Below are 123,950 nucleotides of genomic sequence, written 5' to 3'. Positions count from 1 at the left end.
AGAAGGTAACAGGCAGATACATTTTCCCTGGTGTGTGGTGGGATCTGGAAGGTGCAAACTGGATAACCAAGACTGGAGTTACCGGTTTCGGGGTAGTCAGTCTGACTCTGAATTGCAGGAAAGGATCAGGCTACAAAGAAGGCCCTGGCAATAGGAGGTCTGAGCTCCGGTCTTAGTTCCAATCTAGAAAATATTTCCACCTTTCTGAACCTCAAGTTTCCCCCAACTTAAAAGTGACAGAAAGGGAAGGGAGTTGCTCCAGGTGAGCTCCCCGGGCCCCTCCAACAATCCGGTTACGTAGTTGGTAATGGAGAAGTGTGGGAAGAAGACCGTACAATATAAGGTCTGTGTGTGCAGAAAGACGTCTCTATGGGTGGAGGCAGGAAGGCGGTGTGTTTATGCAGCGGGGGTTGGGGGTGGGGGTGTGATTATACAGGGTCTGTGGACCCCAGGCAAGAAACTTAAGGAAAGAGGCTTTGCCGGGTAGGGACTTGGGGGAAGAGTTGAGGGCGAGCCCCTAAGCCGCGCTGTGCGCGGAGGGTGCAGGAGGAGGAGCCGTAACAGTGGCAAAATCAACGGGAGGCCTAGCGCAGCGCTCGCCGGGCGAGGAGCCAGAGCAGGGCCCCGGCCGGGCCAGAGGAGGGGCGGGGCGGGCGGGCGGGCCGGCCGAGGCCTACGCGAGCTCCGGGGCGAGAGCTAGGCGAGGCCCGCGCCCACCCTCCCCCGGGCCACCTCCGCCGGCATCTCTGCCGGCGCAGGCTCCGCCCACAACACGTGTCACGTGTGCGCCACGCACCCTCCCTCGGCGCGGGCCGGGGGCGCTCGGGCGGGCCGCGGGGTCCCGAGGGAGGAAGCTCCGGGGGCGGATCAGGGACTGGGCACGGGGCCGAACACTGGGCACAGGGCCGGGACACGGCCAGAGCCGGCGGACGCCGCCAAGGGGAAGGCGGGCGGCTTGGAAGGCGCGGGGCGGGGCCTGTCGTGAGGGGCGGGGCCTGTTGCTGGGGCTGGCGCAGGAAACGAGGAGAAGGGGCCAGTCCTACTGGCTGCCTGTTTGGGCTGCTTGTTTACTCCTGGCGGGGGAGCTTTAACCCGAAGGGCGGGAGAGAGAGAGGGAAAACGCGGAGCCGGATTTTCGAGCGTCTGGAGCAGGAGTGGGCGGAAGGAGGGGACTGCCGCGAAGGTGCCAAGGCCGCTGCGTTCCTGGAAGGGTCCAGCAGCAGACGTTCTGTAGTTTTTGTTTTTGTTTTTTGGCGTGTTTTTAAAATTTCCTAGTCTGTCTTGTGCTCCCTTCTTCTCCCGCCTCTACTCTTCTCTCTCTCTCTCTCTCTCTCTCCCACACACACACACACACACACGTTAGGGATCGGTGCTTGGCCCTGAAATTCCGTAACCCTAGAGTGGACTCCCCAGAGGAGAGGGCTGTGCCTACGTGCTCATAGGGATCCCTGCCTTATGATGTGCGTGCCTGCGTGCGTGTTGTCCCTGAGTGAGTCTCTGACACTTTTCTTAATCCAGGAAATGATTCAATTGCAGTATCGTCATATATTTTGCGTGTCTGCGTGTGGGTACAGTTACACAAATAAGTTAATTTTAGTCTGTATTCGAAGCATTCCTGCTCCTTCAGCTTCGTTTTCCAATTTGTGTGGTAGATGAAAGAGCTTTTCGTAAAATGTGAAGTGCTCCATAAATGTACTCGCATAAAAATAGAGGAGTGGGGGCCGGCGCTGTTGCATTGCCTTCTTCAACTCAGGTTTTCATTATCTGAAAATTCAGTTGGTACCAGCACAGAGATACTGTAACATATAATTTAATATTGTACTGGCAACTTCCATATAACCATTTCATACGTGAAGAGTTGAGGCTCAAAAAGGCGAAGTGGCTTGTCAACAATCACACATCCCAATCACAAAGAGCACAGGGACACAAATCCTTTCACTCCCAAACGGTGTCCTAACCCTCCGTCCATTCGTGTAGTGGACATATGTCATTTTCTCTGTCCAGCATTCATTCCTTTGGGACATCAGTCCTCTCCCTTTCCTGTGGTTTTATGTAGGCTCAAAACTACAGTACCCCATTCCTCTGGCAACAGTGGTCCAAAGGGTGGGCATTTCAACTAAGCAGAATCAATTAGAGTCTTTCCCTGGAATTAGTATATGAATACCAAGAGAGAGATTTTGTGTTCTGCTGGTATTGCTAAATTGGGGTGTCATAGTTGGTAACTGCCAGCAACAGTCTTCCCAAGTGTATGACAGAAGCTCTTTTTTTGGGGGGTGGGGGAACTCTTTTGAAGTAGGAAAGACTGGGACTAATAAGGGGCAAAAAGAAATGAGAGGTTTAGAGGACAAACCCTGACAACTTTGTTTTAACCTGGGGCCTAGCTGTGTCTGTGGCCAGTACAAACTCCTGGATTTCCCAGTTAAGTGAGCCAACAAATTCATTTTTTTGCTTAAGCTAGCATGAATTGAGTTCCTGTCACTTGTCTCCAAAGAGAGGCCTGTCTAATAAGTTTGGCACAGTATTATTTATTTATCCCTCAGAAAATAATGGAAGTTGGGTGCTTGCCACAACTATCACTTCTTAAGTATTCTAGTTCCCATGAGTCATACCAAGTGTGAGTTCCATGGATGTGGGTAGGCAGAAGAAAATAGAATTCTTCCTCAATATTATTGTATGATAAACAGGACACAATTCAACAAACCCAAATTAGAAGTTGGACAGATAACATTTAACTTTGGTGTATTGTGACAGCCTGAAGCATGAAGAGGGTAAAACTGAGATTTTTGAGATGAGATTATTAGAAGGTTTTCAGTGCGATGGTAAATAAAGAGGGACTGATAACAACTGCAGTTGGAACAACGTGAGGGTTAAGAGTGCCCACCCCTATCCCCCACCCAATGCCTCTGGAAGTCAAAAATCCATGCATAACTTTTGACTTTCTGAAAACTAATGCCTAGCAAGCCTTACTGGTAATACAAACAGTTGATTAACACATGTTTTGTATGTTATATGTGTTATGTAGTGGATTCTTACAATAAAGTAAGCTAGAGAAAGGAAAATGTTATTAAGAATATCATAAGGGGTGGGGGGCTCTCTTAACCCTCACGTTGTTCTGAGTCAACAGCAGTCCTACTCTTGATTTCTGCTCAGGTCATGATCTCCTGGTTTTTTGAGTTCAAGTCCCTTGTTGGACTCTGTGCTGACGGTGTAGAGCCTGCTTAGGATTCTCTCTCTCTCTCTCTCTCTCTCTGCCTCTCTATTTCTCTCAAAAATAAATAAATTTTTAAAAAGAAACTTTTAAAAAAGAAAACTTTAAAAAACTTAAAAAAAGAAAATCACAAGGAAGAGAAAATACGTTTATGATACTGTATGTGTCTTTATTTAAAAAAAAATCTGCTCATCAGTGGACCCATGCAGTTTCAAACTGTGTTGTTCAAGGGTCATCTGTATGCTATCGGCTAAAGGATAGAAAGGTGAGCAGTCAGTTTTAAAGAAGTAATGAGGACAGGGCATTGAACTGCAAGGAGCAGGGGCATTTAGAATCACAGACACAGAAGGAGTCCCTGACAGATCATTCTTCTTCCTCCTGAATGATTCTGGTGATGGACAGCTAGCTAGGTCACCAAGCAAAAGGTGGTCAATGGTCCAAGGAGAGCAGCGAAGAATGGTCCTTCACATCCTTTGTCTGCTGTTCTAAGGGTATGGGGATAAAACTGTAGAGGCCCTGTGTGTGTTCCTTGGGAACTCAGCAGGGAGACTGGATCTGGTCTGATACTGCTGTCATGAGAAGGAAAAAAAATTAAAATTTAAATGTATACAATACCAGTCCCTTGCCATTCCTTGACTTCCAGAGGAAGGATTCTTGGCTGGCTCACTCACCTGCTAGGTCTTTGACAAAATTAAGAGACAGAAGTCAGGAGCAGGCTTATTTCTCCACTTGAGGAGGGAGGAAAGAGGGAGAAGGGGCAGTAAGGAAGCAAAGAGAACAAGGTTGAAGACAGTGGAAGAGAGGAGGAGGGGAGAGAAACAGCTGTTGGTGGGAGGTAGGGGGCAGAAATTCGAAAAGAGGATTCCCAGGAGCTTTGTTGGGTGTGGTGAGATAAAATTCTTCCTTGGATTCCTCCTAAAGAGAATCTCAACAAAAACTCACATTATTTTCAAGGCATTTTTGAATTGAATTTGCTTTTCTCCTGGCTCTGTCACCCAGACCTCGCAGGTCTGCCATCAGCATTTTGAAACTCCTCCAGCTAACTGAAGGTGCTATCACATCTCACCTCCTGCACCTTTTCCCAACACATGGAAGAAACCAGACTGACAATAATAACTTTCATTTATCAAGTGGTGGGTTAGCATACTGGCAATGGTGCCAGTGGAAGCTGAAGTACATGATAGTAATGATTTTCCAGCCATTTTGACTCTTAGTATTCATGTCAAAGAATCCTGGCAGATTATTGGCTAGTGCATTTCAAAGATTCTCTTGATTAGTTTAGATCAGGAGGTAAACCATGAGGGAAGAGTAGAAATGTCCAAGAAATAACAACCTAGAATGGTCTGGGAGTGGATAGAAATCTGGTTTTCGTATATGGCAGCTCTTCACTCCCATGGCTGGGTGCTAAATGGCTGAAAACCCAGTTGCTAGCCATTTCTCTTGCCCTCAGGAATCATTGCAAGCTTGTTGGGGGAACCTGAGAGGCCATCAATTATACTGTCAGAAGGAGCTGGTTGAGATTTGGTGATTCAACAGTTTATGAGAAGATTATGAGATTGGTCATGTCTGAAACCGGGATGAGAAAATCAGAGTGCTCCCAGGTGGATAATATAAAAAGGTAATTGAACAGGATTTTACTAATTCACATGATTTGTACTCCAATGTATTATAGGGATTATTGACCCAGGATGTGGCCTAAAGCTAGCTGAATTGTAGGTTAAGAAAATCTGTGTGGAACTGGATATGTTATCAAGGTAAGATTATGGGTAAGTGTTTGATTGACTTTCTCCAGAAGACTAAAGATCAGGAAGTCCCATTCTTTCCATCTAAATTAATTTAGGCTGGTCTGTGCAAAGAGAAGCTTTTGTGACTAAATGATTTGAACTTGGAAAAATTAAATTTGAAGGAGAATCTAAGTTTCAGACCTTGCTATCTGTACTGAAACACAAAAGGGAATTAGATGATGTGTGGCAATCCCTTTTTGCTTCTAGCATCTTACAAATTGGTCTTGTGCAGTGGAATATCCCCCTGGATGGTGATGGAGGCTAGCCTATGATAGATGTAAGAAATTGTGCTAACTGCAAATACAATGAAATGTTTGGTACAAATAGGGAACAGTCCCTGATGTTCGATTCATAAGAGCCAGAAATTGTCATAAAATAATTGGCAGCGTTTAAAATGCCTTTAGAAACACGCTTTTGTCTGATTGGCTTATGGGTTTACGGAGTTTTAGAAAAATCTTTTTATTTTGTTTGTCAAAAAGTCATCCAGTTAATCAGCCCCAAATCCTGGGCAGTGGTTAGCTGGCCCAACACTGGTGTGGCCCTGTGGATATTTTAAGTATTTCCTGGTGTTGATGGTGCTGCCATCCGACGGTTTAGAGAGTGGGTGCAAATCATCCTGTGCCCATTGTGTTTAGCTTGTCAAGAAGTATGGTACTCTTGCACACTTGGAGTTAAACAGGGTTTGAAACATTCTTTTTTTTTTTTTTAATGTTTATTTTTTGAGAGAGAAAGAGAGAAAGAGGGTGAACAGGAGAGGGGCAGGGAGAGGGGGACAGAGGATCTGAAGCAGGCTCTGTGCTGACAGCGGACAGCCTGATGGGGGGCTGGTAGGACTCGTGGGGCTTGAACTCGGGAGCCATGAGATAATGACCTGAGCAGAAGTCTGACGCTGAACCGAGTCACCCAGGTGCCGCTGGGCCATTCTTGACATCTGGGTGGTCTGGGTTGTGGCAGGCATACCTGCCTTGGCAGAGTTTGGTCCTATAGAAGAATAAGGAAGAATGGCAGAATGCTTATGTGAGGCTAGTGAACAAAATGGAATATATTTGAGGGGATGAAGTTTAACAGCTTGACAAAAATGAAACTCTGGTAACTTCACTAGGCCAGCAGCCCCTTCTGCCATTACAGGGAAAGTAGGAAAGCTTTAAGGGCAGAGTTACATGACCAAAACAGGGGGCAGAAAAGTTAATTATTACTGTTGATTGGAACCCAAGAAAATACAATAAAGGATGGCTGGGAGGGCATTCACAGTGTATACTTTTCTGGCAATTCTGTGCTTCTGACTGGTTGTCCTGCCTTTGCTTGATCTCTCCTCTCTCTCTCTTTTGATAGCCCCCAATCTATTTTTTGAGTAACATTTGTAATCTAGGGGCCCAGGTGACTTCAGGCTCCCTGCAACCCCAAGCGTAACCCAGTCCTCTTTAATTTCACAGTCTAATGTTTCTTGTCCTTTCCCACCTTATTTAATGTTGCTTATCTCTTAAATAGCTCGGTGTTATCTCTCCAATGGGTGGGAAAAGCTGGCTACATCAGCCCATTTTAAGGACTTTCTATGAGAAGATTATTATCACAGAGGTTATAATGTGGAAACCTTGTAGAGAAGGGCTCTGTTAGTATTTAGTATTTAATAGTGTTTGTTGAGTTGAGCTGAATTGGTATTTTCACCACGTGGTATTTTCCTGTACCTGGTATGTTTCAGAGTGAAATCCATGTCTAGATAGTCTTAAGCCTGTGCAAAAATTATTTCCTCGGACTTGCACTCCTCTGGTCTCAGTTACTAGCACCTCCCCCGGGGCACAGTGTAGGATGAAGCTGGAGTTGGTCCACCCTCAAAATGGTTCTGTTCTGGATTTTATCTTTCTGCTCTGACCAGCGAGATAAACATACTTTTAATCCCCATTTTTAATGCACTCACTAGAAAGCAGACAGGGTTGTTCCAGAATGGATTTCCTGTGTCATAGAAATCACAGAAGCATAAAAGGAAAAACCAGATGTGCGCAGAGAGCCTGCCTGGGCTTACACATTCTTTCATACCCAGAGTCATAGGGCTTTATGGTCCATGTTCCCAAAGCCAGCTCATTTTTTCCCCTTTCGATTATGTACTGTTGTCCATATTCACAGAGTTTTAGAGCTGGGAGGAAGCAGGCACGGATCTGGGTGTTTATGCAGTGGGGTGTATCTGTGGGTATCTTAACACATGTGAGGACTTGTTTGCTTGAAAGCATGGCTGTGCTGAGCCAAGCAATCTATTCCAAGGATACCCTTAAGCTTTGAACAACCTACTTGCAATCTATCAATCCTTTCTCTTTAATGAAATGCAAAGCCCACCTTCTCCAGGAAAGCCTTACAGATTGAGCAGATCAGAGAGAAGACACCATTTGCCCCAGGCATACTTGAATACTCCTTTCTCTTGAGAGTTTCGGAGTCTTGTGCCTTTTAGAATGCAAAAGCTTAAAATAGGTGCTGGGCCTGTTTTGTCCAGTAGGATATATTGTGCTTTTTCTCAACCAAAAGAAAAGCAAAAAGTATGTTGCAAATGCAGACTTAGTGGTATTATCCTTTTCACTTGAAACCGTAGCCCGGTTTGAGGCTGTGTTTAGAACTGTGTGGCATCTCTGATAACACAAGTCCTGAGTGTAAGTGGATGAGAGATGGGTGGCAAGCAATTGGGCAGCTGGGACCTTGATGCCCTAGTGTAGGAGAGCTAAATTCTGGAGGGATTATTTGGGACTAAAGCAGTGGATAGGGACCCAGTACGGGGGTAATGTTATGGCGGTCTAACCAGACCCTTGATTCGTGATTATTTCTTGAATGCCTATTCTATGCCGGACACTGTTCTAGAAGCTGGGGATACAGCAGGAAATAAAAAATAGTTTCTGTTATCCTTGAACCTATAGTTGAGTGGATGAAGACAGGCTGGCAGGTGATGATAAGTGCTAGGAAGAAACCTAAAGCAGAGCCAAGGGATGGTTGTGTGGTGCTATTTTAGATAGATTAGCAAGAGAATGTCTTTCTCAAAAGGATGCCTTTGAGCAGAGACCTGAATCAAGAGATGGAGAAGTCATGTGGGAATCTGGAGGAAGAGCATTCCAACTTAAAGGAACAGCCTTGGAAAGGCTGAGTTGGGTTGGCCAACCCAGCCTTTGGAACTGGGTCTGAGAATAGCAAGGGAGCCAAAGTGGCTGGCACTGGGTGAACCAGGGAAGTGTGGCGGGCAGTGGGGTCAGAGAGTTGACTGGAGCAAGACTAGGTAGGACCTTCTGCTGAGGGAGGTGGGAAGCCACTGAAGGTTTTGAGCAGAATAGTGATATGAACTGACTTAGGTTTTAAAAGGATCATTCTGACTGCCATGTTGTTGAATATGGAGGCAACGGAAAAAGCAGGGAGACCAGTTAGGAACCTCTTATGGAAGTCCAGGTCAGGGAGGCAGTGGTCTGGGCAGGAAAGTCATGGAAAAGTAGTGGAAATCACCCCCACCACCCCCATTTCCACTACTTTCCCACTACTTCATAGATAGAACCAACAGGATTTTCTGGTGGATTGGACATGGATTATGAGAAAAAGTAAGGAGTTAAGGATGACTCCAAGTTTTTGTTTGTCTGTTTCCTGAGCAACTACAAAAATGGAATTGGCATTTACTGAGAGGCAGAGAAGCAGAATTCTGGAGGGAAATCAGAAGTCTGGTTTTGGACATGGTACATTTGAGATGTGATTGGACACCCAAGTGGAGATGTCAAAGAGGTAGTTGATTGGTGACAAGAATCTGGAGCTCAGGGGGCCAGGGTAGGTATAAAATCAGGCTCTGGTGGAAGTGGAACCTGAGGACTCAGTTCATTCCATAGGCCTCATCCTGTTCTAAATAAATGGTTAGAAAGTCTTCACCAACCCTGGAATCTAACTGAGCATCTGAGACATATTTTGAACCAGGGATTGCCCAGATCATGGATGGAATAGCTCTATCAGTCCCCCAGTCCAACTAGCAATTCATTGTTAATCAATGTTTATCAAGTGCCTACTACGTGCTGGCACTGTACCAAATGTTGGGTATTCAGTGGAGAATAAGAGACGTTCCTCGTCCTCATAAAATGTTTAGTCTTATAGGGGATTAGGACAAGAGAAAGAAGCTCTCAGGACAGTGCAGTGGGGTAAGTATAGGGTACTATTGGACACAAGGGAGAGGCACGTAATCCAGTCTTGGAGGCTTGAGAAAGTGCTAGAGAAAGTGTTATGGAAGCCAGCCGATTCCTGAAGAATGAGTAGGGATAGTCAGGTAAAGAGGTGAGAGAGAGGGCTGGAGAGTGTTCTAGGCAGAGAAAAGAGCATGTATCAAGTAAAGAAAAAGTCTGTTCAGGCAAAGGACAAAAATTCCGTTTAGCATGTCTGGAGTGCAGTGTGAAGGGGGTTGAAACAGAAGGGCAGGTAGTAGCTGGAGAATTAATTAGGAGTCACACCACGAAGGATCTAAATGAGCTTTGCCAGGACTTTATTATAAAGCTATGGGAAGAAAGCCTTTGAGGAGTTGCAAGGCAGAGGGAAGAGGCCATAGTAAAGAGTGAATTGGAGGGAGGCAAGGCTGGAAGCAGTTACATCAGGGGTTTGGGGATAGTGGCAATCTCAGACTCACATTGCCCTAAAAATCACCTATAAATATACCCATATGATATGAGGCAGAGCCTGGGGCTGCTTTGCTTAACCTTAGCTAATGGGAGATGCTTTCCAAGAAGATAATTACTGTGATGGAAAAGAGATACAAGATGCTTGCATTGTAATGGGGGGCTAGGGTATGGGAGGAAGCAAGGTGGAGGGACAGCCTCCAGGAAGGGCAAGCTCTAGTCGCTGGCTGGCGGTGGGGGGAGCCAAGATCGCAAAGCAACAAGTTAAAGTCTTTCTACAGTTTGCTTTGTGTAATGTGTGTGCTGTTCGGTGCGTCTTTAGGACAGGGCCTGGATTCTGTGTGAAGAGGCTGAGTGCTGGGTGTGTGTTTGGTACTGGATGTTTGTGATGGGAAGTTCTCTTTGAGTCTCTGTTAATGTGCAAAACTCTGGAATGCAAACTGTACAAGTACATACCTGCAGTGGAAAGGGGTATGCGTGCAGTACATGCTGTGAGAGAGCACAGGCCTTTTTCTGGCCTGTGTTCACAAGACAGTCTCAAACAGCATAAACTACGGGTTCTGTTCAAACTTAGAGACCCTTTTGGTTCACTTTGCACCCAGCGGGAACTCACATATTTGTCAAATGAATGATTGTTCCTGTTTTATTAAAGTTCAATCGTTTGGGGGGGGGAATTTATAGGTTTGGTTACAAGCAGGAACTAGATGTTTTAAGAAAAATAAACTCACAGCCTAGCACCAACATCCATTTACAAAATCTGGCAATTTACGTACTGTAATGGAGTTTATATACTAGTTGGAGTCCTACCTTGTGTAAAAAGCTTTCACTATTTCATTTTGTTCGACAAACATTTACTGAACACCTCAGCCACGTAGGCAGCACCGGGCTGTTGCTGCCGGAACTCATTTCCCTCTCCTCTGAGCCACCTTAGTCTGGGTGCTGCAATTAAAGCTTAATTATATGCTATCTTGTATTGTTCCTTAATTGTTGCATGTGCATGAATCCACTTCAACTAGGCTGTCTGTTCCTTGGGGGCAGGGACTATATTGCAAACTTCAGAAATAGGCGAGGAACTTAGCAAAGGTGAATATACAGTCAATAAACACCCGCTGTTTGAGAAAAAAGGGAAAAAACATGAAACTATTTGTAAACCGTAGTACTACATAACATATACGATACCTTAATAAGGGAACATACATTATTGTTAATTAACGAAAATATTCTTGTAATAATAAAATATAAAATTCGAATCTGCATTTTCCTGTTAAAGAAAGGTTTTGTGCATTAATAGAATTGCTATGATCCTCACAGTGGCTTCATTCTGGCTCTTTTTAATGCAAAACCAGAATGTTTCCTTGAGGATGAGAGTCGAAAGGTGCAATCGGTCTTTGGTGAACTACTGGATAGCAGTATTATCCTAAGCAGGATTTCTCAACAGTGGCACTATTGACATTTGACACCAGGTAATTCTTTGTTGTGTGGGGCTGTCCTGTGTGTTGCAGGATGTTTAGCAGCATCATTGGCCTATACAAATTAGATGCTGGTAGCACTCCCCTCCTCCTACGTGTCCCCCACCCCCACCTCCGTTGTGTGCAGACATTGCTACCGTCTCTCGAGGGCAAAATCACCCCCAGTTGAGAACACATGTCCTATAGGAATTTTGTTCTATTTAGATATTTTTCTTTTTCTTTTTTTTTTTTTTTTAACGTTTATTTATTTTTGAGACAGAGAGAGACAGAGCATGAACGGGGGAGGGTCAGAGAGAGGGAGACACAGAATCTGAAACAGGCTCCGGGCTCCGAGCTGTCAGCACAGAGCCCGACGCGGGGCTCGAACTCACGGACCACCGCGAGATCATGACCTGAGCCGAAGTTGGCCGCTTAACCGACTGAGCCACCCAGGCGCCCCTATTTAGATATTTTTCTAATGTGACAAATGGTGGGAGAAAGGGGATGGGAAACGATATTTATTGCCTACTTGATGGGAGCTAGGCACTATACCTATGTTTTCTATTTCATCTTACAGGTAGAGAAGCTGAGGTTCAGAGACATAAAAATCTGCTGAAGATCATAAAGATAAAGCAGGAAAGTCAGGATTGCAAACCAGTCTTGTCTGACTGCAAAGTTTAGTCCTTTCCAGCACACACCCCACTGCCTCTCTGCAAGAAAAACAGCATACCTCAAGTTGAAGAAGTGCAACAAGTATGTTAAAAAATATTTAAAACTTTTTGGGGGAGGGGAATTATTGCTTCTATTCCTTAAACTTACTTGAATATAACTGTATATTGCCCATACCTATCGACACAGGGGCCCCTCACTACCGTTGTAACTCTGGTCTTATCTCTGAAAAACATAGAGCAACACAATGGAATAGCTTCAATTCTCCTTGTTACAAATTATACAAAAGCCAGAGCCTAACGGTGCCAAAAGCAACTGGTGTCGTTTACATAAGGGCTCGAGAGCTAATAGTTAACTTTCTCTCATTTAATTCCAGAAAGAGTAAATACCGCCTTACTTTACAACTACAAACGGGTAAAATCGAGTAAAATGTCATAAAATGGAGAAGAAAACATTAACCCAAAAGGAAAATGGAAAGGTTGGCTCCGAAGCTCCCTCCCTCTCACGCTTTCGTTTGCGCTCCGGGCGGGTGCCGGCTGCGCGGCCTCGGACTCTATCGCCCCCGCCAAGCTCCCGTCCTTGGCGCCTCGAGCTTTCTGGCTTCCTTTCCCGCCCTGGGGCGAGCTCGGCCTCTCGCGGAGAAGCCCGTCCCGGAACCAGGCCTGGAAAAACAACAGCAAGAAACTTTGGCTCGGTTTGCGGTTCAGTGAAACAAGGCAAACACTCAAGTTTGGTTCGGGGCTGCAGCCGCCGGTTCCGATTTGGGGGTGGGGGTGGGGGGAGGTGTCACAACTCGGTCAGGTTCAAGTGCGCATGTGCGCGTGGAGTCGCTCGGGCACTTATTGAGCGCCCACTGTCTACGAGCCGCCGGGGGTGTATATCCCCGGCGCGCGGTGGGTGTGCGGGGAGGGCGCGTGCGCGCGTGGCCGGCGGGGGCGCGCGGGCCGCGCGCGCGCGCGGCGCCTGTGGCTGGGGAGGGGGGCGGGCGGGGGGGGTGTGTCCCCGAGGCTCGCTCTTTCGCTCGCTGGCTGGCGCGCTCCTCCGCTCCCTTCCCGGGCGGGGAATCCGGGCCGGGTTGTGGCCGCGGCCGCGTACGTGAGCGCAGTGTCCCGGAGAGGGAGGGCAGGCCGGCCAGGTGGGCGCGAACGGAGCCTCGGCGGGCGGGCGGCCGGAGCGGAGCGGGGCGGTGGGCCGCGCCGGGTGGGCGGGCTGGGGCCGCGGCAGCTGCAGCCCCGAGCCAAGCCAAGCTGTCCGAGCGGGAGCTGCCCGGCCCGCGCTGCTGCTCGTGGCGGGGCGAGGTGAGCTGCGCGGGGACCTCGCGGCGCTGCAGCCCGGGGACTGGGGCGGCCCGGGAACTTCCCACGCTCCGCGCGCCCGCGGGGGCCGGGCCGGCGGCCTGGGGGCCCGGGAGGCGGGCGCCGCCGGGGCAGCGGCCGGTCGGGGCGCGGGGGCGCTGCGGCAGTGCCAGTGCCCGCGCTGGCCGGGTGGGGGGTGGCCGCTCGCTCTCCCGTGCGCCGCCTTGTTTATCTCGCCCGCCGCGGGCGCTCGCAGAGGAACCCCCTCCCCAACTTTGAGCGGTTGTCCGGAGTCGCCTCTCCGACGGAGACTGAACTGCCCCCTCCCTGACCCTTTCCGGCTGGGCCGCCAGCCCAACCCTCCCGGCGCCTCGCGCGTTCCTGCCCACTCCACCGAGCGAGCGAGCGGGCGAGTGCCGGGCTGCGGGACGCGCGGCGCGACACACCCTCCACCTCGGGGGTTGCCCCCTTCCCTTTCTGGCCCCTTTTGTCCACCCCCACTTCCTTACATGCGGTTTAATCCTGCCTCTCCTCACCGGTGTCCCCTGGCCCTCCTTGGAACTGGCACTGTGGGCAAGTGGGGTGCTCGGGTGGGGGCCTGGGCTGGGAGTTTGTCATGTGCAAACAATTTCAAAGGCAGATTTTTCTTCCCTGTCTTGGAGTTCAGGGCTCAGCGCCTTCACTTTAGGAATGACTCAGAAATCTAAAGAAGCCCACCTGCCAGGCGGTGGGGGTGCCACCGCCTCCTTGATATCAGGCAGTCCTAGGCAGTTTTCGGGAGCTTTGGAACATTTCCACCAGGCAGGCGTTTTCATGATGTCAGGCCGCCAGGCGCAGGGTTACGTACAGGCCACCACTATCTTCTTTACACTCCTCTTTCTAGAAAAGTGTCTCTGGTGCAGTTTGCCTGAAAGTGAGTGATCAACAGGTATCGCAGGCTTTTGTGACGCCCTCCTAAGGTGTTGTGTAAACAGAGGTTCCAGGTCTCAAGGAACTTGAAACACAGGGGAACACGGGAATTAAGTTAAACTCCACAGGCACTTTTGAGGGGCTGCTGTGTTCTCAGCATTATGCCAGGCTCTCAGGGAACGATGATAAGAGGCACACAAGAAATCTAAGGCCTCAGAAATCCCATTGGTGGAAGTGATTTGAGAGCTCCAGTTCAAATTAATGTGCTATGGCTGCCTGAGGCACTGTAAATGCTGGAGGTGGGAGGAGGAATATGGAAGGAAAGGTTACAGTTGGGGGATGGATTTATGGTACTAAGTCATGAAGTAAGTCAGCACTTGGAGAATAACTTGCTGGCCAAGGCCCAAAGGCAAGAGAGGGAGAAACTACAGGTGCCAGAGGTAGCAGAGGTACTGCCAGAGGAGAATAGGTCTGAACAGTTATCTCAGTGAGGGAGGATACAAAAGATACAGGAGATGATTCCGTCCAGGACTTAGTCTCAGGGAGGAGACAGAAACACTTAAGCACGTGAAATAAGACCTCAAGATAAGGCACAATTAACTGTCGAAATGCAAGGTATAGGAGAGGTGCTGCTGGAGCTCAGAGAAGAGTGCTGTGGGCAGGAATCGCCAGGACTTTATTCCTGGAGGATGAGACCCTTGAGATGGGTCATGAGGTGTGATTGAACATGGCTTTCCTGAGAGACAGGAGGTGGGCTTGGCCAGACCAGGGAACGTTTCCTGAGCAGGAGATAAAGATGGAGAGGAACAATGGTTAGGATTGTGAAAGTCCTAGAAAGCCAGGCTGGGGAATTGCACTTTACCCTGTGTGTGCTGGGGAGACATTAAAGGTTTTTGAGCCAGAGAGTGACGTAACAGGAAGGTATTTGGAAAGGTTTTTTAAAAGTAATGTTAGGAGACAAATCAGTAGACTGTTACAGTTGTGGAGTGCTCAGAATTTGGACTGGGATAACTGAAAATGGAAAAGCGGGTGGATTTTAGAAGCATTACTGTTGAAATAATCTGTTGACAGGGGCAGGGTGAAGGAAGGAGATGAATGGAAATTAATTCTTTGTGGAAATTGATTACACGCCAGGGCCTTGGAACTGCTGTTGTTGGTAACTCGAGAAATCGGAAATGTGTATTTTGGAGAGAAGCAATTGACACTCAGGCTGCGGAGATTTCCTGTATTTGCCAAGACATCCAAACATAGGTGTCCTGCAAGCCACTGAAGCTCTGGGACTGGTGGGAAACCAGGCTGCCCGAGCTGGGGGAAAGAAGACCCTCAGAGTGGGGCATCGGCTTGGTCATAGCAATAGAGGATGCTAGTGAGTGGGACTGAGAGTCTGAACTGGAAGACTGAGCTGTATTGCCATTCCTGTGACATTGTCAGGTACTGAACCTGAAGTTGGCAAAGCAAGTTGGGATTGGAGATTTGAGGGAAGAATGGAATTTGCTAAACACATAAATTGCTGGGCTTTGAAACAAGTTAAATTTTGCTCTCCACCGAGACCCTTAGGCTAGTAGTCCTGGTGTCCCTTCATAGCTGTGTGTGTGTGTGTGGGGGGGGGGGGTTGGGGTGGGGAAGCAACAAGATGGGGGAGCAGCAAGGTGACAAGGAGCAAGGAGGAAATTTGGGGCCCAGGGATACTGCCTTTCCCAGGGCCAGGTCTGTCCTAACCTGTGCCATTACCAGTTCCCAAGGAACGTGCAGTGGGAAGCTAGCTGGTGCCGGTTTTTTCCTGAGCTCTGAATTCTGCTTTCTTGTTGCAAGGATGACTTAGGGTGATTTGCTGAACAAATTCCCCAAGCCTCAACTTGCAACATCTGAGGGCTGGCGAGTTTGAAGGATGATTGCAAAAAGTTGCAGAATGGAGTGGAGAATAGAATAGCAGTTCCTTAGCCTCTGTATTTCTCTGAAATGTAAGATCAGTGAACTAGCAGGGGAAGCTGACTTGGGTGGGCAGAGGTGTCCATTGGATATTTTTTCTTTATAGGCAATATATAGGTATAGGTCAAAAAAATTTCACAGAGCAGTGGTTGAGCTAATTTACTCTTTAAGAATAGGGTGTTTTGACTGTGACCTACGTTAAGAAATAAAAATCACGTCATGACCTAGGTACACTAAATCTTAATTTAAGTTCACAAAGCACTACCTTCTTTTGCGTGGTGCAATCTCCTTTGGTACTTTTATTCTTTTATTTTTCATTTAAAAATGCTTTTTGTCTCTCACTAAGGTGACTTAACTGCCCTGTAGTGGATGTAACCCATGGTTTGAAAACCGGCTAAGGAGAGTTTTCTCATCTAGTAAGTATTTATTAAGCTGCTCAGGTGCAGGGCTCCCCTTACTGGTGCCGTAAGTGGAAGCAAGCATGAGGAAGAGATTGAACATTTACAGGCTAGTTGGACAGATAAGATATACCTGTGATTAAGAAGCAAGGCAAGATGATTAAATGCCAAAGTGAAAAGTAAGTACCTGTAGGGTTCATAGGAGGGGGCGAGCATCTTGTGCTGGAGTGGCTTGGGAAAACTTTTGGGAATAGTGAAGGGAGTCTGGGATGAACTCTTTGGGGCGTCTTATGGTGCCGCACAGGTAGGAGGGTGTGTAACACGGACAGAGGCTTGGAGTTAGGATGTGCACAGTATATGTAAGAGTGAATCAAAGGGTTCTTGTTAGAGAATGGGGGGAAACTAGTCTAGAAAGGTGGGTTACGATCAAAGTTAGGGGTTGTAAACCAGCCTACAGAAGTGTTATAATTTTCAGTACACAAAGGTTTTAAAAAATTGGGAACAACCCAGAAAACCTCCGGGTTTGGGACTCTATAAAGAAGCAGATCAGGCAGTGAGCAGTGGCTGCCTCCTGTGCACGGGAGATGAGCCCTGTGGTCCCCAGTTGTCACTGTCCCCGGACTCCCTGTCACATCAGTGTGGCCGCTCGACACTCCCTGTTTAGTCTTGCAGGACTTTGGGTTTGCGACCTGATCTTTCAAGAGGCTTAAATGCCAACCTGGGGGAATTTGGGATGGCTGTGCAGGCTCTGGGTGGCCACTGGCGGATTTGGGTGGGAGTCTGACATGATGGAATCTGAGAGATTTGTGTGCAAGTGATTTGTTTTAGGCAAGTCAACAGTACTTTCTGAGTTGCTGCTGGCTAAGACTTTGGAATCTTTTTCTGATGATTGGAATGGTGCTAATTAGGGAAGGCTTTGGGCTGTATTCTCTTATTGTGAGGCCAGTTTCTAGTGACCCCAAGATCTCTCAGACACTCCCATTGTCTACTTCTGGCTGGCATGATTAGATGGTGGCTCCTGGTATGTATGTTCTGAGAATGCTGTTGGGGTAATAATTTGGTGTGATGTGAGTCATGATTGTCAAATGCCATACGACATTAGATTAGATCTTTGGTCATGTGATTCAGTAGTAATAAAGGAACAGAAAAGAGAGGGGCTGTTTCACTTCTTACTTCCTTACTCCTAGGATTACCCCAGGGGGTAGGCCTCTAGGATCCAGAGATTCATAAGCCAGTATTCAAAATGACCACAGAATTATTGGCTCAAACTCAGGTGTTTGTGCAAACGACTCCTGAAAACTAGGCTTATTTTGGGATGAGCTGAAGTGAGTAAATTCAGGTCTCTGTGGTCTAGAGACAGTTTGGTTTACCCTGGAAGTCCATAGCCACCAGTGATTCAGAACATTTCCCCAGGTAAGCTACAGGTGAGAGGGACCAAACAGTAGTCACCCTGCTGTATACAGGTTGCACAATCTGATGACTTAAAATTTTGCTGTTGTAACATTAACAGAAGCCAAAACTGAAGTGCGCTTTGCTGAAAAATGTGTATTAAGGACATGGCTTTAGGACATGAGGATAACCAGAAGTCAGCCTAATGGTATCAAACTGAACCCATTTCCTGTCTTACGTGGTGGTTCGGTTACTAGAACAGAGGAATGAGGCAGTAGCTATGGTGCACTGTGACTTTGGTAAGGTATTTAACAGTTTCTTGAGATATGATGGTCTGTATTAAATAAGTCGTAGAATGTGCTGGTTGGTGTTATTAATTTGACAGTTGTATGCAAAATCTGTTAATTAGTGGCACTGAGTCAGCCTGGAAGGGGGTCTGAAAATGAGTGTCACAGGGTTCTATTCTTGGCCTTGAGCTGTTCAACATTTTTTCCAGTGTTGCAGATGGCAATACAGAAGGTGCGTTTGTCAACTTTGTTGATGGCACAGAGGTGGGACAGATTGCTTATTTAGTAGATGAATCAAGGTTCACTATCATTCAGAATGAAGGCCCAAATTAAAAAAGAAATGCAGTAAGGGGTAAATGTAAAGTCTGATGTCGTTTTTAAAATTTGAATTGTAATGTATCGAGATGTTCATACGTTCTGGTAAGTTAGTTCTACTTCTAGAGGTACAGCTAAGACCATATCCAAAATGTAGATGATGTTTTATGCACAGAGATTATTCAGAGGTTTTTTTCTTTTTTAAACTGGAGTGAAAAATTAGAAACAGCCTAAATATTCAGTGGTATGAGTGGGCTGGAAGTCATCTATAAGTGATTCTGATGGATATGTCTTTATAATGGAATATTATGAAGCCATTAAAAATAATGTTTAGGGATAGCTTTAAAATAACATGGACAAATGTTTCTGCTAAAAGCTAAGGTGCATCTACAATATGATTTCAAATCTTAAAGAAACAAAGTGTATAGAAAATGGCTGGAAATGGGGCACCTGGGTGGCTCAGTCCATTAAGTGTCTGACTTTGGCTCAGGTCATGATGTCATGGTTTGTGAGTTCGAGCCCCGTGTTAGGCTCTGTGCTGACAGCTTGGAGCCTGGCTCCTGCTTCAGATTACGTGTCTCCCTCTCTCGCTGCCCCTCCCTCACTCACTCTCTCTCTGTCTCTCAAAAATAAATAAACATAAAAAAAAAAAAAGAAAATGGCTGGAAGTAAATATATTAGTAATTCTGATACCAAAATACTAACACTGGATAGATGGATGGAGTTAACTGACTTATTTTTACATTGTACATTTATTATTTATATACTCTATAACATGTATTTATAACATAGTGGGGAGAAAACACTGCTATAGATTTTTAAATGTATTTTCTAGAGTAGTTTTGGGCTTACAGCAAAACTGAGAAGGTACAGAGATTTCCCATTTGCCTGGGACGCATGCATAGCCTCCCCCACTATCAGTTTCCCACCAGAGTTGTACAACTGTTGCAATTGATGAACCTACATTGACCCATCTAATCACCCAAAGACCATAGTTTACATTAGTGTTTATTCTTGTACGTTCTAGGAGTTTGGACAAATGTATAATGACATGTATCCACCATTATTACAGTATCATACGGAGAAAGTACTTTTACTGCCCTAAAATCCTCTGTGCTTTGCCTATTTACCCGTCCCTCCCCCCAACCCTTGGCAACCACTTTTACTTTTTCCTGTGGGCAGTTTAGCTTTTTCCAGAATGCCATATAGTTGGAATCATACAGCATGTAGTCTTTTCAGATTGGCTTCTTCGACTCAGTAATATGCAATTAAACTTCCTCTCTATCTTTTGATAGTTTGATAGCTCATTCCTTTTTAGCACTGAAGAATATTCCATTGTCTGGATGTACCACCGTTTGTTTATCCATTCCCCTACTGAAGGGCATCTTGGTTGCTTCCAAGTTTTAACACTTTTTAGGAATAAAGCTGCTGTAAACATCTGCAGCTGTGTAGGTTTTTGTGTGGACATAGTTTTCAACTCCTGTGGACAAATGCCAAGAGGTGTGACTGCTAGATCGTATGATAAGAGTATGCTTAATTTTGTGAGGGCTGCCAAACTGTTTTCCAAAGTGGCTGTACCATTTTACTCCCCCCCCCCCCCCCCAGCAGTGAATGAGAGTTCCTGCTACTCCACATCCTCACCAGCATTCAGTGTGGTCATTGCTCTGGATTTTGGCCATTTTGGTAGGTGTGTAGTGGTGTCTTGTTCTAATTTGCATTTTCCTAGTGACACGCAGATGACATCTCTTCATGTGAGTTTTGCCATCTGTATATCTCCTTGGGTGAGGTGTCTGTTAAGACCTTTGGTCCCTTTTTTAAAATCGAGTTGTTGTTTTCTTGCTGTTGAGTTTAAAGAGCTCTTTGTATATTATGGATAATTGTCCTTTATCAGATGTGTCTTTTGCAAATATGTTTTCCCAGTCTATGGTTTGTCTTTTCATTCCCTTGAACACTGGTGTTTAAAAACACAAAACATTTTATTGTTCAAGGACAGGATAGGGTAAGGGTAGATGGTTTATTCAGTGACTGATCTTGAGTACCTACCTGCTATGTGTCAAGCAGTGGATTAGGCACTGGAGTCCCAAAATAAGACTCAGTCCCTGACCTGACGTTGATGATCTGATTGCAAGGGGGAGATTGTCCTGTGAATAGACAAGCACACTGTAGCCTGGGTAGTACCGTAGGCACACTGAAGAGGGCAAATCATGTGGGGAAAAAAGTTTTGAGATTGTTCTGTTGTTCATGGTTTAATGTGAGCCCTGAGTGGGATGAGGCTTTTAAAAAATTGAATCTAGTTAGTAACTAGAATCAGAAATAACTGGATCAGAAATTCATTGTTCCAAGCAAAAGATCTAGTTTTAGCGACCTCTACCGGTCATTTGACATTTGGGCCATGAGGGGGTTGGGAGACATGATTTAAGGAAACATGAACAAGAATGACTTTATCCCCAGGAGGGACACTAGGATGATGCAGGATCAGGAATGATTGGAGTGAGGACGCTCGTGGGGTGGGTACACAATCGTGCTTTTGAGTATTTTCATGTATTAGCGGGTATAGGAAAGAGTAGATTTACTCATTGTTGCTTTTGGTGTTGGAATATGACCAGTGGATAGTACAGTTGGTTTATCCTTTCTAGCTTCAGATTTCTTATCTGTAGAATGATTATACATTATAGGATTCCTTATCTGTAGAATGATTACACCAGGTTGATGAGCTCTCAGTTTCCTTTTAATCCTAAATACTGGGAGAACAGACGTCAGTTCAATACGAAAAAGGGTTTTTTGGCTGGCAGAACTGTCCAACAATGGAAATGTCTGCCCATGGAATAGTAAGTTTCCCGTTGTCAGAGGTATTCAATTCGGGCTGAATGCTGTTGATAAGAAATGCCGTAGAAGAGAAGGACAGGAATTAGGCTGACCTCCAAAGTCCTTTCTAGCTGTTAGGGTCGGGTTATTATGTGACTTGTCAAAGCTGAAAGATAATGTAGAGGAGGGGATATACCTTTAGTTGCATAGTATTTGAGTCAACATCATCATGTAAGCTCTTGTAAAAATGTTTCTTAAAAAAATGTTTTTAAGTGGGTCTCCACACTTGAGAGACACCTTTGGGGTCATTTTAGAAAGGTTGAGGAGACCTGTTTCCAGGTTGGTTAGGGTTGTGGCCCCAGGGCTGCTGAAAATTGAATTTGGTCTTTACGAAAAGCAAGAAGGTGGTGGTTGGGTGGAAGTGGCAAGTACTAATAAAAGAGATTAACATGTAGAAGACCAATGTGTTTATTGGCCAGTTTTATTCAGTAATAATGAATGAATCAAGATGGGGCCCCTTAATTGAACACTGGGTTCTCTGCTTGGCTTTGGAAGGACCAGGGAGTGCCGTTGACCATCTCCTTCCTAGTTCATTTCCCACATTGCACATGTATCACCAGGTATTGCACGTTAAACACCGTCCTGACATCAGGATAACACTGAGTCTCGTGATGGCTTTGTAGGCTTAGGGACAAAGAGAATGAGGGAGGATAGATTTAAAGAAACTTTGGAGTGGGATTTTCCAGGAATGTACATACTTAGTTTATATCAGACAATAAGTTTGTGGTTTGAATTAAAAATGTTTACTTTTTCATTTTTATTTATAGCTTACACGTAGAAAATTTGATTTGATTTTGTCTAAATTTTACTTAAATATATGGTTTGTTTAGAATCCACTCTGATTATTTAAAGTTTTTAGATTTTCTTCCTGCTACTTTTGGATTACTTTTTTGTTGTTGTTGGGGGCACTGGTAGGGCTGAATCCCATAGCAGAAGTTTCTTGGCTCTGCAGAGAGAATGGAGGTTTATCTCATCTTTGGAGAATATCATGAGATGGTTTCTGTCTCCATTGTCCATCTTCACATTTTGGCACTTGAAAAATCAGTATTTGGCAAGAAAGTGCTCTTTTTGCACAGAGTAAAAGAATTTGGGGGTACACAAAATAGGGAACGACAACTTTAGCTGCGTGTAAGAAACATAGGCAGAACTTGGTCATTTAGAACTGTGGTTGGAAATGCTTGTGTACTTAAAGTGCTCGGGTGTCCTTTATCTCAGTATCATTTGGGGCTCACAGTGTGCGGCACATCATCTGTGCTTGTTGAATTGCTGTGAACTGGTTCCTTGGGCCACATACAGGAGGCATGGAAACCACTCAGAGTATCATACGCTTTTTTTTTTTTTTTTTTTTAAGCAAAGTATGATAAGAGATAACCGCTCACAGCCTTTTTTGTCCTCTGAGTATTGGGAAGCCATAAAACTCTTTTAGTAAAAACAACCACATTCAGTGGCTGTTTTTTTTTTCTTTTCCCAAAGTGCTGGTGGAATGAAAAACTCCCTCTCCTCTTTCTATTTTTCTTCTGCTGCAGATGAATTGCTCTTGGTGTGCCGTTCTTAAATTCATGTGTCCTCTATCCATTTTAATCTTGTTATCTATTTTTATGGTGACTGTCGCCATGGTACTCGAGCTCTTTACATAGCACAACAGAGATTTCAGATGTCTGATAGGACAGCTCAAAGTTCTGCTGCAGCTAGCAGAGAAACAGTGTTTGAGTAGCTTTTTTTTTTTTTAATTGAGGTATAATTTGCATACAGTGGAATGCTTAGATCTTAAGTGTGCTGTTCAATCAGTTTTGACAAATGCATTTTGAGATAAGACATTTCCATCACCCCAGACATGTTCCTTATGACCATTACCAGATTATCCTCCCCTGTAACCAGAAGTATTTCAGCTCTGATTTCTGTCACCCTGGGTTAGTTTTGCCTTAGTAGGTTCTTAATTTTAAAATGTGTTTCTGAGTAGTGCTTTGAAGAGGTGGAGGAGTATTCCATATGGCTAGCTGGCCCTGGTAAGTAAATAATTTTTGGCACTTGTGTGCTGGGGCATTCAGATTCCTTCTCATTAGTCCACGGCATCCAGATTAATGTCAGAAATTCTGATTCCCAGGTAGAAGAGTCTGAGGCACAGCCAGCCCAGTGTGGGATATGTGTGGTTGGGCAAGGGTGTTTAGTTGGTTGTGTTGGGAGAGCTAGGACGCTCAGCCAGAAGAACTGGAATTGCTTCTAGGACATCCCCTTGGATTACCCAGAAAGCCCCCTGACATACTTTCTATCTTCTGCCTCTTCCTTGAGCTAGCATATAAATTTAAGGATTCACAGAGTTACAGCGTTGGGCTTGTAATATTGTAACAAGATTGGTGTTACAAAACCCACTCTCTGCACTGCTGAGCGCTCAGCCTCCTGGAAAGCATGTGTCAGATTCAGATAGAAATTGCCCCCAACACATTATTGAAATGTATTGAACCGGGTCAGTTTCTTTCTTTTTAAAAAACTTAAATGGCTAAATGAAACTGTCATTACAAAAGTAGTACATGAATACATTCTCTGTAGGAAAAAAAACAATGCAAACCTTCCAGAGGAAACAGAATCTTCCTTGACAACCACTCCTAATCCCAGTCCTTCTCCAGAGGTTAACCACTGTTAGGAGTTCGTTGGTGTCCAGATGCTTTACATACTTGGGTTTATACTTATAGAACTTAAAACAAGTTAAGTGTATTTAACTGGCACTAGGAGCATTGTGCTGTGCTCCCTGTCTTCCACAACAGAACATCTTGGTGATTGCTTCCGTCCGTATGTATATCTAGGACTTCTTGATTTTGTCTAACTCCTGCATGGCCTTCCTAAGAACCTTCCTAAGCAATGGACATTTTTTTTTTCACGTTTATTTATTTTTGAGACAGAGACAGAGCATGAACAGGGGAGGGGCAGAGAGAGAGGGAGACACAGAATCGGAAGCAGGCTCCAGGCTCTGAGCCATCAGCCCAGAATCCGACGCGGGGCTTGAACTCACGGACCGTGAGATCATGACCTGAGCCGAAGTCGGACGCTCAACCGACCAAGCCACCCAGGCGCCCCAGCAATGGACATTTAAATTATTTCTAAATCTACTGTTACAAAACCTGTTACAATAAACTCAGCTGCACATGCCTCTTTGCAACACAGGTATTTCTCTAGGGTAGAGAAAGAGCAATTGCTGAGTAATGGGGCGCTCCAATTTGAAATCTTAAGGAAGATACATTATAAGGCTAGTTCTTAGCTTAGACTTAATGTAGGCCTGGACATACTTGACGCATGCTCACATGCGAAGTAAAGTCTCCCCTCACTTCCTCCCTCCCTCGCTTGCTTCCTTCCTTCCTTCCTTCCTTCCTTCCTTCCTTCCTTCCTTCCCCCCTTCCCCTCTCTCCCTCTCTTTCTTGTTGACACACAATGTTATATTAGTTCCAGGTATACAACACAGTGATTCAACAATTCTATACCGCACGTGTAGCTACCATCTGTCACCATGCAACTCTATTACGATACCACTGACTGTATTCCCTATGCTGTGCCTTTCATCCCCATGACTTAACTCATTCCATGACTGGAAGCCTGTACCTCTCACTCCCCTTCACCCATTTTGGCTGTCCTCCCACCCCTGTCCCCTCTGGCAGCCATCAGTTCTCTGTACTTATGAGCCTGATTCTGCTTTTTTATTTGCTTTGTTTTTTAGATTTCACATATGAGTGAAATCATATGGCCATTTGTCTTTCTCTGACTTATTTCACATAGCATAATACCCCCTAGGTCCATCCATGTTGTTGCAAATGGCAAGACCTCTTGTTTTTATGGCTGAGTAATACTCCATTGTGTATATACCCTGCATCTTATTTATCCATCCATGGACACTGGGTTGCTTCCATATCTTGACTATTGTAAATAATCCTTCAGTAAACATAAGGGTGCATATATCTTTTCAAAATTAGTATTTTTATTTTCTTTGGGTAAATACCCAGTAGTGGAATCATATGATATTTCTATTTTTAATTTTTTGGGGAAACTCCATGCTGTTTTCACACTGGCTGCACCAATTTGCATTCCCACCAGCAGTATATGAGAGTTCCTTTTTCATTACATCCTCACCAATACTTGTGATTTCTTTTTTTTTAATATTAAAATTCTTAAAATTTCTTTTTGATTTTAGGCATTCTGACAGGTGTAAGGTGATATCGCACTGTGCTTTTGATTTGCATCTCCCTGATAATTAGTGATGTTCAGCATCTTTTCATGTGTCTCTCTCTTGGCCATCTGTATGTGTTCTTAGAAAAGTGTCTATTCAGTTTCTCTGCCCATTTTTAATTGGATTTTTTTTTTTTTTTTTTTTTGGTGTTGAGTTGTATAGTTTCTTCCTATATTTTTGATGCTAACCCCTTATTGGATATACTATTTGCAGATATCTTCTCCCATTCACTAGAGTTGCCCTTTTATTTTGTTGCTGGTTTCCTTTATTGTGCAAAAATTTATTTTTATGTAGCCCCAATAGTTTATTTTTGTTTTGTTTCTCTTGCCTCGGGAGGCAAGCCTTGAAAAATGTTGCTAAGGTTTCCAATGTCAGAGAAATTACTGCCTATGTTCTCTTGTAGGATTTTCATGGTTTCAGGTCTCACATTTAGCTCTTTGGTCCATTTTCGGTTTCTTTTTGGGTATCGTGTAAACAAGTGGTCATTCTTTTGCGTGTAGCTGTTCCATTTTCCCAGCACCATTTATTGAAGACACTGTCTTTTCTCCATTGTATATTCTTGCCTCCCTTGTCGTAGATCAATTGGGTTTATTTCTGGATGTATTCTGTTCTTTTGATCCATTTGTCTGTTTTGGGGCCAGTACCATACTTTTTTGTTTACTGCAGCTTTGTAGCATATCTTGAAATCTGGCATTATGATATGTCCAACTTTGTTCTTCTTTCTCAAGGTTGGTTTGGCTAGTCAGGGTCTTTTGTGGTACCTTAAAAATTTAAGTATTATTTGTTTTAGTTCTGTGAAAATTTCTGTTGATATTTTTGGTTTGCATCAAATCTGTAGATTGCTTTGGGTAGTATGGGCATTTTAATAATATTAATTCTTCCAATCCATGAGCACGTGTCATCTTCAATTTCTTTCATTGATGTTTTATAGTTTTCAGTGGCATACATAGATATTTTATTCTTTTTGGTGTGGTTGTAAATGGAATTGTTTCCCTAATTTTTCTCTCTGCTATTTCTTTTTTTTTTTTTTTTTCAACGTTTATTTATTTTTGGGACAGAGAGAGAGACAGAGCATGAACGGGGGAGGGGCAGAGAGAGAGGGAGACACAGAATCGGAAACAGGCTCCAGGCTCCGAGCCATCAGCCCAGAGCCCGACGCGGGGCTCGAACCCACGGACCGCGAGATCGTGACCTGGCTGAAGTCGGACGCTTAACCGACTGCGCCACCCAGGCGCCCCTCTCTCTGCTATTTCATTATTAGTGTGTAGAAATACAACTGATTTGTACGTATTAGTTTTGTGTCCTGCAACTATATTGAATTTATTTATAACTTCTAATAGTTTTTTGGTGGGGCTTTAACTGTTTTCTATGTATAGTATTATATCATCTGCAGATAGTGACCGTTTAATTTCTTCTTTACCAATTTGGATGCCTTTTTTCCCCCTCTCGTGTCTGATTGCTCTGGCAATTGTTTTCTAAGACTAGGGCAGGATTTAGGTTGTGCTAGATGTATGCCCCTCACGAGTCAGGGCTGCTTGGCTAGAAGGGTTGGTGTTGGAAGAACCCCTTTGAACCTCATGGTTCGTTCTGTTTGGTCTCCCCAAGGACTTTGGTCTGCATGTTGGTTGTGGTTGTGTGGAGAAGAATCACAGGATGGATAAGCAGCACACTGAGGATTCTGGATGATAAATTTTAAATCCAGTTAATTTCCTAACAGGAGCCCTTCAATGCATCTGTAATTCTTTTCCATGACATCTTTAGAATACAAAGTGTAGCTTAAATGCTCAAGCCAAGGGCGAGGCACATTTGGAAGCATTTTAGTGTTCTTAAAAAAAATCTAGAACACTGTCATGTTACTTTTATTAACAGTTTCATTTTATTTGGAGAAGGATGATGTGTGTCTCTCTGTATTCACACTTCTTGCCATCGTCTCTGGATTTCTGAGAACTCTAGAAATGATGAAAATTCATCATGTCAAGCCAAGTCCTTGCCTTTAGGAGCCAGTGTGGCAAGGGAGGACTTGGCTGTGTCCCTCTTGAAGGCACATGCTGGTGCTGCTGGTCACCTATTTGCTGGTGAGATGTGGAACCCTTTTGCAGCCTGAATTATTTCACATGTATTTGCCTTCAGATCCCTTGTGCAGATACTAATGAAAACAGTTCTGGTTCTGACCCCAGGGGAACCCCACTGTTGCATTAAAACTATTGTCCAAACCCAGTAATGCATTTATATTGCATTTATATTGCCTTCTTTTGGGGGGGGGTATTGAGGCATCTCCTCCTCCCGTCTCCCTGGAGTGTTAACAGACATTCCCTCCTCGGTCATTTAGGATTTGGGGACAAAGTTGGCACCCACCTTATCTCTCCCGTTTGATAGATTCTCTCGAGGCCCTCCTGGCCTTAATCTTTCTGGCCGTCTTAGCATGCCCTCCCCATCACACCACACAGCCTGTTTTACAATATCTCTTTCTTGTTGGGCAGCAACCAGTGTCCCCAGTGTGGATGAATCTCTAAATTTATGGGGTGGGGGGTAGGTGGGCGGTGTGTTTCTTTTTGTTTTTAGTACTCTTGTAGTGGTGCTGGTGCTGGACAAACAGTTGGTTTGTTCTCGTCTTTTGACCTTTGTGATCACAGTAGTATGACAGTCTGATCTGTAGTGACATACAGGTCTTTTTATGGCATTCTGACTGTTGCCCCAGAGCTTTACATGGTTATAATGTTGTTTTCCTTAAATGTACTACATTGCCTTTATCATTGTTAAAATTTACTGGCTGCTTTCCACCCTATTTGTTCAAAATTTCCCGTGTGATCTTCCCATAAGTTTGGCTCATCACTACCCGGAGTTTGGTGCCTTATTTCTATTATTATTATTATTATTATTAATTTTGGCTATCACTTATTTGCAAGGAAGGGACAACATTTAGTACTTGAGGTGCATTTTTTTCATTTTTTTTTTCCTAGGCTTCTCTGTCAGACCGAGGGAATCAGAATCTCTAGGAAGAGGAGTGTGGAGACTCTTAAAAACCAAGACACTTTGAAAAAAAGCTGCATTGCTTCCTCAAAGCTCCAAATTATCCTTTGAGTAGGAGCCAATGTTTTCCTCATTTTACAAGTGAGGAAACTGAGGCACAGAGAGGTGAGATAATCTGCCTGAGGTCACATAACTGGGAAGTTAGAGTTCATTTGCAACCCAGTCTCACTGTGCATTCTCTCTGGGGTATTTATAAAAGTGTTAAATAAGAATAATTGTAGTCCTAACCCTGGGTGAGCCCCACACTTGATACTTGGCTATCATAATGCCCATTTCCTCTTCCAGGCCCAGACCACCAATACCACATTAACCTCTCAGCGACTCAAAGTTTTTACTAACAAGGAGCCTTTAACAGGCTATTTAGTCTAGCCTCTTACTCTTCCTGATGCATAGTTTTCTTGCATAAGATAGTAGACAGAGCATAGCTTTTGGAGTCAGACATATCTGATCTGATCACATGTCTGTTCTGTCACTGTCTAGCTGTGTGGCCTTGGGCATATTACTTAACCTCTCTGAGTTTCAGCATCTCATCTGTAAAAAGGAAAAGATGATGGTACTTGTCTCATGAGATTATCGTGAGGGATGAAATGTGATACCGTATATGAAATGCTCAGCAAGTGACTGGCATATAAGTCTTTGGCAGATAATAGCTCTTGGAACATTCCTGAAAGAACATCAGTCTTCGAAAGGCTGTTTATTACATAGAAGATCCCTATTTTTCTTTTGCCAGTTTATTCTCTAACAGTTCTAGCAAAGTGGTTAGATGTGATTTTGTGTGTGTGCGCGCGCGCGCACATGGCAGTGCCTTTTCCCTCAAAAGGTCCTAGTCCTCTGAACTAAGTATAGTCTACCTGCTAGCCTGATACAGGGCTGAGATTCCATGTGGTGGTGGCCTCCTTGACTGTCCTTGGGGCAGGCAGGAGCTCACCAGTGCCGCATAACCATGGCCTGTGTATCTTGGCCTACTGAGCACTGATTTCATCCTTCACTTGTCTCAAAACTCAGGAGCGTGAGCCATCTGGTCTCTGTGATTGATCCACATTTGTTTTGGCATTTTGGCTTAGAACATCCTCTCCAGTGAGTGCTCTCTGACCAATGCCATTAGCCTATCCATTTCAGGAGAAACATTCAAGAGTGGACACCCTGATATCCTGAGCCAAGACGGGGGTGACTGACCACTCATTCATCCAGTGTCTCCATCTCTGTTTTGTCTTTGAACTCATCGTCAGCCCCACAGTTATGGGGGCATGAAGACGCCTTAAACAGCCTTCTTCAGAGAAAGGTACTTCCTTAGTGGTCATGCTTTGGGTAAGCACCCTGTCCACTGTGATCATTTTTCACTGTGTATTTAAACAGTCTTCCTTTATGATGTCTGTAGTCTTTTCACTTAGGCCGACTTTCTATTTTCTGGGGAAACGTGTCTGTCTCCCTCACTCTCCAGGCACCCAGCAGATTTTTTTTTTTAATAGATTTATAACATACTTTATTTCGGCTTAATTAACTTATGTCAAACACTTAAAATTTTAACATGTACATTCATCTAACTTTAGGAGCTTAATGCTAAGAACCATCTTTTTCTCAGGTTTCAGTGTCAGAGTGCTGGGTGTTCTTTGCCTTTTCCTGAAAGAAGCCCATTCTGATTCATTCATCTAATTATACAGCGCAAATATATGAATGTAGCTCCGGAGCATATTAAATGCTTTTATAAACAAGTGCTGGATGTGGGATCCAGGTGGGAGCTCATAGTTCTTTAAAGGCAGGGTCTGAAGCTGAGGCTTCTTAATTATTCTGTTCAGTTCATTGGTAAGAGCCTGGCACACGTGTTGAATATCAGCAGGTTTTTAAAAACGCTGTTCTGGGGTGCTTCTTTCCCTGGGTTTCTGGTGAGTTGGTGCTGAATTGTTTCCCATATGGGTCTGCACCGGTGTGGGCCTGATCCGGATCTGGGACAGCTGGAATCTCAGACTGAAGTGTCTGCAGGAGGCAGGCCCTGGAGGTTGTTCAGAGAGGCCGGTCAAGTTACGCCTCAGGGAGCTTTGGCAGCAGGCCTTGAACCACCCTGGGCAGGGCACCAAGAGTGAGATTTTGGCTTGGGGGAGGAGAGCAGGATTGGGACCTGTGTGCAGAGAGTGAAGTGAGCAGGGGCCAGGTCATGTGGGAGACGGGCAGTGGCCTGGGGCTCTGGCTTTCAACTGCAGGGGCAAAGCTGTCTGGCTTGGTGTTGAACTCTAAGCCCTGATCCCTGGGGTTGATTCATTGTGGCCAGCAGGCCTCCAAATGGAATATGCTGGACTCCCCTATCTTGCCGAAATCAGTTTTGTTGTGATTTCAGTTAATCAGTGGCTCACCCGCAGTCTACTTCTTGGTTTCCCTTAGAGCCAGTCATTGTATTACTGGTTCTGGTTGAATATCCTTTGCTAATCGTGGTTCCCAGATGCCAGCTTGACAGTGGCTACTGAGCATTCAGAGTGGCCTGTTGTGGTATGTAGCTATCTAGCACTGGTCTGGAGTAAGGGGACGGGGAAGGAAACATGTCTGTCAAGTTCCTTCCTGGTGCTGGGAACTTTTCTCAGTTTTCACAGGTGAGGCCGGAAATTGAGGTTCCAAGATGGTGACTGAGTGTCACAAGTCACACAGGTGGAGGTAGACCTGTTCGAATCCCTATCTACCAGCTGTTCTTTCCCTAGAGAAGTGCCCCCTGCAGGGAGTGTGCCTTGGCTCAGCTTCTCCTGCACAGGCTGGGTGTTCATTTTGATGAGCCAGGTTCAGCCCCTCAGCAGTGTCTAGCCTTTTTTCCTCTCTGAGCCATGGCATTCCTGGGGGATTGGAAGCATTCCCGTTGGTATTGGAGGAATGCTTCCTTCTCAGAGCATAGCAGAGTCTCCCAGGGGAAGGTGATAGAGTGATAGGGTGAGGAGCTGCCCCCCATCTGGAAACAGAAAACACACATAGTTAATTGGGGAGTGGGAATAAAGGGAAAAGTTAGATTAAAAGTTGATTTGTAGTAGCTTGCCACCTCCCTTCTCGCCAGACAGGTCTGTAGCCATTGGCTAGTCAGCCATTTGGGTCTTAGAACAAATTCTGGTGTCCAGCTCCTATTTCAGGATTTAAATGCTTTCACCCACTAGAATATTCTGCCAGGCCAACATCACGTTTCTTGTGATTTATAGTTTCCGACATTATAGCTTCCCATTAGCTTGCCTTTTAGACTGGTGCCTCCCAGATGAATCTTGGATTCCTGAGAGATATTGGGGGCACCTTGATCCCTTTCCTTACCTGTTTATCTTTCCTGGTTAGGTGTCTCTGAGTTGACCTGTCTTGTCTGCATGTGCATGGTTTCTTATGTTTAATTTTGGGGCTCACTCTGCTGGCCCACCCCCAGACAAGGTGGCACCTTTCTTGGGCACCCGAAGCCCCTTTGCGCTCTGATCATCCGCCACAGGACAGGGCTGCTGCCTTTTTATTACCTGTTGATTCCAGCCAGGCAAGGCAGCGGGTGGCTCACACCCTCCTTACAAGCCCCACTATCTGTTTACTTAGCATTGTGGACAAATGCGATTATTATTTTCTCCAGTTTTATTGAGAAATAATTGACCTGTATCACTGCACGAGTTGAAAGCAGACAGCATGATGGTTTGATTTACATATTTTGTGAAATGATGATCGCAACAGATACCTGTCTTCTCATATAGATACAATAAAAAGGAAAGAAAGAAGAAAGGGAGGAAAGTGTTCCTCAGGATTTACTGTCTTAACATCTTGCCTATAGATCACACAGCAGTGTTGGCTCTAGTCATCATGTTGGGACATCACTTACTTATCACTGGAAGTTTGTGTCTTCTGGCCACCTTCCTCTGATTCCCCCCTTCGCCATCTGCCTGCCTTTGGTAACTACAAGTCTGATTTCTTTTTCTATGAGTTTTTGTTTGCTTGTTTGTGACGTTGTTGTAAATGGTAGGATTTACTCGTTTTTCATGGCTGAGTAACATTCCATAGTGTATATATACATCTTCTTTATTCATCCATTGATGGACACTTAGGTTGTTTCCATTTCTTAGCTATTGTAAATAATGCTGCTGTGAATGTAGGGGTGCAGAGATATCTGATTTAAGGTTTTCTGTACCTTTGGGTAAATTCCTAGAAGTGGAATTACTAATATGGTAGTGCTGGTTTTAATTTTTGAGAACCCTCCACACTGTTTTCCACAGCAGCTGCACCAGTTTGCATTCCCTCCGACAGTGCACAAGTGCTCCCTTTTCTCCACATCCTCACCAGCACTTGTTGTCTTTTGTCTTTTTGATGATGGCTGTTCTGACAGGTGTGAGGTGTTATCTCATTGTGGTTTTACTTTGCATTTCCCTGATGATGAGTGATGTTGAGCATCCTTTCATGCACCCATTGGCCTTCTATATATCTTCTTTGGAGAAATGTCTGTTCAGGTCTTTTGCTCACTTTTAATTGGGTTATTTGTAGGTTTTGTTGTTGTTTGTTTCTTCCTGTTGAGTTGGATGAGTTCTTTATATGCTTTGGATATTAATCCCTTATCAGATATATGGTTTGCAAGTATTTTTTCCCCCATTCTGTAGGTTGTCTTTAGGGAATGTGATGATTCATTCAAATGACTGTTGAATCCAAAATAGTTTTTTCTACTTTAACCACTTACATGAAAAAAAAAATAGAGAATGAATTTCTCTGCCTTTTTTTTTTTTTTTTTTTTTTTTTTGGTCTCAGGATTGGCACCTTGAGCGTCATTACTGCACAGGTTTCCCTTTTGGCATGTGCACTACTCGGGGCCTTATGCTAATGGGCTCTGGATTGGTAGGCTTTTTAAATTCTCACCTCCATGTTTTATTCTTTTCTTCTAAATTCTTTTTAATGTTTATTTGTATTTGAGAGAGAGAGAGGGAGAGAGAGACAGTACATGAGTGGGGGAGGGGCAGAGAGAGAGGGAGACCCAGAATCCGAAGCAGGCTCCAGGCTCTGAGCTGTCAGCACAGAACCCCATGTGGTGCTTGAACTCACCAGCTGTGAGATCATGATCTGAGCCAAAGTCAGACGCTTAATCGACTGAGCCAACCAGGTGCCCCTCACCTCCATGTTTTATATTTTTGGGGGTGGTTCTTTTGTTGCCAGCTTGAGCTTTCCATTACTATGAAAAGTAATAGGTCCCTTCTATTAGATCCCTTCTTCTGATAGATCCCTCTTCCCAGTGAAACTCACACTTTCTTTCTCATAGTCCTATGAAGATCAGATAAGGCCATGGGAAGGCATCAGGGCTGGGAACTCCAGAGCCCTCCAACCTGAGCCCCTGTCCTGCTGCTGGGTCTCCACTTGTACAGAAGACAGAACTAGATCAGAGAGGATCCAATAAAGCTGCAAACACCACAGCTTGCTAGCTTGGGCAAATAAATGACCTTGAGGAGCCTCAGTTTTCTGAGCTGTAAAATGGAGATTATATTGTCCTTCCATATTTTTTTTGAGTTGGTGGGAGATCAGGAAGAAAAGGAAGACCCCAAATGTGTGCATTAAAGTGAGTGTAAACCCAAGTGTCGTTCGAACAGTCCTTGGTGGTTTGAGTTAATGAGCAGATCTCTTATATGCCTACTCTAAAAACTGCTAGAGAGAACTGTTAGTTCTCTGTGGCTTGTTCTCCAGGAGATAGTCAGCTCCTGGTTCCCTCCCTCCCACTGGGCTCTGGGTAAAATGCCGAGTCAGCAATCACTCATCTCCCCGCCTCCTTCTGGAACGCTCATAGTTTTAGCCCAGTTGAGATCAGGTTTAACCACAGTGCATGCACGCACACACACGTACATATGTCCTTATGTGCTCTCCCTTCCTCCCATGCATGTACAAAAACAGTGCTGCATAAACTGTCTCCCTCACACAGCACATTTGCAAGCATGTTTTTACTTAATGCCTGCTACTTTATATAAATTCTCTGCCTGTTTTCAATAGAACACTAAAACTCTACCTTTGCTTTTGATAACCTGCCTTCATTTTAGGGCAAGCCGCAGGTATTCTTTCTTATGATGTTACTTTTGAACCTGGGACTCTCCTCACCCACAGGAGTATCATCCATTTAAAAATCCTAAATCTGATGGGCTAAACGAGATTTGGTCTGTGTCCTCAAAGGGCTTACAGTCTAAGGGAGTTGCAGCCCTACTGGCAGCGGTAGAAATAGATCCCTGAGCCTGACCATGTGCCAAGCACTGGCCTGAGAAGTGTCCCGTGTAACACAGAGTAGTGTATGCAGGCCAGAGCAGCGAAACAAAGGGCATCACAGCAGCGGTTTTGAAAGCGACCCGGGAGCTAGGTGTGAAGGAAGGGGAAGTGCTTGTTCCTGGGCAGAACTGTGAAAACAGCTTTCCTTCCCTGCTGGCAGTGCAAACAGAATGGTCCCTTTTACTTGATTGAATGATCGCTGTGCAGTCAGACTAACAAAAGTGTTTGTTGATGAGGGTCCTTTATTATTTGCTGGAGAAAATTCAGTGTAACTAGATCAGATGACCTATTTCTATGGCCCATCTGCTGGAATATGAAAATAGCAGTGCTATTTGGGACCCTTATTTTTTCCTTCCATTATTCTATTACATGTATTACAATAATGGGAAGGCTCGGTACTCACAGGGGGATGCTGTGGAGAGGATGGGGGATAGGCAGCCTTTAAGGTGCCTGTCAATCCTGATAGTCTATAATTTTAATTTTACTGGTAGTCTAAACCATCATATACCGATGTGGTGTAATCTAGCTTTCTGAAACCATCAGAAAAAGAAGATGATTAGAATGCCCTGAAAGTCCAAATGGTCATTTTTCGAACAGCTGATTTAGAAATGTTGGTACGGAATCAATCACTAATGTGCCCAGTGCTGTATATCTTAAAGCTTGTATTGTGAAAATCTAAAATGCACACCACATGTTTTCAAATGCTATAATAGGGCCTGATAAATAACTTGAGAGGTCTGAAAGTTTTAGCTTAGGCCCTTGGCCACTCTTGGAGGGGTTTCTTTCAAAAGCCAGGCTGGGCAGAGTCCTCTGGGAAGAAAGGTTGAGGTATGACCAATGAAGGCAGTATTTTGTTTGTTAGTTTGTTTTTACTTTTTCTGGAGAAGGCACTCCAGGAAAAAACACAAAGCTTTAGAACCACCAGTGGTAATAACAGAGTATGACAGCTGGTTTCTGCCAGGGTTCAAATAGTGATCTGAAAACTATGAAGACCACAGACATGTTTGCATGTTGTCATAAATATGCTGTAAATGCACGTGGCATCTCTTGACAGAGATCATCCCTGGCTAAGAATTGCTGGAAAATGAATTGTGTGGGAATCCTGTTCTCCAGTGAGTTCTGTTGTAAAATAATAGATATGCTTTGCTACAATATTTTGACCTTTGGATGAGCTTAGAAAATCACTGTGGGGAGTGCCTGGGTGGCTCAGTCTGTTAAGCGACCGCCTGGATTTCAGCTCAGGTCACATCTCGCGGTTCATGAGTTCGAGCCCCACATCGGGCTCTGTGCTGACAGTGCAGAGTCCGCTTGAGAGTCTCTCTCTGCTCCTCCCCAGTTTGCGCACTCTCTCTCTCTCTCTAAATAAAGAAACTTAAACTTTTTAGAAGAAAAAAATCACAGTGAAAACAATTTTAAGTTAAAACTTTATAGATTTAAGAGAAAAAATTAGCTTTCTGATAAAAGATTTAAGACTGATATGCAAAATACTAGCCAAAGAACTGAAAACTCCAGCTGTCATTCTGGGTAGTGGTTACCCAGTGGAGATCATAAAATAGGCAGAAAGCTGAGGTTTAGTAGAGGACCTGAAACTTTTGGCAGAGGGTTGATGTCCCTCACCATGCTCCATAAACTATTCATTAGAGAGGAAGCAAGCACCCAGGATTTAGCAAATGGGAGCCTTATTCCAAACTTCACTCTCCTTAAAACAACAACAACAACAACAACAACAACAACAAAACTCCCAAGAAATCCCATTAGTTGTGTACTGAATCACGTTGCCTTACGACTTGCATCCTGTAAGTGCCATTAGGTGATGTCCTGGCTTGCTGCAGTGTCCTTGGGTGGTAGGAGAGAGCAGCCATCGTGCATGAGTACATGCACACACACGTACGTGTGCTGAGACAGGTGGTTGTCCAGCACCAGTCACATGTCAAATAGCAATTTGCAACTCAGAACCACAGAAAGGGTTTGTTTTCCTATTCTGTCTGTTCCAGTTATTTAACTGATGGCAGATGTCCTCATTAAGGGCTATTAGCACATCAGAATATGTTTGCTGAGCCTGGAAAAGAGTTAACCCCTTTTGGACACTGACCAATATATGAGGGCAGCTAACCCCACCCATTAGTGACAACAGCAGGGTGAGAAGCACAAGGTGACTCAGGATCCTCTTAAAACTGTCCATAACTGGGAAGGCTGTTTTTTAGAGTGAGTTTATGCTTCAAAGAATTCTACAGATAACTTCATAAAGTGGGATTTGGCTACTTGTTGAAACACTTTGAGCGTTAACCTGAAATAGATGTTTCTTGATCTCTTTTTGTTGCACTAGACCCATATAGTAAATTAAGGCATGGCTCTTTATGTGGACCACCGATAGCTCCCAAGAGAAAATCCGTATGGGGAATGACTAGAAGTAGAGATGAGGGAAGAGGGGTTTGAAGGAGGCTATAGTTAGACTGAGAGAAGCATGCTAAGGAGGGACGGTAGGATCCTCACTCAAGGTGCAGAGTAGTAGGTGATCCTAGAAAGTCACTCTAGGTCCAGAGTTAACCTGGCTCCTTTACCCATTTGCATCATAAACCCCTGTAGGTACTGCAGTTCATTTCTGAATCCCTGAAGGACTCTGTTGATGATGTTGTCCATAAAGCCATGTCCATAAAATAATGAGTTTACTAATGAGCACAAGAGAGGCATTGATCGCCCCTGGTGATGCTGCCTGCTCTACATTTAGTCTGATTTGTATTCTTCACTTCCATGCTATCAATCCCCAGTATAAACTTTGCGAAAATTTTCCTTAACTTTTGGGATTGTCCCATTATCTCTTTGTGCCCTCTCAGAGGGCAATCAATAAGTGTGTAAAGGTCTTCCTGAACCACTGAATGATTAACAGTGACTTGGACTGTTTGACAAGGTCATGCTAAAGCACTGACCTTTATTTTGTAGGTAGGAGGCCAAGTGGAGAAGAGATTTTCAAGGAGAGAAAATGCACAAAGAAATGGAGAGACTTGTAGGGAGCTATTTTTTTCTATCAAGGTTCATTGACATAGGAAAAAAATACCATGTAGATGAAAAGTGGCTTAATTGACTGTTTTATTTTGAGAGACCCCACACCTACTAGAAATCTCCCTTCCCCTGCCCAGGAGCACTGACTCCTATTTGTGTAGCCTCAGCAAGCTGACCTCTCTGTGGCTCAGTTTCCTCATCAGAAATAGAAGACTGTTGATCTCAAGTTGTTTCTGAGGATTTAATTAGGTACAATCTGTGAAAGCTAGTGCCTATTAGGTACTTAATCAAGGCAGTTTCCCTTCCTTGTTTCTCTTCTGCTTTTAAAAATTAAGATGTGGGCATACTATAAATAAATCAAATAATAAAATGTATTTCAGTGATTTGGGCCAGTTAAAGGAGAAAGGCCAGAGAGAATGAAAGCAAATGCTGGGATGAGCATTGGGTGTTGTATGTAAGTGATGAATCACTAAATTCTACTCTTGAAATCATTATTACACTAACTTCGATTTAAATAAAACTGAAAAATTAAAAAAAAAATTAAAAGTAACAACAAAAGCAACGAAACAACCACCACAACAAAATGAAAGCAAATGCATGTGGGGACAGGCTGGAAGCGGACAGGTTCACCAACTTGACACAAATCCAGCAGGCTTTGGAGGGCTTGGGAGTCACAAACCAAGTAAAAAGTATCCTTTACATTAAAAAAGAAAAAGGCTTACAAAAACATCGTCAGAGTCTGTTAGCCAAATATTTCAGGCCCCATCTGAAGACTGGAAGCCCAGGAATTTTGGAAATATTATCCTTTCTTCATTTTCAGTGCTAGAAACCTCAAACTTCCTGCTGTGGAAAAGTGGGGGTGGCCACTGTGTTTTTTGGTCAAGAAAAGGTTGGGTTTTTTTTCCCTTTTTTTTTTTCTTTTCTTTTTTTTTTTTTTCCCCCTGGATGGGTGCTGCCATCTGATGTCTCCAAGTGGTACTGCGGCTTTGCCTCTAGCTCTTAGGAACCCATTGAAATTAAAAAGTCAGAGGTCTTGTTTCTGGCTGGAGGCTTCAAGGATGAGGGTAGACGACTGAGTTCCTAGAACTGACTTAGCTTGGATGTACTTTTTTTTTTTTTTTTGTAGTGGTAAATAATTTACTTCTTACATTTTTCTTCCTTTTTAGTGTTCTAGTAAAGCTTCCCAATAGTGTTATTCAGTAACACTGTGAAGTCACCAGACAGCTAAACAGGAACTCTATAGGATGCTGTGACTCTGACCTTTTCTTATCTGTTCTTTGCTTTCTAGGGAAATCATGGTAGAGATTCCATGCTATCTGGTTCCATCTGATTCCGATACCATGCTATCTGAAGCTTGGAGTAAAATACTTGTAAAAATGAGCCAGTTACTTTTTCTCGGTGTCTGCAACTTTATCGTTATCTTTTAAACTTATTTTTCCCATTTGTGTTACTGTAGAGATGTTTGCTTAGCATAATTTGCTGGAATATGGTTGGAAAGAGGCCAGGATTAGGAGATGTGGAGATAGCATGGGACCCAAACAAAGCCCCGAGACACTTTGGGACAAAGTAGGGAAAGTTTATGGAACTGTTCAAAATAAGTTTGAATTCATAGCTGTGATGATGGTTTTCTTCTGGTGTGAGTGTGGCCAGGGGAGGGGGAGTGGAAGGGAGGAGAAATGTGGCTGGAATAGTCTCTTGAAATGCCAAACTTAAGAGACTGCAGTAGAGTTAGCCTGGTGGGGAATGAAATATCATTGGCATAGAGGTCTATGAACATCCTTGTATTTTATACCTCCTACAGCACTGGGGAATGTGCTTTGCACATAGCAATTCCTCAACTAATTATTAACTGAATAAATGACTAGGAGGGTACAGAGGACCTGGAATGGCAGAGATTAGGAATGTGCTAGTGAACCCAAAGGAAATGAACCACAGGACAGCCAAAGAACTATGAGTGCTGTGCAGAAGGAGGGCAGCCTGAGTTTGAAAAGGGGTGGGTCTAACTCTTCTGCCAGGAGACCTAGGCCTGAGAGGTAGGCCCCCTGGTAGGCACCTGCCCCTCAAACCCTGTGTAGGAGCAAAGGGTTCAGGTTTGTGGTGGTGAAGGGACTGCAAAGGCCTGTCCTGTTGTTAGGTGACCAGTGGAAGTCAGTTATCAGGAGTTGGTGAGAAGGGCACCTAAGGAGGCTGGGGGAACCAAGAAGGAGGCTTCTGACAGTGCTACTTTGTATTTCTGTCATACTTCACAGGTTGTGAAGAGCTTCTACAGAATGTTCTCATTTGCTCCCCCAACATATTGGTGAAGGGAGTATTAGTGTTGTGATTTACAGATGAGGAAATAGGCTGTGAGTAGGCACTGACCATGTGGTCTGAGGGCAGATCTGTGTTTTCCCTGCATCTCACTTAGTGGGAAGGAAGGCTGCAGGGCAGGGGAGGGGTTTCCCAAGGGTAAGCTTGTTGACTGATTCAGATCACTGAGGGATCTGGAAGATGAAGTTCTTGTTTTCTGGAATGGTGTAGGTGCATGAAAGTCAGGGAGAGGCCCAGAGAACTCCTGAGGGTCCCACCCAGCCCTGGAGTTCACCGAGGGCCACAGTGATTAGAACCCCTCCTCTCTCACAGGAGGATTTTGACTAGTGAAACATCAGACCAAGGTTTCTAACTTCAGTGTCCTCCCTAGCTTTTCCCTCTCTAGAATGTGGAAGACAGTGCTACCCAGTTCCCTGCTTTCTGCAGTATGATAAATGGGGGTACATGGATGCCTCAGAGTATGCTGAAAGGACACTTCCCATTTTTCACAGTGGCTCCTGTTTATCATGGGATGAACACGCCGACCACTTTTACTGCTGTGAAATCAAGCTCTCAGCGTTAGTTTCTCAAGTGTAAAGTAAGGAAAGGAGAGTTAGCTTCTCATTTCTGTGGCTCTTTGCAACTTTGAAGCCAACTAAGCTTGAGAATCTACGAGTCTCTGACAAATGTCCTCATGCTCTGACTTAGCGATGTCCTACATAAGGACCTGACCTAAGGAAGCGTCCTTGGTATGTGTGTGCTGAGGTTGAGCTTGGAGGACGCTCCTTGCAGGCAGAGCAGATTAAACAGCACAACGCAGGATACAGCCCTCAGGTACGATAATAAAGGATGTGTTAAGTTAGCAATGATGCATCTGCCTAAGAAAATACTTTGTGGCTTCTAAAAGCATTTTTTATAGAATAGCATTTAATGATACAGTAAAACCTACACAAACTATTAAGTGAGAATTCATGATCCCATATTTGTAGAAACAAGTATGTAAATATGTATGTAGAAGAAAGCATGGAATGTTACATAGGAAAATTGGGTATCATCTCTGGGAGGCAGCGTTTTGCGTGGTTTGTTTTTCTTTGGGCTTATCAATATTTTCTAAATGTCCTACTAGACTGGCTATTACTTTTGTAAAAAGAAAAATTGTAGAAGTTACTTTAAAATGTTTCATCTACTTTAATGGATACTTCTGGACTCCTGCTGCATGTAGGGCGTTGTACTAAAAAGCTTCCTGATTACTCCAGATAGTGGATAAAGGACTCCCTGTCCCCTTTGCCTCCCCAGGAAAGGCAGCAGCATGGCCAGCGTGCTGTCCCGGCGCCTTGGTAAGCGGTCCCTCCTGGGAGCCCGGGTGTTGGGGCCCCCTGGGGCAGCCCCATCCTCGGAGCCTCAGACTGAGCTGCTGGAAGGGGCGGCTACCCAGCCCTTCCTCGCCTCTAAGGACACTTCCTGCCGGGAACAGCCCAAGGAGATCCTCAAGGCTCCTGGCCCCTCGGGCCTCCAGCAGGTGGCCTTTCAACCTGGGCAGAAGGTAGGTTGATTCACGTGTGGCCAGGTGTCTGATCTCCCCAGGCTTGGGGCTGGCAGGCCAGCAGTGCCCTGAGCGACAGGCCACAAACTCTCTGGGCACCAGTTTGTACACAGACCTTTTACTTGTATCCCTGTGAGCCCTTGGGCAGCAGGCTTCTCTAGAGAACGAGCCATCGTTAGCAGACCCAGGGCTCCTCCATGACAGTGCTGTCTGGTGTCTGTTATTCTGGACTTAGTCCTACTCAAAACCTCAGCTCAAAGCATGGTAAGAGCTCAGTTTCTCGTCTGCCTCTGCCTCAGTTTCCAGCTTGATAAAACAAGAATCTCAGGCTCATGAGAGACAGATAATATTTCATCTTTGAATCACCTTTAGACATTTTCAAGAGGCAAAGGTGTTTGTTAAGTCAGGATGACATTTGGATTTCCTTTTCTAGTGTTCCCTCCCCTTGTGGCAGGGCTCAGTCATCACCTGTACCTGATATTATCACCAGGTCCAAATGCATTGCCTTCTCAAAGGCCCATAAATAGAGACTCTACCTTCTACCTCCTTGCTGAGGCTTCTGTTGTCCAGGCCTCTCTTCCCATGATATAAGTTGACTTGCCAACTGCTAGGCACCCCTTGAGAGAAGTCAGCCTACCTCTCCACCCGTACTATCTAGTCCTCAGGTACACTTAGAATTCTCTGAAGGGAAAAATTCAGAGTGTGATCAATGCAAGGTAATAGTTGGAAATATATATAGGCAGCAGATATAAAGGACTTCAAAGGCAAGACTGAGTAAGACATCAGGAGGTTGGATACAGATTCCAAATTCATTTGGTTAGAGAATTTAATCCATTTACATTTAAAGTAATTATTGATAGGTAAGGACTTCTATTTTGTTAATTGTTTTCTGACTGTTTTGTAGTTCCTTTCTTCCTCTTGCTGTCTTTTTTTTATGAATTGTTGATTTTTTTGTAGTCATATAGTTAGATTCCCTTCTCTTTTATCTTTTGCGTATCTACTAGAGGTTTTTTTCTTTCTGGTTACCATGAAGCTAACAGAAAACATGGTTATCACAGTCTATTTCAAGATGATAACAAGCTAACTGTAATTGTACATGGATTCCATGATCAGAAAATAATTCCAGAAAATGGCATGTTTGCTCTCTCCATCTAGAGAGTTTATACGGATCTGTTTTGGGAAGAACTGATCTACTGTGGCTAATTTGGGTGCCCAGGTGGGAGCAGGTACTTGAGCTGGGAACATGTACTTGAATTAAAAATGAGTCAGAGATAGGGGCACTTGGGTGGCTCAGTTGGTTAAGCATCCAACTTCAGCTCAGGTCATGATATCATGGTTCATGGGTTTGAGTCCCATGTCCGTCTCTGTGCTGACAGCTCAGAGTCTAGAACCTGCTTCAGATTCTGTATCTCCCTCTCTTTCTGCCCCTCCACTACTTGTGCTCTATCTCTCTCTGTCTCAAAAATGAATTTAAAAAGTTAAAAAAATTAAAAAAATGAGTCATGGAACTAGTTTGTGGCAGGTGGATCCTGGCTCTCACAACTGAGGGCATATGGCATAAGAACTACCAAGTACTGACCACTGGTTGCTCTTTTTTTCCCCCCTCAGGTTTATGTGTGGTACGGGGGTCAAGAGTGCACAGGACTAGTGGAGCAACATAGTTGGGCAGAGGACAAGGTGACTGTCTGGCTTTTGGATCAGAAGTTACAAATCTGCTGTAAAGCGGAGGAGGTGTGGCTGGCTGAGCTGCAGGGCCCCATTCCCCAGGCACCAGCCTATAGGCCTGTCTCCAGGAACATTGATGTCCCAAAGAGGTTTGTGTGGGAGCGCTTGGGCTCTGGGCTCTGGAAGTCATGTGGGTGGTGAGGTACGGGGTTGTGGGACGTCTTGTGATGGGAAAGGAATGTGAAAGTCCTAGCTGTCTAGTTGTCAAGATACTGGACAAATGGGATACAGAGAGGGGGCATCCTTTCAAACAAACAAACAAACAAACAAACAAACCCAGAATGGCGTCTTTTCTTCCCTGTAACTCTATTATGAGTGGTATATCTTTGGCATGGCTAAGGGCTATTTTTGCCCCTTCATTCTTAAATTAAAATTAGTAGTTTTTCATGATGAAAGACGGGAAAAATGGCTTAGATCAGGAGTCAGCCAACTTGTTCTGAGTGGGCCAGATAGTGAATCATGTAGTGTGTGGCCCAACCAGTCTTGTCCCAACTACTTAGCTCTGCTGTGGCAGTGTGAAAACAGCCACAGACAGTACACAAAGGGCATGGCCGTGCTCCAATAAAATGTTACCTATGGACACTCAGATTATAATTTTATCTAATTTTCTTGTGTCACATATCAAGAGAGAATTCTTTTATTTTTAGGACCATATAACAATTGTGCCACTCTTAGCTTATGAGCTGTATAAAAATAAGCAGCAGAGCACGTTTGTCCCACAGCCCATAGATTGCTGACCCCTGGCTTAGATCTTCAAAACCGCTGATGAGTGAAGAATGCCTATTTTGCTTTAGAATTTTATGATACAATTTTCCCCCAAGAATGAATGAATATATATATATATATATATATATATATATTCTCATCTCCTAATTTCTATATTATATATTCCATTGGTCTTGTAAGACTAAGAAGGAAAATTGGCCAGTGGGGATTGCCGTATGTTCAGGGTGTACAAGTAGTCAAGCCCCATTCCATTATTTCTGTGTCTGTCTGTGGGTAGTACCCTTGTTGACAGCATATCCAGTGTCTTCAGACCAGACAGAGCAATAGTATTTGCTTGTGAATTCAGTAGAACGCTGGCAAAGAAATTGTTTTGTTATTCTATGGAAATAAAAATTCAAAGATCACACACAAAAAGGGGATGCTAATATGTTTACTATATTACTAGTCTTGGTTTAGCTGCCTCAAACATGGTCCCAGATTTCAGTGGATCTGAACTGTAAAGAAAGAATTAATATAGTCCTTTGAAATAGATGAGCCACCTAGAAATTTACTTCAGAATAACTTTTCATACATTGGCCGTAACTTATAGACAGCTCTAAGTTTACTTCCACATAATGTTTGTATGGATTTTTAAAAGTCCATATGGATTTTTTAACATATGGATTTAAAAAAATTACATGTAAAATTTTATAGACCTCTGGTTTCTAAGCATTGAGATTTACACCAGGAGATTTAGTGTTTCTGGTTTACTTGCTCATTGGCTTGTGTACTGCGTTCAGGAGCTATCAGAACACCTCATCGTTTTTCTTAAGGGGAAGGGAAAAGAACTGGTTAGTGTAATTGCACCTTTCTTAAATTTCAATAGAAGATGAGGAAAGGAGGGTAATTTTAGTGCCTTCGAATTCCAGCATGCGTCTTTTATCCCTGTGGTTGATTTTATTGCTTTTGCTCTTCTTCCTTTCCCCCAAGTAAAATTCTCAATTTTAAGCCACAGTTAGAGTTACAAAGTGAATTTCGGGGACAGTGGCGCTGCCTCCAGGTGTCAGCAATGGCATGGGGACCGACCTGCTTGCATTGGAGTTGACTGATACTAGAAATGCAATTCAGAATGGGTATTTTTCATGAAGAATGAGGAGAGAGACCTTCATGCTTTAGTTAGCACACACACTGGCTGAGTGGAGTGGGGGTATAGAAGGGACAGTCCAGAAGTGCAAGCCGATCATGCTACCCGCTGTGTCAGGAAGTAACCTTTGGCATTTATCCACTTCAATTCAGGAAGTCGGATGCAGTGGAAATGGATGAGATGATGGCGGCCATGGTGCTGACGTCCCTGTCCTGCAGTCCAGTCGTGCAGAGCCCTCCTGGGGCTGAGGCCAACTTCTCTGGTGAGGAAGGGGTCCCTGGTGGGTACTGGGTGTGGCACAGGCCCGCCACTAACTGCCTCTGCTTAGACCAGCCAATTGCCTGGCAGTAGGATTTCCGGAGTCTCTTCTCACTTGGCATCTCAGACTGGCTGAGTGGCATTGAGTTAGATGCTTCCATTCTTTTTCTTCAGTTTCCTCAGCTGGGGAGGAGTTTCCTGGTGCATTGTGAAGATGATTGAGCATGAGGCTGAGCCACACTGGCCACTCGAGTAAGTTCTTCTATGGGAGTAAGTGAGTGAGGCACTTTGGTGGGGGCCTGAACAAGGCCAGTAGAGGAATATTTAGTTCACAGAGAAACTTACTAAATGGTCCCCTAGTGGCCTCAGAAGATTCATGCCCCCATTCCAAGTGCCTAATTCAGCCTTGTAAATTAGTGCGGGCCTACAGGCCAAGGACCTGGAATAAATGAGCTGAAGTCTAACAAATCCAATTGCTTAACACAGAGCAATAGTATGACTTCACAGCAAATTCCTGAATTAAAAGAAAATCCTTCTGGTGCGACCCCTAAAATATATATGATCAGTAATATGGGAGGAAGAAGGGTTGCCTTATGTTAGTAGTTTGACCAGACTGATAGTGAACCTGAAGTTGTTTTTGAACTTCATTATAGGGCTGGCCTAACTTACTCCCAGGGAATAACTTTTCTTCATTGGTGACATCTAACTGAATTGTAGGCTACTTAAAAGCTTACAGGAAAATATGAGTTAGCTGTGAACACTTGTCAGGAGGAAAGTGGCCTTTGCAAGTATCCCTCATAAGGAATTTCCCTAGATAGAAGGTAAATTGAAAGGTGTGGTAAAGCAGGCTCACTTCCTTCATCCAGAGCCTGCCAGACGGCACCTATGTGTGAAGCTGAGCATTGCACACCTGCTCTGTTAGTGCCTGGGAGCTGCACAGGCAAAATGGGGAGGAAAGGAGCCAACTTTAAGTTTTTTAGGAAATTCCACAAGTTTCGGAGATCCAGGAGGAAGATCAGGAAAGTGTCATAAAGGCAAAGAAAATCATTGACTCCAATTCCCATCAGGTCGTGTGCGTCTTGTGTGTGTATCATACATAAGTACACGTTCACACACACACCCCAGCACCAACATTAGACACATCTAACTGATAATATGCTGTGATCCTGATATCTTAAGTCCCAGTTTGACAGACATTTTTAATGGTCTATTAAAGATTTTTTTTCCATTACAGTATATTTCTGATCTTATGGTTGAAGTCAGTGGAAAAATAAGGTTCCTTGGCAGCTAATTATATTGAAGTATTTTGCCAGGTGAGGTCTATGCCTTGCTGTAATAATCATGGGTACTATTTGCACAGAAACCACGTATTCTCTTTGTTCTCTGTACTGTTGGGATGGCTGTGTGTGTGTGTGTGTGTGTGTGTGTGTGTGTGTGTGTGTGTATGTGTGTGGAACAGAGGGAATTCTACACATTTCTGAGAAATTCACTGTAAACTCTCATAGCTGTGCATTCGCAGAGGAGCGCTTTGTTTTCATGGTATAGAAAATCTGTTACCCTTGCCCTAGAAGATCTTATGATCTAAGGTAGAGTCATTTATGTTTTTCTTCTAACATAGAGATTAATGTATGATACCACATTTTTCCTTTGTTTTTTGTTTTTCTCCCATTGTATGTCAATTTGCCAGTTCCAGTGTTTGAGCCATTTGGGCAGTTCCTGTGTGGAAGCCTGCTGTACTATAGGGTGAACCTGCCATTTGACCTGCCCTTTTTCTCCAGAGGCCTGGTCACACTAGATGCAGCATTCTATTCCCTGGCCTGTCTCTCCCTGATATACATGTGTGGGCCTTGGACCTGTTGGCCCATTGGTGGCTTCTGAGTTCTTCCCTGAAGGGTTATCCTGTTTTAAGCCCTACATGTGCATGTTTTCAAGACATGGGTCGCTTCAAACTGGGTTTTCAAGAAGTCATAGCTTTGAGACTTGACAGTGATACTTAGGGAGGGAAGAGTTCCTCCATCCCATTCTCTTCATTTGGAGGAGAGCCTGCCTTGGAAACACGGAATGCTGGGAATTTCAAATGTCTAGATTAGCCTAGAAGCAGGCTAATCGAGCTTGGGAATCGAGCAAGATGAGAGAAAAGCATTAGGGTTTTTATCCTGACCATAAGGGATGTAGTAGTTGACCTTAGAATCCAGGGTAGGGCAGCTGTTTGGAATGGCTACCCATGCCAGCAGGTGGGGCTTTAGGGGACATGGCCATCATATGACACATGTCACAGTTCCCCGCTACCCCCTTCTCTTGCTGTTTCTGTGTCTCAAAATTTCACATTCTCTTGTACTGTAAATTAATCTGGATTTATGGCCTAGTCATGGAGAGTCTAGGTTGGATCTAAAGCAGCAACAGGCAGTTGTTTGTTTGTTTTAAATGTTTATTTATTTTTGGGGCAGAGAGAGAGGGGGACAGAGGATCCCAAGTGGGCTCTGCTCTGACAGCAGCGACCCCCATGCAGGGCTTGAACTCATGAGATCATGACCTGAGCCGAAATCTTGTGCTTAACCAACTGAACCGCTCAGGCGCCCAAGACAGGCAGTTTATAAACTGAAAATTGCACCTGTCTCCCTGTGGTCTTCTTCCTGTCTAGACGCACCACTGGGAGCAGGGCAGTGGGTTCGGGGCTGTGTTGGATGGAAGGGCCTCCCCGTCAACTCGTGATTAGTTTGAACTGGCTTTGCCACTCCATGGTGGGGCAGGGGGAACCCTAAAACCTCTCATTTCTGAGCTCTGGTAAAAGGATCCCTGCTCTGCACTACTGGCCATTTCTTACCACAGCCACGTGGGTAATCATTAACTGACAGACACACACTGCAACTTTGTTTTATGTATTATTAATAGAAAGATAACGAACTCTCAGAAGTTCGTCTTTCCTTCTCCAGATGTGTTGCTTGTGGATAAAAGCAGGAGTCACCCAGGCTGTAGCTAGTCTAGTAAATGTCACACCTCTTGTAGCCATAAGAGCTGGTGCAACTGTTTTTTCACGTGCAGGTTTTGAGGGCCTTCCTGTGTTTAAATTCTTGAAAGGCATTTTTCAAGAAAGCCTGGCCCAGAAGCCCTTAAGTTGGCCTTGCCATCTGACTCTGCTGCTGGAGGAAGGATCCCACATGAGATCCAGCAGGCTTGTGGTGCAAGTTCTCATCAACCCTTTCAGGCCTAGATGCAGGAGGAGGGGCTCTCCCTCCCCACACCCCACTCTCCTCCCTGCTTTTCTTTTTAACATATAAAGTGAGAAATACATTTTAATTAGGTTATCTTTCTATTAACAACACATAAAACAAAGTTACAGTGTGTGTATGGCGGTTAATGATTACCCACGTGGCTGTGGTAGGAAATGGCCAGTAGTGCAGAGCAGGGATCCTTTACTGGAGCTTAGAAATGAAAGGTTTTAGGGTCCCCCCGCCCATGGAGCGGCAAAGCCAGTCAGAGCCAGAGCCAGGAATTGGATTCAGGAACCCAGACTACAAACTAGAATTTCATGGTCTCTGACTGGGGCTGTTGGTCTGGATCTGGTGTAGACAGAGGTGTGCCAGAGGTGTCCCCTGCCTGGGGATAGTGTGTGAGCGCCCTCTGTCTTCTCTCTGGTCAGTTTCCCGCGCGGCCTGTGATCCTTGGAAGGAAAGCGGTGATGTGTCGGACAGTGGCAGCAGCACCACCAGTGGGCACTGGAGTGCGAGCAGTGGCATTTCTACGCCCTCACCTCCCCACCCCCAGGCCAGCCCCAAGTATTTGGGGGATGCCTTTGGTTCTCCCCAAACTGATAACGGATTTGAGACCGATCCAGATGCTTTCCTGTTGGATGAACCAGCTCCACGCAAAAGAAAGGTATGTGATGTGGTGTGGGGCTGACGTCAGCTTGGGGCTGGCTTTGGAGGGTATGGGGGGCCCCCCAGGTCCTGGGTGTTCTCAGGCTCCATCCCATTTCAGTTTTCCTTTGTTCCTCTGTTCCGTCATGATATCCCCAGGAGCCCACTCCTCCTCTTTTATGCTTGTTCCTTTTCACCTCTGCCCTGATCCCTGCCCTCATTGCTGCTCTCACATAGGGCCTGTGTGTAAGGGCCTCTGGCAGGGTCTTACCCACAGCACGAAGCACTGGTGTTGGCAGTGGGACCGAATCCTGGGACCAGGCTCTCTGCCCCTGCCTGTCAGTTTCTCTGGTCCCAGGGAATCCCTTCCCTAGAGCCTTTTGTTGGCTTGTGTTTGAAGGCAGCTCAAGTCTCCACTGGATGAGGGTGAGGAGCGGGGAGGGGAGGGGCACATCCCGATGCTCCCATCTTCCTTTCTCCTAGAACTCTGTGAAGGTGATGTACAAGTGCCTGTGGCCAAACTGTGGCAAAGTTCTGCGCTCAATTGTGGGCATCAAACGACACGTCAAAGCCCTCCACCTGGGGTAGGTATCAAGCCCGGGGCATCTTTGCCTAGAGACCCACTCAGGTGTTCCTCCAGCCTGCCACCCACAGCCAAGAATGGTTCTGAGAAAACGATTTGCTGAGAATACCACCTGGTGCCTATCCCCGACCCCTGTGTCTGGCAAAATAGCCTGTTGGAAAGAGATCTGTGCTTGGAAGGGAAGACCCTCTTCTCATGGTGAATGATGACGCCATTCATGGGGAAGGAGTGCCACCCATCCTGTGGACGTGTCTTCCTGCCTCACTGTAGGGGGCAAGATGTTTGAATTCTGGGTAGAAATTGGGTACTTTGACGACACCTCATTGCGGGTTCTGCACCTGCTTCCCCTCAGGGAGCTGGTCTCCATTAGCTCTGACTCCCCGGAGCCAGAGCTGCTCAGGGAGGTGGAAGATGACCCCCCAGCCCTCTCCCTTGTGGAGAGAGCATGACCACAGGTAGGTGGGGACCGGAGGGGACCCGGGGCAGAGCCAGATGACTGTTGCAGGAAGAGAGACACGTTCTGTGAGAGGAGGAGCCTGAGGTGCCAGGAAAAACCGTGTTCAAGCATGTAATCCTCTATGACGCCTTCTGGCGTCCCAGGACAGGGCCTTCTGGATGTTCTCGCGGGCTCCTTCCCTGACTTATTGGGTGGGCCTGGGCAAGTGCTCTTCCCTCTTCTGCCATGCGTTTCCCGAGGCAACTTGTTCCTGACCCTCACTGCATCTCCTTCCCTCACAGAGACACTGTGGACTCCGACCAGTTCAAGCGGGAGGAGGATTTCTACTACACAGAGGTGCAGATGAAGGAGGAAGCTGCCGCTGGTGCCCCCACAGCTGACCCAGCCCCAACCCCCAGCATGACCAGCCCGCCCCTTGCTCTCCTCCCACCACCTCCTCCCAAAACCCAGTCCTCAGGCCCAGAACACCCTGGCCTGGAGTCTTATCTGCCCTCTGGTGCTCTCAGCAAGTCAGCTCCTGGCTCCTTCTGGCACATTCAGGCCGACCATGCATACCAGGTATGAGGCTGGGGCACATTGGGAGCTCAGCCGTGTGGCCGTAAAGGATGTTTGGTGTCTGACATGTCACTGGCCAGCCTGATCACAGGCCACTGACCACCCTGACCGAAGGCTGAGCCCTTTGGCTAAATTGCTGATCTCTAGCTTCTATAAAGAGGGAAAGAAAAATGACTTCACACTCAACAAATGTGGGAATTCCAGAGTTCTGCATCAGTGGCTGTCATGAGTAGTCACTAGAATCTGGCTGAATCCCTGAGTAACCAGGTGGATGGATTTGGACTGGGGAATCGTTACATCATTGGTTATAAAAGTGGATGGAATAGTGCAGTTGGGTTGCCCAGAGTAAATCTGTAACTTCTCTAAAATTGTGTTACATTAACAAACAATCCAGCACCCTTTGTTTTGACTACCTACCGTGTGTCAAATATTGGGCTAAACTTTTTAAATAGAATAAGACCTAGTCCCCAACCAACCTTGTGAAATGCATGGTTTAGCTGGAGAGAGAAATAAATATGTAAGTTTGATTGAGTATAATGAGTGGTCAAAGTACCTTACGAGAGGCATGAGAAATTGCTGTGGGCACAGGAAGAATCACGCTGTTATGCCCACGTAGCTGGGAAAGTTGTCATGGAGGGGGTTACATGTAGGATGGTCCACATAGGTGCTCTGAACACACAGTTTGCTTTCTGGCATTTTTTTTCTTAAAATCCTTTTATGCCTTCAGCTTGGTTTTATCAGACTCTAGGGTGATTTACACGTTAGTAATTAAAAAGCAGTGCTCTCAGTCAGACAGCCTTCACAAAATGAGCCAGCTCTCCTTCTCATTAGAATGAGTGGCTGCCTGGTTAGTTTATGTTTGGCCAACTTCAGGAGGCCCTTCGGGCAGCTGGCTGACCCTGCAAGTTGGGACCTATAGAGGGCGGCTGCATCCGGGCTTCCAGGAGAGTGTTGCTGCTTCCCAGTGGTTGCCTGGGGACATCATATACTTGGTGCAGTAACACCACCTGTGCTCAGAAGGGTTTTGGACTGCTTCGGGGAACTGCCTGTCGCATGTTCTTGGTAGGTGAGCCAGCTGAGAAGCTAATCCACTGTGATGATTCAGTCATGGGGCTGGCCTGAAGACCAGCTCTCAGAAGGGATCCAGCAAACAACTGGAACCAGGGACTAAGGAGGGTATCAGAGTTGGGCTCGCTCTGCCGGGAGCAGAGTATTCGCGTGCACCCCCGTCTTTTCCTCTTGGAGGCCCATGCTCTGTGGCGGACCGTGAAGTCGCAGGGAACATGGGCGGACTTGCTAGCTGCCTGACTGGGCTCCAGGCTGACCTGCTCTCGTCTCTGGCAGGCTCTGCCATCTTTCCAGATTCCTGTGTCGCCACACATCTACACCAGTATTAGCTGGGCTGCTGCCCCCTCCACGGCCTCCTCCCTCTCTCCGGTGAGTGTGCCTATCTCTGAGCCCGTGGGCCCCCCTGGGGGTAAGCGTCCGCATGTTACCAGTGCTGGATGCCATCTCCCTGCACTTGCCTCCAGTGCCCAAACTTCCTGACGGCCCCCATACACTCTCCCCCTTGCTTGCCCTCCCTAGTGGGTCACAGCCCTCCTAGGAGGTGCAAGGAGTGTGTCTGCAGAGGAGAAGCCAGATAAAGCAAGTTTACTGCCTAGGAAGTCACCAGGCGGGTCTGCAGTCAGTGCGCTATTGAGCTCTGAGTGTGGGTGGGTGCTCGTTAAGGTTTCAGTGTGGAGAGAGAGGAGGGCAGAGAATATGGAGGAGGTGGGGAGGATGAGGGGAGGAGCATGAAAGAAGATGGGTGCTAGTGGGAGCACTGGGAGGACCGTGGCCTTAGGTGGCTTGCCTCTGAGCTAAAATAAATCAGATGTCCTTTTGAACCACCCATAGTGGTCGTGGTCTTAAATATCGCCTACAGGAAGGCATCACACATTGTCAAACCTGGGTGCCTGAAGGTGGCTTTCAGGCAGCACAGTCCCTCCCTCGTCCCACATGTGGTAACTCCATCTAAACTTGCAGGGAGCAGCCCACCAGGAGGCCAGGTCAAGAGCCTCCCCTGTTCAGGGCACTCACTCTTTCCAAAATGTGGTTTAAAGGCCTGTCCCTCACTCTGCAGCCTTTCCTCCCTACCTGGCCCCTGCTCACCTGTGCCTGGAATATTACCAGGGAAGGCCTCCTGCCCTCCTGCCACAAAGAGGGGCTTGGTGGGTGTGGCTGACTTTCTGGTGGGATGGTTGTCTCTCCTTTTGCTTCTGCCCTCATGCCCTTGGCCTGTGCTTACGGCCTCTCTCTCTCCCCATGGCCAGGTCCGGAGCAGGTCACTAAGCTTCAGCGAGCCCCAGCAGCCTCCACCTGCAATGAAATCCCACCTGATTGTTACTTCTCCACCCCGGGCCCAGAGCAGCGCCAGGTGAGACAGTTTGCTCCGTGGCCTCCCTTCTGGCTTCTGTCCTCACTGTCCCCACTATAAGTGTGGGTTCTGAGTCCACCAACCCTAGTATCCTGGGTTAGTTCCCCCAGGGTGGCTGGGGGTGAGGGGGTGGGGGTGGATGCAGGGGAGGGTAGATGCAGGGGCGGAGGCCTTTGTTCCTCTGGCCCCTTGGCTCTTGCCCTTCCAGCCTCTGCTGGTTTGCTCAGCCTCTCGCCTGGCCACTGTCCAGGTCTGCAGCCACCACTGCGTGTCTGTATCCTCCTTACTCTTTTTTGCCAGGAAAGCCCGTGGGGAGGCTAAGAAGTGCCGCAAAGTGTATGGCATCGAGCACCGGGACCAGTGGTGCACGGCCTGCCGCTGGAAGAAGGCCTGCCAGCGCTTCCTGGACTGAACCCGCCCTGCCACCGGCTCATCCTCCCTGCTCCCTGCCCCCACCGGCAGCCAGACCGCGAAAGACAGACGCGTCCCACGCCCTCTGCAGAAACCTAAACGATAAAGAGTGGACATTGGGAGTTTGGGTTCTATTGGCTAAGGTTTAATACGTAAAACATTTCCCCCCTCCCTTTTGGGAACATTTGAGTTTTTAAAAGAAGAAAGGAAAATACTCCCCCCGCACCCCTAAAATAGGAGAGAGCCGAAACTGACCAAGGGTATTCTGCAGTGAACCAGAGACCAAAGAATTAATTACCCTCTCTTTCCCACGTCTCTGTCTAGGGGATTAGTTTGCATGTATCAAAAGAAGGAACAGCTCATTCTGTTTTCCTGCTGAGTTGGTGAATTCTTTGCTTTCTCAACTCTTCCAGAAGGGACTGTGAGCAAGATGAATTTACTTTTCTTAAAAAAAAAAGAAAAAAAGAAAAAAAAGTTTCTGGCTGATGACTCCGAGAGCAGGACCTGCTGTGGTTGGTGGGGGGATAGTGGGGGTATCTGTGCACTTTTTAAGGTGCAGCCAGCCCCTCTTCTCCACCCGAATCCAGGAGAAGGGAGAGCCTGTCCTCACCGAGCAGCTTCTATGGAAGTAAAAGGAAAACCCTTTCTTGATGACAACTGTTTGAATCTGGGTTCTCTCTGAAGTTGGGTTGCATCCCAACAAGTATTGTATGGCTTCTTCTTAAAGCCCAGACTAATAGGTTTTTAAAGACTGTCCCCAAATAGGTGAGCCAAAAGGCTATACGAATTTACTTTTTGAAATGTGGCAGTTAAACACTACCTTGATCATTCTTTCCTCTGTTCCTTGAGGAAACATTGGAGGGTTTTAGTGTTCGTGAAAGCCCTCTGCTGTTACCTGAGTGAATAAACTCCCTCTTGATGTTCCTCCCTCCAGTTATGGAGGTGACACCTTAAAAACACTTTGTTTTCTTTTCCCAGTGTATTCAGAAGCCTTTTATCTGATTCAAGTTCCCTTTCATTTGGGTGAGAGACCCCACCCCCACCCCTGTGCAGGTTCCTCTTTGTCTCTGGCTTTACCTGGGATTTTCCCATTCCCTCTGAAGGCTGCAGTTGGGGCTGGCGTGGGGGATGGAGAGAAAAGTAAAAAAAGGAGAGAGAAAGGTAAGTGGCAGCTTGCCCCCATGTTGGAGCGCGAGTTGGCAGGTTCCCGAGTTTTAGGTTGGGTCAGAGGGCCTGGGAGAATGTGATAGGACAGGACTCTGCCATCAATGCAGGAGGTCTCTGGAATTTTATCAGTGTTGGTCCAGTTTCTGAGATGGGAGGGTCAGTTTGATGTGGTGTGACCTTCTCAGAGGTATCTGCTGAGCACCATTTCTTGCCTGCAGGTGGGAGGGGGAAAGTTAACTCTGAAGAACTCTCTGGAGGAGGGGTTGGGTTAGCAGCTCCTAGTGCTTTAGCCCTCGTTTCTGGAGGCCTGAAGAACTGAGAGCAGCCTGGATTGCAGTGCTTGGGAAGTAAATATGCAAAACTATTCTTGTTGATGAGGGAGATGTGGATGGGGAGCTTGGGGCCCTGCCGATCAGTGCTTAACTAGGACCAGACAAGCTGAGACCTCAAGGGAGGGCATGTTTTGTTTTGGGGCTCCCCTTTCTTTTAAGTCTGACTTGTTTGGGAGTTCGTCAGGCCGGCATGAGCATGGCCACTCGGTGCCCAGCTGTCTGGGGTCCCAGTACTGCACTTATATCCCTGAGGTCGGGGGCTCGAGAATCCCACCAGACCACCTATCCTGGGGCTGGGCAGCAGCGTCTGTCCCCTGGCTGTAACCAGGCCATCCTCTCTTACTCCCAGGTGGAGATACTGGCCTACTGAGGATCCTTTGGCCACTGCATGTGGGACTTGTGCAGGTGCTTGTCAATCTGTGACACACAGAGTATTAGAAAACCCGCCAACCTTAGAAGCATGGTGTTGTGAAGGGTGATAGTGACCCGGGTTTGGTGATGGAGGGAAAGACACTCATTCATAGGTGTCTTTGGTGGTAATGGGTATATTTTTATAACTTAGTAAAAAAAAATGTGGAATCTGTCCCTAAAGCTAGAAACCAGGCCAGCAAGAGGTGGCCCAGTGTCCTTCTTCCTGTCCCTTCTGCTGCCCTGAGAATTAAAAGCTGATGGCAGGTTGTGGATTGTCCTGACTGCTCACTTCCCTCGTTCATCTTCAGATCTTCTTGATGAGGGGAGGGAGCTTCTGAGACGTGAGGACTCTGCCCAGCAGCGTCCTTCCCTCTCTTAATCAGGCTCTTGTTGAGTCTTGTCTTCAGAAAAGCTGTTTTCATTTTCCCCCTCAGTTTGGACCGTGTCGATATAACTGGACAGCAAGACTTCCTCTAAGTGAGGTAGGCTTCTCATGTCTTTGGTACACAGGGCAGAAAAGGAAGAGGAGAAACAAGAAATGGATGAAACAGTTTAAAAACTGAGGTGGCTTTTTTTTTTTTAATGTTTTATTTTGGTGCAGCTTTCCCCTATCTGTATTTGCTCCTCTCTCCTCTAACATGGTGATGGCCTCCTCTAGCCTCTGCCCTCTCGCTCCATCTTGTGGCTGTTGTGTTCTTGACATGTGGTCTGTCCTTGGGGTTGCCCCGTTTGTTCTTCTTGGAGGGTGGGGGTGGCTTGTGAACTGATCAGCAATTTTGCCTGTTCTCTACATCTTTGTGTCTCTCCCTGCTTCCCAGCCCACCTGGGCAGCAGAATCTGATAGGTCAGGTGCCACAGGAGTGCATTTGAAACTAACAGGACTGATTTTTGAAAGAAGTGATGTTGGGAAACCCATTTATTCCAGGGATGTTGACCCTATTCAAAGTATTTCTTGGAATTTACCTTTGGAGTCTGTGGTGCCTGCTTGGAATAGCCTTAATGATACTAAATCTGTACCTATGCTCATTCAGTGCGGAGTCTGGTGAATGATGTCTGTGGTCAAGTGAGATCACAGGCGCAAAGCTCATGGATGGACCAGTGAGGAAAATAGCTTGGATATATGTGGTTCTTAAGCTGGCTGTGAAAGCAGGTTTGTAATTTCAGAGAGCGTTTTGAGTGATAGCCACATTGTGATTCTAAGCCTATAGCTTGACTCCTTGGAGGACATTATTAATTTGGTTGTGGAAACTCTGATTTGTTTGAAGAAATCTGTCCTGTTACTTTCTGGACCTCCCAGGTTCTGACTTTACCAGGGGCCAAAAAGAAAAAAAAAAAATAAGAAAGAAAAAAAAAGAAAAGAAAAGAAAAGAAAAAAAAAAAAAAAACAAAGGAAAAAAGGAGAGAGAGAAGAGGGAGATAAATCCCATCTGTGAATTTGTCTTATTGGCGCCTTTCCCCCAGCTGTCTTCCAAGTATTATTTTTACTGTTAAAAATTTTTTTAAAAAAATGTGAAATGTAATGTTTTTACAGCAACAATATGAAATATATTTTATAAGGAATAAAATGGTACATTGTCTGATTTAATGTGTGCCTGTCCCTCTACCCCTTCCCCCTACAAAGGATAAGATTACTGTTGTTCTTGGTGTTAAACAAGTTGTGGCATGTGGGCAAAGCGTACACATTCATTCATTCATTCATTAGCTTATAATAATGATAGGGACCAGGGACCAGTCCAAGTGCATACATGAATAATCAAGTGCTGACCTAAATAATCCAATGAGAGAGTTACTACTACTATTCCCATTTTACAGATGAGAAGAGGGAAGCACAGAAGTCAAATAACTTACCCCAGGTCATAAACTGTGAAATAACGGCACTAAGATTGTAATCCAGGTAGGAACCATTTTATATACTGCTTGTATGGACAGTGGGGAGCGTGTTCTTGGCTATATCCCTGAGTTGGTTGAGGAGTTGGCAAATGACTTAGGAAAAAATAAGTCCTTTTCTGCTTATGGGATGGGTTCTGACTTTAGGGAACAATACGGGACACTCCCCGAGTTCTTTGATTCCACGTACTGTGATGACCCAAATGGCTAGTTAAAAGCTGGCCTACGTGGGAAGCAGAAAGCAAACTCCCATCCTTGTGCACTGGGGCTGCTTTAAGCAATTTTAGCTTCCGGGACCATAGGCGTCTCTGGGAGCAGGATCTGGAGACCCCTAAAAGGCCCTGACGGTGAGAGTGGTGTGTCCCTAGACCCAGGGGCTGGATTACATCACTCAAGCCCAGCAGCATGTAAAGCTGGTATGGGGGTGGCCATTTTCCTTACCTCGTGGTAGAGCACAGGGCTTCTTTTGCCCCGTTTTCCCTTGTCCCCTGCCTCCCAAGAAAAGTCCCAGTAGAATCTATTGCTCCACTGCCGTTTGCCCAAGCTCCTCTACATCACTTGTGACTCTGGGCTACACATTCTCAATTTGTACTTCCCAGGCTCACCTTTATGGCTGCATGCACAGACTCCCTAACTTTCCAGCTTCTAGTTGGGTTTGACCCACAGGTGACAGACTGGGGTTTGAAGGGCTGGAGGACAGAGAAATTGGGGGATTGCATCACCTAGCCCTTCCTGCAGTGTCTGAATGGCTAAGGTTCCCTACTGAGAGCTCAGCAGGGCTCTCCAGTTCCCCAGCAGAGCTCCTTACCCTCCTGACTGATTTCCCATCACCTAGTATACACTCTAGACATTTGAGTCTCCTCAATTGCCCTGTCTGGGTGCACCATATGTTTCTTCGCCTGACAGTTACACCTTGACATGTTTCGTGTTAAATTGGAGATAAACATGACATCAGCGAGTTCATCTAGGCTCTGCCCTTTTCCTCATGTCTTAATCCAGTGGTCTCAAAACAGCAAGATCTGCATCACTTGGAACTTGTTAAAAATGCAAATTCCTTCTGAGTGAGAAACGGGGTGGATTCTGTGTCTCCACCAGCAACCCGCCCCAACGGTGATGTTGACAGGCACCCGGAGGTTCTGAGCACCCTGCCTCTCCCCTCCCCGCTCATCCATTCATGCACTTGCTAGAGATGCAGTGCAATCGGAGTGTTTATGCTCCGTGTTCTTGCCCGTCGTGCTTTATATAAAGCAGAGCCATGTGCTTTTTGCTTCTCCTTCCCAAGAGAGGCAGCGCTGATGGTGTGTTTGGAGTCTGGGCTTCTCAGACTCCTCAGATGTACATACAGCCAACCGACTTATTAACCGTTTGCTGAGTAGAAGTTTAATGGAGAAATATCTGTTTAAAACAATCAGCCAGAAAGAACAGCTCTTTTACAAACAAGTTATGGCAGTGACAAGTCAAAACCCCGGGTTTGATTTCCTGTTCCTTTGACCCACCCCTGGAAGAGGAAAGAGGGAAGTGAGAAGGAAAGATGAGGCTGTCAATATGTTAGCTGGAGGAATTACAAAAATACACTCTGATGCAGCAACAAGATTATCATGAAACATGCCATGGGGGCGGGGTGGGGGAGTGGGGAGGGAAAGACAGACTGGGAGGGTCTCCACCCTGGGGTGGAGACCTGGAGGCAAAGCTTGCCTCAGTGTCTTGGGGAAGAAGGAATCCCGATTCCCAGCCGGCAGGTCTGGGGCTGGAGACATGCTGTTTTGGGGATCACCCGGACACCTGGGGAGACAGAAATGATTAAAATGGCAAACTCCGTAGTTTTCCTGACCTTTCAATCCTATTTGTCCTGGTAACTGAGCAATAGAAGGGAGGCAATAAAAAGCTTATCAATGGAATAAATAGCCACTAAAACAGCAAGTAGGGTTCCCTAACTTCTATACACCTTGAGTCTACCGGTAGGACTCACAGAATAAAGAGGAGGTCTGTGGGCTGGGACTTGAAAGGCATAACATAGGCCCCATGCCCAGAAACAGCTCTCTTGTCCCTAGTATTTGGAATCCATATGTAGTAATTCAATTCATTTCTTGAGGCTAAATAGTGTTCTCATTTATGGCTCTTTAAACCAAGTTTCACTAATTCCTCACCATGAATGAATCTGCTCACTTTCCACTGTCTACAACGGTTAGGGCATGGGGGCATAAGACATAGTAGTGTGGGGACAGGGAAAATGATGGTAAGTAGATACCCCTTTTCACAGTTCTGTCTAGGACTGGACCGCCATGTCCCTCTTTCCGAACACATCATTACGCATTCTAAATAGGGCTCTTTATCCCATTTCGGTGTTAGGTGGCCCTACTTCCTCTAACCTTCTAAGTATAGATTAGTATTGGATATCTCAGAAGTCCAGAACAGCCCTGGCAACAGGATCCCCCAAGATGGAGAAATCTCAGGCATGTGTAGGGCTGGCTGGGCTATGTGTAGGTGAGTGAAGACAAGGTTTAAGCTGCCTGTTCTGGACTCCTAAGTACGTATCCATATTGGAACTCAGCTACCATGAATGTGTGCCAAAAGGAAATTCAGAGATCGTTACAGTAAGAGGAAGGAGAGCAATCAATAATACCCAACATGAACTGGTTAACGTTTCCAATGGTTCCATCAAGAACTTCATATCTTGAGCAAAGCAGCAGACAGAGGCTAGTTGCCAGTTATGTTTCAGTGCCTCTCAGCGGGCAGCTTAATAGAAAATTAGGAAAATCAGTTGCCTGAATAGGGGCTGAAATCATTTCTTTTTGTTCTGTTTTTAAATAAATTGATTCCTGCTAATGTAATTGATTTTAAACTGTCTTTAGGTAAAGAAAACGGTTGTGGTTCAGAATTAGACAAGAGCCTCAGTGTCCCTTAAGAGCCACTTTAAAGAAGAATAAATGTCTGAGATTTGAAAGAATTCAATCCATGCCACTTCTGAAGGATATACTGAGTTAGGTAATGTGCAAATATGGCTTAGGAAGAAATAGGGTGTTGGTTAAGGATCCAAGAGTATGACTTCAAAAATGGCGTGGGTTAATTCAGGGCCTTCGGAAATTAGTCATTCTGCTAAAATATACAGGGCAGGCTTCTCCTCACAACTTAATACATATGTCTGTATTTGGCAATGGGCCTGTTGCAAACCAGATTACCTGCAAGGAGCTATGTGGGCTGCCTCCATGCTGAAGTGTGGGTGCCAAAGATTAACATTTGTATTAATATACTTTGAATGAAGATTATTAACATTTATTTACTTTTGAGAGACAGAGAAGGAATGGGAGAGGGAGAGAGAGAGAGGGAGACACAGAATCTGAAGCAGACTCCAGGCTCTGAGCTGTCAGTACAGAGCCCAACATGGGGCTCTTACTCAGAAACCGTGAGATCACGACCTGAACTCAAGTTGGATGCTTAACCGACTGAGCCACCCAGGCGCCCCATTTGAATCAAGATTATTAATGATCTGCCTACCTTTGACATACAGGAAGCAAAACAAAACAGCACATATAGACATTTTTTTTGTTTTATGCTGCTGAGTCAGGGAAGACCCCCCAACTTGGATAATGTTTGAGGAATGTTTTTGACCAACTGGTTAATTCTTTCCATTAGGGTAAGTTTCTAGACTGTTAGAGAAGAGGTATGAGGCTCTGACGATAATCAGAATCCCAAATATGAATTAAGGCACATATGCTTGATGGGTGGGATTTTCTTAGATTTTCAGAAAATTCCACTGTGCTAGTTTCCTATGCTATTCAAAGTTATGTACAGGTTGATGGGCTGAGGAAAGTGGAGTTTGTAATGACTGGGCAATAAACTAGGGTTTTTGATGTTTATTATCTGATATGTATTTTAGTACCTGTATAAGCATTCCCATGGGAGTAATGGCCAGGACGGAGAGAGGAATAAAAGCAAGCAAGCAAACAAAATAAAACAAAAATGGCCTCTGGGAAGAAAGTGAGGAAAGATGATGATCTCTTAGTCTCTGTTCTAAAACTACTGGGTCAATTGGGCCAAATCCTCAAAGGCTTGCTCAGTAATGATGCCATTGACATCAACAAATCAGTCCATCTCTGGCAAGGTGGCAGTATGGACAGATGACAAGTGGAAGAAAGAAAAGCAGAAAGTGTAACTCCTGGTCCTAACAAGAACTCCTTGATGGGGGAGAGTGGGAAAGTGTAGTGCTTTCTGTGGAATCCAGGCACCTTGAGATACAGGGGGTAGAGGAGGAGATAGCTAAGCTGTCTCTGAAGGTGAAATAGCAACAGCACAGCCACAGAAATCAGGCAGCGGATAGCTAAAGGTAGGTCTAGCTATTGGTTCTTAGAGATAGTCTCTGAGGAAAGGTGAATTGAATGGTTGTTATGGCAACCGGATAGGAGGATTGGTCCACTTAACTGTCCCCATAGTAACTGAGCTGCTGGAGAGCTATAGAGGAATTAGTTATCTTAACATGCTACTATTATCCCCATGGTAACCAATCTTTAAATGGCAGTGGTCAGCCTTAAGGAGTAATCCCAGGAAAATCTTTGCTCCCTAGAGAAAGGGTGGGTAGGAGGCAGGGAGGTGAATTGACTTCCCCCGCCTCCCAGAGGCTGAACACCTTGAGGTGGTGTGGGGTGTGTGTATGTGGCTGGGGGCTAATGTGCTTCCAGGCCCAGGAGGAAGGCTAAGACAGTTGGGTATATAAGGTTTCCTTTGGCCCCCAGCTCATTCGTGCCCAACTCACTCATGGGTTGAAGTGGATGGTGCAGCTGGGAGGGGCTCCCCTTCCGGCTACACATTACCATTCTGATGCAGAGTGCGCCGGCGCTGGCTGGACTGCAAGCTCAGGACCAGGTACTGCCTCATGAACTCACTGAACCGCTTCTGGTTGGCCAACTTCCGGGCCGACTTCCGGGCCCCGGTGAAGCCCCCAAACCTCTTTTGCAGCTGCTTCTGCTCCATTTCTCCAGTCTCATCCATGCCGGGCTCTGTCCCTTTCTGGGCTTGGATTAGGCTCCTGATGCGAGGCATTCGCTTCAGTTGTATCTCGGAGGAGGCGCTTGGCTGGTAAAGGGCAGCTGCCACGTGCTCTGGGTCAGCAGGGCTGAGCTGCCAGGAGCCCCTGGCCATGACCTTGGTGCATGGAGTCCAGAGAGGGCTGCTGAAGACCTTCCCTTCACACTCAAGGATGCACACCTGCAAAGAGAGAGGTGGGAGAAGGGAGGAGGACCAGGAATGCCTATTATATTAGTCCAAAGAGTCTTTTTCTTTTTTTTAATGTTATTCATTTTTGAGAGACAGCATGAGTGGGAGGCAGAGAGAGAGAGAGAGAGAGAGAGGAGAGAGGAGAGAGAAAGAGAGAAAGAGAGAGAGAGAGAGAGAGAAAATCCTAAGCAGTCTCCAGGTTCTGCACTGTCAGCACAAAGCCCGATGTGGGACTCAAACCCACGAACTGTGAGATCATGATCTGAGCCGAAGTCGGACGCTTAACTGACTGAGCCACCCAGGTGTGCCAGTAGTCTTTTTATTGTATACAAAATTTACATCGATACCAATACAAATGCTTCAGAAGCATCTCTTTATTAAGTCACCATTCAGTACTTTGGTTCACAGAATTTCCAAGTTATAAAGAAACAGAAAACGATCTGGCCAAGCTCCGTCATGTCACAAAGGAAGAAACCTGGGACTCAAAGAGGTGAGATTAATTTGTCCCAGGTGACACAGAAAGTTAATGCAGAATGAGTGCCCCAAACTACACACAGAGCCCTCGTTGAGTTTTTGAAGCCAAACACAATTCATGGCACCCACAAAGAAGAATTTTATTTTGTTCTCTTTTTGGCTTGGGAGAGGTCGGATTGGCTTAAAAAATTGGGGATGTCAAAGCATGTGCTGAAATCTGCAAGGCTATTTTAAGGCCACCGTGTTAAGATGAACCCTGGTGTTCATTTTTTATCCCACATACTCTAGTTATACTATCTGTGCATCAGCTCTAGAGAATGAGGGTCAAGACCCTTTGGGATGTAGGTAGGTTGGGCAATTGGGTTCCAGGTGGGGAAGAGGGGCCATCAGATGCAATCTTTTAGACTTGCCAGGCCCCTGGGAACTTCCGGCACTGCTCTGTCTCTCCAGGCATCTCCCACTTCTACTCTAGACCAACAGCTTGACCATGCTGTTTCCACGTCCCTCCTAACTGATCCTGGCCTTGGCCTTGCCTCCCACATTCCTGTCTCTGATTGGGTCTTCTGGAAGCGTCTACCTTCAATTTTTCTTACTGTTTGCTGTTTTGGCTTCACCTTGAATGCTTCTCTGTGAAAATCCCACTGCAGCTTCTCTTTGGACAGCTGCAGGACATCAGAAGACTGGTGTGTGTGCCCAGTACCCCCTATCTGGGGAGCAAAACCCTCGCCCCGGTGTTCAGAGAGGCACAGATATGCCAATACGAGCAAGGTTTCCAACCTGACCCCTAACCGAGGAGTTAAATGTGCATGCAGCTATATCACAGACCTTATGGCCATTCCACCAAACCCTAGAAAATGTCTCCTCCAATCCTACTTCTCTCGCAACCCCTTGCCACCCCTGACCCTGACTCTCTTTTGTCCTCACCAGGCTTCTCCAAGATGTGGTCTGCACTCATGCTTCTATCTCAGCATCTTCAATTTTTTTCTCATGTCCTTGAAATCTGCTTCCCACCCTCATCTTCCACTAACTGCCTTCTTCAGGACCACCAGTGAATTCTGGTCACCAGATCCAATTAGCCCTCATTCTCTCTGACTTTGCAGCATTTGGCAATGTGCACCACACCCTCCCCCAAATTCTCTGACATTGCACTCACCTCTCAGACTATGCACCTTCTTCCTGTGTTCTATCTTTAAGATTCTTTCTTCTCACCTCTATAATCTACCTCTTGGTGACTGTTCATTTCTGTGATCATGGTCATTTCATCTAGGGCATCCCAGGTTTATATGTCCAGCATCTGATATCTATCGAACTCCAGACACTTCTCTGATCCCTGTCTGGTATCTCCACCAAAGTGTCTGACCAGCACTTAAAACACAATTTGTAAAGAATGAAGCCTACCTTCCCTTCTGGGGCAGAGACTGCCGATGCGCATTGGATACCTTTACTAACAGGACACTTGTCCTGCCCAAGGCCACATGTATGTTTCTCAGTCTCCTTTGTAGCCAGAGGTGGCCAATGACATATAAATGGCAGTGACCAAGTGAGGCTTCTGAGGAAAGTAGGGGGCTGACTTATCAGAGAAAAGCATCCTTTTTTAATCTTCTTCTTCCCCTTCTTCCAGCCTCCTGCTTAGAATGTGGACATTTTGGCTGGTGCTCCAGTGGCCATCTTGAAGCCATGAGGTGACTCAGGGTATGGAAGCCATGTGAGGGTGGCAGCCATATACAGATAAAGCAGAAAGGGAAGGAGCCTGGGACATGGGTGATGTGGAGGAGCTACACAATACCAACACTGTATTGCCCACCTCCCAACTTCTGCATAGGGAATCAAATCTCTGTCTTATTTGAGCCACTGTTACTTTAGGTCTCTCTTACTAGCAGGTGGATTTAATCATCCAGTATTACTTTTAATCATCCAATAGACTTTCACTACCCTAAGTCTGCCCTTCTGCTTGGTCTGGGTGTGAATCGAAATCATCTCAACTTTAAAAATATTTTTTAAATGTTTATTTTTGAGGGGGGGGGAGGGGGAGGGACAGATAGAGGGAGACACAGAATCTGAAGCAGGCTCCAGGCTCTGAGTTGTGCTCTGTCAGCACAGAGCCCTACGCAGGGCTCAAACTCATGAACTGCAAGATCCTGACCTGAGCTGAAGTTGGACGCCCAACCGACAGCCTCCTAGGCACCCCCAAATCATCTCAACTTTAAAAAAGACAGAATTCAAAAGCCAGTTAAATTCCTGAGGAATAGCACCGGCATTTAAAACTTAACTTTTATAGGGGCGCCTGGGTGGCTCAGTCGGTTGAGTGTCCGACTTTGGCTCAGATCATGATCTTACCGTACGTGAGTTCAAGCCTCATGTCAGGCTCTGTGCTGACAGCTCAGAGCCTGGAGCCTGCTTCAGATTCTGTGTCTCCCTCTCTCTCTGCCCCTCCCCCACTCACACTCTGTGTGTCTCTCTCTATCAAAAATAAATAAACATTAAAAAAAAACTTAACTTTTACAAAACTCAGGTAATTCTGATATCTGCCTGGGTTTGGAAACCACTGACGTAGTCCATGTTTGCATGTTATGATGAGATTCGGTAATGTGTCCAAAACTATACTGTTAGACAACGTATCACCTGAACAAGAAACCAAATGTCTTGAGTTCCAGCCCAGGAGCTCTGTGTGCTTGCAATACAAGTTGGTGGAAATTAATGCAAGAGTAAGGATCTTGTGAGACCAAAGGTAACGTTCTAATGGGAAAATTGCTCATTTTCTGTTGGGTCAGAGTAGGGCAAGAGACAGTATCCAGTGGGAGTGCCACTCCTCTTCACTGATAAGGTTTCCAAGGTGCACCCTTTGCCAAGCCCTCCCCGACGGCCCCCTGCTAGCCATAGGTGGTGACAGGGGTCCCTGTTGATACACAAGTCGTGGGCTTTCTGAGCATGTCTTTGCCATTTAGATTTTCCTCAGAGATGCTGACAGAACGAATATCATCAGTGCCAACTTTTTCACACCCACAATGTCACTGGGTATGAAAGAATGATAGACAACTTTCATAGGTAGGGATAGCAGAGTTTAAAACAATGGTACCTGCAAACTTGAGTGTTCTTTAAGAATTGCTACTGGTTTGTTAGAATCCAAAATCTTTTCTTTTAATGTTTTTATTTATTTTTGAAAGAGAGAGAGAGAGACAGAGTGTGAGCAGGGGAGGGACAGAGAGAGAAGGAGACACAGAATCCAAAGGAGGCTCCCGGATCTGAGCTGTCAGCACAGAGTCTGATGTGGTGCTCGAACTTGGGAACCGCGAAGTCATGACCTGAGCCCAACTCATGAACTACGAGATCATGACCTGAACTGGAGTCGGACACTTAACCAACTAAGCCATCCAGGTGCCCCTAGAATGTAAATTCTTAAACTACACCCCTGGAGACACTGATTAGTAAGCCAAGGGTGGGGCCCAAGAATCTGCGTTTTTAACAAACAGTCAGGTGATTTGGAGGCTGGACTGTGAGAAATCCTGCTTTGGAACTTGTTCTGAGGAAGGTGTCATCATGGAAGTGGTCAGAGTCTCCTTCAGAGAAAGGGTTACTGGGGTCTGTATTTAGCCTGCTCCTGAAATATTTTGAATAAAACTAGGTAGAACCAATTTGTAGGATGTTCTTTCAGATCAAAATCCTATTGGGTTATTACTGTATAGCAGTGGGTGTCTCTGGGGACAATTTTGTCCCCAGGAGCTATTTGGCAATATCTGGAGACATTTTTGGTTGTCATACGGTGGGTGGGGGTGGGGGAGATGCTACTGCTATCCCATGAGTAGAGGTCAGGGATGCTGGTAGACATCCTACAGGACAGCCCCACATGACAAATAATTCTCCAACTTAAAATGTCCACAGTGGTGAGCCTGAGGAATCCTACCTTCCAGGATAAAAGGAAAAGCATGAATAGTATTGGGAAAGCCAGCAGAAGTGTCAAATTTTGGCACCAACAAGGACTGTGAGCGGACTTGGTCCAATCCTCACAGTATAGGAGCCCCAAATGCTTGTTGAACTGTTCTGTGCCTTCAGTTTACAAGAACAGGTGGAGGTTGTTAAACCTAGAGGCTATTAGATCTTCTGTGAGCCCCTGGGTTGCTAAGCCCAGATGGTAATTAGATTGTGTGTCAATCAGAGAAAATGCAATTCTATGATCAAACCAGATGCATAGGTTGTACAGAGACTCAACATACTGTTAGATGCATTAGGTACTAACAAAATCATCTCAACTCTTGATTTAGGAGAAGGTTTGGGGCAAATGTGGAGGATCCAAATTCACAACAGCATTTGTGGCGCCAGATGGGCATATGAGCTTAATGCCTAATACTCTGGTCTAAGGGACCCACCAGCCTCTTTCCAGAGATTGGATAATGGCCTCTTAAGTGAGCTGGACACATTTTCGCAGCCCACACTGATGACATTTCTATATTAAGCCAGAGTGTGGATGAGCATCTGGAAAGTTTCAGACTGGTGCCAAATTGATCTGTAAAGCTGGGTTTGTGGGGAAACTGAGCAAAGGGCCATTTGGACATCTGAGATCAAACATTAGGAAATAGGCACATGAGCCCACTGGAAGGAAACGAGGAAGCTCATTGATATTGTCAAGCGTCTGCCACTAAAGAATCAAATCGCCTCTGACCAAGAGACATTTGGGAGCTATTTGTTTTAGGAGGTTGTTCTAGAATATCTGAGGGCTAACACGAATTGGCAAGCAGATGAATAGTGCAAAAGAAAAACATGCTAGGAACTCTTACTGCAAATTAACTAGGAAGAGTTTTTGTGTAATGAAGATACAAAGCACTACGAGAAGTTAGTTTCTTTTGCTATTAATCAAGTTCCAGGGAGTTTTAGATAAATTTCCCCAGACCTTGAGGGTTACTTTCTCCTTTGTCTTTTTTTTTTTTTTAAACATTTTTTTTTTTTCAACGTTTATTTATTTTTGGTACAGAGAGAGACAGAGCATGAACAGGGGAGGGGCAGAGAGAGAGGGAGACACAGAATCGGAAACAGGCTCCAGGCTCCGAGCCATCAGCCCAGAGCCCGACGCGGGGCTCAAACTCACAGACCGCGAGATCGTGACCTGGCTGAAGTCGGACGCTTAACCGACTGCGACTGCGCCACCCAGGCGCCCCTCTCCTTTGTCTTTAAAACAACTCAGCGAATCTTGTTTTTTCTACTTTAGCTGAGGGGGTAAGTGCCATTCATAATTAGGTGGAAGGAGCCCAAGATATTGCAATGGGTTTGAGTGTATGAGTCATTTACTGACCAAAATTATAGTCTAACAAAAAGCCAGCCATACTTGGACCATTGACTTGGAATGAGAAATGCAGAACTTCTTGATAAAACCAAGAACTTAGGGGGTCCTAGGAATCGCTCAGTAATACATAACTTAGTGGAGGGATTGGGAAGGTGACCCTTGCTGAAATATCTAAGTTCCCCCCAACCCCCATAATTCACAGAGTGGAAAAAGGTTGCAAGATTTGGAAATGAGGTGTGGTTGCCAACATTCTAGGCATTTCATCAAACGTTTAAAAATTGGTTAAAAGTGAATACAAACTAGAGGCAAAACAGCCAGGCAGTCAGGTCCTCTGAAGGTCAGCAGGCACTTTGAAGCATTTATCCCTCAACCATGAGGCTGTAACTGGCCATATTTTAACTTGTTTCAAAGAAGTGTCTAACAGCGTTTTCAGGACCCCAGAGATTTAAGATGCTATGGAGGAATGAAAAGAAATTCTTTAATGGCTTTGAAAGACACCAATGTGAAAACGCGGCAGCGTCTGCAGTGGATGGACCTATTAGGAGACTAAGGGTCTTGCAATTTTACAGTTTCCATGGGACATGTTTATTGAGTACTGCTCTGTGCCACGCTCAGTGCTGCATGCTGGGGATGCCCAGGACAATCAGAAGAGGAAGCTCACACATTATGGTGAGAGAGTAGCAGATACGGATAACTGTCAGAAGACAAAGGAGTGAGGGGCTGGCTCTCTTGGGGGCAGGTGGAGAATCAGCACAGTGTTCTCACAGGTGAAATTTAATCTGAGTTTTGAAGTAGGGGTATTGGATTAAGATGAAGGGAGAGGCATGTGCCAGATGGTGGGGCAAGTTCCTGAAGCCTTAGCAAGGCCGGGAAGGGGAAGTGGGATTTCCCAGGAACTATGAAAAGTGATTGAGCCCAGCAGAGAGGAGGTGAGGCGTGTACCTTTGGGAGTCCCCTACAGCCTGGGGAGAACTGAAGGCCTGGGGTCCAGGGATGGCATCTCAGAAGGAGAGAGTATGGGGAGGAAAGAATTCCTGAATCTTGATCACTTAGGTTTAGAGGGTGGGGAGGGGAACAGGAACCCACCAGGAGGTAATAAAAAATGAATCGGAATGGGGAAGAGAACCAGGCGAGTTCACCAAGTTGACTGGGAGAGGACAGGGAGGAGGAAACCTGCAAATTGGCTCCAGACATCTGAGAGAGCAGATAAGAAGTGATGCAGCCCAAAGGGGTGAGGGCTGCAAGTGTAGATTACTCTCTGGGTGTACAGATATCTGTTCAAGTCCTAATGCTTTCTTTGATGGGGGAAAACAAAGCATTGCCATGAAAGCTTTGTGCATAACTTTCAGTCTTGTCTAGGCTGCAGATGGAGAATTTAGCAGTGTGGAGATGATCAGATTATTGCTTAATCAACTCATCATTGGTTTACATGTAAACCAAGTTGGCCGCTCTCCTTACTAAGACTAGGGCAAAGTGCTTTTTTAGATGAGCTTTTAAGCCTCTCTGGGCTGCATGGAAAAAGCCTGTGGGCCTTCTGTGTTCCAGCCAAACTCAGCTTTTCTCAGTTCCATAAATGCCACTTCCCTCTGGCACAGGCATTTGAACATGTACTCCCCACTCTCTCTATCACCTGGGACCCTCTCTGCCTCTTCGCTCCCATTCTTTAGGTTTCCTTAGAGACTTCAGTTCCTACAAGAGTCCTGTCTGTCCTTCTAGTCTGGGTTGGGGTCCACTGTCTGTGCTTCCCCAGCATCCAGTAGTTAAGCCCTCTTGAAGGGATTGTGGGATCTTCTCTCCCACTGGTTGCAGACTCCATCCATCTGCTTCCTGGACCCTTTGGCCTGGCCCTGTGCTCAGCATACAGAAAACCAAAATGGATGAATGAGGACGGGCCAACTTTGGATGGGTCATCTGGGGATGCTCTTCATGATGCTGTAGAAACCCACTGAGCAGGCGAGGGAAGAGCTTGCTGTTTGGGTCTGTAGGGCCTGGGTCTGCTCATCATTAGTGAGCTAGCCCAATGTAAATATGTGTTCTATATTTGTACACTTGCCTTAAGGAGCAGTAGTTACTTTTGGTTGTTTTTAACGGTTGAGGAGTTTGAATTATGACATCTTTTGAAAGAAGTTTGACTACAAAGAAAAAATGATTGAGTTATATTGGATTTAATAGAGGAATAACTCTTTAGGCTGACATGAAAGCAGTTGAGAAAGCAGTTTATTTAAGGAAAAGAAATTTAATGCCAGATTAGAAACTCAAATTAAAAATTTAAAATATAGGGGCTCCTGGGTGGCTCAGTCAGTTAAGTGTTCAACTTCGGCTCTGGTCATGATCTCATGGCTTGTGAGTTTGAACCCCGCATCGGGCTCTGTGCTGACAACTCAATGCCTGGAGCCTGCTTCCGATTCCATGTCTCCCTCTCTCTCTGCCTCTCCCCTGCTTGCACTGTCTCTCTCTCTCTCTCTCTCTCTCACAAATAAATAAAACATTAAAAAAAAAAACTAGAAAAACCAAAAACCAAAGCAAAATTTAAAATATAAACAAAATTTAAAATATAAGACAGCATTTGGGTATTCACTGTAGAATTATCTGTAATATCAAAAATGGAGGGCAACGTACATGTTCAACAGGAGGGGAGTAGTTAAACAAATTATACTGTATTCCTAGAAAGAAAGAACTTAAAATCATGTTTAATAACATGAGGAAATTATCCTAGTATAATGTAGCAAGTGAAAAACTAGGACTCTTTCTCTGACAGGTGGGATTAAAGTAACGTTCTTCTGTTACACTTCTCTGAATTTGCCAAATTCTCTAAAATGAGTATGCATTATTTAATAATGGGAACAAAATGGCAGCACAGGCAGGTCTTTATTTGAAATGGAAAAGGGGAAAGATGACAGAGTTTGCATTTAGAAGATGCTAAAGTCAGCATCTGTTTCCTATCGACCACGTGGCACCAGGTGAGTCACATGCCCCCTGGGCAAGGCCTTAATTTCTCATTCTGGGTTGGAGGAAGGAGGGAGAAGAAGACGGAGGGCATTCCATGGCCTACCTCAAGGTTGAAGCTGTCAAGAGCTGGGCGGAGCTTCTCTCTGCAGGTCAGACAGTCCTTCTGGCAGCTGCTGGACACGCTGGAGAAGAGGCTGAGCAGCAGGAGGTCACAAAGCAGGATTTTCATGGTGCAGGAGCAGGAAGCAGGGGGCTAAAATACTAAAAGAAGTGAGGGTGCGCTGCAATTAGAACAGCCTTTCTGGGGGGGTCTCACACAGGGGATGCCACCAGAGGGGACGGTGCCAGGCCCAAGATTCGCCTCCCAGGAGGGAGCGGGTTGTCAAGGATACAAGAGGCTTGCTCCTGCCAGCTAGGCTTACCGTTCATGCAGGGGTGAGTGTCTGGGATCCTAGGCGGAGCACCCCTGTGATTCCTGCCACCTAGCTGGCCTCGACGTGCACAAGCACTTCCAGGGGGCTACAGACCTCACTTTGCAACTTACTAACTTGTGGCTGTAAGACAACCTCTCCAAGCTTCAGTTTTCATGTCTGTAAGAGGGGGATAGTGCTACCTGTCTCGTCATAGGGCCATTGCGAAGAGATGAGATCCATAAGGAGGTTTGGCAAAGTGCCGTGCATGAGTGAGACGTGTGCAGTGAGGTTCATGGATGACTCGTGTCCTTTGTCTCCTCCTCTCCAGCCTTCCCTGCCTCAGCCAGGAAAGCCCCACATCCCAGAATTTGCTCTTCCAGGAAGCTCCCAGATTCCTTGTCTGTTTCCCCTACGAGAGGTGAGCTTGCTTCCTGAGCACAGGGCCAGTATGTCCACCCTGCGAGGCCATCCAAAACACAGGACCAGGTATGTGGAGTTATTTATTGAAAAATGAACAAAGACACTAAGATAATAGCTCAAATTATTATTAGTTGGACCAGTAGTGTATAATTTTTATGTAGGATGGCCTGAAAGATGTGCGGTTTTTCCTGTTCCTCTTTAAATTTATCCTGTGAGCAAGCCTCCTGAATCAAAAAGCTATTTCCTTAGACTGCATCATTTTGGGTCCCTGTAGAAACATCTGTATTTGAAAGATTAAATGGAAAGGGAACAAAGGAACTTTCTGGCAATGTTGTGGATGTTCTTGATTGAGGTATAGGTCGCAGGGGGGTATACATTTGCCAAAACCTGTGTGCATTTCCCTATATGTAAATTTTACCTCAACAGAGTCCAGCGGAGAGAAATAAAAATTATCGCCTTGATTGCTTTTTCATCAGACAAAACTAAGAAAATGTATAAGCCTTGCTACTCAAATGCAGTCTGCAGTCCAGCATCAACATCAGCTGGGGTCTTGCTAGAAATGCAGAATTTCAGGCACGAACCCAGAACCGCTGAATTTGATCTGCCTTTTTAGCAAGATCTTCAGGGGATCCATACACATGCTAAAGTCCGGGAAGCCCTGGGAGAAGATGGATGTGGAATGGAGAGGGTCAATAAGAGAAGGAAGGGGATCCTGCAGTTGAATTCACCCAATGGCCATATTGGGAGACTCCCCCAGCCCTTCTTGTGTGTCATCCAAGCATCTCCTACCAAGAGGATGTCCACTAAAAGATGCTCAATCAGTGTTTTGTTTTTTATTTTGTTAATGTTTCTTTATTTTTGAGAGAGAGAGACAGAGTGTGAGCAAGGGAGGGGCAGGGAGAGAGGGAGACACAGAATCTGAAGCAGGATCCAGGCTCCGAGCTGTCAGCACAGAGCCCGATGCAGGGCTCAAACTCATGAACCGTAAGATCATGACCTAAGCCGCAGTGGGACACTTAACCAACTGAGCCCCCCAGGCGTCCTAGTGTTGGTTAAGTCAAAGAGGTGACATTTGAGATGGGTTTTGAATGAATGACAGTTTTCCAAGAGGACAAAGAAGAGGGCATCTGAGCGGCCCGAGAAATAGCCTTTGGAGAGGCAGAGTCAGGCTCACAGCCTGTGAGGCAAACAGGCCGATGTACTGGGGCCACCTGCCCACACTCCCTGAGGGAAGCTCCCTGCTAAAAAGAGAGGTTCGGTCCAGATGGAACCAGGTCTTGTTTGCCATCAAAAGGGTTTGGGCTTAATCCTACAGGTGATGGGATGTCCAGGGCTAATGAACAATGAAGACAAACACCTATACAAATAAACATATTCACATTTTTCTTCTCTATCCCAAGGGCCAGTGCTGTAATTGAGACTTATTGCCTTGGTTATTGTGATGACCCCTAATTAGTCCACCTAATGATCTGGCCTCCCACCAAGCCATCTCCACATCTGATGCCATCACTTCATACTTAAAATAAATCTGTAACCTCCAATGGGACTTAGTATTCCTCTTGCCTGCTTTTTGTAGCGTTCTCTCCTATCATTCACCCTGCTGTCTCTTCCGGTCCTAGCGAATCATGTATAGCTCCCAATTCTATCCTGTCCTTAATGCATTTGTATCTTGGCAAATGATCTTCTTTCTGCACAGACTAGTTGTCTCCACCTCATACTTCTGACACATCTCAAGAGTTATCCCCTCTGGAAAGCCATCTCTAACCCCTGGTCTGAGTTGGATGAATCTCCTCTGCTTCTATGGCACCGTGAAACATATCACAGTGGGAAGGCACAGAGCCTCAGGGGCCTGTCAAACAGGCACAACAGACCTGTGTGATAGAGTTGTGATTTTCTTACCTGCTCATCATTGCAGAGTGACTGGGTTCAGATTCCATACCTGCAACTCAACCTCTCAGATCCTCATCTGTAAAAACTGGACAATAATAGTACCTATCTCATATGATGATGAATGTGTTGATGTTTGTAAGCAGTTAAAATAGCACCTGGCACATAACCAGAACTATACCCAGGGGCACTTGGGTGGCTCAGTTGGTTAAGTGTCTGACTCTTGATCTCAGCTCAGGTCTTGATCTCATGGTCATGAGTTCAGGCCCCATGATGGGCTCTGTGCTGGGCATGAAGCCTACTTAAAAAAAAAAAAAAAAAGAAGGAAAAGAAAGAAAGAAAGAAAGAAAGAAAGAAAGAAAGAAAGAAAGAAAGAGCCCCAGTACATAGCCTTCACTTTATAACACTATCATTGTCTCTCACATGGCACTTATGACATTATACTGTAAACTTCGACTTAGGTATTTATTTCTCCCACTGGACTGTGACTTCCTAAAGGGTGGAAACCATGTTCTATGGTTCTCTGTATTTCCAGCACCCAGCACAGGGTGAACAGGCACCTAAGAGGTGCTCAGAAAGTCTGATAAATGACAGTGGAGACTTTTAGGAACACTTTTTGTTCTTAGTTACCATAGAGTTGAGGAGTGTCTAGGAGCATAGGCCCCACTAATGGCACAGAAGCCACTTCGGGACCCGTGTAACTGACAACATGTCCATTAGCTAATTGTTCAGTTCAAGACCCCTGGGGAGGGGTGGGAACCACGTTGTTCCAGAGCAAGGCAAGATGCCATCCTAATCTGGAACCCCATGCCTGCTGTGGCAGAAGACTGGTTACAAATGGCTGTGAGGGCATGGTTGGAATAGTGTTGTATGGTAAATTTGCAGGTTAAATAGGTGGTACGCCAGCCACAGAAGCTCATCACACTTACAGACTCTTTTGAGGACTGCTTGCATATGTCTTTTGTTTAACTTGAGACTTGCCTTTACATTCCTTAATCTACTACACTTGAGTCATTCTACTTAAGGGGACATTTGTGTAGCACTTGTCCAGAATGGCATGGCTGTGCCCTCTATGGCCACGTGATGGCAGTGCCTGTACGTCACAGAGGAAAGGGAAGGCTAGGAGAAAAGGGACTGTTTCCTTCCCAATACACAATTGCAATACATAATGTTTGCATAGGCTGAGCTGATAAGTTGTGACAGATGTTAATGAAATGCTCTCCAGCTGAGGTTTTTCATGAACCTCATTAACTGCGGCTACTTGTACATTCAGGAAATGCCTGGTGGATTGATTGATGTTTGTTATCTCAAATTCCGGGTAAATGGGTTTTTAGGGTGAGGTGAAGAAAGAAGATGAGCTCCTGGGACATTTAATGTGTAAAATGTGTTTGAGAGCCTCCCTGCATGTAAAATATGAGCTGTCCTTGGTTTGGCACTTGGCAAACCTTGTCGAATTTACTTGGCATTAGCTTGGCCCTCCGGCTGGTCCCTGATACGTCGCTCTTCCAGTCTCCAACCACCCTACCCTCTGTGTCCTTCCCACTCCTCATTTTGAAAAAGTGACTCCACCTATTATGCAAAAACCGTCCACACACAAAGCTATTTATTCCCTCCAATTCAAAGAATCCTTAAAATGGGTCCGACCACATATGCCCATCTCAGGCCTATCCTGGTTGTGATATGTCAGTGACATCAATGTAAGTGAAAGCTCACAGTAAATCTAATTAATCCTTACAAAGGGGACCATATTTTGTACCCTTTGGTATACTCCTCACAACACCTAGTACAATTGCATTCTAGGTTAAGTTAGATTTTGAACTGTATTAAACACTCAGTAGAAGTTTTTCATTTGTCAGAAATCTCAACAACATCTACATGCTTTTTTTTGTAGCTCTGTGTACAAGTTCATGTCAATTAAAATGAAGGCAAGTGGGGCTCCCGAGTGGCTCGGTTGGTTGAGCGTCCGACTTTTCAATTTCAGCTCAAGTCATGATTCCAGGGTGATGAGATCAAGCCCCATATCAAGCTCCATGTGAGCATGGAGCCTGCCTGGGATGCTCTCTCGCTGCCCCTCCCCCACTCGCGTGTGCATGCTCTCTCTCTCTCAAATAAAAAAATAAAAAAATAAAAAAAAATAAAATGAGGGTGAGGAATTAGTTAATTCATGGGTTATATTTATATTTCATCTTTACTCTTTGTGCGACTCTGGGCAAATTATCTTACCTCTGAGAGTGTTTGTCTTCTCACCTACACAGTGGGGATCATGACAGGTGGTTGTCATTTATTGCACAGTACTGACAGTCAGTAAGATAAAACTGCCCGGAATATGTTGGAATTTTACCTGTATTTACTTGTATTTCACTTGGTGACCCACGCTCAGGCTAACACGTCCATGTGGTGATACTATAATCTGGACATCTCTTATTGAATAAAGAAATGTTTAATTACCTTTTATTTCAGTAGTGACACCTCCTAAATTTAATTGTGCCTCATGGTTTATGAAGACAAAATACCACTGTGTGTTAGCCTTAATCTATTTGCATGTAATCTTCCTTCCAAGGGCAATATAATTAGTTGCTTATCTGTTTGGAGGATTACGTATGAAGCGAAAAGTTAATTGAGTTTTGTCTCGTGACCTATGAGAAAGCCTGTAATTTTGGAGCTTTTAGTGGAGAAGGGAGGAGGGGCCTCCTGATAGAGGCACATATGTGTAGATGTTGTTCTCATCAACCGTGTGTGAAGATACTGCTCTTCTACAGGTGACGAATGCTTTTCATATTCATATAAAACCCTATCATCTAGGGTTAATAATATACTTCTTTTTGGGGCCCCTGGGTGGCTCAGTCAGTTAAGCAGACTTCGGCTCAGGGCATGATCTCGCAGTTCGTGAGTTCGAGCCCCGTGATGGGCTCTGTGCTGACAGCTCAGAGCCTGGATCCTGCTTTGGATTCTGTGTGTGTGTCTCTCTCTGCCCCTCCCCTGCTCGTGCTCTGACTCTCTCTCAAAATAAATAAACATGAAAAAAATTAAAGAAAATAATATACCTCTTTTTGAGAGGCACATAAGTTCATAGGGGTTAAGCAACTTGCCAAAGATTATCCAGCTTATAAATAGCAGAGCCAGGGCTTAACCTCAGGTGTTTGAACATCAAATTGTGTGTTCTGGGAAACCATAAATTCTATATTCTGATTCTGCTTCAGAAAGGTTGGCAGATTCTGGTGGAATCTCACTGGAATAGTCTCTCTTTGTATTTAACAGTAATCCCATCACTATTATATTCATAATACGATGTGCCAGGTGCTGTCCTAATTGCTTTGTAAGCATCCATCCTATGGGATAAGTGCTATTATCCCCATTTTACAGCTGAGAAAACTGAGACTGGAAGAAGAGAAGTAACTTGGAGCAGCAGAGGTGAGCCTCAAGCCCCTCTGATTTCCAAGCTCATGCTCTCACTTGGCTACTCGTTGATCTCTGCAGCTGTCTGTCTCCATGTAAGTGAATTCATTCTAAGAACCTGAACCCTAGGCTTCCCCTCTCTGATTGTGACATCCTTATTGTTGCCTCCCCTTCGTAGAAGAATTTTTCATTGCCTACAGGCACAGGGTTTATCTTCTACACCTCCCATTTCTTTGACCCATTGCAGACAGGACTCCTACACTGAGATTTTGCTTGTTTACCAGCTTTTACTGAGGAAGGCATCTGTAATGTCTTTTCCTCCTCTGACTAATGCACTTACATCCCAAAAGGTCCTTCTTCTGCTCTAAGCTTCCACCTGGAAGGAGGCAGTGAGCATAGAGGAGGTGGAGAGCAAAGCAAGTCCCCCGTCCTACAGAGACAAGTGTGCCTGGTGCTGGTGAACAATGAATGAGAGCCCTGTGCCTTGAAGCAAGAGGCCTGGGCTCCAACTTCTACTTTGTAGTTACCTGTGGGATCTTGAGCAAGACCTTTTCTTTCTGTGGGCCTCAGTTTCCCCTTCTCTAGAAAGAGGCAATTGGGTTAGAAGGTTAATGTTTTTTATTTTATAAATACCCAGATATTTGTGCTCTCCTGGTAAGAGGAAGCAAGAAGGAAGGAGGGAACAGGGAGGAAAGATGAGGGTTTCATGAGGCAGTGGCTTCGGGGCAGCACGGGACAGAGGTGGACACAGCTGGGGCTCAGGAGAGGACCTGGGGCAGGGCAACAGACACATTTCCTGTCAAAGCTGCCATAAAGTTAGAAAGGTAACACTTTTCATTTTTTTTTTTTAAGCAGTCTCCACACCCTGCTTGAAGCCCAATGCAGGGCTCGAACTCACAACCCTGAGATCAAGATCTGAGCAGACATCAAGAGTTGTCCAGCTCAATCGACTGAGCTACCCAGATGCCCTTGGAAAGGTATGGCTCTTAAATTTGATCTCCCGTAACTTTGAATTGCCCACGGTTCCACATACACTGTCAAAATAATGTAAATGGATTTTTAAAAGGCTTTTATGTACTTTTATAACAAAATCACTTAATGGTCTTTCAAAAAGATTCGAAAATACAAATAAGCAAAAGAGCAATGAATCTAGACCTATCATCTTCAAACTTCTTTAACTTTGTACCTCCAGCAATCCGTTTTGAGCACACATTCCCAACTTACTTATAAGTTCTATACATTATAAAACCCAGTACACTGCAAAGTAAGAGCAATAGCATAAAAAATAAGGATTTAATATCCCAAAGCCCAGTGGGTTGCTGGGCATCCATGCTCCTTTTGCAGACCATTGGCCTACACTCGTTAGCATTCAGCTACATGGATGTGGGTTCCAAGGAGGCAGAGGACAGTTTGACAGTCTTCCTCCCGCATTTAGCGCTACTCAGCGTCTGTCAGGATCATCACATGTTTCTTGGCTGAATGAATGAAATGATGAATGGGGCGTGCGGGGTTGGGGAAAGAGTGGAGGCTGGCTCTGAGCCTTCGCTGTGTGGTGATTCACTGATATTTTCACCGGGACTTGGACTCCTTGGAAGCAAGCTTTGCACTTCACCTGCCAAGCCAGGCCCTTCAGAGCTGGCAAAACTTGTTTCTGCAATGCTGAGGCAGCAGCCAATATTTGCAAAACCACAGGATCACGGAAAGTCAAGACTGAACGTGATAGTAGCCTATCTAGGGAAATGCCCAGAAAAAATCAGCTTGCCCCCAAATTTGATGCGCCCCAAATCTCACGGTTTGTGGTTAGTGGGAAACCTTCATGTTAGACAGTGGGAGCACCTATAGGCATTTAAATAAAAGTGTTTAGAAAAATCCAGTGTGCTTAATGAATTCTCAGCCATTCAAGCCACTGCAAGATGCTGTCATGATGACTCCGTTTTCTGAGAAGGGCCCACCCCCTCCCAAGGATGTAGCTCCAGATGCGGGGTGATGGGTAGATTGCAAGTTTCCATCATGGGCTTTGGGAGCAGTGGGGCTATGGGGTGGGGCTCACTGAACCATGCTGACGAAAACATAGAACTCTCACCTTAAACCTCACATCCCTACTGTGTGTAGGGAACGTAGGGTTTATTAGCAAGGAATAAGCACGTAGAGAAGTTTAGCTCACTGCCTGGCACATAGTAGGTTTCAGTAAAAATGAATTCTTTTGCCCTCCTTCTGTGCCTTTGTCCTGGCTGCCACCTCCTTCTCCAAAGCCCTTGACCCATCCAAATTTTACCTCCTTGCCTGCCCCTGGAATCTCTGGAGCATGTGTTCCTTCTTCCAAATCCCTCCAGCACTTGCTGTCTGGACTGTGCAATTTAGGACTTAATTACAGCCAGCCTTGCATTGTCTTCTAATTGTTTGTCCCCTTCCCCCCTCCTCCCACCGCCCCCCCCCCCATTAGTTGGTAAGCACCCTGGGCCCTGAGGGGGTGGCGTGAAGAAGCCAGGAGGGCTGGGCTCAGTCCTCACAGGGCTCAGTCCAGTTCAGTCCTGAACACATTATTTAGCCTCTCAGCTTCAATTTCTTCAACTGCAACAAGGAGATAATGACACTACCTCACAGGGCTGTTGCTGGGGATAATGGGTGTGAAAGCGTGAAGATGTAAATCATTGTACGCATGGAAAAGGCTGTTATTGTCGCCTCTGTTGAATCCACCGGCCCCCGCCATGCACTTCCCTGCCTGGTGGAGTGTAGATGATAAATACCTGATTGATTGAATACAGAATAGCTTTGTGACAGCTCCTGTCATAGGCTCCAGAGAGCACGGGTTTGAGCCTAATCCTGCAATTACTCCCTTCATTGACAATGCAAAATCTCCTGCATCCTCTAAATCCTGGAGTACCCTCAGCCTTCAGCTGATAAAGCAGGGGCTCGTGCCCCATGGAGAACAGAGCTGCACCCCCAAAACAGCCCCAGGATGGACCACAGTGCCCTCGAACGGCAGCATGCAGAACGGTGGAAGCTGCTTCTTTTACTAGGGCGGTGGTTGAAGACAGTCTTTCCAGGCACCCTCGCCTGCAGAGGACTCAGCAAGCCCAAAGGAACACTAATCTTTTCTGTTAAAGGTATCACAGCATCAGTGGAAGTATATTGAATATTTCCCTGCCATACTTTATAAATGCGAAAAAGGAGCAACCACCCACAGGCAATGAGAAAGCAGCAATTTCTTTGGGAGGTTTTGATAAGAAGCCAGGCAGTTACTTTCCCCCTTCTATGTTGAAAACTCTGGTTTAGGCTTGCTGGCAAATGCCATGCAAAGCTCATCTTTTGTTAGTCTGCCGAACAATGTTATTGGTTATAATTGGGGCAATTATGGGCTGCTCGAGGAAGTGAAACACAGATGTTTAAGCCCAGGATCAGGGTATTCAAGTCCAAAGCAGCTTGCTTTAAATAGTCCATTTCCCGAATCATCCTGCTTTACTTGAAATTCCCCCAGAACTTGCCCATGTTCAGAGTGAGATGGGGGGGAGGTGTACTGAAGGGAGGGGAAGGAGACACACATGGGGCAAGGGGAGAGAGAGAGAGAGAGGCGCACAAAGGAGACAGAAAGGAGGCTGAGAAAGAGCAAGAGTTTGGATGACTTCTGAACGTTATATTCATCAGGACCCTCAGAGACCTTTTAGTGGGAGAGATGGGCAGGAGGAGAAACATGCAAAGAAAGAGAAGAAACCGCCACATAATTCAGGGTCTGGGAGTCCAAGGTCATCCCTGCAGAAATCTACTTGGGATTCACACACAGTGGCTGTGTTCAGCACTGTACTGGTCGAGCACGGCGCCCCGGGTCCCACTTCTCCCCACATCATTACTAGCAATTTCTATTCAGTGCATAAGGGAGAAGGGTTCCCTCAGGACAGAAAAACTCAAACCCAAATCAAGTTCAGTGGTATGTTGAAAACCAGCCTGAATACACTACGAGGGAAAGGAAAGAAAGGAAGTCAGCCACAGAGAAAAATCACTCACAAGGATGCCCTGAAAGCCAAGTCCCCTGCCCCAGTGCCTGCTCCTCCCCTAATCCCACTCCTGCATTCACCTTTTCTCAGTAGGGGCCGCATCTGGGGAATCAAAACTTTTTCTCATTTCCAAGTTCAGCTCTTTCTTCTTCTGCGTCTCTTCAGGATAAAAACCTCAGCCCTCCCCTCCTACCCCCCATCTGAGCACTGAAACTAAGACGAACGAAGAAATAATTCCCCAGGAGGCCAGCGGCATCCACCCTGGACAAAGAGAGGGTGAGGAGAGAGCCCCGGGCTCCCAGCTGTTTGTCTTGGGGCTGGGGTTCGCATGCAGTTGCCTACCTGAGAGCTGTCAGTAGCCTGGCTCCTTCGGATGTGAGGCTCGGTTCCGCCGTATCAGCCACACCAGCATATATATATCCTCCCCCCACCCGCTCAGCCCTCCCCTTCCCTGCCCACCTCGATGACACATACACACGCTGACCCCCTTAATCAAGCGAATAGCAGAACCTCCAATCCTCCCTTGCTGCTCCCCGCCCCCTTGGCTCTGTGCTCAGACCTGTGACACCCCAGCCTCCCCCCACCATCCATCCATTCTCAAGCCTGCTTTACCTGGACTCTGTTCAGCCAGGATCCCACAGCTGCCTTCCCTTTGCTTCCAGAGGCACGGCGAGGGCTGATGGGGAGCTCTGGCAAGTCAGTCAGAAAAAAAGACTCCTGGTGACAGTGACGAGGCAGACCCCAATCCTGGAGTCTCCTTGAACAACCCTTTTGCACAAGGAGTAAAGAGTAGGAAGCGGGCAGAAGGAGGGGGAATCTCACACAAAGCTCCCACCGGCACAGGGAAGCCCAGAGCTGGGCTAAGCCAAGCCCCATTTACTGCAAATGCCCCACGGGCGGCAACTATGAGGCCACTCCAGGGAGTGGTTCTACCTGCGATGGGTCAAGTCAGGAGGCATTTTGCAGGTGCCCGCAGCCTGGCACAATGTAAAATGCTGAGCCTTTCAACTCAGAGTGAAGTGTCTGAGATTCTGGCTTCTGTCAGAGCAAGTTACTTCTCTTTGAGAACCTCAGGTCCTTCTTCTGTAAAATGGGTATGCTACTGCCCAGGGTGATTGTGAGTAGAAAAACGAGATTCTGTTTCTATTTGGAACATAGGAGACCTTTAATAAATGAGTGCTGCACCCCCTTCGTCCTCTTCATGTTAAATAAGACCAACTGAATCTGACAATTCCCTGTCAACAGCTAGTGTCACAACAGAGTACTTTCAGAGCTGCTGCTGTACCTTAGGGCGTTGCCCCCGAGTGCCTTGGAGTCTCAGAAGCTGTTGGAGATGCCCCCGCCACTCAGTGTGGAGCCTCCTTCCCTTCCCATGGGGAAGGCAGATCATGGTCAGCCCAGGCAGGCCATGTTTAAATCTGCAGCATTCTTGGGGATCCCTCCTTTCTTTGGCCCTAGGCGAATTGCACCATGACTTCCTCCTTGGCTCTCCTGAGAAGATGCAAAAATATTCCAGAATCCCAAGACATGAGGCTATGTCATTCAAGAAGTTCAAGCACCCTCTCATGTGGCAAATCTGGCTCTCTCATGGACCTAAGAACGGTGGGGAAGGATGAAAGAAAGCATCTGCTTTGACTGCTAATGGCATGGTTTTTTTTTAGGGGGTGGGTGATTGAAACGTTCTGGAATTAGATAGTGCTGATGGTTGCACAACATTGTGGATATACTGAAAACCACGGAATTATGTCCTTTAAAACAGTGAATTTCATGTTATGTAAATTACATCTCAATAAAAAAAATAGAAAGCAAGCAAGGAAGCACCTGCGCCAAGTTAAGATCAACAAGTTCTAAGAAGACAACTTCCCTTCCATCTGTATTCATAGCAAAAGGGTCCAGGAGACCAACATACCCTGATTTTAGATCTCTAGTGCCTGAAACTTACACTTTGTTGTTATTACAGGTCAAAGCCACCACTCTGAACTCTGAACAATTAGCATGATATGTGGTCAGTTTTCCATCCTGATGTATGTTGGAATGTAGGCATGGAGTTTGATTTCACACATAATGGGGCAGATATTCCTGGTTGCCTTCCTGATACTCATTCCTCTGTTCTTTCTTACTAAACAGTAACCTTGATTGTATTCTAGGTGGCAATGTGCTCTGCTACCCAGCCTTCTTCAAAGCTAAAGGTAGCCAATGAGAATCAAGCTGCTAGTCATTGGGTGGGGCTTCCAGGAAATCTCTTTTAAAGGGGGCCAATTCAACTAGACAAAACGTCTTCTTTGCTCTCCTTCCTTTCTGCCTGGAACACAAATGTGATGGCTGGAACTCTAGTAGCTATCTTGGGTCATGAGACAACTTTGAGGATGAAAGCCATGAACTAAAGATGGTGATGCATAAAGACAGAAGAATTCTGGGTCCCTGATGACTATGGAGGTGCCATATCCATCCTGGATTTCCAACCTCAACTTTTTTTTTTTCAAGAGAAAAACCTGAGATTTTTATTTTAAGTATCAGTCAGAGTTCAGTTAGCTATTGCTGCATAACAAGCCACACCAAAGTGAGAGGCTCAAACAAATCCTTTATGTGGCTCGTGATACTGCAAACTGGCCATTTTTGGCAGGGTGATTCTTTTGATCTCAGTTTGGCTTCCTCATGAATCTGCAGTCAGTTGTGTGTTGGCTTCAGGAAGTTGGCTGCTGTTAACCGGGGGCACCTTGGTTCTCCTCCATTTGTCTTTTCCTTCATGTGTCTTTCGGATCCCTTCAACAGACTGGTCTGGCATAGTCTCATAGCAAGGCTGAGGTGCAAGCCCAAGCAAGTATAATCAAGCAAGGAAACCAGCAGATGCACGTAGTATCACTTGAGACCTAAGCTCAGAGCTGGCACTCCACTGCTTTTGCTGCATTTACTGGCTCAAGGCAGTGACTCAAGGCCAGTCCAGAGCCAGGTTGGGTGGAAACTACAAAGTCATAGGGCGAAGGGGGTGGCTCTACAGAGGCTATTCACTGGAGCCATTGATAACTCTAATCTACCATGTTTTGTTTAAGCCACTTATTTGGATTTTCTGTCACATACAGTAAGAAAATCATCTTGGATGATATACCTGCCTTTGAGCACCTAGTCATTCCCAGGGTGTTTGGTAGCCAAGTGCTTTTCTTCCCATGCAGTTGAGGGAAAGAAAGCACAACAGTGAGAAGTCACAGCTTCTTTGAACTCTTCTCGCCTCATACCAAATGAAAGAGCTGAGCCAAATGACCCAGAAGTTCTCTTTGGGTTGAAGGAAGCTACATATTCTGATAGGGTCGTCTCCTATAATGCACGGAGGGGAAGGGCAGGAATGAATCTAGGACGGGACTTTACAACCATTGTTCTGTGGGGGGGTATAAGAACCAAAAGCCAGAGAAGATTAGAAAGGGTGCAAATTGGGTATACTCACAATCACATAAAGGCTTTCTCCTGGGCACTTTGCCCCTGAATCATGGCACCTTCCGGTCCATAGCCTTCCCTTAGGTGTGATAACTGGTCATTGAAGAGCACGCTGTCCTCTGCTTTTCTGACAGTGTACATTTATTAAAATCATTGGTGAGGAAAGGTCACACAGCCTATCTCTAGCGATTACGAGGCAATGGCCGTTCACTTCTGCTTGTACCATCTTGCCATCCTCTTGCAATAGAGACACCCGAGCCAAAGGGGCTGCAAGAATTAGACTCCATTCTGTTCAGATGGGTAAGTTTTGCGGCAGCCGTTGGAAGCTTTTAAAACAGCCACCAGAAAATTTCAGTAAAGAGAGTATAAGGGGAAGAAGGCAGCCATAGCTAGGCTCCCACAGTGAACTCCTAGAACCTCTACCCACCCAGCAATTTTCCCCTCTCAACGTAAAGAGCCTCTCACCATCAGGTTTTTGGCTGCTCAGAGTTTACTGATTAATTACAGCACCTACAGCCAATTGGTCTCCTTAGTAACCACACTAGCAGGGTCCCAGCTGGAAAAGCTGCTTCTTATTTCCAAAGAGGGCGAACCCTCTTCACATTTTAAAACACCTCCAATTGGAACACAAACAGACTTTTATTATATTTATTTATTTGTTTATTTTTTAGAGAAAAACATCCCTGCTTGTTGCAACAGAGAACTTTATTTTTATTCATTTTTATCTTCACTTATTTTTAAAATATTATTTAAATCCAAGTTAGCAAGCATACAGTGCAATATTGGTTTCAGGAATAGAGCCCAGTGATTCATCACTTACGTACAACACCCAGTGCTCATCCCAACAAGTGCCCTCTTAATGCCCATCACCCATTTAACCTCCCCACCCACTACCCCTCCCCTACATGTAGCAACCCTCAGTTTGTTCTCTGTATTTAAGAGTCTCTTATGTTTGCCTCCCTGTCTGTTTTTATCTTATCAACAGAGAACTTTTAAAGTATTAAGTCTGTTTTCCTTTTCCCTTTTTTTTTTTTTTTAAAGTACAGTTGACACTCAGTGTTACATTAGTTTCAGGTGTACAACATAGTGATTCAACATGTCCGTTATGCCGTGCTCACCACAGGTATAGCTACCATCAGTCACCATATAATACTATTATGATACCACTGATTATATTCCCTCTGCTGTACCTTTCATCCTGTGGCTTATTCATTCCATAACTGGGAGCCTGTATCTCCCACTCCCCTTCACCCATCTTGCCCAAACGTGTACCCTCTTCCTCTCTGGCAACCACCAGTTTGTTCCCTGTATTTATAGGTCTGTTTCTGCTTTTTGTTTGTTAGTTTATTCATTTGTTTTTTATTTTTTTATTACTTTTTTATTTGAGAGAGAGAACCTGTAAGCGGGGGAGAGGGGAAGAGAGAGAAAGAGAGAGAGAGAAGCTTAAGCAGGCTTCATGTTCAGCATGGAGCCTGATGTGGGGCTTGATCTCACAAAACTTGGGATCATAACCTGAGCTGAAATTAAGAGTCGGAAGCTCAACTGACTGAACCACCCAGATGCCCCTTCATTTGTTTTTTTAGATTCCACATATAAGTAAAATCATATAGTATTTGTCTTTCTCTGGCTTATTTCACTTGGCATAATACCCTCTAGGTCCACCCATGCTGTTGCAAATGGTAAGATCTCATTCTTTTTTTTTTTTTTTGGCTGAGTAATATTCCAGCATATATAAATCCCACCTCTTCTTTCTCCATCTATCTATCTAACCCAAAACTTGCGTTGCTTCCAAATCTTGGTTATGGTAAATAACGCTGCAACAAACATAAGGGTGCATATATATTTTTGAATTAGTGTTTTTGTTTTCTTTGGGTAAATGCCCAGTAGTGGAATTTACTGGATCATAGAGTAGTTCTATTTTTACTTTTTGAGGAAACTCCATACTGTTTTCCACAGTTGTTGCACCAACTCACATTCCCACCAACAGTGCATGTGGGTCTCTTTTTCTTCACATCCTCACCAGCATTTGCTATTTCTTATCTTTTTGATTCTAGCCATCTGGTAAATGTAAGGTGTCATCTCATTGTGGTTTTGATTGGCATCTCCCTGATTATTAGTGATGTTGACCATCTTTTCATGTGTCTGTTGGCCATCTGGATGTCTTCTTTAGAAAAGTGTCTATTCAGGTTCTCTGTCCATTTTTATTTGGATTATTTGTTTTTTTGTTGTTGTTGAGTCGTGTAAGTTCTTTACATACTTTGGATATTACCCCCTTATTGGATATGTCATTTGCAAGTACCTTCTCTCATATATTAGGTTATATTTTCATTTGTTGATAATTTCCTCCATTGCGCATATTCCCAGGAGTTTATTTTTGCTCTTGATCCCCCCCCCCCCCCCCCTTAGGAGACATATGTAGAAAAATGTTGCTTTGGACAAAATTTTATTTTTTTCAACTTTTTTTTTTTTTTTTTTTTTTTTTTTTTTTTTTTTGGGACAGAGAGAGACAGAGCATGAACGGGGGAGGGGCAGAGAGAGAGGGAGACACAGAATTGGAAACAGGCTCCAGGCTCCGAGCCATCAGCCCAGAGCCTGACGCGGGGCTCGAACTCACGGACCGCGAGATCGTGACCTGGCTGAAGTCGGACGCTTAACCGACTGCGCCACCCAGGCGCCCCTGGACAAAATTTTAAAACAAACCCATGTTTCTCTACAACCTTGCTTCCAACAATGAATGGATTTTTGAGCTATTGAGGGAAACTTGAATTTTAGTGATCAGTAAGAGATGGGTTTTAAATGAAGAGCTAGTCAAATATAATTTTAAGGCAAACAACCAGTTTCACTACTCAGAGTGAGAAGTCACTACTCAGTTTGACTACTCAGAGTATCTATTCGAGTGCTATTCTAGGCGATGTGATAACAAGAAGGACCTGGACACAGGTGTCTTTGCCTCAAGAAGCTGGCCTGGCGGACAAGACCTATGATAATGAATGGTGGCTCGGACATAGTGTCTCAGACAACTTAAGAATTAGAAAGGGGCACCTGGGTGGCTCAGTCAGTTGAGTATCATTGAGTATCCCACTTCGACTTAGGTCATGATCTGTCTCGCAGCTTGTGAGTTCGAGCCCTGCGTCGGGCTCTGTGCTGACAGCTCAGAGCCTGGAACTGCTTCAGATTCTGTGTCTCTCAATCTCTCTGCCCCTCCTGTGCTCGTGCTCTGTCTCTTTCTCAAAAATAAATGAACATTAAAAAAAAAAGAATTAGAAAGCACACAGTAAGGTGCTCATTGTAGATCAGACTAGAGGTTAAAGAGAAGTTCAAGTGAGAAGGGAGAGAGGGCATGATGTCTATCTTCTGTTTTGAGTGAAATGTTGAGATGCAGATGATCGACAGCAGGATCTGAGTGGGAGAAAAGTGACAGCAGGGCTTCAATGTGGGTGAGTATGAGGACTGCAGGGACATTAGTCTGCTCCGGCTACCATAGTAAAGTACCACGGACTGGGTCTTCAGCAACAGGCACTTATTTTCTCACAGTTCTGGAGGCTGGAAATCTAAAATCAAGGTGTGGCAGGGTTGGTGTCTCTTGAGGCCTCTCTCCTCGGCTTGCAGGAGAGGCCATTTTCTCCCTGTGTCCTCACATGGTCGTCCCTCTGTGTGTCTGTGTCCTAATCTCCTCTTTTTATTATATTTTTTATTTAAATGTTTATTTTTGAGAGAGAGAAAGAGAGAGAGCACAAGCGGGGGAGGAGCAGAGGGAGAGGGAGACACAGAATCTGAAGCAGACTCCAGGCTCTGAGCTGTCAGCAAGAGCCTGTTGTGGGGCTTGAACTCACAAACCGTGATATCATGATCTGAGCTGAAGTTGGATGCTTAACCAACTGAGCCACCCGGGCACCCCATAATCTCCTCTTCTTATAAGAACACCAGCCATATTGGATTAGGGCCCACCTAATGGCCTTATTTATCCATAATCGTTTCTGTAGAGGCCCTGTCTCCAAATACAGTCACATTCTGAAGTGTTGGGGGTTAGGACTTCAGCATATGAATTTTTCTTGGTGGGGAGGACCCAGTTCAGCCTATAACAGGAGGGAAATGATACTGTGCCATTAGATAATAGTTCCAGAAAGGGAACTAAAGATCACTATGTGTTAGTGGGTGACTAGTGTGCACAGTGGATTTTTTCTACCCTCTGGCCCCCAGGCTTAGGCACATGTATCCCCAGACACCAAGCTGATAATGTACATCCCGCTTTGACATATCACAGTGTTCCTGGAACATCCATGCATTAAAAAAAAATTTTTTTTGTAATGTTTATTCATTTTCGAGACAGAGAGAGAGCATGAGCAGGGGAGGGGCAGAGAGAGGGAAACACAGAATCTGAAGCAGGCTTCAGGCTCTGAGCTGTCAGCACAGAGCCTGACGCGGGGCTCGAACTCACAGAGCCCAAGGTCATGACCTGAGCTGAAGTCAGACGCTCAACCGACTGAGCCACCCAGGTGCCCCCATCCATGCAGTTTTCATGGCTATGTCTTAAGAGTCTCAGCACCACTGGGAGGTGTATCCTGAAACTTGGAATGTGCAGAACAGAGCAACTTCAGACATGCCATGCTCAGAGTAAGAAGGCATCTAGCCACTTTGGGCACTTCAGACCATGATTCCTGAGAAGTTTGTAGGATGGTGCGGTTTTTCTCTGTGGGGTCAGTATCTGAATGCCAGGGGGTGGCTCTGATATCCTAATATTCCATTACTCCCTATAAATAAGTGCATGTTCCACATTGTAGACACAAACCCCTCTCCAGCTTGTTTCTCTGTCAGATTAGGCATGAGTTTTGTGTGCAAGCTCATTTTCTTCCACAGCTCCACCCCTTGTGGGGACTCTTAGGTCCCGCTCCAGTCCACATCTCCCCTTGAGCTTTGGATGCCATATTTCCAATACCTTCAGGAGGTTCATATGCAGATGTCACATTGATGCCCACAAGGATATTGTCATAGCCCCCTTAACTAACTCCTGCCCAAATCTGCTAGGCCTATTACCACATTCATTCACCCCTACCACTCAATTATCAATAAACCTAGGGATGGCCATCTCTCTATGAGCCGGTACTGTAGTTACTGGATTCCGTTATAAAACAAAAGCATCCTTAGCTCACTTCTTACCCCAGGGAATGCCTCTTCCTTTAATTCCTATGCTTGTAATTATTGAAACTATTAGCCTCTTCATCCAACCAATAGCCTTAGCTGTACGACTAATAGCCAGCATCACTGCAGGCCCCGTCTAATTGGAGGGGCTGCTTTAGCCTTAATAAGTATTAGCACCTCCATCACTCTGATCACCTTCATCATTCTTGTCTTACTAACAGTCCTTGAATTTGCTGTAGCCCTTATTCAAGCTTATGTCTTCACCTTGTTAGTGAGCCTATACTTACACAACAATACTTAATGACCCACCAAACCCATGCATATCACGTAGTTAACCTGAGTCCATGACCACTCACAGGAGCTCTTTCAGCCCTCTAATAACTTCAGGATTAGCAATATGATTTCACTACAACTCGGTATTACTATTAACTCTAGGAATAACAACCAATTTATTAACCATATGCCAATGATGACGAGACATCGTCCGAGAAATCATGTTCCAAGGCCACCATACACCTATCGTTCAAAAGGGCCTACAATATGGGATGATGCTCTTCAGTATTTCAGAAGTGCTTTTCTTCGCAGGTTTCTTGGGAGCCTTCTATCATTCAAGCCTTGCTCTGACCCCAGAATTAGGAAGCTGCTGGCCACCTACAGGTATCACCCCTCTCAACCCCCTAGGATGGGGTCCAACACTTCCGTACTGGAATGACACTGGGAAATCTGGGCAGGAAATTTGTCTTGAGCGGTCTTCCTTCTTGCTCTTTCCACATCCTGTACCCAGGGTGTTATCGAATGTAATCATTTCATCTTTATTGCCATTTGTTAGAGCTCCAGCTCTCCATCTTTCTTCAATCTCTCCTATATACAGCAGCTTGCATAATATTTTCTAAGCAGCATTTTCAGATTTCTTCAATCCCTTGCTCCAAGATTCCAATTTAAAGGCAAAGAGTGATAGGGTTGGAAGATAGTGGAGGTGCACTACAGAGCCCATTGGACTTGAACTCTAAAGACCCGGGTTGGAGTCTCAGCCCTTTTCCTGCCATGTGACTTTGGCCAAGTCACACCTGCTTTTAGGACCTTGTACTCTTATACATTTTTTAAAAAAAAATTTAACATTTATTTAGTTTTGAGAGAGAGAGAGAGAGTGCAAGCGGGAGAGGAGCAGTGAGAGGGAGACACAGAATCCAAAGCAGGCTCCAGGCTCTGAGCTGTCAGCACAGAGCCTGACGCAGGGCTCGAACTCATGAGCCATGAGATCATGACCTGAGCCGAAGTTGGACGCTCAACTGACTGAGCCACCCAGGTGCCCCAGACCTACTCTTATTCTTTAAAAAGGGACATAGTAATACCTAACAGTGGTGGTGTAAAATTTATACAGTTAATGTAAATGAAGGGGTTTGAAAACTCTGAGCTACCTCACAGATAGAAAACACGATTATCCCTTAAGACCATCTCAAGTAACACTACCTCTTATAACTAATTAAAAATTGGCCTTTTCCTTTCCTGAACTTCCATAGCACTTTTCTGGACAGTGTTTTGTATTCAGATTTGCAGTTTGCATTGGATAGTGTGCCCCTGCTGTTCTCTGTGGGGTGGTCATGGGGGTTGATATCTTGCCTGGCCAGGAAGACTGTAAACCACCAGAGGGAAGCAATTTATATTCTCTCCTATTTCTCTCCATTCAGCACAGAGCCAAGCACACCAAAGTCAACCAATCCCACATGCATGTGTTGAACAACAACTATTTGTTGATACGCACAAGGAACATATTAATAGGCAAGAGAGTGAATGAAATATAATAAAAATCCCAGCACTCAAAGAGCTCACAGTCTAGCTTGGAAGATAAACTGCAAGAGCTAAAAAGGATGTACAGTTGACCCTTGAACAACGTGGGGGCTGGGGTGCCAACCACCCCCTCCGCCCCCCCCCCTCCCCCGCCAACCATGGAAAGGAAAATACATGGAGGGGTGCCTGGGTGGCTCAGGCGGTTGAACATCCACTCGACTTTGGCTCAGGTCATGATCTCGTGATTCATGAATTCAAGCCCTGCATTGGACTCTGTGTGGACTGCTCGGAGCCTGGAGCCTGCTTCAGATTCTGTCTCCCTCTCTCTCTGCCCCTCTCCTGCTTGTGCTCTGTCTCTCTCTCAAAAATAAATAAACATTGAAACAATTTTTTAAAGAATAAAAGAAAATACATGTGTAATTTTGACCTCCTCAAAACTAATAGCCTATTGTTGACCAGAAGGCTTACTGATAGCATAAACAACACGTATTTTATATGTTACATGTATTACATACAGTATTCTTTTCAGTAAAGTAAGCTATAGAAAGAGGAAATGTTTTTAAGAAAATCATAAAGAAGAGAAAAATATGTTTATGGTACTGTACTGTAAAAAGTCCATGTGTAAGTGGACCCATGTATGAGTGGGCCTGCACAGTTCAAATCTGTATCATTCAAGGGTGAACTGCATAAGGCCGTTACACTGTTAGCACAGGATGGGTGGGCATTTAAGGGTGATGAATTCCCCTCTGGCTGGGATGGTAGGAAAGGCTTGGCCAAAAGGGAAGATTTGAGCTGGGACTTGAAAGATGGGTGGTACCTGGATAAGTAGAGATGGGAGGATGTAGGAGAGAGTGGACAGGACAGGTGAACTGAAACAGAGGAGCCTTTGCAGAAGAGAGTGGTAGGAGAAGGGGCTGGACATTCGGTCTGCATGAGAAATAGAAGGTCTCGAATGGTGGCCTCAGTGATTGGTACGCTGGCAATCAGAAGAGACTGAAGATTTCTGCACAAGGGGTGAAATGTTCAAGGAGGTCTTTTGGGAGTGTGAAGCTAGGACTGACACTAAGTACTTATTGATTGGAGAAAGCAGGAGAGTATCTACCTGTGTAGGTGTTCATCAGTCTCTGTGGCTGGTTCTGTTTGGATGACTGAAGCCTCAAACTCCCACAAGAAATAGACAAATAGTCAAGCAACTGCACTGAAAGCTTCCTATTTTTTCAGCAAATAATGTCACATGAAAATCTCCTAACCTCTTGACATTTCCAGTTTCTAGACCGACTCCCACCTCTCTTCACCATCACGATCAGAGCCCTAACAGCCAGGGACAGTCTGAACCTGTGCCTAACAAAGAAGGACCCCTTCTTCCGCCCTCTGTTCAAAAAGTGGCTGGCTTAAATCGTAGAATGACATTTCACGAAATTGTGTTGTTGTTCATGCAAGATGACTATCTTCCTAGAGCCATTTCATGGTTCTGGAAGGGGAAAATATAAAAACAGATTTTTTTTTTTTTGAGAAAGAAAATTGTTTCAGTCGTTTGCAAAGTAAAATAACGGATCTCCAAGTCCAATTTTTTTCTGCTTCAATTAAAAGATATTTCCTAAGAAGCTTGTTGTAACCTTCTCCCTCCTGCATATCCTCTGCCCACCCTGGGTCTCTACTGGCCACACACACACATACAGCTGGTACTTCCGGCTCTGTCTACCATCATTACAATCAAAGAGCTTTTTACCAGCACCCACATGAGCCGGTGCCATTAGAGTTACTTGCAAAATGTGTCTTGTTGAATCATAAGAGCACAGTGCCTAAAAGAAAAAAAAAAAAAATCCAAAGCCACTTGGCTGGTTAGGATAATGAAATTGTTTCTCCGAGGGAAAGCTAGGTGATTAACCTCTTGTGTCACATAATAACAAAACTGAGAGCAGACCGCCAGGAGAGGAACTTTTTCAGCAATGAACTGGTGCTTGCCAAACATTGGCTCTGCCTTTTTTTTGTCCCGTTGCCCACCAATGTGGAAGAGTTATCTAGCCCTAGGCCGCAGGAGTTCAGGCTTCTATCCTAATGACAGATAAGACTAAATGAGAATAGGACTCCCCCCCGAGGTAGCACATCTGTGTTCCAGGCTGCCACGCCGCCTCCGTGGGGCTGCATCCAGGACCTGAACGTTTTATTGAAGCATTAATAGTGAATTTTCTGCTTGGATTCCTTGCTGCTTGGAGACAAAAGGCACCAGAGGGCTCTGAGTCAGGGCTCAGGGGTGGGGTGGAAACATTCTTATTTGCATTCCATGGCTTCGTGTGTGTGCACAGTCTAAACGCACACCGACCATCCCCTCCCTGCCAGCATAACTACATATTCCGGTTAATTCATTCAGCAAACACAGACCAAGGGCCTCCTTGGTGGGCAGGCACTGTGCTAGGAGCTGGGCACACAGATGACAATGAGACAGGATCCCGGCTGCAGCACACTGTAGCCCTTGAAGCTTGAAAAATGCATTTAGGATTAACACAGAGCAGTATATCTGCCAAACATGAATGGATTGCAGGGGATTTTAAATTAATGAACAGAAGATTCAGAAGAAAGCAGTAAAGGAAGGCCAGATGATTACAGCTGGGTAAATGACATGGATATAGATTGGTGGGAAACAGGAAAGAGAGAAATCATTGACATGGTGATTTTTCCTTCTTTTCAGAATTTTGTTTCATGTGTTGCTGTAATATTTATGCGGTAAAATAGCGAGAAAACACAAGTTTAGATGAGAAGATGTTCAAGATATATCCAGAGTCTTTGCAAGCAACTCAGTATTCTCTCATACTGAAATATTTGCTAAATGAATATTTCATCACACAAATAATTATCTCCACCATTTCCAGAGATGGAAAGACAATTTATGGAATAGGAAATGGTGTTTTCCCCACAAAATGAAAATAGTTATTTTTCTGACTCTGTAAGCAATGTGTGCTCATTGTAACAAAAAAATAGACTATACCCCCCCAAAAGCATAAAAATGAAAGCATAAAAAAATCTGGAAACCCACAGAGATATAGTCAACTGATCTTTGACAAAGAAGCAAAGGCAATACAATGGAACAAAGATAGTCTTTTCAACAAATGGTGCTAGAACAACTTGACATCCGCATGTAAAAAAAATACATGTAGACATAGACCTTACACCCTTTACAAAATTAACTCAAAAATCCATCGTAGACCTAAATGTAAAACACAAAACTATAAAACTCCAAGAAATAACATGGGAGAGAACTTAGATGACCTTGAGTATGGAGATGACATCTCCGAAATGCTACCAAAAGAACAGTCCATGAAAGAAAGAATTGATAAGCTGGATTTTATTAGAATTAAAAATTTCAAATCCGTAGAAAAGTTGAAAGAACAGAACAATAAACCTTTCATGAAATTCATCAATTGTTAACATTTTTCCATGTTCATGTGCCTTCTCTCTCTCCATACACACTCACACATTGGTTTTTTTGCTGAACTATTTGAAAGTCATGATACTTGAATCCTTCAGCATGATCTCCTAAGGTAGAGATGTCTTTTGAACAACTATACCCTTATTGCACCTAAGAAAATTAACCACCATTCAACAATATCATCTAATGTCCAGTATATAGTGGGCACCTGGGTGGTTCAGTCAGTTAAGCATCTGATTTCGGCTCAGATCATGACCTCGCCGTTCGGGAGTTCGAACCCTGCATCCAGCTCTGTGTTGACAGCTCAGAGTCTGGAGCCTGCTTCAGATTCTGTGTCTCCCTCTTTCTCTGCACCTCCCCCACTTGTGCTCTGTCTCTCTTTATCTCTCTCTCTCTCTCAAAAATAAATAAACATTAAGAAATTTTTTAAAATTGTTTTTCACATTTATTTATTATTGAGAGAGAGAGAGAGAGACAGAGCATGAGCAGGGGAAAGGCAGAGAGGGGGAGACACAGAATCCAAAGCAGGCTCCAGGTTCTGAGCTGTCAGCACAGAGCCCAACACCGGGCTCAAACCCAGATCATGACCTGAGCCGAAGTCAGACGCTTAACTGGCTGAGCCACCCAGGCGCCCCTAATAAAATTTTAAGGTCCAGTATATATTTAAAATTTCCCAAGTGTTCCACATTTTCCTTTATAATTTTTTTTATCGGGGATCCAATCAAAATTTTTATATTGCATATCTTTGGTCATTTAAAAATCTATAACAGTCATCCTGCCTTTCTTTTGTGTTTCTTTCTTTCTTTTTTTAAATTTTTTGAGAGAGTGTGAGTATACACAGTGGGGGGAGGGGCAGAGAGGGAGGGAGGGAGAGGACCTTAAGCAGGTTCCACACCAGTGCGGAGCCTGATGCAGGGCTTGATCTCATGACTGTAAGATCATGTGCTGAGCTGAAATCAAGAATCAGACGCTCAACTGACTGAGCCAACAAGGCACCCCTCTTGATACTGACTGTTTTGAAACATTCTGGTCAGTTGTCATATAGAATGTCTTTCCTTCTGGATTTGACAGGTGTTTCTTCATTATTAGGTTAAGATGAAATATATTTTTTGGTGAGTCAATGATCTAGGTGATGTTGTGTACTGCTCATTTCATCACATGAGGGGATAACTCCTAGTGATATTAAGTTTGATTACTTGGTTAATATAGTAACTACAAAGTCTTTCCATTGTAATGATACATTTTGACTTTCTAATCAGTAAGAAATCTGTGGGTGATAACTTTGAGATTGTTCCCCTATAAAATTATCTAGTATTTTTAATGAACTTTGCCTGAATCAATTGGTATTTTGGAGTTTGCAAAATAATAATTTTCTATCATTCCTTCTTTATTTTTAAGTGGCATTTTTGTAAAGAAGAGTTTTCTCCATCCCCTGCCCCTGCCCCCAACCTCATCTTTAGGGGAGCTATAGAATGTATATCTTAAAAAAAACTCAACCTCAAAGTATTAGAAACACTTACTGTAATTTTTCTTTTTTGATACTCAGATTGCTCCCAAATTTGGCCAGTGACAGTCCTTCAAGTTGGCTTTTGTGTCCTGAGCCGATGCTATTAATCTTTGAACACTGTGTTTTCTGGCACAATATGTTCCAGAATTATCTTGCAGTTCCTTGCCCCATATCTGGAGTCAACAAAAAGAGAGAATGTAAATGGCTTAACATGAATCTGTTACCCCTCACCTTTGACCCCAGTGGCTATGGAGAGGGGTAGGGTAGGGGGTAAGGGCCCCACAGAACAAACCTTCCTACCTGTGTATGAGTGTGTTAGTGTGTGTGTGTGTGTGTGTGTGTGTGTGTGTGTGTGTGTGTCTGGTGGGAATGGGGATGCCTGTGGGTGCTGGAAAAATCTGGAAGGTTTAATATTCCAAGACACCAAGACTAGGGCCAGTGACTAAACCAAGATTTTCTCACATTACCCTTTTGGGACATCTCTATCACATCTTTCCACTTTAAATCTACTTCTGATGTTCATTTGAACCAAGTTTCACCTGTTTGAAAATGCTGGTGGGAACACAGCAGTTTTATTTGGGCTCCTCACCTCTAGAGATCCACATTCAGAAAGACTCTCAGAAATTCAGCTAATGTTTACTGATACTTCCACTACATTCCAGGATACCTGATTTCACAGACATCATCTCATTTAGACCTAAAAACAATCATGCAAACTAGATACTATTGTTCTCATTTTACACACACGGAAAGGAGTGTCAGGTTAAGTAACATGCTTAAGGTGGCATACTAGTAAGTGGCAGAGTCCAGGCTTGAATCCATTCTTCAGACCCCAAATGTGGGTATCTCCTATTCCTTGTAACCTTGTATGTGAAAACAACCTGGTGCCCTTATACAGTCAATCACCAAGTACGTCCTAAGTACCTATTATGTTTTCACCGCTACATTAGGCATGTGCAAGGATATATCATTTATTAAGCACTAACTGTGTGCAGTGTTAAATTCATTAATGTAGCAAATGAACAGAAGGTATGATTCCCATTGTTCAGGACTTCATACTCTTGCTTGGGAGTGAGGGGAGACACACACAGAAAGACTCCTATAAAGAAATAAGTGCAGGTTAGCTGGACCCAATGTGAAAAAAGTGTCATAAGAATGTCTAACGAATAGATGCTGTAACAACCATGCTATGTTATTTCAACTTGTAAGAATTTTGTAAAAAAACGGGGCGCCTGGGTGGCGCAGTCGGTTAAGCGTCCGACTTCAGCCAGGTCACGATCTCGCGGTCCGTGAGTTCGAGCCCCGCGTCGGGCTCTGGGCTGATGGCTCAGAGCCTGGAGCCTGTTTCTGATTCTGTGTCTCCCTCTCTCTCTGCCCCTCCCCCGTTCATGCTCTGTCTCTCTCTGTCCCAAAAAAATAAATAAATGTTAAAAAAAAAAAATTATAAAAGAATTTTGTAAAAAAAAAAAAAAAAAAATTTGACCTGGGAGCCAAAAGACTTTAATAATAATTAGATACTCCACCCTCTTTTTAACTGAAGTGTAATTAACATACAGTGTAATACTAGTTTCAGGAGTACAACATATTCATTCAACAATTCTGTGCAACACTCAGCGCTCACCAAGATAAGCAAAGTCACCGTGCAGCGTTGCTACAGGGTTATTGACTATATTTGCTACGTTGTACCGTTCATCTCTGTGACTCATTTAGTTTGTAACTGGAAGTTTGTACCTCTTCATCCAGAATCGAATTTTCTTTTTAAGGCATCCGGTCTGTGGTATTTTGTTATGGCAGCCCGCGCAAGCCAATGCACACCCATTCAAGGAAGGCAATAGGACCTCCACCTTTCAGACAAAGAGAACAAGGTTCCGAGAGGCAAAGAAACTTTCCTAAGCTCCTGCAAATACGAAGTAGTGATAGCAGAATTCAAATCTAGGGCTGTCTCACACTGAAGCTATGACTTTTTTTCACTGCCTACTGTTGCCTACTGTTATGTCCGTATGGGCTGCTACACCACCAATCACAGTGCTCAAATGTTTGCTGACTAAATAAGCTTGCCCTAATGAGCTTTATGATTTGGTTAGGGTAAGAAGTGAAGCAAATATATAACTCACATCGAACCCCTGGTATGGAGAAGGATTTTGGGATGGTAATTCTGGAAGGAAAATTCAGGGTGGGCTACAACAGGAGGGAAGGTTCTAGAAGGTAGGTGGAGCTCCAGCTGGACCTGAACTCTCAAGACACAAAGAAAAATAGTCACCATCAGGAAGGCTCAATGGTTTATTTATTGATCTTTTATATTTGAAGTCATTTTGTGAATACAGAAGTGAAAATAAAGGGAGAGTGAAAAACAACTTGATTATAATTTTAATAAGAATCCAAACAAGGCAAACGTCTTTGTATCAAGTACGTTTTGAGGCACAAACACCGTCAAAAATGAAACAATGGTGTCACATGTCTTTTTAGCAAAATGGGATAAGCCAGGTTCTGTCACAACCTATTGCATGAAGTAGTTCTTCCTTTGACTGACTAACTAGAAGAAAATGCCATCTTCCCTTTTTGTCCTTAAAAGCACATTATTCATATGTTGATTCTTAAATTTGAGAAAAATCAAGAGAATAGTGTCATTTGAGGACTCACTGTCTGAGATTTCACTTATGGGATACATTTTACCGTATTAATTGGGTCTAGTGTGCTGTTGTCTGTCTCTTTTCATTGCATCTTCTGGTTGTCTAATAATTTGAGATATCTTCTCCTGTTCATTTTCTTTTCTTTGCCTTTAAGAGTAGAAAATGAAAAATTCTGAATTGTCATTTGTTTCCAATGAAGGCTGAATGCAGACTACAAAGATGGCATGTCCCGCCTTCTGTTATCTGTTATGCCCCTTGAGAGATGATATATTTCTTTTAGCGATAGGAAAACCGAAAGATAGTGATTTCTTCACTACTGGTTCATCTTTCCAGACAATTCCATCATTCTTCCACCTAAAAGCTATAATTATTATCATTTTTTAGTATAGTTGGGGACAGTTGATGAGTAGTGATGAGGGATGATGAGTAACAATAATTCCAGGTAATGGAACAGTAACGTGTTTGAAGATATAGGAAAAAATAAGATCATTAAGATCCCACATTGCATCTTAGACACATTGCCCTTCGATAAAATGGTTCATACGGTGATTTCAAGCTAAAATAAGTTTTGTGTAATTAAAAAACATTCAAGGGGCGCCTGGATGGCTCAGTCAGTTAAGCATCCGACTTCAGCTCGGGTCGTGATCTCACCATTTGTGAGTTCTAGCCTGGTGTTGGGCTCTGTGCTGACAGCTCAGAGCCTGGAGCCTGCTTCGGATTCTGTGTCTCCCTCTCTCTCGGCCCCTCCCTGCTCATGCTCTGTCTGTCTCTCAAAAATAAATAAACATATTAAAAAATGCAAATTCTCCTTTTGTTCTTTGGAAGACCTCTAGGAAAGGATGAAGTCATAAATATCAATCCTTATAAACAGTTGGAATTCAGAAAAGAAACACAAAAGGGGACTTCCAGCTGTGTGGGGCAGAGTTGGCAAAACACGCAACTGGAGAGGCAACACAGCACTGTGAGTATGGGAGTCCGTGAGTAGATAAGATTGATCACAGCTGATATTTTGTTGGAAAGTAGGGGGCTGATGATGGCTACCATCCACTTGAGCAATGCGGTCTCTATTCTGCAAGGCACAGCACAGTAATTCTGAAAGCTTTTGAGCAGGGGTGGCAAGATGTGTGCAAACATTTTCTGGCTGTTTTCTACTATGATTGTGAAGCTTTATTCCTAAGGAAAAAATTTAACTTTGAACATGTAATAAAAATCATACGTAAGAACCTTAATATTCAGTTCAGTGCCGTACGTATTTATTTTCTAGTCCTTCAACATGTATTTCATTCTTTTAAACAAAGTAAAAACCCGTATGCTTTCGTCCAATTAAAAGCCAATGAAAACCATACACATTGTAACAAATAAATTACTTAGTAATGTCCCATTTCGTTGGGAGTTTATGCTGACTCCATAGGTCTTGAATGTTTTAGGTACTGAACTGGTTTGCCAGTAGGGGATGTGATGAGAAATTCTAGACGGTTCAGCTTGGAAAGGTGAAGTTTGAGTGAATGTGATCGTAAGTTCTGAAATGGTAAGTGCAGTACATGAATTGAACATGCATTTGTTTTTCCAGTTCTGGAAGAGTTTCGTAGGGAAGAAGTTTATGGAACCATTATCCCAAGAGGGGGTAGTGCCTGAAAAAGTGATTTCAAAGATTAAGATAAATGTGGAGATGACAGCCATAATTGGCTATTAAAGAAACCCAAGTGCCCTGAGTGGTACTCCCCTAGAAGCTATTGTCAGAGCCATAATTTCTAGCTGCTTAGGCTGAATCACACCTAGTATGGCCCTTCTTACATTCTTAGGAGTCAGTCTGCACCAAGAGGAGAAACTCAGAACACATGCCAATTTCCTTCTCCCTCCCTCCCTTCCTTCCCTCCCTCCATCCCTCCCTCCCTCTTTTCCTTCCCTTCCTTCCTTGCTTCCTTCCTTCCCTTTCTTTTTCTTCCTTCCTTTATCTCTCTCTCTCTCTCTTAAAAAGACAATCCTTTATTTTTAACTGGGTTTAGGAGGTGGTTCTCACTTGGGGTTTCTCATGAGGCTGCAATCAGATAATGACTGGAGCTGGAGTCCTTGCAAAGGCTGTTAGTGCTCTCTGGTTGTTAGGACCTAGATTGGGGCTGAGGACCTGGCTTCTCCATTTTTGTCTGGGCGTTCTCACATTATGGTGGCTGGGACTGAAGAGTATCCCAAGAGAGAAAGAGCATCTTTTATGACCTAGCCTTGGAAGTCACACAATGCCACTTCTGCCCATTCTGTTCATTAGAAGTGAGTCTCTAAGTCCAGCCCAATACAAGGACAGGGGAATTAGATTCTACCTCTTCATAGGAGGCTCATTGACTTAACTGTCGTTACCACATATTGACAATAATTATACCTAACATCTCTCTCTCTCTTTTCCATTCAATCAATCATTCATTCAGCAAATATTTATTATTTTGGCATTTCATCTATACTTGACATCTCAATGGGGCCTCATTGCTTCAAAGCATCATTTACCTTTTTTGCTTGATATTCTCAATAGCCATGTATAATAAACTGAGCATATTTCATTACTTCAGTTTTTTTTTTTTTTTCAGATAAAGCAAGAGAGTAAGGAACTCATCTATAGCTGGTGCCTGGTACAGAGGTTATTCTAACCCAAGTCTGTCCTGGGACCATATTCTTACTACCCGCAGCACCACCACATCTCATTCTCTCAGCATGTCTAAGATTGGGGAGGTTGATGGACAGCCAGACAGACTTGCTCTGAAGTTGCATATCCTCTATACTGGGTGATAACATTATACCAAATGGGGATACTATGAGAGTGAAAGGCAATGCTACTAATAATTATACAGTGATGATGGACATAGATCAGAAATGTTCCAGGTAAACAGGACATATGGTCACCCTATCCACATAGTCAAACTGCATTGGAACCTATGTCCTGTGTATTTCCACCAAATTCCTGTCATAATTATTCAACTTCTCACCTTCTAAAGCAAACCCTGCAACTGTTAAGAGAGCCATCAGCGTATGAATGATTTACAGCTTCCCCGTATAAGTCACAGGGGCACCTACACACTTACATGCAACTGCTCGATCAATTCCTGGGACCTGGCTCATCCCATATGAGTGGAGGCCACAGTACAGGTTTGGATTGATGGGCAGAGGCCTGTGGGGAGACTGTCCAGCTGTCCTAGGCTTCTTTTCTGCTGTGTTGCATTGTTGGCTGGGGAGGCAGGAAGACCACAATCTTGAGAGTTGGATGTGAGGGTAAAGGGGGTGACTTGGGGAATGGGTAAGAAAGGAAGGCTGCCCTGAATGGGTGGCCTAGAATGAGGGCTCAAGCCTAGAATTAGGGTGGGCAAGTCAAGGATGAACAAAATTGAGGAGAAGGTGGTTGCCAATTGAGTGTGGGTGTGGCATAGCCCGGAGAGGCAAGTGCGGCAGGTAGGGTGCTCCAGAAGCAGATGCTAAGGAGTGTGGGATGGGAGATGTTTATTAGGAATCAGCATCTGTGAAAGAAAAAGGAGGGAAACAAGACTGGGCACAGGAAGAAGTCACAGTGTGATGCAGGTCTGGCAAAACCCTGGCTAGCCCAGTGGGAAGCTCTGGAGTGAATATTGCCTGCCAGTGTTGCCCCTATTAGGCAGAGATGTCTGGGTCTTTATATCCTGGCTTATTTAGTCAATGGATACAGGCTCCCCTGGGAAGGATGTGACTTTGGGTGACATTTCTACAAGTCCACTTCTACAATTGAGGCAGACCCTCATGGTGCGGAGAGCTGTAGGCTGTGTGCAGACCAGGCTTCCCACAGTGGACCACAGTCCTTCCTGGGAGGGAGTCCGGGTGGTGCATGTCTATGTCTACCCTGGGCTGTTATAGGAACAACAGAAAAATAGGGAGAAATTTCTATTGTAAATTAGGTACAGTCTCACATTTAAGAGATCCAGAACTGCTGCAGATCCTGGTGCAGATTTGCTACTAATTAGTTGTGTGACCCCAGACGTGTCTTTGCCTCTCCCCAGACTCCCCATTCCCACCTGTAAAAGTGAGAGAGCCCAGTTAGAGTTGGAGCCAGCCTCCAAGCAGGGCACTTCCCAGCTCAAAGTTACCTGGGCTAGGCAGACTTTTCTGCCTCCTACGGTGGGTTGAATGAAGCATTTTTGCTGTTGGTTAGGGATATATGTCACGGGCTGTTCAAAGTAAACTAGAATACCCCCTGGAGAATAATGTTTTAAATGGAAGTAATTTATTTATTTAAATGGAAGTAATTTAAATGGAAGAAAATTTATTGTGACTGTTAAGTGGCTAAAGAACAGAGGATCCCTAGGGAGTGATCAGATGCCACTTGTCACACTTGGAAAAGATTTAGCTTTTCCATTAATGGGAAAGAGTATAGAATTGTGGTTAATAACTGCAGTGTGCCATCCTTAGCATTTATGGAGAACATTTTTGTGTCTTCCCTCCTCTTTGGATTTTACTTCCTTCCTGAAAACCTGTCACTGGCCTCTTTTGTGTCTTGTGAGCACCAACTTTAAATTGCACACTTGATGTGGAAGGTTTCTTTTGAAACTAATGGATTATCTTCAGCTTTCGATTATTCTTATCTCCTGTTCCCAAGGTAATTAAAAGATGGCTGGGCCACTGAGTGATTTCAAGCACTTCATCCAGTTATCTACGGTTTTTATCTTTCTCTGTGTGGCTGAACATCCTCTTTCATTTCATTGAAGAAATGTTGGCACCTTCATTGTTTCTGACAGATTGCTGGTAGGAAGGATGGAGGTCACTCTGGGACCTGTGAGTTCTCTGGGCAGTCAGGTTTAAATGAGGTTGAGGTGGGAGCCCTGGCTGGCATCTTAGAACATTTTGCCCCCTGACTCCCCTGAGGACAGGTGGAGGATAAAGGGGAGCCTGGGGACTTTGGGAAATGGAAGTCTCTGCAGCATGTGCAGCTCTGTTGGGGAGAGGTTCAGGGGGCTGTGATTTCTGCCAGGTTGGGGAGAGTAGAAAGGGTCCCTTTTGGCAGAAGGACCACCTTTGATGGTGCTGGTCTTCAGCAGTGACAGGGGACCTAGGGAACCAAAATTGGGGGGTTTATCCAGTTGATAATGGTCATCTGTGAGCTAATCCCAGGTTTCCTGGAGGTGAGTTGCTGGCTGGATATTGAAGAAGAGGGGTATAGATGAATGGAGGGGAGTCAGACAAGTGACATGAAGAGACACTGACAGCAGGACCCAGCCAGTCACTCATGCATGTCTGAAAACAGACCTTGGCTGGCAGCAGGCTCAAGGGGGCACACTACATAGATGAAATAGGATGACTGTCCTTCCTCTCCATTTTCTGCCAGGAATCTGAGAGGTTGAAGTGGGAACCACTTCAGGTTCTTGAGCCAGTGGGAACATGCATTGGCAGCGTGATTCTAGTAGCCTCTTGGGAATGGATCACCATGTGGAAAAGACAGACCTGCAGGGGAGCAGCACCCGAGGGAGACTGGTGTAACCCAGCTATGAGAAAAGGGAAGGGAAAGTGGTGTGGAAACTCCAAAGTGCTGCACAAATGCTTGCTTAATGTCACCAATACTCTAGAAACCTGGACCTGAAACCCTGGTAATATCCCAAAGAGCTCCACAGTGAATCATTTCCAATCCACTGTCCTGCCCCTAATCGAGCCCATTAATAATGTGAATTTGGACTATTATAAGAGCTTCCTATCTGGGCTTCCTGCCTCTATCTCTTCTCCTTCTGGTTATGACTCCTTCACTGCATCTGGAGCAGTCTTTAAAAAAATTTTTTTTAATGTTTATTTATTTTTGACAGAGAGAGAGAGAGAGACAATGCATGAGTGGGGGAGGGGCGGAGAGAGAAAGACACAGAATCCGAAGCAAGCTCCAGGCTCTGAGCCGTCAGCACAGAGCCCGACGCTGGGCTCGAACTCACAGACCATGAGATCATGACCTGAGCCAAAGTTGGATGCTTAACCGACTGAGCCACCCAGGTGCCCTGGAGCAGTCTTACTAAAACACAGCTGTGATCCCCTCTTCTGGCTGAAAACCTCTTTGCATCCCCCCAACCCCTCCAAGTGTGGCTGACTTCCTTAGCAAACACTAAGCCCTCTAGCTTGCTTTTTAATTCTTATGTCCTCTCTCCCCACTCCCCCCGATCTTTTAGAAAGTGAATTTTAATTGTGCTGCTTTTGTGTGCTTATTTGTAGCTTGTCCTCCAGTTTAGAACCTCCTTTTCTCCCCCACCCCAACCTCAGCTATAGAACTCTTACCATCCCTAAGGCCTCTTTCTGATGCCACTTTGCCCAAAAAGCTGACCAGCCTCTCTGGGCAGAATCTGTCTTTTTTTTACTCCTCTGATACCCTAGCACTATTATTTACTGCATGTAACCCAGTTTGCCTTATTTATTGGTTCTTTTCTTGTCTTTCTTGTGAACTGCTGGTAATCAAGGGCAGGAGTGGCACCTGACTGATCTGTATGTGCCACATGGTACCTGGAGACTCAGGGACAAATTGTTATAACTGTTACTACTCTCTCCCTTGAACTGTGGGAATCATTTATTCTCATCCTACATGCTATTCCTCTTGGGGACCAAGATCCCCTCCCCAAAGTCCTGGTTTTGATTCTCCATAGTACCAATGCTATTCTGCTCCCAATGTTCCCTTGGATATATAATAACATATTTTCAGCCCCACTCCTGTGGCAGAAGTGTGATCTCACATCAGATTCATTTTCTGTCCCAACATGGTAACCCATCAGGGTCAGAAGGGCTGAATCACTGGGCAAGGTCCCTAGCCTCATTTTGTGGATGTTAAAAATAGTGGTCAATAATTACTTCTCAAGGGGTATTAAGGATAACAATCAAAAGTGGGCAAACAAGCACTGGTAAATAAAAGTTTAAACCTCAAGATAAAACACTTAGATGATCCTTTGTTCATTGTTTGTATTTTGGATGTCGTTGAAAGTATTAGTTAACCTCCATTTATCACCTATAATGTTAGAATTCAGGGTCCTCAGAAGAATTGTCTGACCCCCTGGAAGTGTGAGGGGTGGACGGAAGTTTAGTAACTGGCCCAAGGTCACACAGCTAGTGGGTGCTGCATTATATACATGACACAGCATTAACCCAAATACAGAGAGAAGGAAGTCCTGATTGAAGCTAGCTAAAGGGAAGATTTCCTTCCTGAACAGATAGACCTGGCATCTTCTCAACATGTTATTAAGTTGATTGCCGAGGCCATGGCTGTTGACTAAATGGGTCACCTGACTCACCTGTACCTCTTTCCAAACATAGACTCTGCCTTTGGGGTATCATGCTGAAGCTAGCTTACAAATGTTGCCATTATGGACAAAAGCAGTGTGAAAATGCATGGCCAGGAAGACATTAGCTTTCTCGTTGAGTCGGCTTGAAGAGTTGGTGCAAAAGTTAAGAGATAACAGGTTCGAAACTCACGCCCCAGCTCCCAACACAGAGTAAGCATTTAATGAATGTCACCCACTGTTGTTATGTTTATTCATTCCACATTCCAGAACTGTAGCATGAACTACCTTTATATCATCTCAGAATATTCAGCTAGAAGAAACTTTGGAGATCTAGTTTAACCTCTTCAAAGCAGAATTCCTGACAGATGGTGTAGACTGGAGTCTTGCTACCCATTTAATCAGAACTATTGCATTTTAATAGGATTTTTAAAAATAGGAGATCCTGTTAAAACAATCTATATACCTTTAAGTATCACTAGGGAAGGGGTTCTAACTACTCCCCTATTGGTTGGTTTTGTTAGTTCTTCCTTATACTGAATCTAAGTCTTGCTCAAGTGATGTGCACCCCTTGGTTGGAGTTTGGCATCTTGGTGCCACACAAACAAGGTCTTCCCTGCTTTCTCAAGGGCAATCTTTCAGTTATTTGAAGACAACCATCATTTCTCCCCTGAGTCATCTTTCTGCCCAAAGGAGCCTGATCCCTTTAATTGTTCATTCTGACCCATGACTTCCTGAGACTTCATAATCTTGCTTCCCTGCCTTTGGACATTTTTTCGGGTCTATAATTAATGCAGAGCATCCTTCCAAAAAGGATTAGAGGTGGTTTATGATGACAAGAGAAAAAATGCAACAAGGTTTGGCTTTATTCCTTATATTAAAGAGAAACCAAGATAAGGGAAAATGAAGGAAACAATATGAGGACTCTAAGGATTAATGAAATCGATGTAATCCAGTGTAGCATTTGGCTCTGAGCATCTGAACAGCAAAAGTAAAAAGAAAAGGACAATAAGTTGTGAGTACTTATTGTTAAAAAAGAAGAAAGCATACATAACTCTCTTGGGAGATATATACATATCTATCTATCTATCTATCTAACTCTAAGCTTCTCACACAAGCCTTTTCTTTCTAAATGAACTTAATTTTGTAATAATTTTAGATTCATGGAAAAGTTGCAAAGATAGTACAGTGTTTCTTCAGACTCCTCACTCAATTTCTCCTAACGTTAACATTTTACACAACCATGGCATGTTTGCTCAAAGTAAGGAATTAGTACTGTTGACCTTAAAAATAAAACAGCTAGGGGCGCCTGGGTGGCTCAGTTGGTTAAGCGGCCGACTTCGGCTCAGGTCATGATCTCGCGGTCCGTGAGTGCGAGCCCTGCGTCAAGCTCTGTGCTGACAGCTCAGAGCCTGGAGCCTGTTTCAGATTCTGTGTCTCCCTCTCTCTGACCCTCCCCCGTTCATGCTCTGTCTCTCTCTGTCTCAAAAATAAATAAACGTTAAAAAAAATTAAAAAAAAAAAATAAAACAGCTAGTTATTTTACAAGGAAAATTAGTTTAGTTGGAATTAGAGGAATTACAATTTGGAACAGTCAAGCTATAGCAAAAGCAGGGAGTTGGGAGGGGCTATTATAAACAAAAAACCCATTGGTACAAACCAGAAGTTTGAAGTATAGTGGCTTTTCATTGGCTGAGTTGTGATAGTCTCTCATTGGCTGGGCTGTTGCTGGCCAAGGAGAAAATCTTCTTTCCCTCTGCTGAGGTGGCAAAACATCAGCTGAGTATTGGTGGAAGATTTTTTTCCATAAAGAGGATAGTAGCAGATCCAATAGGGACAAATGATCAGTATCCTTAGACTCAGCCATAGTGCTGCCAGAGGTGGGACAAACACAAGATGTCTGGAGGTCATTTAATTCATTTGGTTGGCCATTTTGAACGTTTATTTATTTTTGAGACAGAGAGAGACAGAGCATGAATGGGGGAGGGGCAGAGAGAGAGGGAGACACAGAATTGGAAGCAGGCTCCAGGCTCTGAGCTGTCAGCCCAGAGCCTGACGTGGGGCTTGAACTCACGGACCGCAAGATCGTGACCTGAGCTGAAGTTGGATGCCTAACCGACTGAGCCACCCAGGCGCCCCTGGTTGGCCATTTTGGTTGTTACTGTCAAATTCCAGAACTGTTACCCCCTTTTGGGAGAAAGAAATTCCAGCATAATATTTTTCTAAGAAATCTTGACCCAGTAAATGAATAGTGGCAGAGGAGGAATTAAGGAGAAAAAGATGGGTCTCTCTCAAAAGGCCTAGACCAAAGGGAATAGGTTCAGAGAATGGAACCTGTTGAGGTTTATTAGAGACCCCCACTATTTGGACCATTTTAGTACTCCAGGGCAGGGGCTGCTTTATAGAAGCTGGGTTGAGCACTGAGAGTGTAGCTCCAGTGGCAATAAGACACCAAGAGATAAGAGAGAGATCAGTTCCCAGTCTGGAGAGTTGTTTTTCCAAACTGATTAAGAGGGAAGATTGGGAAAAGTCCTTGTTGTTCCTCAAAGCCCCATCACTTCCAATTAGAAGGATACTGGAAAGGCTGGTTAGGGGGCTTAAGGCTCCTGGAGCACTTCAGTTTATAAAAATATTTTTCCCAATGTACTGGCTTTTTGCAATAGTGGAGACCATGAGGTTTTTGGTTTTATTTTGGGGCCTCCATTTTCCAGAGTTGAAATTTAAGACTTGTGGTGGTCTTCCTTTTAGTTGAATCATCAACTAAAAGTTGAATCATCTAGGGAGTGGGTAAGCTGATTTGCCAAGTTAACTAAATCTGGAGTGGATATAGTTTCCCATTCTATCCTGGTCCTTTTAACTAAAAGAGAAAGATCCTGGTTTAGCCTCTTAATAAACATAGAATTAAATGCTACCAGAGTGGATTCAACATCTAAAGAAAGACCAGATTTATAATAGTCATGAACAGGTTCATTAGGCTTTTGTATGCTAGCCTGAATTTTGTTTCAACCAACAGGCTTAGGAAAAGCTATGGTAATTGCTTGGTGGAGATTTCCAGTGAGTGTTCTAGCATTTTGCTAAAAGTTAGGGGTCTGTTTCTCTAAATCTCTTTGTGAGGATATTTCCAGTGGGGCAAGTTTCATCCAATGTTTGGCCTGACCCTCACAAACAAGCATGTGGACTAATTAATATAATCTAAGAAACCATGTTGGTAAATTTGAATGACTATGTTGAATTCTTCGGCAAACCTGTGGGGGTCCTCAGTTACCTTAGGATACTCTTTAACTATGGCTTACACTTCAGCTTGAGTCCAGGGAGCAAAGTTTGGGATTTATTTGGATCCTCAGAAGACTTAACTTTAAAGGGACAGGTTTTAATAGGTTCAGGAAAGGAGGGAGCAGGGAGAGTTTGGGAGGAAAAGGGAAGTTGAGCAAAAGGATTAGAATGAGAGAGTGGGAGAGGAAGTGAGACCCTGCAAAAGGTACAGAGAAAATGGCACCAGATGGGGCCTTAAGCACAAGATGGTTGCTGCAAGCGAGACAGGGTGGGGGGTTAGGGGGTTGGGGGGAGGGAGACCTCAGAAGTCATTTTGACTTCTTTTGATTATTTGCCTCAGTTAATTTAGAAATAGTATTTTGCAAAGAGGCAATTTTAAAATCCTGAAAACATTTGGAAGCCTCATTGTATCAATTAAAATAGGCATCCCATTCAAGTTTTTTTTTTTTTTTAATTTAAATTTTGGAGCTTTCTAATTTAATTTTGAGAAAAATAAGTTTTGGGAGCTTGAAAGTTCCCCATAATGGCCATTGAGGTTCTAAATTATCTTTAGCCAAGTTGGTCCATTTAGTTAAAAATGAACATGAGGAAGAACCATAGTTTTTAAACATAAAGCCAGTCAATGTTCCTGAAAGGGGTTGCCCTTAGAGAATTTAGATGACTAGGATTTTCTCTAGGGTTTTCCAGGATTTTTCTCTAGAGCAAAAGAAAAACTAAACAGCCTGGCTGCAAAGGAGTGAGGCCAAATGAGCACAGTTCCAATAGGAACAGCCTGATTCCAAAGCATTTGGGCCAAATGCACAGTTCCAGGGGGAACAGCCTGATTCCAAAGGAGTCAGGCCAATACCAAATGAGTACTCACAAAAAGGACAAAGCCTTTAAACACCACCCTCCCAAACAGGTCCCAGAAAAATCCTGGAGAGCTCAATGTGCAAAGAGAGTAGAGCTTGAGTTCAGGAGAAAAATTACCTTCAAACTCAAGAGTCTGTGAGAAAGAAGTGAGCTCAATGGGATCAGTGGGTACAGGCACCTATTTGCTCTTCAGCCTCAGAGCTGTTGGGGCGTCTTCTCTGGATTCTCTGACACCAAGTAATGTCAACTTTGAAAGCAATACGGCTAGTTATTTTACCAGCCAAGTGGGTTTATTTGGGAATAGCAGAGGAATTGCAATTCAGAGCAAGCAAGCTATAGGAGAAGCCATAGGCAAGTCCAGAGTACAAAAGAGGAATCCTCCTCCCGAGACGAAAGGGGGAGGTTGGGATGACTGTTGTAAACAAAAACATCCATTGGACTAACCTAGTAACTTGAAGTATACTGGCTTCTCATTGGCTGAGTTGTAAGAGTTTCTCATTGGCTGGGCTGTGGCTGGGCAAAGAGAAAATCTTCCTTCCTCCTGCTGAGGTGTAAGCATAGGCTTCTTCCTATTGGGTCTGCAAAAGGCTGTAACATGTGGAAAGTTGTGAGAGCTCCCCTTCCTGGCTCCTGAGTCCATTTTAAATAGGGTTTTCTATATTCATTTTCACAGTACACAATTCTTAATTAAACTCCAGAGTTAATTTGGATTTCACCAGTTTCCCCACTAATATCTTTTTTCCTGTTTTAATGTTCAGTCCTAAATACCACATTGAATTTGTTATCTGGTTTCTCTAGTCTCCTCTGGTTTGTGAATTTCTCAGGCTTTACACAGGGTTTGCATTGTTGTCCTCATTATTGGAACTGCTGAATAATTTCCTTAGTCACAAGATTTTTTAGCAAAAGCAGAATCACATTTCATATACCACCTCTTGTAGTGATGCGCAATAAGAGTTGGTGTTAAAACATTTAAGTGCACTTCAGTGAAGATGTTTCTGTAGCTCAGGCTAATGGGGGCCAAGTATAAATCCTTTTGGAGGTTTGACCTAAATGAACAATCGGTAGATTGAAGTTAGCAACAGATGACTCTAGGCTTTCTTTAAACCTCACATCTTTTAACAAGGCTTTCTAAAAGAGCCAGAGTATGTGATTCAAGGTTATATTCTCTGACAGTGGCCTGCAGTACTGGTGTTTATATTGCTGATTAAAGTAGTGTCTATATTACTAAATCCTCATCTTTTGAAAAATCAGGTAATCATGTGGTAGCTCTTTGTCATACTGATATAAAATCCATCTTCTTGTTACGTTTTAAAATTTAGTCTATGCTGCTTTACTCTCCTTCCTTCCTTCCTTCCTTCCTTCCTTCCTTCCTTCCTTCCTTCCTTCTCTTTTTCTTTCTCTTTCCTTTCCTTTCCTTCAAACTTAGAAAATGAGTATTCTCTTCAAAAGTGTTTTTTTTTTCAAGTTGCTTTCACCTCAACTTGTTGAGTGTTCCCTCAACAAGAGCATGAGTGAACAGTGAGAATTGTTGCCAAATCAAATTCCCTACAGGATGTAGGGCATGGAAATTATATGGTGGTGATATATGGCAGTTGTTAATCAGGCCAGATAAAAAGGGGTTTCAAAAAGAATGTATTGTAATGGACCAGAAAATGTTTCTCTTTCTTCAAAGAGAAACTGACACTGGTCTGGTTGAAGGAATCCTCTGGCAAAGCAGCCAAGTCTTTTACCAGAGTGAGAATCATACATTCACTGCCGATAGCACATGTTGGCCTTCTTCACGTGGTTCATTATAGAATTTTGTGACATTGGCAGTATGAATGAGTTCTTCTGGTCTAGATGAACAAAAGTGACAAGTTTGGATATACAGTGTGGGTATCATTTTGGCCAAAATATTCATGTACAGAAACCCAAGTAATATTCCAATCTCAAATTGCTCTTAAAATCCAGTATTACATGTAAAATAATAGAAAATTATTTATCATGTGAGTTGCACATGATAATAAAGTTTAAATACTTAAATTCATTAAGTAATTGTCTTAGTCCTGCAGGGCTGCTATAACAGAATACCATAGACTGGATGGCTGATAAACAATAGAAATTTATTTTTTACAGTCTTAAATTATTTTTTAGCAGTCCAAGATACAGGCACCAACAGATTCAGTGTCTGGTGAGAGCCAATTTCCTGGTTAATAGGTGACCATCTTCTTGCTGTGTCTCCATATGGCAGAAGGGGCAAGAAAACTCACTGAGATCTCTCTAATAAGGGTGCTGATTCCATTCATGAGGACTCTACCCTCATGACCTTATCACCCCCAAAGGCCCTATTTCCTCATGCTATTATATTGGGGATCAGGTTTCAAATATATGAATTTTGGGGGACACAAACATTCAATCTATAGCAATAGTTATGGAATATTTGTGGAAGGATTGTAAAAAAAAAAAGTAGAAATTTCAGTTCAGTTGGAAACTGTTTAACTCAATAAATAATATTTTGTGGACATGCCAAGTGGTCAGCACTGTGCTAGGCTTTAGAAATACATAAATGAATAAGACAAAGTCCTTCACCTTGAGGAGGAGCTAACACTTAGAAGGAGACAACGCAACTGATGAAGAGTATTCAACCCAAACTAGGGGTTTAGGGACAGCTTCTTAGAGGTGGGGACACCTGAGCTTATCTTGAGAAAAAGAAAACTTGGAAATGAGATATAGCAGCATCAGCAAGTGTACATGGATGTTGGAACTACAAGCAGTTCTGTCCTATTCAGGTGTAAAATATGCATCCGTGATTGGTAGAATAAAACTAGTAAACTCTGGTATAGAGCTTGCACCTCATTTTTGTGTGAAGGAGTATCACAGAGGGTTCTCATCAGGTATGTTTTTATGTGTTAGATACATCCCTCTGGAGACTATTTGAAAGATAAATTCAGTGGACATAGGACTGGATGCAGAGACTCTGGAGAGGTTGGAGCGCACACTTTTATGGTCCCCCATCCTCTTCTCTTCTGGGATCATCAACTAATAAGAAAGTTGTGTTTCACCGCTGGAGCCTGGAGGGGAATCCCCAACACATCTGGAGCTCTGAGTGGGAGAAGTGTGGGTATGGACCAGTAGAAGGTTACATTTGTGCACCATTATTTGCAATTTCGGGGAAAAGCCAAAGGACTTGGGCGGAAGCCAGCCTTTCTGGCCAAGGCTAGGCCAGAGCCCACTGATCCAAAGGGCATGGACTACTGGTTCCACCAGTCCTTGGGAACTTCTTTGCTGGTTGAACTGCTTTCTTTCCATGTAATTGTGAGACGACTTTTCCCTCTGTAGTTCCTGTGAAATTGGGTGTCTCTTCAGGTGCCTCAGTCAAGAGATCCCAACATGCCAGGCCATTTGACTCTGACTGAGAGTCAGAGATTCCTTCCTAAGCAGCCAGCTCCCCATTGCCTGTAAGAGCCCAGCATCCTAACCTGTATTAAGTGATGCAAGTAGGCAAAGAAAGTAGCTTGAAGGGAAATCTAACTAAAACCTGATTTGGTTCTGGTTAAGACTCAGCAAGAAACAAGAGATTTAAAAAAATTATATAAATCTTACAGAGAGATTAAACTATATTGCAAAGGGATGGTCAGAGAGCCAAAAATGTTTCTAGAAATATAAAATTCTTTCTCAGTTGAAAAAAGTGAACAGAATGCCTGAAAAAATGGAACAAACATGATGATTTAGTAATCTGAAAGATCAAAAGGAGAACTGAATCTATAGATAATTGTGATCTCTGCTCAGTTATCAAGGGATTACCAGGGATTTTCAAAGGTAGAAACAATGGGGCCATATTATGCATATGCATTTTACAAATTTATAAGCCCAATTATATATTTTTTAATTTTTTAAGTACTTATTTATTTTTGAGAGACAGAGAGAGACAGAGTGTGGGTGGGGGAGGGGCAGAGAGAGATGGAGACACAGAATCCAAAGGAGGCTCCCGGCTCTGAGCTGTCAGCACAGACCCGGATGCGGGGCTCAAACCCACGAATGTGAGATCATGAAGCCCAATTATATTTTAACTAAAACTTTACTGCATTGTTGTTCACCTTCTCAAAGGTTGTGTATGGGTTGTATTTTGCGATGTCATCTCCTGTAACATTTCAGTGAATAGATTCAGTTCTTCAGTTTAGTTCTTCTGTCTATATATTTACGTCATTTGTATGTTATTGTACACATCTGTTGGATTTTGCATCCATCACAGTTACTTTGTATTGTAATGTCTGGAAAACCAGTGGAATGAAGAACAGGAGAACATTTTATATCAAAACCAATTGGAAACAGCGAAAGTAACATGTAAGGGAATCTTTGTCTTAAAATGTAGTATAGTATTTGCCCAGTTTACAAAGAAGAATGGATGGCTTGGAAGTGGTTCAATGAAGCGTAAAAATAGAGGTGAAAACAATAATGTAAACACTACAATTCAAATGTAGAATGTGCTGGAACAAGTAAAACTGCACAATTTGTCAAAAGAAGTGCAAGTAAGAAGTATTACAATAAATTAGAAATTGGATTTTGTTGGACAGGTAATCCATTTTCCCCCTCGTCTCTAATATGCTGTCTGCTATGAAACTTTGTCAAGTAGTGGTATAGAGCCACCAAAATTCTTGCAAATGAAGCACAGAAACCTCTTCAGTAAATCTCCAACTGATTGATTTTGATGCATAAAGCAAAAGAGACGCCAAATCTAGCGGCATCTTTCAGAATTGCAATCCCCACAGCAATAAAAAGGTATTAGTTACATTATTGATGGGAAGTTTGTAAAACCAACCAAAAGGTGATGATAAATATGCTTGGAGAGGAAAGCATAACACGTTTTTGAAAAATTCATTAAAAAAATAATGCTGTTGAACATCATAGGCAATATGAAAGAGCAATTACCATCAGGTAAGTTTGGACGAAGCTAGTGATGTATAGAGTATGAAATAGCTCTGGTATAGGTGTGATATATACATAAGGGAGAAGGGCTTTGAGACATTTTGCCTTGCTTATCATTTGAAAAGCACATGCTGCAGAAGCGATTTTTCATTTTGTTGCTAATTAGCTCATGAGTGTTGGTGTAGATTGGAAATTAAGTGTTGAGATCTTTGAACTTACTTAACTAGGTATAGAGCAAGAAGGGGCGTTCATTGCTCTACAAAGAAAAGAATTTGTTCCATAATGTCTTCCACTTATTGCCCTATTCACTGAGAACAGTTGGTGGCCAGCAGTATTCATGCTGTATTAAGCATGCCTTTTATTTTCTGTTTGTTGATGCTTTGACATCTAAGTCCTTGCAAACACTGGAGGGACTGCCTGTCCCAGGGTTGGCCAATTCTTAAAGACAGAAAATGATCCCCATGTGAGTGTGACTTTCATATGCAAACCAACCAATCCACAGCCCATACTCCACCTACTTTATAAGGCTCTCATACCCTGGGGCCAGTATCCATCTGCTAATCACTCCAGGACCAGATAGCAGACCACTAGTGACAGCCCCTGTGTCCCAGAGCGTGATGAAATTATCCAAACCAGCCAATCCTTACCTGGTTTACCCTGCTTCACCTCTTCCTTCCCGTTCAAGCCACAATAAAGGCTCTTGCCCACATTTCTCCTCCTTCACCTTTGCCTCAGGACGGACCCTGGTGCTTCCTCATGTGCTCTCCCTCACTCCCACGAAGTGGTGTGCTCCTACCTCCTGGTATCTGTATAATCTCTATAACAATCTGTCTTTTCAATGGCAATTTTCTGTTGGCTTCTGTTGGCTTCACCATACCTGAATAATAATAAAGTCTACATTTCAAACACAATCTGACCTTGATTCAAGGTTAATAGAAATAGTGAAAGTTGTAGACCCATCCAAATTATGCCCACCGGCAGTATATCTTTTCAACACAGTATGTCAAGAAATGGACATCTAGTACAAGACGTTTTACACACGAAGTACCCTAGCTGTCAGAGAGAAGGTAGCTCTCAAGAGCTTTTGAAATTAGGAATGAAATAAAAACATTTCTTCAGGACACCGATAATGTCATAAACTCCATTTCTAAGACTTCAAGTGTTTTGCTCAACTGTGTATCTCAGCAAGGTATTTATGGTCTTTAGAGCCTGAGCCTATTGCCTAAGGGTTGAATAATAATGAATTTTAATATGGAGGATAAGATATCAGAATTTGTCCGTGGTACAAATAGCTCAGTTGCAGAAAGTTTGTCTTTTTTCTAGCACTTGCTGATTTTCTTCTCAGGGAGAAAGAAATCAATGATATATTATTGGGCATATTTTAAAATTACCTCCAAGGGCTGCAATGGAGCATGAAAAGCTACTTTCCAAAGAGTAGATTAGGAATCCATTCAGCACCAATTCCCAAATTCAGAGTCATCCGTCCAGCCTTTGAGTGTGATATGCTTACTGACTTAGCATCTGATGGAGAGCTGAAACACTTCAGTGACTCATCTCTTCATGATTTCTGTGTCCCTATTCAACCCAAATATCTAGCACTATGTGCCAGAGCCAAAGTCTTGCTGTTCTGCTCAATAACATCATTGAAACTTAGTATTTTATAATTTGGTGGAAATAAAAGAAACTAATTGGATGTAGAATCTGGTGGCACAAACTAGGTCATCAAGCCAAAAAGTACAAGAGTTCAAATTGTCACCCCTTTCAATTGATCTGAAATAAACAGTATTGACTTTAAAGGATTTAATTTTTGTTATTAAAATTATGATGACTCTCTTTAGAAATGACCTAAAATTTGGCCCGTTAAGTGGTCTGTGGATGCCCAAAGTCAGAGAAGTCCCAGTTTAATGTAACAGCTCCTGAAGAATTGCCCTTCCATTCCTTACTGGGTCAAGTACATTTCCTTATTCTTCTAGGATCATTTCTCTGGCAAGTGGGTCTGTATTAGGGTTCTCCAGACAAACAAAACAAATAGAATATTTATTTATTTATTTATTTATTATTTATGTATTTAAGAATTGGCTCACATGATTGTGGAGGCTGAGAAGTCCCTAGATCTACAATCCGAAGGCCTGAGAACCAGGAGAGTCAGTGGTGTAAATTCAAATCTGAGTCCAAAGGCATGAGAAGACTGATGTCCTAGCATGAAAACTATCAGGTAGAAAGCAAATTTTATCTTACTCAGCCTTTTGTTCCATTCAGGCCCTCAGTGGATCAGATGAGGTCCCCCATCATATTGGGGAGAGCAATCTGCTTTACTCAGTTTGCTGATTCAGATGCTAATTTTATTACCAAACACCCCCACAGACAAATTTAGAATAATATTTAATCAAATATCAGGATACCCTATGACTCAGTCAGGCTGACACATAAAATTAAGCATTCACAAGGGCTTCAGTCCTCCTGCACAGAGGATTATGTGTGACCATTCCATTAGCCTGCCATAAAAGGTATGATGAAGTCCAGCAAAGAATAGAGCTTAAATTTTCTTCCCAAGAGGCACCACAGCCCATATAATTCCTGCACTAATAGACTTCTGGTGTGACTGTGCCATCAACTTTCTAGGTGTGCCTAGAGCCTGAATCTTTCTGGAGTTTCTGGATCTTTCATCCTCATCCAGGATCTCTCATCCTGGATCTGTCAAAGTTCTTAACTGCAGGCAACAGAAATTGATTCTGATTGATGTTAGTGGCAAAGTCATTTATTAAAAAGATATTCGGAAGGAAACTCTTGTGTACTATTGGTGGGAATGTAAATTGGTGCAGCTGCTATAAAGCAGTATGGAGACTTCTCAAAAAATTAATAGATTAATTAATATTATCTATTAAATTAATAGATATACCATATGATTCAACAATTCTCCTCCTGGATATTTATCCAAAGAAAGCAGTCACTAGCTCAAAAATATCCCTGAACTTCCATGTTCCTTGCAGCATTATTTACAATAGCCAAGACATGGAAGCAAACTAAGTGTCCATCAACGGATGAATGGATAAAGAAGATGTGGTGTACTGGAATATTATTCAACCATAAAAAGGAGGTCCTGTCATTTGTGAAAACATGGATGGAACTTGAATTATGCTAAGTGAAATAATTCAGACAGAGCAAGATAATACTGAATGATCTCACTTGTATGCGGAATCTGAAAAAAGGAAATAACCGGAACTCAAAGATAGAGAACAGATTGGTAGTTGCCAGAGGCACAGGGTAAGTGTGGGGGTGAGGGAAATGGGTAAAGGTTGTCCAAAGGTACAAACTTCCAGTTATAAGATAAATAAGTCATGGGGATATAATCTCCTGCACAATGACTATAGTTAATAATATTGTATTGTATATTTGAATATATTGCTAAGACAGTAGGTCTTAAAAGTTCTTATCACAAGAAAAAAAATTGTAACTATGTGGGGTGATGGATGTTAACTAAACTTATTATAGTGATAATTTTGCAGTATATACATATATCAAATCATTATGTTGCACACCTAAAACTAATATAATGTAATACGTCAATTATATCTCAATAAAAAAGTATAAAAATAATAAAATTATGATAATTCCAAAAAAAAAAAAGATATTGGGTAGCTCACAGAAGCCCTGGCTGAGGAAGTGTTTGGAGAACTAGGCTTGGAGGCCATACAACCAGGAGTCATGATCAAAATTATGCCTTAGATCTATCTGTGACTCCCACTTCTGACTCCACCATCAAGCACTCAGGTGTAGGTGGTTGACACTTTTGACCTTGGATAGAGCAATAGCATGGCTGCCATGTGGCTCAGGAGCTCAATCAGTGCAATGCCACTGCCTCCAGGCAAGTTCTCCGTGGTTTTCACTTCTTTGCACAGTACACCTGGCTCGAAGTCTGGGGCAGGTGCTTCAGATTGGTAGAGTCTAGATTCTGGGCCCATGACTGCAGGGGGTTCCTGGGAAGTAAATTTCTGAAATTTTCTAAATGCTTCTAAAATGGCAGTTGGGTTCTGCCTTCCACCAGAAACCGCAAGATGGCAAATGTTCTGAATATAGTTAACAGAGTGAGGGCAATAGAGAGTAGTAAAGTGTGGACTTTGGGGTCAAACTCTCTAGGTACAAATTCAGGGTCTGCCACTTACTAACTGTTAAGTTAAATTATACAACATCCCTGTGACTGAGTTTCCTCATCTGTAAAAGGTGGAGAGTAATAGTACCTATCTCATAAGGTTGCCATGAGGATTTAATTAGTTAATATAGATAAAACATTTGAAACAGTGCCTGACATATGATGAGCACTCAATAAATGTGAGCTATAAAGATGGGGAGTTCAAATGCTGTGTGGCCAAAAAATTGGATGTCCATCAGAGTCCACCATTTTGATTGTCCAGTGTCATATACACACACCCTTCTTCCCATATTTATATTTCCAAATGTAAATTTAAGAGCTCTAGCCTCACATAATATAGCAGTAGTACAATAGAAAATGCATCCATCAAAGAGGGTTGACTCAAATACTCATCAATGATCACATCTAGTTCCATTTTAGGATCTTGGGATAAAAGCCATTCTTGTAGTCTACCTACTACTAATCCTATATAGTTGATGAGGGCAAGAGAGAGGGATATCAGGGTAAAATTAAAATGCAGAATGTTTATTTGACATGTCAGAAAAGAAGATATGGAGAGATGTTATAGTTCTTGTTTCTAAATTACTCATGAAGCTGAGGTTGAGAGTTATGACCACCCTTCTACAGCACCATCCATCCCTTCTTCTCTTTGTTGTCAGCTAGCACTTCAGTTGACTGGAATTTGTCTCTCAGTAGGGTGAACCAAATCTTCATTCTTGAAAGCCCAAAGTTTTGATGGTCCTGCCTGTTTAGGGTAGCTCTGACCCTCCATTAATTTAAATGACTGTACATGTGCTTTAGGGTGCTTTTGTCAGCAAGTAATAGAAGACCTATTGAAATGGCTTAAAAGAAGATGACATTCATTCATTCTCTCATTTGAAAATGTTTATTGGGTGCTAATGGTACCCTAACCCGTCTAGGTGCTGAGGATTCAACAGTGAACAAAATGTTCCTCCTTCATGAAAAATTCTGTTTGGAGGAAGTAGGAAGGAAGAAAATAAATCAATAAACTATATATAGGGTATTAGTGATAAACTATTTTTGGGTGTATAAGTGCAAAGGAGAAAAACAAAGCGGGTTAGAGTAACTAAGTGAGGTAGGGTCTGCTATTTTTAATAGTGTGGTCAAGGAGAGGTTCCTCAATTAGGTGACATTTGAGCAGAGACCTGAAGGTAATGAGGGAGTCAGTTATGTGAATATCTGGGGGAAGGGCTTCCATTTTCAAATTAAGGTTAATTGGATTATTCTGACAAACTGTTTCTGAAAATAACTAAAAACGTTGGATTAACTTTTTAAGCAAACTTTTCCTTTTGAAACAGATTTAGGCTTACAGAAAAATTGCCAAACTAATACAGAGAGTCCCCATTTACCCCTCATCCAGTTACCTTTATTGTTAACATCTTACATAAGAATGATACATTTGTCATGACCCAGCAATAGCACTGCTAGGAATTTACCCAAGGGATACAGGAGTGCTGATGCATAGGTGCACATGTATTCCAATGTTTATAGCAACATTTTCAACAATAGCCAAATTATGGAAAGAGCCTAAATGTCCATCAACTGACGATTGAAAGAAGATGTGGTGTATGTATACAATGGAATACTACTTAGCAATGAGAAAGAATGAAATCTGGCCTTTTGTAGCAACGTGGATGGAACTGGAGAGTGTTATGCTAAGTGAAGTAAGTCAGAGAAAGACAGATACCGTATGTTCTCACTCTTATGTGGATCCTGAGAAACTCAACAGAAGACCATGGGGGAGGGGAAGGGGAAAAAAAGTTAACAGAGGGAGGGAGGCAAACCATAAGAGACTCTTAAGGACTGAGAACAAACTGAGGGTTGATGGGGGGTGGGGGAGAAGGGAAAGTAGGTGATGGGCATGGAGGAGGGCACTTGTTGGGATGAGCACTGGGTGTTGTATGGGAACAAATTTGACAATAAATTATATTAAAAAAAGAAAAAATAATTAATAAAAAAAGAATGATGCATTTGTCAAAACTAGGAAACTGGCATTGACACATTACTATTAAATAAAGTCTAGATAGTATTCAGATCTCATTAGTCTTAAACTAATACCCTCTTTCTGTTCCAGGATCCAATCCAGGATATACCACATTACATTTAATTCTTATGTCCCCTTCTGATCTTGTCTCAGTCTGTTCGGGCTGCTTTAACAAATTAATATAGCCTGGGTAACATAACATACATAGAAATTTATTTCTCACTGTTCTGGAGGTTGGGAATTCCAAGGTCAAGATACTGGCAGATTTGGCATCTGGTTAGGACCCAGTTCCTCATTCATAGATGACTCTTTTTGCTGTGTCCTCACATGACGGAAGGGCAAGAAAGCTCTGTGGGGTCTCTTTTTTTTTTCTTTTTTTTTTGTGGGGTCTCTTTTATAAGGGTGCTAATCCCATTCATGAAGGCTCTGCTCATGACCTAGTCACCTCCCATATGCCCCATCTTTTAGTACCCTCTCCATGGAGGTTAGGATTTCAACGTATGAATTTGGGGGGACATAAACATTCAGTCTATAGCAGTTCTGTATAAGCTTTTCTGTATTTTTCATCACCTTGACAGTTTTGAGGAATACTGGTTAGGTATTTTGCAAAATGACTCTCAATTTGATTCTGTCTGATGTTTTTCTTATGATCAAGTTGGACTATTGGTTTGGGGGAAGAATACCAAAGAGGTGAAGCATTCTTGTCACATCATATCACAGGGTACACAATGTCAACATGACTCATCATGGGTCGTGTTAACCTTGATCAAGGTAGTGTCTGCCTGGTTTCTTCAGTATTGAGTTGTCTCTCCACCCCCGCCTGCCCCTTTCCACACTCTGATCTTTGGAATCAAGTCATAAATCCAGTCCACACTGGGGTCTGGGAGGTGGGGGCAAAGATGAGAATGGTTGATTAAACTCCACCTCTGGGAGGGCATATCATCTACATAAATTATCTGGAATTCTTCTGTAAGGAAGATTTGCTCCTTCTTTACCATTCATTTATTTATGAAATGATTTACTTTAGATTATAACCTAGTACTATGATATTTATCTCACTGTTCATATGGTTTCAACTTTGGCCATTGGAAGCTCCTTCAGCTGCCTCTTGTGCCCCTTTGACATGTCCTTTTCTCTTATTTTTTGAACATTTTCTTACTCTCTGGCACTACAAGATACTCCAGAGTCATCTTGTTTTTCCTTTGCCTCATCCTTAGAACAAGCCATTTCTCTACAGAATCCTGGTTCCTTTTATTGGGGAATAGTATTTAGAATATTATTCTAAATATATTTTTATTTAGGGGGGAATATTTAGGGGAATATTGGGTGCTGGATGATTTTGTTGCTAGTTGGGTGTTACTGTTGTTGGTCACTTCCACAGTCAGAGCCAGGACATGCATGTATATATACTAACCCATGTGTGCACATATAATTATTTCTGTATCTGTAATAAGGTTGACATGAATTCATACTGATGTCTTCAACTCTAATTCAGTATCTTCATTCTGGTCTTCCTTTCTTATTTGTAACTTACCTATCGAACATAGAGAAACTTGGCTCCCAGTGGCTCTGTCCAGTCCTACATTTACTGCTTTCCTCTGATGGTGCTGGTCTCACCCAACATCACGGCTAGGTGGTTCAGAGAATATCTAGTTCATAGGCACTTCAGCTGTCATGTCATGTGTTTCATTCCTCAAAAAGAAAAGTTTTATGTATGAAGGAAGTAATATAGCTTTGTCCCCACAACTTTGGGGCTACTATTGAGATTATCCTTTTTGGGTGGGGTGCCTGGGTGGCTCAGTCAGTTAAGTGTCCAACTTCGACTCAGGTCATGATCTCATGGTCTGTGAGTCAAGCCCCGTGTCAGGCTCTAGGCTGACAACTCAGAACCTGGAGCCTGCTCAGATTCTGTGTCTCCTTCTCTCTCTGTACTTCCCCGCTCATGCTCTGTCTCTCAAAAATAAATAAACATTAAAAAAATTAAAAAAAATATTATCCTTCTTGGGTTTACTATGGCTCCCAAAGAGCATCTCAATGTGGCATAAGCATGTGGAATACCACTGGAAGCCCTGAGTCATGAGATAGGGCAAGTGGCATTGCAGTTTCCATGAAGTATGGGCAGCTCTTCCTCTACGCATTGCAGCTCTAGTATTGGGACAAATATCAGGAGAAAGTCAAGATACTACAGTATGTTAGTTTGCATATAGATTTCAGCAAACTCCCACAAGAGAAGGAATAATTTAGAGGAGAGGTTGAGAAAAGAA

At 44.2% G+C, this 123,950-nt stretch overlaps 2 protein-coding genes across 4 annotated transcripts; one reads left to right on the top strand and one right to left on the bottom strand.

Annotated features, from left to right (window-relative positions):
• Positions 1–12,740: 12,740 nt before the first annotated feature.
• ZNF395 (zinc finger protein 395) lies at positions 12,741–57,010 on the top strand. 2 transcript variants are annotated; one of them, XM_086703770.1, is made up of 10 exons: positions 12,741–12,857; positions 41,160–41,406; positions 43,015–43,220; positions 45,133–45,242; positions 48,879–49,114; positions 49,579–49,679; positions 50,417–50,693; positions 52,035–52,127; positions 53,006–53,109; positions 53,410–57,010. In XM_086703770.1, the coding sequence occupies exons 2-10, from the start codon at positions 41,173–41,175 to the stop codon at positions 53,519–53,521; spliced, it is 1,473 nt and encodes a 490-aa protein (XP_086559896.1). In that variant the 5' UTR covers positions 12,741–12,857; positions 41,160–41,172; the 3' UTR covers positions 53,522–57,010. The 2 variants fall into 2 exon arrangements, with proteins under 2 accessions (XP_086559896.1, XP_086559897.1); XM_086703771.1 differs by lacking the exon at positions 12,741–12,857 and adding an exon at positions 12,866–13,020.
• Positions 57,011–58,681: 1,671 nt separating this feature from the next.
• Positions 58,682–81,735, bottom strand: PNOC (prepronociceptin). 2 transcript variants are annotated; one of them, XM_086703769.1, is made up of 4 exons: positions 81,677–81,735; positions 71,330–71,487; positions 62,068–62,519; positions 58,682–59,099 (listed from the first exon to the last, which is right to left on the bottom strand). In XM_086703769.1, the coding sequence occupies exons 2-3, from the start codon at positions 71,453–71,455 to the stop codon at positions 62,115–62,117; spliced, it is 531 nt and encodes a 176-aa protein (XP_086559895.1). In that variant the 5' UTR covers positions 71,456–71,487; positions 81,677–81,735; the 3' UTR covers positions 58,682–59,099; positions 62,068–62,114. The 2 variants fall into 2 exon arrangements, with proteins under 2 accessions (XP_086559895.1, XP_025778093.2); XM_025922308.2 differs by having other exon boundaries at positions 62,126–62,519.
• Positions 81,736–123,950: the final 42,215 nt, after the last annotated feature.

The sequence above is a fragment of the Puma concolor genome, chromosome B1 (assembly GCF_028749965.1).
Source record: "Puma concolor isolate L17-30 chromosome B1, mPumCon1.1.hap2, whole genome shotgun sequence".
In the NCBI taxonomy this organism is placed as follows: domain Eukaryota; kingdom Metazoa; phylum Chordata; class Mammalia; order Carnivora; family Felidae; genus Puma; species Puma concolor.
The sequence above is the reverse complement of the archived record's forward strand: the minus strand, read 5'-3'. Positions and strand labels throughout refer to the sequence as shown.

Coding starts and splice junctions, on each gene's coding strand:
- PNOC (XM_025922308.2), bottom strand. CDS start 71,455: ATGAAAATCCTGCTTTGTGACCTCCTGCTGCTCAGCCTCTTCTCCAGC. Junction 62,520..71,329: donor TTGACAGCTTCAACCTTGAG/GTAGGCCATGGA, acceptor CTCTCTTTGCAG/GTGTGCATCCTTGAGTGTGA. Junction 59,100..62,125: donor GCGCACTCTGCATCAGAATG/GTAATGTGTAGC, acceptor CTGTCTCCCCAG/GTGTCCGGGTGATCCCCAAA.
- ZNF395 (XM_086703770.1), top strand. CDS start 41,173: ATGGCCAGCGTGCTGTCCCGGCGCCTTGGTAAGCGGTCCCTCCTGGGA. Junction 41,407..43,014: donor CCTTTCAACCTGGGCAGAAG/GTAGGTTGATTC, acceptor TTCCCCCCTCAG/GTTTATGTGTGGTACGGGGG. Junction 45,243..48,878: donor GGCTGAGGCCAACTTCTCTG/GTGAGGAAGGGG, acceptor CTCTCTGGTCAG/TTTCCCGCGCGGCCTGTGAT.